Below are 140030 nucleotides of genomic sequence, written 5' to 3' on the forward strand. Positions count from 1 at the left end.
ATCCAGTCACATGATTGGGAGTAATATGAGTGTCTGTAAATCCTCCCATCATAAATGAGTCATTAGTAAATACTGGGATAGATTCTCTGGTCCACACAGCTGGGTATACTAAAGGTGGATCTGAAAAATATGTCCAGTAAGTGTCTGCTTGACTCCCTTTTACTTGACAGCCCATTAGGGCTATTACTGCTGCAAGCATCATCATTGGGGTCTTATCTCTCCCAAGGAGTGGAATCATTCACATAGCTTGTGCTGTTAGTTTTCTTAGGTCCTTCCATGAGATCTGCTTTTCCACTGGATCTTCTTGGGTCATCTTCTTTTGAGATCTCTTCCTTTTGAGGGAAGGCTTCTCTGGGTTGATCTTCAGTTGTTTGAATCTTGGTTCTGTTTCCTCCATGTCTGATTGCATGTTCAGGCACCTAAATAGGATGAAAAGCACCTTCTGGAAAAATACAAGCATGACCTCTGCCCCACATAATCACTGGATCTGGTTCTTCCATTGACCAGTCTGTAAGTCTTTCCACCAAACTTGGCCTAAGGGGGCCTGTTGTTGTGGAAAACATATGTCGCTCAGTTGCAGTGTGACCTTCTGAGTCACAATTTAAAAAATTTAAAACAGAGCATGATTGAGGTTATTTTGGGGAGTCATAGTCTTATCTTCCCCTTTTAGTTTTTGTAATTGCAGCTTAATAGATAAATGAGCTCATTCCATAATGGCTTGATCTTGGGGGTTATAAGGAATACCTATTTTATGGTCAATCCGAAACTCTTGGCAAAATTGTTGAAAAGAAGAGCTTACATAAGCCAGTGCATTATCCGTTTTAATCTTCAAAGGATATCCTAATACTGCAAAAGCAGCTAAACAGTGAGAAATAACATGCTGAGCATTTTATTTTGTATGAGCTTTAGCAAAGATAAATCTAGAATAAGTATCTACTATTACATGGACATAACACTGTTTACCAAATTGAGGAATGTGAGTTATGTCCATTTGCCATAATTAATTTGGTTTTAATTCACGGCAAAGATGGAGTGTGTATAACACACTTGGGGCAGTGACTTACAGTTTGACGAGCTTGTTCTCTGGTAATATTATTTTTTTTAATGTAAACTAGAAGCATTTTGATGATGTAAAGAATATGTGGCTTGTGCACAATCATGTGAAGACATTTGCTGACAAACAGATACTAGTTTATCAATTTTTTCATTACCTGATGTCAGAGGCCCTGAAAGATTAGTATAAGCTCATATGTGGCCTATAAAACATGTGTGCTTTCACATTTGCACCACCCTTTGCAGGATACAGAATAAGTTAAATAACTTTTGTGATGATGTATATCCAATAACTGAAGTTTCAATATTTTTGGTAACTCCGACTGCATCTAAGCTATCAGAATAAATATTAATAGGCTCACTTGTGAAATAGTTTAAAGCACAAATGAGAGCTTGTAGTTCTGCTCATTGGGCAGAAGCATACAAGGTTTGTATTACCTCTGTATGAACATGACTATAAAAACCTGCTTTACCTGAACTTGAGCCATCAGTGAACACTGTCAGAGCACCATCTATTGGTTGTGCATGTACAATCCTTGGAAAAATAAGTGGCGTTATTAATGCAAATTGAATAATTTTATCATGAGGATAGTGACTTTCTATCTGACCAGGAAAATCAGCAAAAGCTATTTTCCATAAATTAGAAGCTTGGAAAAGCCAATTACTCTGCTTAGCAGAAAATGGAATGATTATAATATCAGATTCTGATCCGACCAGTTGTAAAACTCTTGTTCTCCCCTTTATTACTAATTGAGCAATAGAATCATGAAAAGGAATTAATGTCTTTTGGGGAGAGTGGGCTAAATGAATCCACTCAACAACTCCCAATGTTTGCCATATCACTCCTGTAGGGGCATGAGCAGTTGGAAATATTAATAAATATACCAGCTCTTGAGAATTAATTCCAGTAAGCTGTGTATTCTTAATAACAATTTCAACCTTTTTTTAAAAAGCTGCTCTAGCCTCTGTTGTCAGCTGATGAGAAGAAGTTGGAGAAGGATCTCCTTGCAATTTCTGGAATAAAAAACTTAAGTCAGAAGTAGTTAGCTTTAAGGATGGCCTTAGCCAATTAATATCTCCTAATAATTTTTGAAAATCATTAAGGATGTGTAACTCCTTAACTCTTATCTGTAAGTTTTGAGGACAAATTGTACCTCCTTCAGTTACATGGCCCAAATATTGAAAAGGGGGCATCTTTTGTGCCTTTTGAGGTGCAATGCACAAACCCATTGCTGTAAATAAAGTCTCTAATTGGGCAAAACTTTTTGAAAGTACATCTGGATCAGCATGAGATAGTAATATATCATCCATGAGATAAATAATATATGCATCATATTTGCCTGAGCCACAAAATTTTGACATAAAGTTGGACTGTTATGCACTCCCTGAGGCAATACTTTCCAGAAATATCTTTTAACTGATTCTTTAAAATTAATTGCTGGGACACTGAAAGCAAATTTCTCACAATCCTCAGGATGTAATTTTATAGAAAAAAGAAATATTTTAGATCTATTATCATTAAGCTATAGTCATAAGGAATAGCTGTGGGGGAAGGAAGTCCAGACTATAATGCTCCTATAGGCTGAATTGCATGATTTATCACCTTTACATCCTGTAATAAACTCCAACTACCTGACTTTTTCTTAATAACAAAAATGGGTGTGTTCCAATGGCTAAGTGGTGGTTTTATATCACCAGCTTGAAACTGTTCCTCAACCAACATATGAACTATTTTAAGCTTCTCCTCGGATAGGAGCCATTGAGAAACCCATATTGTCTCTTCTGGGAACCAAGTAATCTTTTCTGCTGTCTTGGGTCAGAGAGACTCTCAAGGCCCCTGCTAAAAATTTTGGTCAGGAACATTTGCTGATCTCTCTCAAGAAGACTGGTTTATAAGTAGATGTTCATCCTGTAAACTCCTTTCACTATCCTAGGAAGAAACCCTTGATTAAATTCCTCAAGTAACCTGATAGAATTTGGAGTTATTAATAATAATCCTAATTTGCTTAGTACATCCCTTCCCCATAAGTTTACTGGTAAAGAATCTAACACATATGGCTTAAAAACTACACTATTTCCATCTTTGTCCTCCCAGCAAAGATACTGGGCACTCTGGGCAGGCTGTGAAATCTGTCCTGTTCCTTCTAAATTGGCTGACGCTATATGTAAAGTCCAGGTTTGGGGCCAAAATCGGAGAGCCAAGACTGACTGATCAGTTGTGTCTACAACTCCTTCGAATTTTTTATGATTAATTTTAAATTCCAGTAGGGGGTGCTCCTGTCACACTAATTGGGTCCAGTACACTCTGTCCAGTTCCGCCGCACAACCAGTATGCTGGATTCATACAAGAGGTTCGTAGCATAGAAGTTAACTAGTGAGATCAAAATAAACACACAAAACTCAATTTACCATTCTCTTTGACCAGGTCTGAGACGGCCCTCCCTCTGGCTCCTGCCTCGAGCCACCTGTTGGGGCAGCGAGGTTTACACAGGACTAGCAGGAGGGAGAGAGAGAGAGAGAGAGAGAGAGAGAGAGAGAGAGAGAGAGAGCGCATGCCAGGGAGTGGCCTTTTATTGGGGAACAAGAAATTCAGGGGAAAATTCCATCCAATGAAGATCGAGGGGGACAGCATTCCAAGGTCAGGGTCAGTGATTGGTCTCAGGGTCAATGGTCAGTCACACCCCCACACGGAAGGGCTCTCACACCTAGAGAGGGTGGGGATTAGTTTGACACGGTTTAGCCAGAATGCCGCACACCCAATCAGGGAGATGCCCAATCTCGTGCGAGAATGGCTTCCCACATATCCTCCCTTTTTTCTCTTAAAAATCAAGTGGTGATTCACTCTTTCGAGTTTCTGCATTCTTGTTCCGAAGACTCGCCATCCTATAATTACAACACAAAAAAATAATTAACAGCAAAGAGAACAATCCAATAATGTTCCAGGCCGAGTGTTTAAGAATATTTCCAATGATCCCATTGATGATATAGAACTATAGATATCAAATAGAAAAATAAAAACAGATGTAGACCAAAAAAAAAAAAAAAGAATATTTCCAGGGTTAAATCCATTTAACTCCTTCAATATTTGGTTAGCCAAAGAAGAAGGATCTGAAAAATCAGCTCTATTATTTTGAATGTCTTGGATATGGTGATGAAGTTCCAAAAGATCCAAGCTATTATTATAATTTTGACAAATACCTAACAAATGGTTTTCAACCTTCTCCCAATCCCAGAGAGAAACATTGTACTTGGCAGCTGTAACACATACATATTTATAATTTGCGTGTCATTTAAGCCTTTTTTTAAATTTTAAAGCTGAAAGTTCATTACCTATGTCTATAACAGTCACCTCTAAGGCATTTAATTTAGTCTCAATCCTTTCATCAATATTTACTTGATTATGCAGATCCTTGGAAGTATTTTGAGCTAAATCATTAAGAAATTTTGCATGTTGAATATTTTGAGACAATGTCAGAGATGCAGAAACAGTGGATGCAATGAAGGAAACTAATGCCAAAACACCAACAATTATAATTCCAATAGCACGATTAGGTCTTGCTAGCTGGGCATGAATTTGCTGCAAGACTTGTAAACCGGCATCAGCATACCATAGGCTCTGAAATATTAGCAGGTAATAAAACAAAAGAGGGCTGATGAAGTATCAGCACTCCTTTTCTCTCCATTATACTTAGTAATACAATTGGCTAGGTTACATTTGCTACATGTGACAAATATCTGTCATCTATCCATTTAATTTTTACATTTCCAATAATTAAAACATAAGGAGATTGGACACAGGCTCCTAAGCCATAGCAAGATCCCTCCATACAGTTCTTGGCAACAAATTTTGGTAAAGACTTGCCTATAAAATGTAAGAATTCTGAGGCAGCAATTAAGCGCCAAACAACTTTTTGAATACCACCCTCACTGTCAGTCAAAATATTACTAACAAATCCTGCAGGTGTCATAGCAGAATCTTTTCGTAATTGTCTCTTATCAATTTTTGGAGACCAGTCTAAAATACCCATTATCTTAAGACTATCTTTTGTTGTACAGGAAAAGTATTTACACAATTCATCCATCTAGGAAAGGTGCCAATATCATTTGTAGAACTATTTGAACAGTGGGGTATCCATGGAAGTTTTGAAGAAATGACTGGTTTGTTATGGGAAAATCCCATCTTAATTACTGATCTAGTATAAGGATTTAAGTCTCCATAATTAGAATAATTAGTCAGTCTAGGCCTACCAATCACTGTCTTTTCCTCAAATGATACTTTCAAGACAGCCAACATGTTTATTGTGGGACCAACACAAAGGTAATTGGGCACTGTAGCCAGAATAATTAAATCTAGTTACAGGATTGGATTTGTAAATCCTCCCATCATGAATGAGTCATTAATAGACACTGGAATAGATTCTCCAGTCCACACAGCTGGGTATACCAGGGCTGGATCTGGGAAATATGTCCAGTAAATGTCTGTCTGGTTCCCCTTTACCTGACAGCCCAGCAGAGCAATTATTGTTGCTACCATCCAGACTGGGGTCCTGTTCTTTCCTAGGAGTCGAATTATTCAGGAACCCTGTGTTGTTAGCTTCTTCAAGTCTTCCCATGAAATCAGCATTTTGGCTGGGTCAATCTGGTTTCTCTTCGTCTTTTTCCCATATCTCTTCCTTTTGAATCTGGGCTTCTCCGGGTTGATCTTCAGTCACTTGAATCTCGGTTCTATCTCTTCCATGTCTGATTGCACATTCAGGCACCCAGATAGAACGAAAAGCACCTTCTGGAAAGGTACAAGCATGACCTCTGCCCCACATAATCACTGGGTCTGGGCCTTTCTATTGACAAGTCTGTAAATCTTTCCACAAAACTTTGCCTAAAGGACATGTTACTGTGGGAGACATTTGTCTCTCAGCAGCAGTGTGACCTTCTATGTCACAGTTTGAAAAATTTAAAATGAACAAAGCATGATTGAGGCTATTTTGGGGAGTCATAAACCTATTCTCCCCTTTTAATTTTTGTAATTGCAGCTTAATAGATAAATGAGCTCATTCCACAATGGCTTGACCTTGGGGGTTATAAGGAATTCCTGTTTTATGATTAATTTGAAACTCTTGGCAAAATTGTTGAAAAGAAGAGCTTACATAAGCTGGTGCATTATCTGTTTTAATCTCTATAGGGCACCCTAACACAGCAAAGGCTGCTAGGCAATGAGAAATTATATGTTGAGTATTTTCCTTTGTATGTGCTGTGGCAAAAGTAAATCTGGAATATGTATCAACTATGACATGTACATAATATTGCTTACCAAATTGAGGAATATGAGTTACATCCATTTGCCATATTTGATTTGGTTTTAACCCACAGGGATTTACCCCTGATGGTGGAGATGGAGTGTGAATAACACACTTAGGGCATTGACTTACAAATTGACGAGCTTGTTCTCTGGTAATATTAAATTTTTTACTTAAGCTAGAAGCATTTTGATGATGCAAAGAATGGGAAGCTTGCGCACAGTCATATGAAGACATCTGTTGACAAATAGTTACTAATTTATGAATCTTGTCATTACCTGAAACTAAAGGTCCTGGAAGATTAGTGTGAGCTTGTATGTGTCCTATGAAACATGGATATTTTCGCATTTGTACTGCCTTTTTAAAATTATGAAATAATTCAAATAACTCTTGTGATGAAGTATACCCAATAACTGAAGTTTCAATATTTTTTTGTAACTCCAACTGCATATAAGCTGTCAGAATAAATAATAATAGGCTCATTTGCAAAGTAATTTAAGGCACAAATCAGAACTTGAAGCTCTGCTCTTTGGGCAGAAGTATATGAAGTTTGCATTACCTCTGTGTGAACACGATTATAAAAACCTGCTTTACCTGAGCTTGAACCATCAGTGAACACCGATAGAGCTTCATCAGAAGGTTGGCACGCACAATTTTTGGAAAAATAAGTGATGTTAATGATGTAAATTGAATAATCTTATCACGAGGGTAATGACTATCTACCTGGCCAGGAATATCAGCAAAAGCTATCTGCCATAAGCTAGAAGTTTGAAAAAGCCAATTATTTTGTTGAACAGAAAATGGAATAATTATGATATCAGACTCAGATCCAATTAATTGTAAAATCCTTGTTCTACCTTAAATGACTAATTGAGCAATAGAGTCATGAAAAGGAATCAATGTTTTTTGAGGTGAGTGGGATAAATAAATGCACTCAATAACTCCCAATCTTTGCCATATGGCTCCTTTTGGGGTATGCTCAGTTGGAAATATTAATAAATACACTATTTCTTTAGGATCAACTCTAGTAAGTTGTGCATTTTTAATTGCATTTTCAACCCTTTTTAAGGCTGTTCTAGCCTCTAAGGTCAGCTGACGTGGAGAGGTTGGAGAAGGATTTCCTTGTAATATCTGAAATAAAGGACTTAATTCAGAAGTAGTTAGTTTTAAGGATGGCCTCAGCCAATTAATATCTCCTAATAGTTTTTGAAAATCATTAAGGGTTTGTATGGAAACTGTTTGTTCTGCTCTGGTAAAATAAAAATGGTGTCCCTCATGGTCGGCCCGATGACATCAAATTGCGCAACCATCATCTACTTCCTCATTCTCGGGCGGGGGGGGGGGGGGGGAGGGAAGGGCCGACCAGAAGTTTGTGTTTCTGCCAGGGGGAAATGATGACAAGAAGGCGGGCTCATCCATACCATCTTGATCTGCCACGTGGGGTTGAGTCCTGCAATATCTATTATCAACAGTAGATGAAGCCCTGAAATTAAAATGATGAGTGTGACATTCTCTTGCTAAATGATTGTTTTTGCCACAGAGATGACATTTTCCGTGGGGTTTTCTTACCAATTCCTGCGGTTGTAGGGTTTGTTTCAGGGTCGTGGCTAGCGTTACTGTCTGCAAATGGGTGGACCAATCTCAGAACACAAGTGGATAAACTCAGAAACTGTTCCTTTTTTACAATGGGGTCTGAGAACATCCTGACAATATTTATTCGCATTTTCAAATGCCAATTGCTTAACAATAAACTTGTAAGCTCCTGGGTCTCCAATAGACCTATTTGCTGTCTGATATAAACGTGCTACAAAATCAGAATAAGGCTCACTGGCACCTTGTTTGACTCTGGGAAGAACTAAATTGGACTGGTACTTGGAAATTATTTGTTTCCAGGCACGTTTAGCACAGTCAGTTATCTGATCACACACTGCAAATTCATAATTTAACTGTCTTTCCAAATCAGCAAATTCACGCGTTCCTAAAAACATTTCTACTGGGGTCTGCAAATTTTGTCTTCTATTCTTTTCTGCTTGTTCAGTACAAAAATCAGCCCAAAAAGACGGCCAAACTAAAAAATCTCTGCCACTCAAACAAGATCTCACTAATGAAATCCAATCACTTGGTGGAAGTGGTTGTGAGGATATGGTATCAATCAAATTTTGTACAAAAGTGAATTCGGACCATAAGTCTCACAAGCACTCTTCAATTCCTTAATAGTCTTAAATAAAATTACAGCATGAACTCGAACCCTTTGGTCCTGGTCATTAAACTGCTCAAAAACTGGGAAAAGTTGAAAACCCGCTAATGTCCTCTCTGGCCTCCTGTGCTTTCTTAATACCTCCCTGGAACGGGGTAAGAAAAGTCATTGTTAATTCAGAGTACCTGTTAAATTTTCTCCTTTTAGCAGACAATGGCCGAGTTCTAATAGCCTGGGCAGGCGGTGTTAAATGCAGTCTGTTAAAACTTCTCCGTAATTCCTGAATTTCAATGTCTGATTCCTCTTCCTCAGACTGCAACGAACTATGGCCCATGTATTCAAAATGACAAATTTCTAAGGCTGTCCAAGTTTTTTGAATATTTTCGATGCCTCCAGGTAATTCATTAGAAAGGCATTTTTTTTTTGTAATTTCCTCCCTAATTTCTCCCAAGTATGTAAATTTGGGAATTCTTGGTCACAAAACCAAGGGGAAAAGTCACCTACAACCTTTAAGAATTGTAATAACTGAGTCTTTTTTATCTGTTTTTCTTTGTGATTAATTATAGTGTCTAGAATAGTCAAATACATCTCCTTATCAGTAGAAGTTGAATTTCCCATTTTAATTAATTTAATGTCTCATTCTTTCAGTACCTCCAGGTACTTTTGTGACCCCAAATTGTCACCAATTCCTTTATCTTTATAGCGTGCTCCCACTCAATCTAGTTGAACTAAAATGCCCCACGTTGGGCGCCAATCCTGCCGTGCGACCAGCACACTGGCTTCATACAAGAGGTTCATAGCATAACCAGTGAGATCAAAATAAACATACAAAACTCAATTTACCTTTTCCTTTGACCAGGTCTGAGACGGCCCTCCCTCTGGCTCCTGCCTTGAGCCACCTGGTGGGGCAGCAAGGTTTACACAGGACTAGCAGGAGAGAGAGAGAGAGCATGCCAGGGAGTGGCCTTTTATTGGGGAACAAGAAATTCAGGGGAAAATTCCATTCAATGAAGGTTGAAGGGGATAGCATTCCAAGGACAGGGTCAGTGATTGGTCTCAGGGTCAATGGTCAGTCACACCTCCACACAGAAGGGCTCTCGCACCTAGAGAGGGTGGGGATTAGTTCAACACAGTTTAGCCAGAACGCCTCACACCCAATCAGCTAGGTGCCCAATCACGTGTGAGAATGTCTTCCCACATCCAGTGGCCTAGGAGTTGAGGGTTTTTTGGCAGAATTACTATGAGCTATGGCATCCTTAGTAGAAAACCGGATGGCATAGTCCAATTTTACTGTAACTGTTATTTTTCCTCTAAAATAAAAGTCAATAACTCCCAGTAATATTTGGATCGCCTCTTTTAAATTGTTATGTTTCAAAATTAATCCTATACTTCCTGCAGGCAGTGTCCCATAAACTCTGGTAGGAATCTAACTTGGTCCCATTTCAGGCGTTACATCAATCACCATTGTTGATGGTGAGAGTATGGCCTGGGCCCACCTTGCTGGTAAAAATGGCAGCTTGCCATGGCTGGCTGTGATGATGTCAAGACCTGTGACCTCTCTCCCTTCCCCTCATTTCCAGGCCTGGGGAGAGGCCCCTTGAGAAGTTTTTTGATTCGCTATTAGCAGGAAGTGAAGACCAAGATGGAGGCAGGACAAAGCCATATTGATCTATCTTCTCCCCTGTCACTTGGCCTCTCACCCTGTAATGGCACCGGCGCATACCAGGAAAGGCCCTTGACTTGAAGTGCTGAGACACAGTCTCACACAAAATGACCATTTCTCCCACAATTAAAATATGGCCCTTGGGATTGGCATACCTATGGCTGCAGATGAAATGCTTGCTTTAAAGCGGCGGTGAGTGTAAAACCTTGTAATTGAGTCGGGCCAATATCCGAACAAAGGCGAATAAATTCTGAAACTGTCCTTTTTTTTCCCCATGGGACCTGAGAACAACCTGATAAAGTTTATTTGCATTTTCAAATGCTAGCTGCTTAACAATAAATTCACAAGCAACTGGATATCCTATTGGTCTATTAGCCATCTGATATAGGCGGTCCACAAAATCTGAATATAGCTCCTCGGCACCTTGTTTTATGTTAGTTAAAACTAAACTGGACTGGTCCTAGGAATTAATTGGTTGCCATGTGCATTTGGAGCATGTGGTTATCTGGTCATAAACTGCAAATTGATAATTCTACTGTGTTTCCAAGTTCGGATATTCACCCGTCCCCATAAGCATTTCTAAGGGGGTTTCAATATTTTGCCTTCGGTTTCTTTCTGCTTGCTCCATACAAAAATCTAACCAATATGATTTCCCAAGGAGGAAGTCCACACCTCTCAAACAGGACCATGTGATAGACGCCCAAATGCTGGCTGGGAGGGGTTGATGACATACTGACGCAAGCAAGCCTTGTACAAATGGTGAATTAGGGCCATAAACATCACAAGAATTTTTTAACTCCTTTACAGTTTTGAAGGGAATTACAGCATGTACATGAACACGCTGATCTTGCTTGTTACCTATTCAAAGGGGGAAAAAACTGAAACCTGGTAATATCTTCTTCCACTTCCTGTGCTCTCCTGAACCCACGTTGTAATGGTGTAAGGAAAGTCATTGTGAGTTCAGAGTACCTATTAAAAATTTGTTCTCCCAACTGGAAGTGGCAAAATCTGTATAGCTGGCGCAGGTCCCACTAGATGTAATCTATTAAAATTTCCTGATAATTCCTGGATTTCATGGTCTGATTGGCCTCCCTCTGTCTGGGGTTCCTCATCTGTGTCCTCATCACTATCTTAATTTCACTTCCCAAAGCTTCCAAGGGGACTGTCTCTCTAGGGACCTCCTCTCGGTTTTTCTGGGGAGGACATTTCTCTAAATGACTAATCCGGTCTAGTTCAGTTGAGGCTAAATGCTCAGCCTTTGGTCTTGCCCTGAGGTTATCCGCCTCATGGGTGATTTGAATGGAATTTGATTCTGTTCTCAGTCTCCTTAAAAGAAGATTCTTTTTGAAGAATTAGCCTCAGCAGTTATTCAAATTCTATAGATTTGATGGCTCTTTGAAACCCTTTCAGCAGGTCCTCTGGGGGGCACAGACTTTGATCTAAGTCATCAAAAAAGGCATATTTCTAATGCATTCCAAACTTTCTGAATATTATCTTTTGTACTTTTAGATAATTTGGCAGAGAGACAGGCTTTATATAATTTTCTTCCTAATCTCTTCCAAGTATATAAATCTGGTAATTGTTGTTCACAAAAACTTGCTAACCGTTTTTAGAAACTGTGATAGTTGATTTTTTTAAAAACTTGTTTTCATTTCTGATTAATGAGAGTCTCCAATATAGTCAAATACATGTCCTTATCTGTTGAAACTGAATTTCCCATTATTAATCTTTAACTTCCTTGGCTGAAAACTGTCTGCTACCTCCGTGACCCTACAAAAATTTTCATGGCCCAATAAATCTTTTTTTTCTCTTTTGTTTTTTTTTATAAGTTGCTCAAAACATTACAGTGATCTTGACATATCATACATTTGATTCAAAGGGGTATGAATTCTTATTTTTCCATATGTACAGATTGCATGATCATATTGGTTATACAGCCATGTTTATACATACAGCCATACTAGTGTCTGTTGTATTCTGCTGCCCTTCCTATCCTCCCCTCCCCTCCCCTCCCATCACCTCTCTCTACCCCATCTATTGTAACACATTTCTCTCTCTCTTTTTTCTTCCCCCTCACACCATCTTCTATGTAATTTTGCATAACAATGAGGGTCTTCTTCCATCTTCTCTGCAATTCCCCTTCTCTCTGTCATTCCCTCCCACCTCTCCCTGTTTAATGGTAATCTTCTCATGCTCTTCTTACTCCCTGCTCTGTTTTGAGTCTCCCCCTTTATATCAAAGAAGACATTCGGCATTTGTTTCTTAGGGATTGACTAGCTTCACTTAGCATAATCTGCTCTAATGACATCCATTTCCCTGCAAATGCCATGATCTTGTTATTTTTTAGTGCTGAGTAAAATTCCATTGTGTATACATGCCACATTTTTTTATCCATTCATCTATTGAAGGGCATCTGGGTTGGTTCCACAGTCCAGCTATTGTGAATTGTGCTGCTATGAACATTGATGTAGCTGTGTCCCTGTAGTATGCTCTTTTAAGGTCTTTTGGGTATAGTCTGAGAAGGGAAATAGCTGGGTCAAATGGTGGTTCCATTCCCAGCTTTCCAAGGAATCTCCATACTGCTTTCCAAATTGGCTGTACCAATTGCAGTTCCACCAGCAATGTGCAAGTGTACCCTTTTCCCCACATCCTTACCAGCACTTGTTATTGTTTGACTTCATAATGGCTGCCTTTCTTACTGGAGTGAGATGGTATCTTAGGTTGGTTTTAATTTGCATTTCTCTAATTGCTAGAAATGTTGAGCATTTTTTCATGTATTTGTTAATTGATTGTATATCCTCTTCTGAGAAGTTCAGATACTTGGCCCATTTGTTGATTGGGTTATTTGTTTTCTTGTTGTTTAATTTTTTGAGTTCTTTGTATGCTCTGGAGATTAGAGCTCTACCTGAAGTGTGAGGGGTAAAAATTTGTTCCCAGGATGTAGGCTCCCTATTTACCTCCCTTATTGTTTCTCTTGCTGAGAAAAAAGTTTTTAGTTTGAATACATCACTCAGGGAAATTCTCAGGGAGTTAGAAATAAGACACAGACACACAATTTTGCTTTAAACCCAAGCTCTGGGATGGTTCCTCTTGTTCTCTGCCTCAACCTTCCCAGTGGGGGAGCTTGGATCTACATGAAAGGCGAGAGAGGGAGAGGGAGAGGGAGAGGGAGAGGGAGGGAGGGAGGGAGGGAGGGAGGGAGGGAGAGAGAGAGAGAGAGAGAGAGAGAGAGAGAGAGAGAGAGAGAGAGAGAGCGCACACACTTTGGAGTGGGCTTTTATTGGGGAACTCTAAATTCTCGGGAAAATCCTGTCCAATGAAGGTCAAGGAGGGCAATGTTTCAAGGTCAGGTGAGGTGATTGGATCCCTGGGTTGTGGAGAGACATGCCTCTACACGAAGACACCATCCCTGGACCCAAGAAGGGCAGGGCAGTCTAGCAGCATGGCTGCTGCCTGACGCCTCAATTGCCCAGCCAGGGAGTGACTCGGTCACATGGGAGGTTGGTCTCCCACATTCCACTCTTCACATTCAATTCCAGGAGGGCAGTTCTTGTTTTCACTTTTAGAATAGAGTCCACCTCGGGGCAGAGGTTCAATCAATGCAGAATTGACATGGAGGCCTGGCTTCCACTGAGCTCTCAGGAAGTGTAAATAACATATTTCCTGCCATCCTTTCCTTATCTGCCACCACTGAGTGTCCCCTGTGTTGCCACATCCTGGCTGTCCCCTAAAGACTCATGTGATCTGCCTGGCAGAGGAGTTCCTGAGGAAGAGCCAGAGCAGCTTCTGCCCCTGAGGGCCAATGTCCTAGGAGAGTGCTGTCCTCTTTCTAGTCTTGCCTAGCTTGAAGAGAGGGTGCCCAGTGGTCCAGTCCAGGCTGGGGCAGCTGAATCCTTGGGACCCAGAGCCAGGGCTGCAGGGAGCTTGACAAGCTGACTCTGTATCATTTGCTACCGAGAGCACCCTTGGAAGCTATGAGAACTCACTGCTTTGGGAGTCAATTGGCTGTGCCAGGTGGGCACTGAGGAAGATGGCTTGGAACTAGAAGAGGTGAGAGGTTATTTTGGCCACACCCTCCTTACCCACATTCATCCCCTAGGCTGCCTTTGACCATGCTCCTATCTCCACAGGAATACTGGACAGACACGCAGGAAACCTCAGCCTCCCCAACCCTGACCCTGTGACTTTTCTCAACATCTTTTATTTTTGGTACTGGGTATTGAACCCAGGGGCACTCAACCACGAAGTCCCATCCCCAGAACATTTTATATTTTATTTAGAGACAGCATCTCGCTAAGTTGCTTAGGGCCTCACTAAGTTGCTGAGGCTGTCTTTGGACTCGAAATCCTCCTGACTCAGCCTCCTGAGCCACCGGATTATAGGTGTGTGCCACCATGCCCAGCCCTACAACTTTTCTTTACCACTTTACCACTCCCCTCCATCACAGATGGGACAGTTTTTATTTGAGTGCAATGAAAAAAATTTTGTGTCAAGGGAAACTTATGGTATCTGCAGGGAGACCACTGTCAAGGGGACAGAAATGGGAGGAGAGACCACTGGCCCAAACATGTGGCCAGCCTCTCCCCTGCCTGGAAGCCCCCTCTGCCTGGCTTTGTCCAGCTTGGCTCTGAGGACACATTATTCTAGGGAGGCTCAAGACACTCCCACCTTTAGTGTCCGGCTAGAATTTGATTGTAATCCAAATAGATAAAGGCAGAGGAGGTGGGGAGCTCTCCCTCCATGTGACCCTGTAATCTTCCTGTCCAGCCTCTTCAGCCCAGGGAAAGAAAAGCACCTGTGGGCTGTGCTCCACCAACCATGAGCCACGCTCCTTGAGGTCCTACAGAAGCCATGAAGCAGGGTCTACTCCAAGGCTAGTAGGTTCTGGCGTCCTTGTCTTTCCCATCCCATGCTGCCTCAAAACACCCTTGCTTGCTCTGCTCCGCCCCCAGTCCCTTGGCCCCGCCCACTCAGCACTCCGGACTTACCCTGGTTTTCAGAATCTGCAGATCCCAGAATACCAGAAGCTGCTCTGGACTGAGCCCTTGGTGTCCGGACACTGGCCTGGAGCCAGCAGAAAGGTGAGCTGACCTGCACCCCATCTTTCCTCTCTGCTCTCGCTCTTTGACATGGTCCATTAGAAAAAGCTGTGTGTTGCCTCTCCTGAAGGCATGCGTGTAGGGAGCACTTCAGGAACCAGATTACAGCTGAGAACACATGTGACCCCTGGGCTCTTTCTCCTCATTTCACTCCTTTGGTTTTCTATGTGAAACCCATGTGTTGAGTTTTGTGAAAGGTGTGTGTCTGGGCCCGAAGCAGGGGCACAGTGACATCCCCACTCCTCAAACCCTACTCTTTTGTGAGGGCACCATTCCCAGTGCTGCCTCCTCATCCCTTCCACTTTGGACCTAAAACCTCTGCTCAGAGAACAGAGCCACACTCCCCACTCCACACCTACATATACCTCCTGCATGCCCACAAGACCAGGACCTTGAGAGGCCAGGGGAATGCCAGAGTTGGGGTGGCTGGGCCAGACCCCCCTTGTGCTGCCCAGCTCCTGATTCCAATGTCTTCCAAGTGCTCCAAATGCTTGAAGAGTTCCCTTGTCTGGGACTACTACCCTTTGTGTTCATTCCCTAAGGACACCCCCATCTCAAAAGGACAAATCCAGCCTGTCTGGGTCCCCCTCTTCTCTTCTGCTGAGTCATCAGAATTTTGCTCATTCACATGCAAATGTGGCTTCTGAGTAAGTTCCCCTGCTCAATTGTCATGTTTGTCTTGGAGCCCAGAGGGAGCTGGACTGGACAAATGGGATTCCTGCTCAGGCTGGCCTAGTGTGTTTCTGGATGTAAAGGGCCCCTGGAGCTCTGGAAGGGAATCAGCTCAGAGAGGAGCCCCTTGAGTGTAGGCTGTGCCATGAGCACAAGGTAGTCAGAGCAGCAAGCTGGCCAAGGAGCAATTAGGCTGGGCAGGCTGGGCAAGGACAGTCAGTGATCTCAGTGGAAGAGCTCTTAGCTAGCAGGTAGGAACTCTGGGTTCCATCCTTAGTACCATAAACCTTCCAAACAAAACAAACAAAATAAAGGAGACAGACAATGGAGGAATTTCTCATATGCTGAAGTACTTGCTAGGATTTTCTGGAACGATTCCACAACTGTTTCTGAACTGTAGCTCCAGAGATGGCTTCTATGGCTCTGGGCTGTGCCAGGGCACTGGGGTCCTGGAAAGCTCTGTAGGTGAGCAGCAGGTGCAGCCTGAGCTGTGAACCACTGCACTGGGGATAGATCTGCCTTCTAATCCAGCTGCCACTTACTAGCTTAGTGAGCTTGGGCAAATACAGGACCTCCTGAAGCCTCAGTATCTCAGAGCAACCATCCAGCAAATGCTGTTTTGTGATGGGACTCAGAGAAGCACATCAGGCGCTGGTCCCTGACTCGGTAGCATGGAGCTGGTCCAGGATATCTACCGCCAGCCGCTGGTCAATGTGAAGGGGGTCCCGCTGCTCAAGTACATTGGAGAGATGGTGGAGCCAATTCAGAGCTTCCAGGCCTGGCCCGATGACCTGCTCATCAGCACCTATCCCAAGTCTGGTAAGTGAGGAGAGCCCATTGGGGCTGCAGGGTCCACCTTGATCAGCAGGGCCTGGCCCTCCACTCTGGTCACTTCTGTTTCTCTCTCTTTCCAGGTAGCACATGGGTGACTGAGATCATGGAAATGATCTACCAGGATGGTAACCTAGAGAAGTGTCACCGGGCCCCAACTTATGAACGGGTGCCTGTCCTTGAGTTGAAATGGCCAGGGCTTTCCACAGGTGAGTGGTAGGATTCTGGGCGAGGTGACCTTAGAGGAATGGGCTCTAGCTCATCACATCTTCTCCTGCCTGCACCTTAGGTATGGACATTTTGAAAGATACACCTGCCCCTCGGCTCCTCAAAACACACTTGCAACTGGCCCTGCTTCCCCAAAGTTTTCTGGATCAGAAGGTGAAGGTGAGTGGCAGGGGACTCACTAGGCCATTCCAGCTTTGTCTCTACTCAAGTGGAAAGACAACCTGTCCTCACTGTGGTGGGCAAAACATGAGGAGAGTGAGTCTCTTCAGTTCAGACCTGAGCACAGGGGAGCTCTGCGGCTCAGAGGCTCACAGAGGAGCTGGAGGGTCCTCTGCCTGCCTTGTTCTCCATCTGGGTGTGTGGGGTAATTCAAGGGGTGAGATTCGTATGAAGTAAGGCTCCAGAGACCAGCCAGGGTTATCACACCAAAGCTGAGTTCAGGGACTGAGGTTGTGGCTGGGTGGTAGAGCACTTGCCTAGCACATGTGAAGCACTGGGTTTGATTCTCAGCACCACTTACATAAATAGATAAATAAATAAATAAATAAAGGTATTGTGTCCATCTACAACTAAAAATATGTTTTAAAAATCTAAGTTCAGATCCCAGCTGCCACAGCCATCCCTGAGGTCTCCAGCAAGTCAGCCTCAAGGCCTCAGTGTGTTCCCAGGTCAAGCTGAGAAGGAACTCCCCCTATGGGTGCTGTGAAGGGGGCCGGGCAGGCAGGAGGGCAGGCAGTCCTGGGGTGTGCACGTGGGGTGGTGTAGCTGGCAGAGGGTGTCGTCTGTCCCTGCAGGTGATCTATGTTGCCCGCAATGCAAAGGACGTGGCTGTCTCCTTTTACAACTTCTACAAAATGGCCAAGGGACACCCTGAACCTGGCACCTGGGACAACTTCCTGGAGAAGTTCATGGATGGACAAGGTGGGCCCCAACCTGGAGGAAGGAGAGGGATGGAGCTGAGGAAGCCCACCTAAAACTCTTACCAATTGGACGGTACTCCTTCCCCAGTGTCCTTTGGGTCGTGGTACCAGCACGTGCTAAAGTGGGGGGAGCTGGGCCGCACCCACCCTGTGCTCTACCTCTTCTATGAAGACCTGAAGGAGGTGAGACCGCATTCTAACACTTCTCTGCATGTCCTATCTGGGGGACAGGAACATCAGGGCACCTGCCCAGGCCCTCAGGACTCTCCCCATTGGCAGGCCCACCCAATCCAGGATTCCCCACACTCTTCCCACTCCTGGCCACAGAGCCAGCTCAGCTCAGGACCAGCTCAGGCCTTATCTCCTAGCACCTGGGTCAGCTACACATGTGGTCACAGATGAGCAGTTTGTTGTTGTCATGTCTTCCTGCCTGGGGCCACAGTTCTAAAGGAAGACTGTCCCTGCCCTCTCTCCTAAGGCACCAAGCAGGGCTCACTCCAGGACCCTAAGGCTGAGAACTAGTCTTTTTGCTCTAGGGAAAGAGGCCCAGAGTGAAGAGTTAGGGCTGGGAGGTTTCCAAGTGGAAGGGCCAGCTCCCCCCTTGTGACACCAGAGAGCGGACTTCCCTTGTGTTTTCACTGTAAGTAATCCAGGCCCCCTCTAATGAGCCTGTCTCTTGTTTCAGAACCCCAAAAGGGAGATTAAAAAGATCCTGGAGTTTCTGGGGCGCTCCCTGTCAGAGGAGATGGTGGATCACATTGTCCAGCACACATCCTTCAAGGAGATGAAGAAGAATCCCATGGCTAACTACAGCACCATACCAACTGAGATAATGGACCACAACATTTCTCCCTTCATGAGAAAAGGTGGGTGCTGGCCAGGGGGCGTGGCTGCAGAAGGGAGGGTGGAAGCAGCTGCCAGAGCCTGCCCTGAGCCATTGGGGGCCCCCGGTGTGGGGGGACTCAGACGCATTTTTCCCTCCCCAGGCATCGTGGGGGACTGGAAATCCGTCTTCACTGTGGCCCAGAATGAGCACTTTGACGCCCACTATGCTGAGAAGATGGCAGGCTGCAAGCTCAAGTTCCGCTGGCAGCTCTGAGTGGTGTCGTGGGGAGCCACTGCAAGGGGTGCATGGGCACAAGCCTGACCTATGACCTCAGGAATAAAATATGATGTGTCCAACAAGAGGCTCTCTTGGAATCCAGGAGGAAATTTGAGACAAAGTCAATCCCACTGGGACCAAGTAGGGACCTTGGCCCCGCAGCCTGTGGTTCCGCCAGCCCTGCCTGGGTGGGAAAGAGGGTGTGCAAGAGGGATGGCCCAGGGACATGAGAGAAGGGGAAGAACATTGGATCCTGTAAGATGCTCTGTTGCCTCCTCCCTCTAGTCTCCCAGCCAACTTCCCTTATTTTTGGAATTCCTATAAGCCACCACATACCTCTGGGTTACCCTGAGTGGATGGGAGCAGCCATCTGCATAGGACGTGTCTTCAAACAGGATGGAGTTTTCACCCGGGGCTTGTAGGATGCAGATAGGACCAGGTCCCCTTCCTACTCCCTGCTGTCCAGAGCTGGTCCTCAGTGAAGGTGGCCTAGGGCAGAAGACAAAGAGCAGTGGCAAGGAAGGAAGAGATGAGACTCCATCCCAAAGGGTCATGCTAGAACGGCAAGGTGTCTGGTGCCAATCAGGACCTCCATGTTAAGAAGATGAAACACAACCCAGAGGGTCACAGGCTGGTGCAGGGGGAATTGTGTTCAGCCTGAATTAGGTTACATGGGACCCAGGTCACATGGGGTCAGTACCAGCAAGAGGGGTGAAAGCAGGAGTCAGGAGGTCTGGGCACGGGCACCCAGCTTGCGCTGTCTGACTGCCCAGATGAGGAAGGACAGACAGGCAGAGCAGCCTGCTCCCTGGGGGGCAGGCTGAGGCTCAGGCTTGCAGCAGGGATTCACAAGGTCCTTGAAGTTGTAGGCCCTTGAAGCTGTGAGGCCATGAGAGGAGAAAAGGGAAAGAATTGGAAGATGATCCGTGCCCTGTCTGGGGTCCTGGTGTCATGGTGGGCCTCTCAGTGGAGGCTGCCTTACTGTCTGTGGTCAGGGCACTGTATGTATCAGGGCACTGGAGAAGGAGGTGGTCCAGATATGTAAGACAGCAGGAGCTGGCCTCTGGATAAGGCCTCGGGGTCTTTCTCAGGGATGGCTTTCCACTGGGGTCATGTGATGGTGCACCTGTTGCTCAAGGTATGTGTCCTGAGGGGAGACCCAATTAGCCCAGGGCCAGGGGAGTCCACTTGTCAGGAGCCTGGCCCCTCCATTCCCAGCTGGACACTCACTCTTTGCCTTCTTCATCAATGTCGTCTACCTCATACCTGTGGGGGAACGGAAGGGGGACACCAGGTGTAGCCAGGTGCCCACTGCAAGCCAGGGAGCCAGAAAGAGGAGGAGGGGGAGATGGAGAGTGGGAAAGTGGCCCGAGGAGCCCAGTGCCTCCCACACCTCCTGCCCAGGTGCCCTCCCGGGAAGCTCTTCTCCCGCTGTGCACACAGGCTGAACAATGCCAACTGAGAGGGTGTGGTGAGCAAGGTACAGCTGAGGCGGTGTGTGGGGGGGTCCACTCAATTGTTCTTGGTGGGGCTGTAACTGACCACCTCTGCCAGGATCCACTGCTCATCCCCTCCCTCGGCCTTGACCCACGTAGCGACCTTGTCTCCAGATTTGGCCACATAGTCCCCTGAGGCTGGAGTATCCCCACATGGAGTAGGAGCCAGTGAGTGGAAGGAGCCTCATTCTGGGCCTGGACATCAGGTCCTCTCCCTGCTGCTGCCCTCACTTGTCACCAGACTTCCTGATCTACAGAGACCAGTTCATGGCCAACGGCTGCAGTGAGGTCATCAGCCCCCTCTGCACATGGTCTTCCAAGGAGACTCCACGTCATGTACAGACCCAGGGATCTTGACTGCTATGGGACGGAGGCACACCCTTGAGGCCCCAGGGAGGGGCACCTGCCCTGAGACCCCCAGCACCCTGCCCTGTGCTGTCAGAGGAGCTCAGCAGGGAGTCCCCACCTCCCCAGTTACCACCAAGGGTGCAGCCCCTTCCCTGCCCATCCATGAGATGTCCAAGTTGGGGCCCTGACAAGCTAAACTGCCAGGGTGATGAGGTGTGGGGACAGTGGTCACCCTTGAGGGGAGGAGCTAGAAAGTTGTCAAAGGGTGGTTTGGAGGTGCAGTCACCTCTTTCTCCTGACCTGGGCACCATTGACCTGAGTGTGCTGGCTGAGCAAAGTCTGCAGGGAGCCTTACCCTTCCGGGCACTTCTCTAATCATCTATGTGCTAATTCAACCAAAAGTTGAGACTCAATGATTCAATGTGAACCTTTGGCCTCTCAGGCATGGTTCCACGCACTCCTCAACTTCAAACAATACCAAACTGGCAAAAAAGACAAAATATAGTCATGGGTCACCAGATCTTCCTAAATTCTTCCTAGATGTGCATCATTAGACAATCAAGTAGTTGTGAGAATTATTTTGGTACTGAGGATTTCACCCAGGGGTGCTTGAGAATTGTCCTGGCCACTTTCTTATATTTTAATTTGAAACAGGCTCTCACTAAGTTGCTTAGGGCCTCGCTAAGTTGCTGAGTTTGGCTTTGAACATGTGATCCTACTGCCTCAGCCTGCCAAGTCGCTGGGATTGTAAACTTGGGCCACTGCACCCACCTCCATGTTGCCTCTTGAGGGAAACAAAAGATGAAGTAAACATGAGTTGCATGGTGCAGACTGCTGCTGGTGTCACAGGGTGTATTGCTTTCCTGTATATTTTTTCATAAAGAGACTACACTCTAATGATCAGAGGTGAAGTATAGTGAGTAGCTAAATAGTAGCATAGTCCCTTACTATCATCAAGTATGCTGTACTGTACATAATTGCACGTGCTCTACTTTTATACCACCGGCCACACAGTAGGGTTATTTACACTATCACCACCATACACAGGTAGTGTGTTGCACTAGGTTGTTAACATGGCTGTGGTGTCACTGGGTGAGAGGAGGTTTCAAGCTCCTTCATGGGCATTCTATGTGGCCGTCCTTGGGTGAACTGTTCTTTTGCAGCCCAGGACTGTCCTCAGGGTTTCTTGCTCTAGTTCTCCCCGAGACAGAGGTGATAATGGACCACACCTCCTGGTTCTCTCTTCTTCTGTGACCCAGGGCCTGTGCCTCCCTCCTTCCTCCCACCACCCACTCTGCTTCTTGCTGTGGGGGGAACCTGGGGGCTTGAAGCAAGGCCCACTTGTGGCTGCCACCCAGGTGCTGCCTTCCACGCCCACAGACACCATTGCCCTGGCTTCCCTGCCTGTCTTGCTATGGTGGGCAGACCCCTCGGCCCTTGGTCTTGTCTCCTTGCCAGTTTGGTTTTGTTTGAAGTTGAGGGGTGCGTGGAGCCATGCCTGAGAGGCCAAAGGTCCACACTGAATGACTGATTATCAACTTTTGGGTGAATTACCACATAGATGATTAGAGAAGTGCCCAGAAGGGTTAGGCTCCCTGCAGACTTTGCTCACCCAGCACACTCAGGTCAACGGTGCCCAGGTCAGGAGACAGAGGTGACTGCACCTCCAAACCACCCTTTAGAAACTTTCTAGCTCCTCCCCTCAAGGGTGACAACTGTCCCCACACCTCATCACCCTGGAAGTTTAGTTTGTCAAGGTCCCAAAACAGGCCTAATGCATGCTAGGAATGCTGAACCAAAGTTAAACACAAGAATGTGAACTTTTGTTAACAAAAATCTTAGAACCAAAGCAACAGCCTGGCCTGGTTTAAGGATGAGCAAAGTGAGGCACAAGCGGGAGACAGGCTCCCAGAAGGGCAGATCCTGGGTCATGGCCTAATTGTCCACTGCATTGTGCTGCTGCCTCTGGGGGTCCTGCCTGGGCCTGGCCTCTGGGAGAGAAGGACCTGGCAGGAATAGGTCCTGTGAAGAGGGGTCTTGGGAGTCGGTTTTGCTGCCCAACTTAGGAGTGACCCCCTGAGCTGGGACAACACAGGGCTCTTTGGGATGGGTATCTGCGCCACAGCAGGGCTTGGTTCATACCATTCAGAGATGACCCAAAAGCCCATTCCTTGCCCTTTTCTCATTATCTACCCTGATAGGTAATGCTGGGGGCAGGTGTGCAAATGTCCCTGAATAGCCACTTGGTTTCACCCTTTCTGCAAGTTACGTGACTGTAGGCAAGTTACTTCTCCTCTGTACAAAAGGGAGGGCTCCCCTCAGCTTTTGGTGAATGTAATGGTGGCTGCCAGTGGCTGTAGTGGGCCCCTTAAATGAGTGATGCTCCTTCTCTGCAAGGAAAAGCAAGGCATGGAGGTGAACACCTATATTCTGTACTACTCAGGAGGCTGAGGGGGAAGGATCAGTTGAGCTCATGGGTTGAGTCCAGTATAAATAGCTAAATACTTATATAGATGTCCCATCTGGGTAAGGTCGGGCACCGATGACCAAAAGGAGGCAGATTAAAAGGCTGCTGAACAAGGCTTTATTGAGACTAACTCCTGGACAAGACCCTCCAGTCCAACAGAGCCCGTCCAGGGGAGTCAAGCACAGGCTCAGATAGACTGGAATTTTTTTGGGCTTAGGGAAGGAAGGGAGGGTTTGGGACAGGAAAGGGAGGTTTTTAGAGTCCCTTGTCCTCCTGGGGTTGGTCAGGGGATCTTACTGAGATCCGTGTCCTTCCAAGATTGATCAGGAGACCCCACTGATTGACAGGTGGTTCACTGCTTATCTGTCAGTGCCTGATCGGTTGTTCTTTTGCACGTGCAGGTTGCCTGGTGCTTTGTTCCCTTAGCTACCTCAAACTGACCTAATATCCTGGTTTTTTTTTTTATGATATAGGGCTCTGAATTACATCTGGCTACTTTCTGCTGGTTAGGGGTGAAGCATCTCATTCCTGTAAAGGGATCAGGGAGGGTTTTAGGTGGGGGCAGAGTCTCTGGAGCCAGAGCAGTTGGTTATGAGTCGTAGGTCTCCGTCTTGAGCATCAGGGTCTGGTAGTCTTGAAGAAGTAGTTGATTGACTGGCTGGTTAGTGAATTTGTGTATCTGATCTTGCAGGAACTTCTCTAGGCAATAATAGGCATGGTCCTATTAGGAGAAACATAAAGAGGACTAATAGGGGTCCTGCAAGTGGGAGGACCTTCAGCCAAGGCCACACTTGGCTGAACATTCTCCAAGGAGACTGTTGGCCTAGTTACTGTGTGTTCTTTTCTAGCTGTTTTTGTAGTTGTTTGATCTCGCCCTTCATTACCCCCATTACTGTGTTTTGGTTTAACTGTTTTTGTAGGTGTTTAAGATCAACCTGGTCAAAAATAACTTTGTTTCTCTCTATTGTTAAGAGTCAGCTGAGTTCCCACAGGAGTCACTTGTTGGGGAATTTGAATGAAGCTTTTTAGTTCTGGTAGTGCCATTTGTGCTGGGATGGGTCCAGGTCTTGCTTGAACCATGTGGCTTCCCTTGGAAGCATCAGGGATGTCTCCTTTCTCCAGTGACCCTCCTATTCATAGCAAGTGCACAGGCTGCTCTAGCCTGAGCCCTTGGTGTCCAGACACTGACCTATAGCCAGCAGGAAGGCGAGCTGACCTGCACCCCATCTTTCCCCTCTGCTCTCCCCCTTTGACATGGTCCATTAGAAAAATTTGTCTGTTGCCAATAACACGTGGCTAAATCAGTCAGGGTCACTCCAGGTGAATTGGGCTGGCTGCTTAATAATCACACAGTCACAGAAAGGGCCTTTTTGGAGGGGTTCAGTGACGGCTCCTCAGCCTCAGCTCGCACAAGGGAAACAAGAGGGGCAGATGAAAGAGAGCATGCCTGAAACCACCCTTTTTATTGAGGGGAGATGTTGGATAGAACATTCCATTCAAAAATGGTAAGGAGTAGTATTACAAAGGAACAAGAAGGCAGCCCACTCCATTGGGTCATGCCCACTGCCCTCACTCCCCTGCTGAGCGGAGGTGGGGATCCACCTGCTTCCCCTCTGCAGGGAAGCCGGTCTCCGCATTTTCATCGCCAAACGCTAGGGGGCGCTCAGCTCCTCTATGACAGCTCCCCGCAGCCCGTTGCCTTCTCCTGAAGACATGCCTAGGGGGAGCACTTCAGGAGCTAGAATACAGCTGAAAACACATGCGATCCCTGGACTCTTTCCACCATTTCATTGCTTTTGTAGTTTCTTTGTTAAACCCAAATGTTGGGTTTTAAGACAGGTGTGTCATTGGGTCTGAAGCAGGGGAACAGTGACATCCCCAGTCCTCAAACCCCACCCTTCCTCCTGTGAGGGCCCCGTGTCCATTGCTGACTTCTTATCCCTCCCACTTGGACCTAGAATTTCAGCTCAGAGAACAGCGTTGCACTCCGCACTCCACACCTACACACACTTGTTGCACGCCCGAAGGACACAAGACCAGGATCCTGAGAGTTTAGGTGAGTGACAGAGTTGGGGTGGCTAGGCCAGACCACCCTTGTCCTGCCCAGAACCTGATTCCAATGTCTTCCAAGTGCTCCTAATGCTTGATCAGGCACCTTTGACCCCTTGTCTAGGACCTCTGCCTTTCCTGTTCTTTTCCCAAGGACACCATCTCTCAAAGGGGACAAATCATTTCTGACCTGGGTCCCCTCCCCTCTTCTGCTGAGTCATCAGAATTTTGCTCATTCACATGCAAATCTGGCTTCCAAGCAAGTTCCCTTGCTCTATTGGTCATGTTCATCCTGGAGCCCAGCTGGTTCTCAGCTGGAGAAATGGAATCCCTGGCCAGGCTGGCCTAGTATGTTTCTGGATGTAAAGGGCCCAAAGAGCCCTGGAACCGAAACAGCACGAAGAAGTTCATTGAATGTAGGCTGTGAGGGGGGGAGAAAGTAGTCAGAGCACCAAGCTGGCCAACAAGCAATTAGGCGGGACAGGCTGGGCTAGGACAGAGCTCAGTGGTAGAGCTCTTAGCTCCACCAGGTTTCCAAGCAGGAAACCATAGGGTTCCATCCTCAGCACCACAAACCTTGCAAAACAAAAGAAAGCAAAAGGAGGAATTTCTCAAGCACTGCTTGCTGAGGTTTCTGGAAGCTTCCAACACTGTTTCTGAACGGTAGCTCCAGAGATGGCTTCTATGGCTCTGGGCTGCGCCAGGGCACTGGGGTCCTGGAAAGCTCTGCAGGAGAGCAGAAGGTGCAGCCTGAGCTGTGAACCACTGCATGGGGGTTGGACCTGACTTCCAATCGAGTCTCCACTTACTAGCTTGGTGAGCTTGGGTGATCACAAAGCCTCCTGAAGATTCAGTATTTCAAAGCAGCAACCTAGCAAATGCTGTTTTGTGATGGTATTTAGAGGAGCAAAGCAGGTGCTGGCCCCTGGCTCAGCAGCATGGGAGCTGGTGCAGGATACCTCCCATCCTCCGCTGGCCTATGTGAAGGGGTCCCGCTCATCAAGTACTGTGCAGAGGTGATAGCCCACTCAGAGCTTCCAGGCCTGGCCCGATGACCTGCTCATCAGCACCTACCCCAAGTCTGGTGAGGAGGATCACTCTGCTCCGCCACTGGGCCTACTGTCCACTTGCTCATCGGGTCCAGGCCCTTCACCCTGCTTAGCTCTCTTTCCTTCCCTTACAGTTACCATAGTGGACATGATCTACGAGGGTGCTGACCTAGAGAAGGTCCCAGGCCCCTATTTATAATTGTGTGCCTGTCCTTGAGTTCAGATAGCAGAGTTTTCCTCAGGTGAGTGGCAGGTTGCTGGGGCCCGTGTCATTAGGAGGACTGGGCTGCAGCTTTCTTTGCCTGCACCTTAGGTCTGAAAAATTTGAACTATATGCCTGCCCCTCTGCTCCTCAAGACACACTTGGCCCTGGCCCTGCTTCCCCAGAGCCTGCTGGATCAGAAGGTCAAGGAGAGTGGCAGTGGAGGCCTTTAGGCCATTACAGCTTTATGTCTACTCAAGTGGAAAGACAATCCGTCCTCACTGTGGTGGGGTAAAACATGAGGAGGAGAGCGAGACTCTCAATGCAGACCTGAGGGCAGGGGAGCCTGGTGCTCAGAGGCTCACAGCCCTGCTCCAGCCCTCTGCCTACCTTGTTCTCCATGTGGGAGTGTGGTGGAATCCCAGGGGTCACATTAGGATGAAGTATGGCTCCAGGGACCAGCCAGGAGTCTCCCATCAAAGCTGAGTTCAGATCCCAGCTGCCGTAGCTATCCCTGAAGTCTCCAGCAAGTCAGCCTCAAGGCCTCAGTGTGTTCCCTTGTCAAGCTGAGAGGGGACCCCCCACAGGGGTGCTGTGAAGGGGGTCAGGCAGGCAGGAGGGAGGCAGTCCTGGGGTGTGTGTGCTTGGGGGGCTGTAACTAGCAGTGGGTGTTAACTAGAAAGTTGCCAAAGGGTGGTTTGGAGGTGGAGTCATCTCTGTGTCCTGACCTGGGCACAGGTGGCCTAAGTGTCCTGGATCAGCAAACCTGCAGGGGGCCTTACCCTTCCAGGCACTTCTCTAATCATCTATGTGGTAATTCACCCAAATGTTGAAAAACAATTATTCAGCATGGATCTTTGGCCTCTCAGGCATGGCTCCACACACCCCTCAACTTCAAACAAAACCAAACTAGCAAGGAGCAATAACAAAGGCCAAAGACTGCCCACTTTGGCAAGACAGGCAGAGAAGCCAGGGCAATGGTGGCTGGGGGCTTGGAAAGCAGCATCTGGTGACAGCCACATGTGTGGCTTGCTTCAAGTCACCTGCTGGGGCTCTGCCAAGCCCTCTAGGTTCTCACTACAGCAAGAAGGAAGGTGGGCAGTGGGAAGAAGGAGGGAGGCACAGGTCCTGGGTCACAGAAGAAGGGAGAACCAGGAGGTGTGGCCAGAATCACCTCTGTCTTGAGGAGAAGTAGGGAAACCCCGAGGACAGTCCTGGGCTGCATAAGGACAGTTCACCCAAGGACGGCCACACAGAATGCACACAAGGGAGGTAGAAACCTCCCTCCACCCAGTGACGCCACAGCCATTTCAACATCATAGTGCAACACAGAAGCTACTGCATGGCCCGTGGTGTAAAATGAGGGGACAGGAACAAACAGGAGCAGTTGATTAAACAGGTTTCCTACTGCAGGACCAAAGTATAAAAAAAACAATGAGACATATTTAAGGTAAATTATTTTTTCTTCTTTTTAAATACACATGTCATTAGAGAGTGCTTGGCTATATTACACACACATGGAGTATAACTGATTCTAATTTGGATCCCATCTTGTGGTTGTCATGATGTGGCAGGTCACCGGTCCAGTGTTGATATATGGACATAAGAAAGCTATGTCCCATTCATTCTACTGCCTTTAGGAAAATCTGTAGAATCAAAGCAAGACCTTGACCCTCATTTTCACAAAAGCAAACCAAAGATCGGCTTCCCCAGGGCAGATCCTGAGTCATGGGCTAAGCCTGCATGTGCTCCTGTCTCTTAGAGCCCTTCCCATGCACCTGGCCTGGGCTGTGTGACTGGGGGACCGGGCAGGCAGAGGTTGTCCAACCATGTCAAGCAGGTCTTGGGAACAGCTTTTGCTGCCTAACTTAGGAGTGACCGCCTGAACTGGCACAACACAGAGCTCTTTGGGATGGGTGTCTGGGACACAGTGCAGCTTGGGCCATACCATGCAGGGACAACCAAAAACGCCATTCCTTGCCCTTTCTTCCTTATCTACTAGATAGGTAATGCTGGGGGCAGGTGTACAAATGTCCCTGTCTACCCAATTGGTCTCACCCTCTATGCAAGCCATGTGACTGTAGACAAGTCACTTCTCCTCTATAAAATATAGGAGGGCTCCTTCACCATGAGGTGAATGCAGTGGTGGCTGCCGGGGGCTGTAGGCTGGGGCTCTTAAAGGACTGACGCTCCCTCCCTGCATCTCTCCTGCACTCTGGGGATGTGACAGCAGTTACATCATATCCACTGGGCCTTCTCCCAGGGACCAGAATACATCATCCTTCAGGTGACAAGGGGCCCTAGCTTGGTCCCACTTGCCCTGAGGCTTGTGAAGGCCTGGGGGGACCTGCAGGGGAATTCTCTATCCTGCCTCCAATACTGGGGTGATGTTGGGGCGTGGAACAGCTTTTTCAGCTGGTAAGGGCTCTGGAACCCTGAGCACTTTCTCATCTCTCCAAAGCAGACAGTGAACAGGAACCCCCCAGCTCTCTGGGGATAGGGTGGTTAGTGGCAGTATAGAGGCTCCAACAGAGGCTCTTGTGACAGTTGGGGACCTCCCAGGAAAAATAATACCCCATGGGACTAGGGGCTGAACACATTTCAAGGAAAATAACATTCAGGCCAGCTCTCAGTCCTGAGGGGCAACAGCCATTCTAGAAAACCAGGAGTTGAAAGGTGCCCCGGTTGTCCAGGCTAAGGAAGATGACGTGGCAGGAGATGGGGGGCTAGGAAAGTCAGCTCAGCCTTCTGAGACGATGTGGTCAGCAGCAATGAGAGGTAAGGGCCTGTGATTCAGGGACTGCCCTATTCTGAAAACAGTATTAGAGACTTTCCAGATGACGAGGACCACTCCAGGTGGTTAGGGGCAAACCTATGCATAGAACAGCCACCCAACAGCCCCCAGAACCTTCACCCCATTAGCCTGGCATAGCCACACATCTAGGTGGAGACTGAAGATGGTATTGGGCATATGAGGCGTGAAGAAGCATGAGGAAGAGGGCAGGCTCAGCTAAAACCCACCCCTACATGGAGTGACATCAAGAGATTGAATTCTTGTCTACACTGCAGGTGCCACAAGAACTTTTCCCTTTGATCTTTGCTCACGTCACCTGGGGATTTCTGCCCCCATGTGCTGCCTCCCTTCGGGCTTCAGAGTCCCCAAGAAAGCCTCACCTGTACTTAAATTGTTTCTGGGACCAGTGTTTGTTATACACTTGGATGAAGTATCAGAGTTTGGTAACACTGGAAGGGACTTAAGGACAGAACGTTCATTGTACAAGAGGGGACACAGAGGCCTATATGGGAAGAGGAACTTGTTCCAGGTAAAACAGTCCAGCCAAGGCAGGGAGAAGCCACATTGTCAGCTCAGCCTGTCCATTTGCACCCCAATGCCTGCCAATGTCTCGGCTTGGCACAGAATCACGAGCCACCACACACCTTGTAGATTCAAACAGCAATCCTTTATTCCCAATCTCACACCGGCCGTCTACAAACACGTTCTGGGCAAATCCAAAATCTGCCCGCCCAATTCACCTACTCCACGAGGCTTTTTTCAAATCCCATTTTAATCTCACGAGAACTCAACGGGAACAAGCAGCAGGAACACCCTAATCCCAGCAGCAATAATCTTCAACCTCCAACTTCCCTAAAACCCCTATTGTCTTAAACCCGGAATGCCCTAAACCCAAGGAGCGGGATGATACTTCCTCAAACCTGCAGGATACACCTTAAACCTAGATCCACCCTCGTCCTTGAGCAGGGTCGCCTTTCTCAAACACACATGCAAGGTCACAGCGGATTTCCAAGGCAAGTCCATTTAACATGGGGTACGCTGGCAAGGATTTCGATGCCTCATTCCTACTTGGCAATGGCTCTCAGCAAATGCCCATGCCAGGCCGGTTCTTGGCAGCAGCAGGATGGGTTGTTCTCATCATGTTGACTCTTCTCCAGGGGCTTTGTGGCAGCTGGCTGTGTGACTGCTGGGCAGGAAGGACTGGTCAGGCTGTGACAAAAAGTTCTGGAGAGGCCACTTCCAACAAAGTGTGGGAAAGCACACCCACTCAATTTCTGCCCACCTGCTTCTCCCTCTGCTCGGGATCCTCTTCATGTCCCCACTATCAAATTCTGCTCAGTTGGACCGCTCTCTCCTGTGCCCGTGTGTATACACAAGGGTTTGTTAGTCGTGGTGCAAAATGTTCACACTGTCTGGAAGCATGTTGAACAAACCCAGGCATCTCTATAGGAACTCCAGGATTGTCACCAAGTGAAGGGGACTCAGTCATTAAACCACAGCCATCTGTCCAGAGATTGATGGGAGGTTAAGTTTTAGGACTTATGCTTGTTCTTTCTGTTCAATAGATTTTGTTAGAAATCAGACATTTATAAAACATGGCAGTGGGCCTGCTCCAGAAAGGCAGTGCTGAATTGTGGGCCCTCCAATGGCTGGAGCAACAGGCAGGAGGGTTCAAGTGCTTCCAGAATAGAATCTTCAAAATGATTTTAATGGCAAGCAGATAATTTTAGTCTTTTCCATGGGTTGAACCCAGGGGCATTTGACCACTGAGACCCATCCTCAGCCCTTTTTATTTTTTATTTAGAGGCTGGGTCTCACTGAGTTGATTAGGGCCTTGATAAGTTGCTGAGGCTGGCATTGAACTCATGATCCTCCTGCCTCAACCCCCTGAGTAGCTGGGATCATATGTGTTCGCCACTGTGCCCAGAAATCTCTTTCTTGATGACTGAGATTCACTCTTTCCATGTCTGCTCAACTACTCTGAGACAACAAAAAACAGAGAGGGCATGAATTTCCTGCAAATCGTAGCCTAGAAAAATTTCTACAGCTCAATCAGAAGAGGAATTCAACTCTAAAGAATCAACCATTGCTCTCTCTGGTTGTCTACCATGGGTATTTATGCACAATACTTTATTTTATGTTTTGGTACTAGGTATTGAACCCTGGGACACTTTACCACTGTGCCACATCTCCAACCCTTTTTATTATTTTAAAAATATTTATTTTTTAGTTGTAGTTGGACACAATACCTTTTATTTTTATTTATTTATTTTTATGTGGTGCTGGGGATCCAACCCAGGGATCATGTGCGAGGCGAGCACTCTACCACTGAGCCACTACCCCAGTCCCAAGCCCTTTTTATTTTTTGAGACAAGGCCTCACTAAGTTGCCAAGGCTGACTTTGAAGTTGTGATTCTCATCTCAAGCCTTCCAAGCTGCTAGGATCACAGGTGTGCACTCCCATGTCCAGCGACATGATTTTATTTTAAATTCACATTTGTTATTTAAAGGTGACTGAATAATAACTCTAAAAAGTCAAATTATATTTCATTTGAGAATGAAAAACTTTCAAGGCTTCTACACTGTCCTCTCCTGTGCCTGTGCATAAATTTTTGCAGTAGCTTCCTTAGTAAATAATAGATGCTGAAATGTGCATCACCAGAGTGACCCTGATTGGTGCTTCCCCAAACCCCAAAAGGTGTTGCAAAACCCCAACCCTGTGGTTAACTGTCTGGTGGGTGCTCGTGTGATCCCTGCTGCAGCAAACCACAGAGCGGCACTGCAAAATAGAGGAGGGCAGCCAGAGTCAAGCTGTCCGCTCACTCTGGGGTCTAAACAGTCAGTCTGTGATCTGGGCAACCCTCTGTGCAGCTACACAGCCATGTTCATGCTGCAGAGCCAAAGCCAGCAGGAGGTATGTACAGCAGGTGTACATGCCATATTTCTGTATTCCTGTGCTCATAACAGGGAAGAATTTTCACAAAGCATCCTAATTTTGCTTGAGGTTTTATACCTGATGGACACAGCAGGGGAAGGATTGAGGGTGGTTCCACATTTTATTCACATCAACACCCTCTTTCTCACCTGGGCATGTTTCCATCATGGATGCGTACCCACCTGGCATGCTGGGAGGTGAGCCTACCTGGGCGGACAGAAATGCTGTTATGTTTCACAACATAGAACTGACTATGGAAGATGCCTCCTGACTGTCCCTTTTCATAGGAGCATTCCCACCAGAAACTCAGGACAGATGTGGGACAGGTGGTCAAGATGTGGTCTCCTCCAGCTGGGTGTTAGTCCTTCTTTTTGGAACTGTTTGACATTGACGTAGTCAATGGGTGTTGGAAATCAGTAGTCCCTTGGGGCTGGTTCTCTCAAAGGAATTTATGAGCTTCAATTTGAACCTGTTGGAGAGACTTAGCAACAGATTGGAGTAGGAGTAGGTTATCTTGGTAAGAGTGGAGGAAGGGCTCTGCAGGCATTAATATTTCAGTTCCTCTCACTTTCTGGACCCAAACTGGTCTCCATTTTTGTGCTCTGACCTGATTACCTCTCTATACTAACTGTAATTCTTGCTTCATTTCCCCCTCTCATTTTAGGGACTCCTTACTGCTGTAAGGAAAAGGATGATGACCGCTCTTGTTGCTTCAAGCTGAGAGCAGGTGACATGGGGTGGGGTAAGCAGTTTGAAATCCTCTTTAAAGTCATCTGGGGGTGGGTACTTCTAGGAGAGAGAATCAAAATATATGTTGCAACACCTAGAACATGTCAATGAATCAATAATCTCTCACCAGGAAGTGTAAGAGCTGAGAAGTCGTCCCCATAACAAGTCCTAACAAGGTCAGAGAGGACAAGGCCTTTATTTGGGAAGGTAAATCTTTAACATTGCCAGAGTTATCAGGAATGTAAACACAACATTTAGTTAAGCTACTTAATGTATCTTTGTTATTTAGAGCTAGATAATCATACTAGCAACATTGATTTAGCCTTCCTGTGTAGGAGGTTAGGAAGATCTGTAGGCCTTAATCTGACTAAAAACTTTTTGTCCCCCTCCAGTCTTACTTGTGTTAATTATTCTTGGGGAGTTAACACGAGAGTACATCTTAAGGTACATTAAAATAACTATTGTTTTTCAAATGCGCAGGAATGGTTGTCCTTTGATAATAACTTGTCTTGCTAGGTGTTTACAAAGAAGCTGATCAAATGGACCTTGTTTCTATCTATTATTAAGAGTCAGCTGAGTTCCCTTGGAGGTCACTCTTGGGGAACTTATGAGCAGCCTTTTAGCTCTGCTAGTGCCATCTGCCAGGATAAGTCAAGGTCTCACTGACCCTGTGGCTTACCTTGGAAGCAACAGAGATGTTTTCCAATGACCCTCCTCTTTTGCATTATTTGTACACTGATTTGCTTTCTTATTTTTAGGGCCCCAGCAACCCCCTGACAGCGAAGTCATGTAAACTAGGGATGCAAAGCTCTTAGAGAAGTTCCCTGGGTTCTAAGCCAACTCAGAGGGCAAGAGCCAAATATTGGTTTTCTTGGCCCCTTTATTTTAACCTCCATCTTTAAGCTTTGCTCTTAAACACTGAGCTAGGCAGTCTTATGAGTCTTAAAGTAAGAGTACTGGGCTTTAACTTTAACGTTTTTAACTTTACAGTCATTTTTATCCCTTTTGTTTAATTGGGGTCTTCATTAGTACTAGAAGTTAACATGATATAGTCTCTGTCTGTAGATGATGGCCTAATATCTCAAATTCACTGAGATTGTCACTTTTGTTGGCATTAACAGAGAGCAGTTAAAATTTATGAGAAAAATTCAAAATGAAATTAACAAAAGTAAAATTATATCTAGTTTGTACATAATCCTGAACCTTGGCTGAGTTATATACATTATATCCTCTGTTTGAGATCACAGTGATCTTTACAGTAAAAATCAATCTTTTGAATACAACTTTAAAGGAGCTCAAGTCTAGACTACTTTGGAGCCATTCTAACAAGTAAGTAAGGTGGGAGGCAGAGCTTTATCTCAGGTAAGGTGAGGCTTTTTACAAGTCTTAGGTCAAGTGTTTTAAATTTTGAAGCTGATCTTTATCTCTTCCTTAAATATCATTTTATATAGTTTATATATATATTGTTTGCTGAGTCTATATGAATGTTAAGTTAATCCAATATGACATTACATCTAAAACATGAATCAAATAAAGGCTAAGAGAGATTTTTAACTTTCTATTTGTGGAAAAAGTGGCAAAATGCTGTTATGTTTCACAATATTAACCTTTAAATAGATCAGGCTCTCATTATCTTTAAGAAATACATTTACATTTTTATCACAGTGTAAAAGGTGACATGAGATTTAGGTTTGGTTACAGAACATTAAGTGATATAAATAAATCTCCAATAAAATTTGTTGTCCTTGTAAATCTAAAATTATCATTACAGACCACTTTAGTTTGGAGAACAGCAGCTTGATAAAATGTTCTTTTAAACCTTTTACTTTAAAGACTTGCAAATCTGGAAGATATAAACACATTTAATATGTAAATAAGAGTAATAGCATTATAATTACATTGATTTTTTATATTAATCAAAGGCAATTTAGATTCTGTTATATAGTACAATACTATAAAATAACAGTTGCTGTTTAACAGAGTTGTAAAAACCCTGATTTCTTTAAGACTGGTTGCTCTAGAGAATAAAACTTATCAGACACAATGTAAGACACAGTGTTAAGAGTAAATTAATGTTTTAGAAACCCTTGTCACTTTAACATATAAATTGAACTTTTGTTTATATCAGTACATTAATATTGTATTTTAGGGGAAAAACTTGAATGGTTTTAATTGATTGTGTTACTTATATAGAATCAACTTAGTTAATTAAAACCTTTTAAAATTTACCTTTCATTAACTGACATTTTTATTACTCAATTAGACCCTCTTCTTGTTGATTTAGATGTATTACAACTTCACTTTATTACATAAAGACTTTCTTACCTAGAAACGTTTTCCATTTTTTAAAATAAATATACTTTACACCTAGGTCTTTTAATTTATTTGATCTAGTTATCAATTTATGAAAACATAAACAGTGTTCAAATATATCACCCCATAGAATTTAAGAAATTAAGAATACTTGATGTTATATTTAACAGCATTTTATTTTTGTAAATTAATCAGATGTCTCTAACAAACACATTTATGATTAATTTCAGATACGTCAAATCTAATTTACCTATTTTTTAAAAACCAAGATACTAGAAAAGTGTTATTGAGAAGTATTAGCCATCTCTTCTTTGTTGAAGAAAAACAGGAAAACAATGGATGTTAGATATTTTATACACATCAACATTTTATTATTTGTTTGACCACCTAGAAAAAAACCTGAGTTAGTAACTTTAAATACATCTTTACTTTTATTTGTTTATACTTGTTGGGACTTTTAACTCTTAATAACCTTGTTTTTAGTGATGACACAAAGCAATTTAAAGCCTTTTTAAAAAAATTTACCACACACACATAGACATGACAATAAACCAGTATACATACATAAACAAAACAAGTGAACAAACAAAGGTCTTGTAGGTTTTAAAAACCTATTATATTGGGCTGAGGATGTGGCTCAAGTGGTAGTGCGCTCGCCTGGCATGCGTGGGGTGCTGGGTTCAATCCTCAGCACCACATAAAAATAAAATAAAGATGTTGTGTCCACCGAAAACTGAAAGGTAAATATTAAAAAAAATTCTCTCTCTCTCTTTAAAAAAAAAACTATTATATTGAGAGCTAACCCTTTGTAACTGACCTCTGAATGAAGCAGAGTATTAAAATACATCTAGAGTTATGTAAAATCGGTTTAATCAGAAAAACACATTAACCTGGGCACACAGGATCGAATTTATGAGTTTAAAAATATATAATTTTAAAAGCCTTTCTGATCTCCATCTTGGTGAGGTGCGGCTCATCAGAGGTGAAAATAGTTTAAGAGAAATGAGAACTTGTGGCATTCAGAGAAAGGAGGATTTTTTATTTTTTTAATTGTAAGGGAATGTAGACAAAGGGGCTATGGTCCCATCCCTCCCTGAAGGAATTTCCCAGAGAGGCAGCAAGGGAGCCTGATTCCATCGACCTAACCGTTTAACTTCTTTAGGAGAGCAGTCTCTTTAGGTTGGGGTCCCCTTGGTACCTGGTATGGTGACCTGTTCCCCAGAGTCTGTGGGACTCAAATGGGAGGTGAGGATGGAGTAATCTGCTCCAGTATTCACTACAAGATTGACACTTTGGCCCCCTATCTTGGTAATAACCATGGTTATAACCATGGGCTCGTGGGGGCAGAGAGGTATCTCTGTCTTTTTGATCTGATTCTAAACAGATTTTTATGGTGTCTTTGATAGTGGCCACCAAAATTTTGGCCTGGTGTTTTGCAGCTTTATCATCTGGGCTGTCTTGGTTGTTAAAAACACTTTGGGGGGCTGGAGATGTGGCTCAAGCAGTAATGCGCTTTCCTGGCATGTGCTGGGCATTGGGTTCGATCCTCAGCACCACATAAAAATAAAATAAAGATGTTGTGTCCACAAAAACTGAAAAAAAAAAAAACCCTTTGGGCCACCTCCAATAGTTGCAAATCCTGCCTGCAAATCCTTTAAGCTTTTTGAATTTTCTGTGAAAATCTGGAGCTGACTGAGAGACAAAAGCCAGATTTATGGCCGAGCATTTTTCTTAGACAAATTGATATGGCCGTTAATTATTTTAGTAAAGCAGCATGAGAGAGAGAGAGAGAGAGAGAGAGAGAGAGAGAGAGAGAGAAAGAAAGAGAGAGAAAGCCCCCTGAAATCATTTTTTCCCTGTGCCACAGCCAGGAAGAAGTTAAACTGACATTTTTCCTTTTTTTCCCCCTTCAGTCTCAGATTGGTCCCCTGCTGAGCCTGTGGGCAGCCCTGTACATTCCAAGGTAAGCTTTAGGGAGCTAGGGCCTTTAACCATTTTTTTTTTCTGGTTGGTAATTAGGCTAGGTTCAAATTAGGTTTCCTATGACACGGCTAACAATTGGCAGAAATACATAAACAAACCAGACATAGACAAACAAATGGATGTGGATAAAAAGACTAACATCTTCTCTTCCAATACCCAGATACCAGACCATGACCATAGTCTATTTACTGGCTGGCTGAGTTTAAGCAAGAGACAGAAGAGGACAAGACAGTCTCTCCTTGAATACACAGACACCAGACCATCATCACCTTTACCAGCCCTTTGGGTTACAGCCTGGGGCCTCATCAGACACCCTGCCAAATATCAAATGGAGAGAACAGATGAGATACCTCCAAACACATGCAGTTCCATGTCCTCCTCCATGGGCAGACTCGAATCAGTCATTGCAGGGGGCCCAGACCCTCACAAGGCAGAGTGCACCCATAACTAGAAGGGGAGGGTGCCACTCTCTGCATCGGAGGATCCAGATCCCTGTGCAACCTGAGAGCCACAGCCCAGACTCTAGAAATCTCACTGGGGACTCCAAATGTTGTGGTGCATTTGAAATAAATCACTGAATCAGACTTGAAGCAAGACATGGAACTTAATTCACCATGGGAGGTTGGAGGGACAGAAAGCAAGTGACCTCTGCAACCTTCAACCCCTTGCAGAAGGTAAGGTCCATTTTTATAGTGAAAAAACCAGAAGATGCCAGCAAATCAAAACCATAGCAACGTAGAAAGTGGGAAATGTAAGGGTCCGGCGAAACGTTGGAGGAAGAGACCACAAAAGACTGTCATATGCAACAGCAGAAGGGAGGGTTTATTTGGAGACCAGCATGCTAGGGCCCAGAGCTCTCTATAGCAAAGAGAGATGGAGCCCTGAGAACAACTTGAGCAGAGCTTATATACTTTCCCTGGAGAGGGCAGGGAGAGAAGTTACATTTTGTAGTTTGGCAGTTGGGGACAGCACATTCTGGGAACAAGATTAGCAAACAGTTCTTAAGATTTCAACAGTGTTTTGTTAAGCATATAGAGAAACGGAGTGACAAGTACCTATTTTATTAACCTTTCATTCCCCACTTCTTCTTCTGGCTACTTTTAATCAAAAAGTGATCATTGGGGGGTGTCACATTTTATGTCTGTTAGTGGGGTATATTGTTGTCTGATTACCATAATTTGATTTGTCCAATTTGGGCTTGGAGAAAGGAAACTACACGGTTGAGCAAAAAGGGTCCTAGAGTTAGCAACAATATAAGAATTATTAGAGGACCGGCCAGGGCTGATAAAAGCGTAGTTAACCAGGGGGACTGTGTGAACCAAGATTTATACCACCCTTTCTGGGTCTCTCTCTCTCTGTGACGCTCTTCAAGGCGTCTTTTTAGTTTACTCATAGATTCTTTTATAACTCTAGTATGGTCGGCATAAAAACAACATTTTTCCCTTAATGTAGCATAAAGGCCCTCTTCTCTCATGAAGAGGAGGTCCAACCTTCGCCTGTTCTGTAAAACAACTTTAGAGAGAGAGGTTAAAGATTCCTGCAAAGCTGTGATGGAGGTTTCTAATATTTTTTAAGTTTTGGTCCACTGCTGTTTCTAATTGGGTCATTTGTTGTGTCCCACCCCTGCAGCAATTCCCATTCCTAATAAGATGGCTAAAGTGAGGGATACAGGTTCCCAGCAAAACCGGGTTGTATGCCCCCCTATTTGATCTTTAAATGAACCTGTGTCATAATAGAGCACTCTGGGAAACATCTGCATCATTACATAATTAATTACATTTGTTGACCATTTTATGAAAATATAAATAATGTTTAAGTATATAGAATTATACTGTTGTAGGGACGGACAAGGCAAGGCACCCAAGATAGCACTGAAGACAGGGAAACAGTCCTATTTGGTTGCAACCAGATTTAGAGGGCATTGCTTTTGTTGTAGTTAATTAATCCCCTGAACCCCAAGTTTAGGTAGTTTTAGAATTTTGTACTCAACATGTAAGGGAAGGGGCTCAGAAGTTCCCAGTCTGCAGAAGTTTACAAAAAGCAGTTTTTGTTTCTGTTTTTTTTCCTCTGTTCTGGGCAAGTTAACTTTTCAAGGACACCTGGGAGGGGGAGAATTTCTTTTTTTTTTTCCTTTCCAGCTGTTACCATGGAGCCCAGTTGATAACTTCTCTTATCTTAGAAATGTAGCCATCTCTGTGAAGCCCCAGCTCAAGGCCAGAGGCCTTGTTCACATATTTTGTGAAAAACTAGTAAGGGGGTGTCTAGCTTAGGAGTACTGATTTTTCCAGCCAGTGGCCAAGTAGAACAAGGCAACATGAAAAGAGGAAGTTTATCTATACTGAACTCTTTTATAGGGACTCTTTTGCTGAAAGTCCTAAAGTCAGCCATGGTGAAGACTTCTGGAGAAGGTCAGTTAAGACTTTTCTGTGGGCCTGGTACAGAGGGGGAGGACGGGGAAGACGGTGCTGAGAGCAGCTCCGTGGATCTGAGAATGAGGAAGGAGAGATGTAAAAGAATAATGGGAAAGGGGCTTGGGATTTTCCTAGCAACAAAAACTTGAGCAGTAGAACAGGTAGAGCAGAGGGGAAGACTGGAGTTGAGTATCCCAAAAAGCCTGTGAGGGACTTTAAATTCTTAGTAACCTGTTTTCAGTGATGACAAAGCAACTTTAAAGGCCATTTTCATTACATCTTGGATAGGGGTCTGAGGACTCTCCTCAGCTGGTTTGAGCTTTGGGTTAGCAGGTAAGAGGACCTGGTGGGACCCGGTGTGGGCACTGACAGGAGAAGAGAGGAGTGAATGGGTGGAGAGATACCTCAGTACCTCTTACTTCAGCAAGGGGGCAATGGTCTGAGAACCGGCGGAGGTTTGGGTTCCATCTGGTAGCCCCTGTATGTTTACATCCTTATGACTTACAGAAGAAGTCGGTTTTCCCCCCACACAGCCGTGACTGTTTGTGGCTTTGATAGTCCGCCAGGCAAACATAATAATCCAGGCTAGCCAACCTACATCTGGCTAGAGTGTCCCTACATCCATAATGTTTGTTTTTATTATCTATGGTACAGAAGGGATTTAATGGAATTTTAGTGAGATTTTTTTTTTATATCAGGGATACCCAATAGAAAATACCTATAGCCAGCTGACATGATTTGTGATTAGCCATCACTGTTGTACGGGCTGATGAGGGTTAGGACTACTGGTGGTCAAGGGGAGAGTCCATAGCCTTATCCACATGGCGAATACGCAATTTGAGAGGGTTACCAGTCTTTTCCAATTTCCAGCCAGAGTCTGGACAGGGCGCAGGCTTGAGATGAGAGGCATGGATCCAGGAAGTGATTCCGTTTACCTTTACCGTTGTAGGTGTTATAAGTAGCACCTGGTATGGTCCTTTCCAGCGGGGTTCTAGGAATGGCACCTGATGTCGTCTTACGTAGACGAAGTCTCCCACTTGATATCGGTGTGGAGTCCCTTCGACCCCAGGTTGGTAGGCAGTGGGAAGGGCAGGGTAGTACACCTCCCCAGGTAGGTGTACTACCCTGCCCAAGAAAAATGGGAATTAAAAAGAGAATATTGTGTAATAATAACAGAAACATTTTTAGCTGTTATGTGTTGCAAACAGTGTGTGCTTAGCAGTGGGTTACATAGGTGGGGTTTTCACAAGAGAGTAAAATTTCTTATATAAAATGTAGTCTCAGGGTAAAATGGAGCTTGACTGGTCAAGGCGCATACAGTTTGGCCCATAACAATGAAAACATGAATTTTCTTTGGCTGGTGCAGAACAGACACCTTGGTGTGCTAAGTAACAGATAGGAAGTACTCTTCTCTGCATTTGGCAAATACTTTCAAGGAGTTGAGAGATTAGAAAGAAGCTGTGCACAGTGGTACATACCCATAATCCAGGCAATTAGGGAGGCTAAGGCAGGAGAAGTCTGAGGCAACCTGGGAAACTGAGTAAGACCTCTTCTTGAAAACAAATCTGTTTCTAACCAACACTGAGGTGCTGCAGGTCAGGGGGCCTGACAAATCTTAGAGAAACCAGAAGATGGAAACCTGTGAAATGAGACACTCAGACATCAGCCAACCGCTGCTGTGAGAAAAGGAACATTGCTGCCATTGTGGAAAGCGATTCAGGAGGACCATTGGCCAGGAGGCTGAGTGCTCAGGGAAGGTTGAGATGACTTTGGAAAGGAAAGGAGGTTTTGCATAGACGTCTTCATAAGACACCCCTGTGATCTCCAGCTTCTTCACATTTTTACAAACACTGCTAGTGTTCCTCCTAGCAGTGCCGTCTCTGCATGGACTGGGTGTACAGGACAAGGTGGAACTAGGTGCACAGCTGGGCCAGTCTGGGCAGGTCAATTTGGGGCAGCAAGGTGAAAATCTCCACCAGCAACTCCAGTGGCATCTCCAACAGCAAGCTGGGAGGCAAGGGGCCTTCTGGATGCACTCTTCCTGGGGTCTACGTAGGGCTGGATTTCTGCTGCTGCTCTCTTGGCCAGGCCCAGCATTCACTCTCTGGGCCCATGCCCACTTCCTTTACTTCCAAAGAATGGCATAATCTCCATCTGCCTCACTTGCATGACTCCCCAGTTGGAGTGCCTGGACAGACCCTGAGCTGTGTCAGGAAGGTGACTTTTGAGGCCATCCTGGGGATCTGGTAAGTCTTTGAACTCTAAATCCTTTAAGGAGCTCAATGGTCTTTAACACCCTCCCCTTTCCCTCATTCCTCTTCAATTAGAGTTCCCACAGGCTTCTCAGCTGTCTACCCTGGCTAAGGCTGCTATCTCAATGGGGCTAGAGTATAAACTATACACGAATCACCCCTAAACCAATTTAAGACCAAAGGGTGGGTGGGAGTGTCACTTTTAAACTCAAACTGCTATAGGACTTGAATGGGTGATATTTCTTTTATTCCTCTGTCTCTCCCTCTTTTCCTTATCTCAAAGCCCTCTTTCCCCTTAGAAGATTTATAAGAGCACAGAACTCAGGAGGCACCCTTAGGCCAACAAACCTGGTTCATGGGTTAGAAGGAACATAATATACTCTTCTGGAAGATGACTATAAGGGGTTGATCGCCAACATCTTAGGCACCCTCTTGTTTCATCAAACATGGGGTTCACCTGAGCCACCAAGGTGGGGGACCCAGCCTTGATGTGATAATCAAGGGCACCACCTTCATGAATCACCACTTTCAGGTGTGATACTTAGTGGCCAACTTCTTAACACTTTAAGCCTCTGCTATGAATCCAAGTTCTAAAGACGAGCTCTTGTCCATCTTCCCTCAGTGCCCACTCTAAACTATTTCTGTACAATCTCATGTTTGAATGTCTGAGGACGGTATGGGCTGACAAGCATGCTGAGTATTGCTTAATGGTGTGTGTGTGTGGAGGGCGCTGTCCTACCACTGGTAATATGTGGACAATATGGACAGAGTGAAAAGTCTGATCCTATTGGGGACTTGTAGATTACTCCATAGATACAATTTGGAACATACTTGAAAATCCAATCTCAGTGGGGACTCAAAAGAGTAGCTGGGATCTATGGGGTTTTTGTTGTGGGTAGTGGTTGGTCTTTCTTTCCTTTTATTTAAAAAAAAACAAGATTATGGGCAATTCACTGTCAATCCCTGAGAACTTATCACTTGGTGTATCGTAAACAATTGCAGTTATTTTAAGATAGAGAACTTGAAGAAATTGGTTTCTTTCCACAACACAACTTCACCTTAAGATAAATTAAAGAGTGGAGAAATATGGACTAAAAATGGGACTCCAAACATTAACACAATATATGAACTTGATTTATTCTACAAGAGGGAAGGAAAGTGAATAGAGATACCATATGTTCAAGATTTTGTGGCCTTATATCAAAACCCAAAGTTACTAAGATTTAGTAAGATCTGTTACACTCATGTTCTCCTTGAAACCAGTAAAGACGAGCCAGACCCAATGGAGGGTTTTCTTTTAAGTGTTCCTAACAGGCCTCTTCAACCTTCAATGGCTCAAACTGCAAAAGCAGTATCATCCCTGGAGCCTTTTAATGAAACTTCTGGCCAAAGTTCTATGGATTCTTCACTCCCTCTTCCCCAGTGACTTCCATCTGCTCGTCAGTCTCTCTATCTTCCATAACTGGAGAAATCCAACCATGCTGGTGTTAACAAGTGGCATTTCTTATCATCCAATCACTTCTAAACCTTCTAATATTTGTGGACTTCAAGAGGTAGCAGAAAAGGAATGGAATATTTTGAGGACACATGTTCCTTTCTCTGTGACTGACTGCGGTGACCTACATGGCTATTTAAAAACAGGTGAGGGGCCACAGGGAATTATAAAGCACACACACAAATCTGAGACCAGGTGGGACATTACATATGGATGGTGATGCAATGACCCAGAGCTAGCTTGGCACATTTATTATACAGGTTTTATCATCAAATGTTTATTTGTAGAAAAGTGTCTGTAAAGCAGGCAGGCTTGAATTTCACAGCACTGATGAGACATTATGGTTATCTCACTATGCTCAGAATCCTCTATCCCTGGGAGCCAGTGTCTGAGTTGCAAGCTTAAAACTGGCAACACTGAGCTTTGGTAGAGAGTGACCATGGGACAGTGTCACCATAGCAACTGGGCAATGTTAGCACATACTTTTGCATAGGAATACCTCAGTGCAGCCACACTTCAACCACGAGGCAATCAGACACCTTGATCCACATTCCTGATCCCCACATCTCTCCCTTTTTTATTTTTAAAACACAAATGATATGCTATTATATGGAGCTGTTGGATTTCTCCTCATAAAACTTGGCATCCTATTGTTATAACACAAAAGAGAAGTAGTAACAAGCACATATTTCCAAAAATGTACCATATTGTATGTTTTAACATATTCCAAGGATTAAAACCAGGTAAATCATCAAGTATTTGTTTAAGCAGCCACAGCAACAATAGCTCAGAGCCCAGTGACATTGTCATCCTGCTAAACACCCACATGCTGTCGCTCAGCATGCTGGCCACGCCCAAGTGCAGCAGCAACAACAACGGCTTGGAGCCCAGTGACATTATCGTCCTGCTAAGGACTGTGGACAGCGTCTTCCGCCCACACTACAAGAAGGCGAGCGGGGTTTATGTGCACCCTGTACATAGTCCAGGTGCTCCTTATCAAATCTGTGAGACCACTCCAGAATAAATCCACTGCTGACAGAGACATTATGATGCATTGGCACACTCCACCCACTTAGGAAAGGCATCCCGTTCCCGTTGTAGCATGATTAGGGCAGTAAGGTGTTGGTGGATGCTTTGTGGGAAACATAGTTTTGTCATTGGGAGTCCCATTTTTGTAACTTTCTAGACATACATTTTCAAATCCCAGGGGTCAGGGATAATGGCTACCCTGGCTTCCCCATATGCTGATCTTTCCTTTGGAGCTATTCTTAAACAGCCAGCATATTTATTGTGGGATCAACATATAGGTAAATGCCCACTATATCCAGTATAACTAAAGCCAACTGAATAAACAGGTGTCATATGCTTATCTGAAAAGCCTCCCATCATTAGAGTATCAGTAGTAAATCCTGAATGGATTCTTCAGAACACACAGCTGGGTGCACTAAAGGTGGATCTGGGAAATAAGTCCACTAGGATTCCTGATGAACCCTACTTACCTCACAGGTCAATAAAGCCAGCAGAGTCACAAACATGGTGGCTGGAGATCTAGTATCTCCCTGATGGTTGACCATCTGCTCAGCCTGATATTCAGGTTCTTCAGTTGTTTGAACTGTGGTTCAAGATCCTCATGATGATGGTGAACAGCACACTCAGGTACCCAGATAGGATGAGCTGCACCTTCTGGAAAGACACAGGCATGGCCTCCACCCCACAGTATTACCAGATTAGGCCCATTCCATTGTCCTCCTTGTAAGTCTCTCCACCAGACTAAGCCAGATGGGCCTGTGCAGTGGGAGTCACATGGCACTTAGCAGGAATGACACATCTAGCATCACAGTTTTAAAATTTTAAAACAAAAGGAGCACAATTCAAACAATTTTGGGGGGTTCTATCTCACTCATTTTGTAACTTTAACTTAAGGGATAAGTGAGCCTGTCTTACAATAGCCTGGCCTTGAGGATTTTAAGGGATGTCAGTTTGGTGGACAATATGATATTGATCACAAAACCATCCAAAATAAGAACTGGTATAGGCTGGAGCATGATCAGTTTTAAATTATAGAGGATGGCCCAGCAGTCAAAAGCAGCCAAGTACTAGAAAATGATTTAATGTGTATCTTCTACTTGACCAGGAAAATTAGCAAACGTCACCTATCAAGCATGTGAGGATTCTAAAATCAATCTTGTTGTTGAACTGAAAATGGTACCACAAAGAGAGAAGGGCCAGTCCCCACCAATAGTATCACTCAACTCCTGCCTTTAATAATAAGGTGAGCAGCAAAATCATGAAATGGGTTTTGTCTAAGTACTGGAAGTCAGGCTTACCTCTTGTCTTGTCTGTCTTATAGGTGATGGCCTATTAACTCAAATTAACTCAGGTTGTGATATTAGAAATTGTACTTATATAAGGCACTAATAGACAAAAATTATACAGTTTATAAGGAAAATACAAAATGATATTAATATGAGTAAATACATTTAGTTTGTACAATGGCTGTGAATCGAGGAACATAATTTTTTGTAATTCCAAAACTTAATGTAGGTATATATTATATTTCCTGATTATTTCAAGATTACAGTAATCCTTATAACAAAAATTTATCTTTTGAACTTATCTTATAATGAACTTGAGTGGCTATCTTACCACTCAATAAGGTGAGAGGCAGAGTTTTAACTCAGGTGAGGTGGCCTCTTGACAGATCTTAGGGTGTTTCAGTTTTGAAACTAATCTTAGACTTTTTCTCAAACAGTATTTTATAGTTTTAAGTATCATTTTTGACTCTATGTGAATCAGTTAACATAATTTAACATTACATCTGAAACATGAATCCAACAAGAGATTTTAAACCCCCTTTTGTGGGAAAGTGGCAAAGTGTCTTTATAACCCATATTGTCAACCTTTAAATAAACCAGGATCTCCTTGGTGGCTTTTTAAAATGTAATGTAAGTTCCCATCCAGGTATAAAGAGCAACACAGAATTTTACAACTTATGACAGATTATTTTTATCTAATTACAAAATATTACATGACATAAATTTCCAACTAAATTTGTTATTTTTATATAAGTCTGTAAGTGACCACTGTTATAGAGAACTTTACTTTGGAAAACACCAGTTTGGTAAGATATTCTCCTAAAGCTTATATTTTTAAAAACTTGTATAGGAATACTTTTAGAACACAAAGAAGCCAGTAAGAGCACCACATTACATGGATGTTCTTATATTAACCAAGTTTAGCTTTAAAAGAAAAATTTTGACTTAGTAGTGCAGTATAATAATCTAAAATAGCAGTTGTTGTTTAATTAGAATTGTACAAACTTTAATTCCTTTAAGATTAGTTTCTCTAAATAATACAACTTAACAGACACAAGAAATTATCTTGTTGGATAAGAGCAGATTAATGTTTGGAGAAATCCTTATTACATTAACACAGAGAGGTTTTGGTTTATATCTACATTAATATTTGACTGGTCTGGGAAAAGGGTCAGTTTTCCTTTCCTCTCTCAGCCTTTCTTTCTTTAAATTTTTTTTTGTAGTTGTAGATGGACAGATGCCTTTATTTTATTTGTTTATTTTTATGTGGTGCTGGGGATCGAACCCAGTGCTTCACGTGTGCTAGGCAAGTGCTCTGCCACTAAGCCACAACCCCCCCCCCTCAGCCTTTCTTTTTTAGGAAGATGAATTAACCATGGATCCCCTCCTTTTGAATGTAAACAACTGTCTATTTTCTTTTGAAGTGTAATAGATGCCATTTCTTCTTATCTGTTTCTGTAAGCATGCTCTATGCCAGAAACACTCTTCAAGGCCTTCAGCCATAGATTGGGAATTTTCTTTTTAAAATAGGGAAAAAAACTTAAATAACTTTAACTGATTGTGTTAATTACATATAGCCAATTGCACACAGACTTTTTGAAATTTACCCTCCACAAATCTCATGTAAATTACTTAGGCATTTTACAATTTTTTTATTATCAAATAAATGACATTTTTATCTAAAGATTTTTCTTTTTCTTTCTATATTAAAATATAGTTTCATACCTAGAATTTTTTTATCTCTTTTTTAGCTGTTGATTCCTTTTTAAATTTACATTTTAAGATAATCTTTATCAAATTTTTTATTTATTCTAATTTGTAATATATGACAGCAGAATGCATTTCAATTCATATTACACAAGTAGAGCACAAGTTTTCATGTCTCTGGATGTACACAAAGTAGAGTCACACCATTCATGTTTTCATACGTGTACTTAGGGTGATGGTGTCCATCTCATTCCACTGTCTTTCCTACCACCATGCCACTCCCTTCCATTCCCACCCCTTTGCCCTATCTAAAGTTCATCTATTACTCCCAAGCTCCCCCACACCCTCGAATGAATCAACATCCTTATATCAGAGAAGACATTTGGCATTTGGTTTTCTGGGATTGGCTTACTTCACTTAGCATTAGATTCTCCAACTCCATCCATTTACCTGCAAATGTCTGATTTTATTCTCTTTTAATGCCGAGTAATATTCCATTGTGTATATATACCACGTTTTCTTTATCCATTCATCTACTGAAGGGTATCTAGGTTGGTTCCCCAATTTAGCTATTGTGAACTGTGCTGCTATGAACATTGATGTGGCTGTGTCACTGTAGTATGCTGTTTTTAAGTCCTTTGGGTATAAGCTGAGGAGTGTGATAGCTGGGTCAAATGGTGGTTCCATTCCCAGTTTTCCAAGGAATCTCCATCCTTCTTGCCAGGTGCCTGTGCTGATGAGATGAGCTGGGTTCAGAAGAGCTGGCTGCAACATTGAACCAAGAAAACAGTGAAGAAATCACACAACACACGGACATGAACTTCTCAGGTTGAGGATGGGATTGTTCTGTGAACTTAAGGGTCAGCTTCCATGCAGGACAGCGCTGGAAAGAGAGAGTGTGCACCTGGAATCTCTGTATTTTATAGGGGGGACACACAAAGGTGCTTCAATGGAATGTTATTTACCGAATAAGGCAGGGGATAGGGTTTCGAAAGGTGGGGTGTTTTCTTGTGATGTCCTGTGGTCAGCAGATTGATTGACATCTTAGCAAATCACACCCATCAGTGGGATCACAGGCAGAGCAAAAAGAAAGGCACACTTGCATCGCACAGCCCAATCACTGTGCAATACCAGACCTGTTCCCTCATATCTCTCCAATGCATATAGCTCACACACATGGATGGCTCATGACAATACTGCTTTCCAGATTGGTTGCACCAATTTGCAATCTCACCAGCAACGTGTGAGTGTGCCTTTTCCCCCAAATCCTTGCCAACATTTATTGTTGTTTGTCTTCTTGATAGCTGCTTCTGACAGGAGTGAGATGAAATCTTAATTTTGATTTGCATTTCTCTTATTGCTAGAGATGTTGAACATTTTTTCATGTATTTGTTGATTGATTGTATATCCTCTTCTGAGAAGTGTCTGTTCAGTTCCTTGGCCCATTTGTTGACTGTGTATTTTGTTTTTTTTCTGTTAAGGTTTTTGAGTGCTTTATATATGCTAGAGATTAGTGCTCTATCTGATGTGCTTGTGTTAAAATTTTGCTCCCATTTATATATTTTTTAGTCTCCAGGTGTTGGAGTAGCTTTTATTTTTTATTTTATCATTGATTTCTAATTTCATTCCATTGTGATCTGATAGAATGCAGGGTGGTATCTCTACCCTTTGTATTTGCTAAGATTTGCTTTGTGGCATAACATATGGACTATTTTAGAGAAGGATTCATGTGCTGCTGAGAAGAAAGTATATTTGCTCATTGATGGATGAAATATTTTATATATGTCAATTAAGCCTAAGTTATTGATTGTATTATTGAGTTCTATGGTTTCTTTGTTCAGCTTTTCTTTGGAAGATCTGTCCAGTGGTGACAGAGGTGTGTTAAAGTTACCCAGAATTATTGTGTTGTGATCTATTTGACTCTTTTTTATTAAATTATTTATTTATTCTGATTTGTTATACATGATGGTAGAATGCAATTCATTTCATATTACACCTATAGCGCACAATTTTTCAATTCATTAATTGTACACAAAGTATTTTCAATCCATTCATGTCTTCACACATGTACTTAGGGTAATGATGTCCATCTCATTTCACCATCATTCCTACCCTCTTTCCCCCTCCTTTCCCCTCCCTCCCCTTTGCCCTATCTAAAGTTCCTCCATTCCTCCCATGCTCCCACCCCATTGCCATTATGAGTCAACATCCTCATATCAAAGAAAACATTCAGCCTTTGGTTTTTTGTGATTGGCTTGCTTTGGTTAACATTATATTCTCCAACTTCATCCATTTACTTGCAAATGCCATGATTTATTTTATTCTCTTTTAATGCTGAGTAATGTTACATTGTATATATATATATTCCCTATCCATTCATCTAGAGGGTATCTAGGTTCGTTCCATAATTTAGTTATTATGAATTATGCTGCTATAAACATCAATATGGCTGTGTCCCTATAGTATGCTGTTTTTAAGTCCTTAAGTGGGATAGCTGGGTCAAATGGTGGTTCTATTTCCAGTTTTCCAAGGATTCTCCATACTGCTTTCCAGATTGGCTGCACCAATTTGCAATTCCACCAGCAGGGTATGAGTGTGCCTTTTTCCCCATATACTTGCCAACACATATTATTGTTTATATTCTTGATAGCTGCCATTCTGACTGGAGTGAGATAAAATTTTAGAGTAGTTTTGATTTGCATTTCTCTAATTGCTAGAAATGTTGAACATTTTTTTACATGTTTATTGGTTGATTGTATGTCCTCTTCTGAGAAGTGTCTGTTCAGTTCCTTGGCCCACTGATTGATTGGGTTTTTTGTTTTTTTGCTGTGAAGGTTTTTGAGTGCTTTATATATCCTAGAGATTATGCTCTATCTGATGTGCTTCTGGTAAAGATTTGCTCCCATTCTGTAGGCTCTCTATTCACCTCACTGATAGTTTCTTTTGCTGAGAAGAAGCTTTTAGTTTGAATCCATCCCATTTATTGATTCTTGGTTTTAATTCTTGCACTATAGGAGTCTTATTAAGAAAGTTGGGGGACGCTGGAGTTGTGGCTCAGTGGTAAGAGCACTTGCCTGGCATGTGTGAAGACCCAGGTTCAATTCTCAGTACCACATATAAATAAATGAATAAAATAAAGATTCATCAACAACTAAAAAAATATTTTTTTAAAAAAGAAAGTTGGGGTCTAATCAGACGTGATGGAGATTTGGACCTACTTTTTCTTCTATTAGGCATAAGGTCTCTGGTTTAATTCCTAAGTCCTTGATCCACTTTGAGTTTTGTGCATGGTGAGAGATAGAGGTTTATTTTCATTTTGTTACATGTGGATTTCCAGTTTTCCCAGCACCACTTGTTGAAGAGGCTATCTTTTCTCCAATGTACATTTTTAGCAACTTTGTCTAATATAAGATAACTGTAGTTATATGTGTTCTCTATTCTGCACCATTGGTCCACAGATCTATTTTGGTGCCAATATCATGCTGTTTTATCATGCTCTGTAGTAGTTTAAGGTCTGGAATAGTAATGCCACCAGGTTCACTCTTCTTGCTAAGGATTGCTTTAGCTATTCTGGGTCTCCTATTTTTCCAGATGAATTTCATTATTGATTTTTCTATTTCTATAAGGAATGTCATTGGGATTTTTATTGGGATTGCATGGAATCTGTATGGTGCTTTTGGTAGTATGGCCATTTTGACAATATTAATTCTGCCTATCCAAGAACAAGGTAGATCTTTCCATCTTCTAAGGTCTTCTTTAATTTCTTTCTTTAGAATGTTGTTGTTTTCATCATAGAGTTCTTTCACCTCTTTGTTAAGTTTATTCCCAAGTATATTATTTTTTTTGAGGCTATTGTAAATGGGATGGTTTTCCTCATTTCTCTTTCAGTGTATTTGTCACTGATGTACAGAAATGCCTTTGATTTATCAGTGTTGAGTTTATATCCAGCTACTTTACTGAATTCATTTATTAGTTCTAGGAGATTTCTGTTGGGATGTTTTGGGTCTTCTAGGTATAGAATCATATCATCTGTAAATAGTGATAATTTGAGTTGTTCTTTTCCTATCTGTATCCCTTTAAATTTCTTTCATTTGTCTGATTGCTCTGGCCAGAGTTTCAAGAACTATGTTAAATAGAAGTGGTGACAGAGGGCATCCCTGTCTTCTTCCAGTTTTTAGAGGGAATGCTTTCAATTTTTTCCATTTAAAATGATGTTGACCTGGGGCTTAGCATAGATAGCCTTTACAATGTTGAGGTATGTTCCTGTTATCCCTTGTTTTTCTAACGTTTAGAACAGGAAGGAATGCTGTATTTTATCAAGTGCTTTCTCAGCATCTATTGAAATGATCATATGATGTGATGAATTTCATTTATTGATTTCTGTATGTTGAACCAACCTTTCATTCCTAGGAAGAACCCTACTTGTTCATGATGCATTATCTCTTTGATATGTTTTTTTGTATTTGATATCCCAGAATATTGAGAATTTTAGCATTTATATTCATTAGAGATATTGGTCTGAAGTTTTCTTTCTTTGATGTGTGTATGCCTGGTTTTGGAATCAGGGTGATATTGGCCTCATTAAGTGTGTTTTGAAGTGGTCCCTATTTTTCTAGTTCACGTAATAGTTTGAGAAGTATTGGTATTAGTTCTTTAAAGGTCTTGTAGAACTCAATTATGTATCCATCCAGTCCTGGGCTTTTCCTAGTTGGTAGGCTTCTGATGGTGTCCTCTATTTCCTTGCTTGAAATTGATCAGTTTAAATTATGTATATTATCCTGATTTAGTTTGAGCATATTATATGCCTCTGGAAAAGTGTCAATGCCTTTGATATTTTCTATTTTTATTAGAGTATAAATTCTCAAGATAATTAGAAATTATCTTGAAATAATATTTCTTTTTTCATCACAGATATTAGTAATTTGAGTTTTCTCTCTTCTCTTGGTGAGCATGGCTAAAGTTTTATTAATTTTATTTATTTTTTCAAAGGACCAACTTTTTATCTTGTCAATTTTTTCAATCATTTCTTTTTTTATTAGTTGTTCAAAACATTACAAAGCTCATGATATATCATCTTTCATACATTTGACTCAATTGGGTTATGAACTCCCATTTTTACCCCAAATACAAATTGCAGAATCACATCGGTTACACACTCACATTTTTACATAATGGCATATTAGTGACTGTTGTATTCTGCTACCTTTCCTATCCCCTACTATCCCCCCTCCCCTCCCCTCCCCTCCCATCTTCCCTCTCTACCTTATCTGCTGTTGTTCAATTCTCTCCCTTGTTTTCCCCCCCTTTCCCCTCACAACCTCTTCTATGTAATTTTGTGTAACATTGAGGGTCTCCTACCATTTCCATATGCTTTCCCTTCTCTCTCCCTTTCTCTCCCCCAACTCGTCTTTGTTTAATGTTAATCTTTTCCTCATGCTCTTCCTTCCTGTTCTGTTCTTAGTTGCTCTCTTTATGTCAAAGAAGACATTTGGCATTTGTTTTTTAAGGATTGGCTAGCTTTGCTTAGCATAATCTGCTCTAATGCCATCCATTACCCTGCAAATTCTACGATTTTGTCATTTTTTAGTGCTGCATAGTACTCCATTGTGTATAGATGCCACATTTTTTTTTATCCATTCATCTATTGAAGGGCATCTAGGTTGGTTCCACAGTCTAGTTATTGTGAATTGTGCCACTATGAACATTGATGTGGCAGTATCCCTATAGTATGCTCTTTTAAGATCCTCAGGGAATAGTCTGAAGAGGGCGATAGCTGGGTCAAATGGTGGATCCATTCCCAGCTTTCCCAGGTATCTCCATTCTGCTTTCCAAATTGGCCTTACCAATTTGCAGTCCCACCAGCAGTGTACAAGTGTACCCTTTTCCCCACATCCTCGCCAACACTTGTTGTTGTTTGACTTCATAATGGCTGCCAATCTTATTGGAGTGAGATGGTTTCTTAGGGTGGTTTTGATTTGCATTTCTCTGACTGCTAGAGATGGTGAGCATTTTTTCAAGTACTTGTTGATTGATTGTATGTCCTCCTCTTTGAAGTGTCTGTTCAAGTCTTTGGCCCATTTGTTGATTGGGTTATTTGTTATCTTATTGTTTAATTTTTTTAGTTCTTTCTATATTCTGGATATTAGGGCTCTATCTGAAGTGTGAGGGGTAAAAATTTGTTCCCAGGATGTAGGCTCTCTATTTATTGTTTCTCTTGCTGAGAAAAAATTTTTAGTTTAAGTAAGTCCCATTTATTTATTCTTGTTATTAACTCTTGGGCTATGGGTGTCCTATTAAGGAATTTGGAGCCCAACCCCACAGTATGTAGATCATAGCCAACTTTTTCTTCTATCAGATGCAGTGTCTCTGATTTGATATCTAGCTCCTTGATCCATTTTGAGTTAACTTTTGTGCATGGCGAGAGGAGGGGATTCAGTTTCATTTTGTTGCATATGGATTTCCAATTTTCCCAGCACCATTTGTTGAAGATGCTATCCTTCCTTCATTGCATGCTTTTAGCCCCTTTATCAAATATAAGAAAGTTTTACTTTTGTGGATTGGTTTCTTTGTCCTCTATTCTGTACCATTGGTCCACCTGCCTGTTTTGGTACCAGTACCATGCTGTTTTTGTTACTATTGCTTTGTAGTACAGTTTGAACTCTGGTATCGCTATACCTCCAGATTCACACTTCCTGCTTAGAATTGCTTTTGCTATTCTGGGTCTTTTGTTTTTCCATATGAATTTCATGATTGCTTTATCTATTTCTACAAGAAATGTCGTTGGGATTTTAATTGGCATCACATTAAACCTGTAGAGAACTTTGGGTAATATCGCCATTTTGATGATGTTAGTTCTGCCTATCCATGAACAGGGTACATTTTTCCATCTTCTAAGATCTTCTTCTATCTCTCTCTTTAGGGTTCTGTAGTTTTCATTGTATAAATCTTTCACCTCTTTTGTTAGGTTGATTCCCAAGTATTTTATTTTCTTTGAGGATATTGTGAATGGAGTGATTTTCCTCATTTCCATTTCAGAAGTTTTGTTGCTGATATACAGGAATGCCTTTGATTTATACGTGTTGATTTTATATCCTGCCACTTTGTTGAATTCATTTATTAACTCTAGTAGTTTCTTTGTAGACCCTTTTGGGTCTGTTAAATATATTATCATGTCATCTGCAAATAGCGATAATTTAAGTTCTTCTTTTCCTATTTTTATGCCTTTAATTTCTTTTGTCTGTCTAATTGCTCTGGCTAGTATTTCAAGAACTAAATTGAATAGAAGTGGTGATAGAGGGCATCCCTGTCTTGTTCCGGATTTTAGAGGGAATGCCTTCAGTTTTTCTCCATTTAGGATGATGCTAGCCTGAGGTTTAGCATATATAGCTTTCACAATGTTGAGGTAAGTTCCTGTTATCCCTAGTTTTTCTAGTGTTTTGAACATAAAGGGATGCTGTACTTTGACAAATGCTTTCTCTGCATCTATTGAGATGATCATATGGTTCTTGTCTTTAAGTCTATTGATATGGTGAATAGTATTTATTGATTTCCATATATTGAACCAGCCTTGCATCCCAGGGATGAATCCTACTTGATCATGGTGCACATTTTTTTTGATATGCTTTTGTATTCGATTCACCAGGATTTTATTGAGAATTTTTGCATCCAAGTTCATTAGAGATATTGGTCTGTAGTTTTCTTTCTTTGAAGTGTCTTTGTCTGGTTTTGGGATCAGGGTGATGTTGGCCTCAGAGAATGAATTTGGAAGAGCTCCTCCTTTTTCTATTTCTTGAAATAGCTTGAAAAGTATTGGTATTAATTCTTCTTTGAAGGTTTTGTAAAACTCCACTGTATACCCATCCGGTCCAGGGCTTTTTTTGGTTGGTAGTCTTTTGATGGCTTCTTCAATTTCTTCCTTTGTTATTGGTCTGTTTAAATTGTGTGTTGTCTTCCAGACTCATCTGGGCAGATCGTATGACTTAAGAAATTTATCGATATCTTCACTATCTTTTATTTTATTGGAATATAGGGTTTCAAAACACTTTCTAATTATCTTCTGTATTTCTGTAGTGAGTGTTGTGATATTGCCTTTTTCATCCCGTATGTTAGTAATTTGAGTTTTCTCTCTTCTTCTCTTCGTTAGCATGGCTAAGGGCCTGTCAATCTTATTTATTTTTTCAAAGAACCAACTTTTAGTTTTTTCAATTTTTTCAATGGTTTATTTTGTTTCAATTTCGTTGATTTCTGCTCTAATTTTAATTATTTCTTGTCTTCTATTACATTTTCTGTTGGTTTGCTCTTCCTTTTCTAGGTTTTTGAGGTGTAGTGTGAGTTCATTTATTTGTTGGTTTTTTCTTTTTTTGAGGAAAGAACTCCAAGAAATGAATTTCCCTCTTAAAACTGCTTTCATTGTGTCCCATAGATTCGGGTATGTTGTGTCTGTATTGTCATTTGTCTCCAAGAATTTTTTTTATCTCCTACTTTATGTCTTCTGTAACCCATTGATCATTCAGTAACATATTGTTCATTTTCCATGTGATGTAGGATTTTTCCTTCCTTCTTTTATCATTGATTTCCAGTTTCATTCCATTATGATCAGATATGGTGCATGGTATTATCTCCACGCCTTTATATTTACTAAGAGTTGCCCTATGGCATAATATATGGTCTATCTTTGAGTAGGATCCATGTGCTGCTGAGAAGAACGTGTATCCACTTGATGATGGTTGATATATTCTATATATGTCGGTTAAGTCTAGGTTATTGATTGTGCTATTGAGTTCTATAGTTTCTTTATTCAGCTTTTGTCTAGAGGATCTGTCTAATGGTGAGAGTGGTGTGTTGAAGTCACCCATAATTATTGTGTTGTGGTCTATTTGACTCTTGAACTTGAGGAGAGTTTGTTTTATGAACGTTGACTCTTGAATTTGAGGAGAGTTTGTTTTATGAATGTTGCAGCTCCATTGTTTGGTGCATACAAATTGATAATTGTTATGTCTTGTTGGTGGATGGTTCCTTTTAACAGTATATAGTGTCCTTCTTTATCCCTTTTGATTAACTTAGGTTTGAAGTTGATTTTATTCGATATGAGTACGGCCACTCCTGCTTGCTTCCAAGGGCCATGTGAGTGGTATGATTTTTCCCAACCTTTTACCTTCAGCCTGTGTATGTCTTCTCTTATCATATGAGTCTCCTGAAGGCAGCATATTGTTGGATTTGTTTTTTGATCCAGGTTACTAGCCTATGTCTCTTGATTGGTGAGTTTAGGCCATTAACATTTAAGGTTACAATTGAAATATGATTTGTACTTCCAGTCATGTTTATTTATTTATTTATTTTAGTTTGGCTAGTTTTTACTTTTTGGTTATTTTCCTCCTCCTTTACTGAGATACCTCCTGCTGTTAGTTTTGGGCACTATTTTTCAATTCCTCTTCTTGTAGTATTTTGCTCAAAATGCTTTGCAGTGCTGTTTTTTTGGCTATGAATTCTTTTAGCTTTTGTTTATCGTGAAAGATTTTAATTTTATTGTCAAATCTGAAGCTTAATTTTGCTGGATACAGTATTCTTGGTTGGAATCCATTATTTTTCAGCGTTTGAAATACTTTGTTCCAGGATCTTCTTGCTTTCAAAGTCTGTGATAAAAAATCAGTTGTTAACCTAATTGGTTTGCCCCTGAATGTAATCTGCCTCCTTTCTCTCGTAGCTTTTAATATTCTCTCCTTGTTCTGTATGTTGACTATCTTCAAAATTATATGTCTTGGAGTTGCTCTATTACAGTTTTGAATGTTTGGGGTCCTGTAGGCTTCCAGGATTTGGCAATCCATTCCATCTTTCATCTCCGGGAAGTTTTCTAGAATTATTTCATTTAATAGGTTGTCCATTCCTTTGGTTTGATTCTCTATGCCTTCTTTCATCCTGATGACTCTCAAATTTGTTTTTTTTTATGACATCCCATATCTCTTGAATAGATTGCTCATGGGATTTAAGCATCTTTTCTGTGTTGACTATATTCTTTTCAAGTTGATAAACTTTGTCTTCATTATCTGATGTTCTGACTTCTACTTGATCTAGTCTATTTGTAATATTCTCGTTTGAGTTTTTAATTTGGTTTATAGTTTTCTGCATTTCTAGGATTACTGTTTGATTTTTTAAAGATCTCTATCTCCTGGTAAAGCTCGTTCTTTGCCATTTGAATTTGTTTGTTTAATTCATTTCAAAGTATATTTTTATTGCTTGGACTTGCTGTCTCATGTCTTCTCTAATATTCCTTTTTATCTGAGTTAGGTATGCCTTGAGTTCTTTCCCTATCCATGTTTCTGATGCTTCTAGGTCCTCCTGTAGATTTAAGTTGTCCTGCATTGTTTGTACTCCTTTTTCCCTTGTTTTTTCATGATGTTCACACTACTTTCCAGCTCTATTTGATTGCTGTGTTTCTGCTCTCTTCTATAAATTTGTTTTGGTCTTTTATATCTCTGTTGTCTCTCCTTTGTGTTGGTAGACTATGCCTGCTAAAGTGGATTCCACTGGGAAGGAATTCTGACGGCCGAGCTCCAGTGACGTCACCTCTCTGCTATGGCGGGCCCCAGGCTCCTTGCCGGGGTGTCCGAATGGGGGGTTGGGACTGGACTGTCTCTGGTTGGATTTAGCTCCCGGACGCCGGCAGCCGGGCGGTCTCCAGTGGCCCAGTCGATCTGGCAGCCAGTAGGGAACCGGTCGCCGGCAGGTTGGCGATCTCCAGCCACCCAGTTGCGCGGACAGGGGGTGGGCTGTCGCCAGCGGGCGGGTGATCTCTAGCCGCCTAGTCGCGGGGTCGGTCGCCAGCGGGTGGATGATTGATTGCTGGTGGGTGTGCGGTCTTCAGCTGCCTAGTCCCACAGGCAGCGGGCTGGCTGTCGCCGGCGGGCGGGGGATCTCTAGCCGCCCAGTCGTGCAGGCCTGGCCTCTAGTCCCCTGGTTTCTCCTGCTAGTCCTGGTTTCTCCTGCTAGACCAGATTTCCCCTGAGTGATGCCTCTTGGCAGTTCAAACTGTACTTTGGGCCTGCCGTTTGTTGGACGTGGAGAGTGGCTATTGAGAACCCCGGCACTCTATTGTTTTGATTTTTTCTGCTTGCCCCTCCCCCGGCACTGGCAATACAGGTTTTGTTTTCCCCACTGATGGGAGGGGGAGTTGAAGGTCGGGTGTCTGTAGTTTTCCCCAAGTCTTTATGCAGGCTTGCTCTGATAATCCCTACCCTGGAGAGCCTAGGAGAGATTTTATGCAAATTCCCCGATGTATGGGAGATGAGCTGAGTAACACGCACCTGTTTTATTGTTGCAATCTGTCGGAGAGTGTCGGTGGTTACTTCAGCTCTCCAAAATGGTGGCCGCTGATTTCCTTGGTGGAGTTTCCGTTGTGGGGGATAGAACTGTACCACTTCCTTCCCCATCTGAAATACCTAACTCAGCCCGGGGCTCTGTGAGTGCTCAGGCAGCAGGATTCCACAGAATCTGCAGCAACGTTTCTCCCTGCTTGCTGGTCACTTCTTGGGGGCTCCCTGCCATCTGTAGCCGCAGGGCGGGCCGCACGAATCAGTCAGCCCAGATCTCTGGTCGCACAGTCGGCTCATGTATGAGACTCAATTACCAGACCTCGGTGCTGGAAATCCTTCCTCTAGGTTTTGGTGCACCCCCATTTTGCTGTAAGTTCCTAACAAGATAGTTTTTTGACGTTCTAACTCGTTATTCACCCGCGCAGTGGCGAGGTACACGGGGTGTGATGCACTCTATTCTCGGCCATCTTGGGAATCCTCAATCATTTCTTTTGTTTCAATTTCATTGATTTCACCTCTGATTTTAATTATTTCCTGTCTCCTACTGCGTTGGGGGTTGATTTGTTCTTCTCTTTCTAGGACTTTGAGATGTAATATTAGGTCATTGAATTGTTGACTTTTTCTTCTTTTAAGGAATGAACTTCATGCAATGAACTTTTCCCTTAGTAATGTCTTCATAGTGTCTCAGAGATTTTAATATGCTGTTCTGCTGTTCTCATTTACCTCTAAGAATTTTTAATCTCCTCCTTGATGTCTTTTCAACCCATTGTTCAATCAATAGCATATTATTTAGTCTCCAGGTGTTGGAGTAGCTTTTATTTTTTATTTTATCATTGATTTCTAATTTCATTCCATTGTAGTTTAATAGAATGTAGGATAGTATCTCTACTTTTTTTGTAGTAGCTATGATTTTCTTTGTGGCATAACATATAGTCTATTTTAGAGAAGGATCCATGTACTGCTGAGAAAAAACATCTTCACTCATTGATGGATAATATACTCTATATATGTCAGTCAAGTCTAAGTTATTGATTGTATTATTGAGTTCTATAGTTTCTTTGTTTAGCTTTTGTTTGGAAGATCTATCTAGTGGTGAAAGAGTTGTGTTAAAGGCACTCAGAATTATTGTGTTGTGATCTATTTGACTCTTGAACTGGAGAAGAGTTTGATTGATGAGTGTAAATGCTTCATTGTTGGGGGCATAAATATTCGAGTTTAAGCCACTAACATTTAGGGTTTTATTGAGATATGATTTGTATCACTGGTCATTTTTGTTTATTTTTGGTATTTAGTTTGACTTGGTTTCTTCTTTGGTTGGCTTTTCTTTTATTGTAGTTCTTTCCTTTGCATATTTTCCTTGTTTTATATTTTCTCCTCATGGAATATTTTGCTAAGAATGTTCTGTATTGCAGGCTTTCTTGCTGTAAATTCTATTAGCTTTTGTTTATCATGGAAGATTTTTATTTCTTTATCACATTTGAAGCTTAATTTTGCTGGTTATAAGATTCTTGGTTGGCATCAATTATCTTTTAGAGCTTGCTACATGTTGTTCCAGGATCTCCTGGCTTTGAGAGTCTGGGATCCAAATTGGACTTCCTTTACAGGTAATCTTATTTTTTCTCTCTTACGGCCTTTAAAATTCTATCCTTATTCTGTATGCTAGGCATTTTCATTATAATGTGTCTTGGTGTAGATCTGTTATAATTTTGTATATTTGGTGTCCTATAGGCCTCTTATATTTGATTTTCCAATTCATTCTTCATACTTGGGAAATTTTCTGATATTATTTCATTGAAGAGATTGTGCATTCCTTTGGTTTGAATCTCTGAGCCTTCCTGTATCCCAACAAATCTTAAATTTGGTCTTTAGATGATATCCCATAATTCTTAGATGTTCTATTCATGGTTTCTTACAATCTTCACTGTGAGGTCAACCTTATTTTCAAGATTATATATCTTGTCTTCATTGTCTGAGGTTCTGTCTTCCAAGTGGTCTAATCTGTTGGTGATGCTATCTATTGAGTTTTTAATTGGCTTATTGTTTCTTTAATTTCAAGGATTTATTTTTGGTTGGTTTTTTCTTCAGTATCTCTGTCTCCTTCTTGAAATAATCTCTTGCAACCTGTATTTGCTCTCTTATCCCTTTGTTGGTGTGATTGATGGTTGCCTGAATTTGTTTTCTAATCTCTTTGTAGGAGTGATTGATTTTTGCCTGTATCTACTCACTTAGGATGTTCTTTAATTCACAAATCATTTAGTTATGTATATTCTGAACTCCTTCTCGGACATTTCACCTACTGCACTATCTATAGATTCTATTGTTGTGGTATCTTGGTTTGTCTGGGGCACTTTCCTCCCTTGTCTTTTCATGACGTCTATGTGTCTTCCTCTCTTGCAGTGTAGATCTGAGGTATTATAGCTTCTGCCCTGTTGTCTTATAGTGTGCCCACAGGTTACCAATACCTCATGTTTAAGGGAGAGATCAATATTACAGCATTCAATGTACCCAACATGCAACCATGTATCAGTTAGCTTCTATTTTTACATTTAGTTTTGTCACTATAATCAGAAATAATGAGTTTAGTTATCATCTACCATATAGTCAATAGGTTTGCATAATGATTTATAGTTTCTGATGGTGGAAGGGAGGACAGGGGGTTTGGCTGAGATGTTTATGAGAATATGAAGGTATTAGATTATATAACTCCTGAGAGGGTAATCATAAGAAGGTGGCTATTAGTGGGAGAAACAAGTGATAGACAGTAATGTCCAAAACAAGAGATTTGAGTAAGGTCCTTACCAGGTCCTTATTGTTGTCACTTGATAGGAGTGGTGATATCCCAGTTTCATGGTGGTGGCAGCCTCAAGCCTATATGTATCATGATGTTGGGCTGTGGAGCCACACTTTGGTGAATAAGGAACTCCAGCGCATGGCTCTCTGTGTGGGCACGGGTGGCTCTCTGCGGGGTCACAGTGGCACTCCTCCAGGACTCTGGGCTGCAGGCACAGAGCCAGCAGGCTCTGCCCCAGGACTCCAGGCTGTGGTGGCACAGGGTGGGTGGGCTCTGCCTCTGGAATTCTGGGCCCTGTGTCATGGTGTAGGCAGGCTCTCCTATCTGACTCTTGAACTTGACAAGAGTTTGACTGATGAATGTAGATGTTCCATTGTTTGGGGCATATATATTTATGCAAGTGAATTACTGCAACAATTGGCGTAGTGGGCAGGATCCAGCACCGAAAGGGTAAGCACCCCGGGTTAAGAAAACGAAAGGAGGACTTTCGGGATTCACAAAATATCGAAAGGTATCGCCCCAAGTTGAAAGAAACTTTAGGGGGAACTTTCAGAACTAACAAATATCAAAAGGTATCGCCCCAGGTTGAAAGAAACTTTAGGGGGAACTTTCAGAACTAACAAATATCAAAAGGTATCTCCCCAGGTTGAAAGAAACTTTTGGGGGAACTTTCAGAACTAACAAATATCGAAAGGTATCTCCCCAGGTTGAAAGAAACTTTAGGGGGACTTTCAGAACTAACATGGGAAACTCCCAGTCTTTAAAGGAACAATATGTGGAGTTACTACAAGGATTATTATATTCCATAGGGGTGAAAACATCTCATAAGAGACTCAAGGAGTTATTTAAATTATAGAATGTCATTGTCACTGGTTCCAATATCAAACTAAGATCCAGTTAAATTTAGGGGAATAGAAATTGGTTCAAAAAGCTCTGTAAGCAGCATCAGGCTGGGAATGTTATTTCTTTGAAGATTTGAACATTGTGTAGTGCTATTACTCAAACATTACAATTATTAGACAGCAATAATAAAAAGGGCTCTCTTTGTGAAAGACAAGTTAATACATCAGAATCTGATAATAAGGTTAACGAAACGGGGCCCAAAGAAAATATTTGTGATACTATAGATGACTCTCCTAAATCAGATCTGAGTGATGAAGAAGATTCAGAAAGTTCAGATAGTGACTCCAGTATGAAAGAAATTATGGAGGGCCTTAGTGGATAATATGAAATTTAAAAAGCAAAGGTCCTCTCTTAAACCTACTACTCCTTCTAATATTTCTCTCTTTCCAATGACAGAGTATAGAGTTAATGTGGGTAGAAAACAACAATGTTTTTCATTTCCTCTTACTATGATACATGATGATGATGATGATCTTGCAGCCCCTCCTGGTTGTTTTGTTGATCCACCACATTTGTTTCCTATAACTAAACAACAAAACCTTCAAAATCCCCCAATGATTGATGTTCACTATACTGCTATGGAATACAGGTTTATAAAGGATTTATAAGCTACAGCCTTTCAATATGGCCCTCAGTCTCCCTTTGTGCTAGGGATGTTAGAAAATTTGGGAACTTCTAAATTACTTATTCCTTTGGATTGGGAGGCATTAGCCAAAAAAGTTTTGGAGGGATCTCAATTGGTTACAATTGAGAAGTTGATGGGAAGATGAGGCACAAAAACAAGCTGGAGAGAGTGAAGCTCAAAATCCCCCGGGACCCAAGGAGGATAAGTTAATGGGGGAAGGTAATTACCCTGCCTTTAGAGACAGGCTCTATATAAAGATCCAGATCTTCAACAAGTTTAGAGACAGGCTCTATATACAGATCCAGATCTTCAACAAGTTTGACAGGTTTTCTTAAGAGCTTAGAGATGTGTGATACCCACTGGTCAGGCACAACCTTCCTTTACTAAATATATACAAGGGGCTACTGAAACTTACACTGATTTTCTTGCAAGACCGCGTACTTTTGTTATGAAGGCAATGGGTCAAGATCAAATAGCAAAGGTATTATTAGAAACATTAACATTTGAAAATGCAAATCCTAAATGTAAGCATATTTTGGGGCCATTAAAAGGGCAAAACGCCTCATTGAGTAAATATGTGAGAGCTTGTGCTGGAGTGGGAGAAATTGAACATCAAAGTTTCTGTTTTTGCTGCAGCCATGGCTGGAGCCCTTAAACCCAATAAATCAGGAACTTGTTTCAATTGTGGATAAGCAGGTCATTTTAAAAGGGATTGTAAAAAATAAAATAAAATATATAAATAAAATTTTATGATACTTTCTAATTACTGGCTGGTCATTTTTCTAGGACTCTTACTTTTTCCTAGATTCTGTATTTTTTGAGCTCATAATTTTGACCCTACAGACCTAAGTTAATGTTTTTCTGATCAGTTCTATTTTTGATCAACTGTGGAATATTTAAACATTACAATGGAAATTTCACCTAAAATAGCTACAAGGCCTTTATTGTGTTATGTGTGCACATTTGTATTATATGTTGTATGTCTGTTTGTGTGTGTATGTCCATATGTCATGTACATGATATAAAGATTGATATATATGTAAAGAGTGCTCATAAAAATTAAAAAAAAATGGATCCAAATATTTTTAATTCACTGATTTAAATGGTTCAATTTAAATTGGGTAAACAGATAAAAATAAGACGTCTTTAACATGTTAATGACTGATATGCTTTGGTTCTAGGATTTTTTTTTTCAACAACAACAACAAAAAATGGCTAACACGGTTCATTATACTTGTCTAATGTTTTGATAAAATAAGTAAATTAATTAGACATAAGATTATTTGTTTATGAATATTTGTTAAATATCTGATTGATTTACAAGGTTAATATGCTAAATGTTAAATATACCATTAAATGCTTTTAACTCCTTAAATTACATTAGATAACATTATTAATAATTTTTTAAGTTGGTAAATAATATAAATAAATAAATAAATAAATAAATGGTTCTTTATCATCCCTAATATTTAGACACTATATTTTCATAATATGGTAAACAAATGTGATTAATTGTATACTACAAATAACAAAATATCTCTTATTAAAATAGAGTAATTTGCCTAAATTCAAAAATTTACAAAGATTATTTCAAAGTATAAATAAAAAAGGGGTTAACAAAAAATAAATAAGTAAAAGTTTCTAGATATGGATTTAATTAAAAAAATGTGTTTCCGGAAGTGAGTAAATAAAAGGATTTAAACAAGTGATAAAAAAGGTCTATGTATGTTGGCTATATAGTTTTAAGTAAGTGATAAAGAAGGTCTGTGTACGTTGGCTATATATGTAAATTTTTGAACAAATAATCTTGAAAAAATTAAGGATTATACAGATATGGTTAAACAACAACTGTTATTTTGCAATATTCTAATATGTTATTTCTTTAAGAGCTAAACTTAATTAATATAAAAACATCAATAGTAATTATGGTACTATTACTCTTCTTTGTATATTAAATGTGTTCATATTTTCCAGGTATACAAGTCATTAAGATAAAAGCTTTAAAAAAAAATTACATCAAGCTGGTGTTCTCCAAAAGGTTGCATGGTAATTTTAGGCTTATAAAAATAACATACTGGAGAATATTTATATCATTTAGTGTTCTATAACTGGGCCTATTATCAATAAGATATATAAAGTTTTATGTTACTTTTTACAACACTGAGGTACAATTTAAATGTATTTTTTAAATTAATGAGAGCCTTATCTACATAAAGGTTAATATTATAAACACAAGAACATTTTTCTATTTTTCTAAATAAGGCTAAAAGCTTTCAGCCTTTCTTTATTTCATGTTTTAGATGTGTTATCATATTGTGTTAGTTTTTACTCAAATAAACTTAAACAATTATTTACATATAAAATTTATAATATTTAAAAAATAAATAAATAAAAAATAAAATAAACTTTAAAACTACAACACTTTACTTAATTTATAAAGATAGCCCTACTTACCTAAGATAAGACTGTATGTCCTATCTGACTACATGTAAAAATAACAACAAAATTAGTAGGCCAAATTTCAGTATATTTTACTCATATTAGAGCACATTCTACACTGCCAGGACCATTAACTAGAAAAAAATCAAAATATTGATTAACTATTATTCCCCTTACAAAAGGCTCATCTAGAACATACTTTACTTCATACAAACACTAAAGGACTTTATAATAAATACAAAATAACTGTTCATCATGTGCTTCTTTTAATATTCCTTACTGTCCTCCTGGTGTTAATCCAAGGGGACTCCATCCTTATGCCCTTTAACAAATAGATGTTGTTATAATTCAGTCATTTGGACAACTAAGATATGTACATCATACTATTGACACTAATACTCATTTTCTTGGGCCACAGTTTATCTTAAAAAAAAAGCTGATGCAATCATTTCTCATTTATTATCTTGTTTTGCTATCATGGGAATTCCTTAAGAACTTAAACTGACAATGCACCTGCATATACCTCACAAAAATTACATTCATGACATTACACATACATTTGGCATACCTTGTAATAGTCAGAGTCAAGCTATTATAGAAAGGACAAATCATACGTTAAGAAAATATATACTAAAAATAAAAAGGGGGGATATGGCTATGGCTTATATACCTCAAAATATACTTCATAAAACTTTACTAACTTTAAATTTTTTAAATGTCTGGTCAACTTCCAAGGTTCCTGCAGCCCAGCAACATTTCTCTACATTTATATCTCAGCCATTATATCTACAAATTGGAAATACCTATGTGGAACAGGGATGAAAATAAAGAATGGATTTCTAGGTTGTTGCACCACATGGGAAGGGGGTTTGCTCTTATTTCTATGGGTAAAACACCTTTCTAGGTACCTTCAAGACTTATCAAATTGCAGAATAAGTGACCCATTTGTCAGACAATTTCAGGAGCTGGCAATGCAGAGAACTTCTACAATGGCAACGAGAACAGCGGACCCCCCAACATGGGGACAGATAAAAAAGTTGATTCAAGAAGCTGAAAAAAAACCCCTTCAAAAGGCAAATCAGCCTTTAAATCCTGTTAATCTTTTATTAGCTATGCTTGCCATTATTAATTGCCAGGTAAGTATAGTTTCTGCTCATTCTTTTGCTTATTGGGCCTATGTTCCTAACCCTCTTTTGGTGCACAGTGTTTCCTGGGGAAAACCTGAAGTTTGTGTGTGCATTAATAATACTAATTTCCCCCCCTAATGTATGTGGGGGAATTAAAAATACTCCATTCTATAAAAATCTGTATAATATTTCTAATATAACTGTAGCTGTTGATGGAGTCCCATTGTGTATAGGGGCTCGTTCTTTCTGTTTGCCTCTTATAACACATAACAACTCTTTCTTATATTAGTTGGGGAGTTAATTATCATAGTTACCCTACTGCTGTTTTTACTGTCATATCTTCCCGAGGATTTAATACCTCTAGTATGTAAGTTAATCAATCATGACTATTATCTGAAGAATGTTTTGTCAGAACTCATCTTCCTTTATGTTCAGCCAAATATTTTGAAACATTTTTAACTCATTTAAAGTGAAAAAAAAAATGTCATGATCATCACCCTAAAACAGTAGTCAAATATCAAAATATCACTATAGTTGGGTAGAGTCCTAATCATTCTAAATTTATAAAAAGTTGGTCAAATCGTACTTTAAGATGGCATCGACATAATGGAACAATAAATGCTTGGGGTAATGAGACAAAATGCAACATTATGCTTTGGTCTCTCCAATGTTACAGGATGTAAGGTTTTCCAATACTCAAGGGGATATATGGAAATTATGGGCAGTATCTGGGAAACTCACTGTATGGACTGGAAATTTCAAGTTAGATGTATCCCATTCCTCTCCTTTTGAAGTACATCTACATAATAATCTGACTTATTTTTCTACATATGTTAAATTCCCTTATTCTCTTATGATTGAAAACTGGGAATGGAATGTAACTTGGGGAACAATATCATGTATAGACTGTTATCTTACTCAATGTGGAAATAGAACTAATTGGGAATTAATAGAAATTAATAATTATTCTTTAATTATTGTTAAAGCTCGCACAGAATTGTGGGTGCCTGTTAAGTTGACTCATCCTTGCTCTGATTCATTGTCTGTTACTCATTTGTACAATGCTGTTCAAGTTTTGTTATATTGCTCACTACAATTAATAGGAATAGTTATAGCTTCATTCCTTGCAGTTGCTTCTGTAACTGCCACTGCTTCGATAGCTAGTGTTGCTTTGCATCAAGACATTCAAACTGCGAATTTCATGAGAACATGGCATCAAGATGCTCATTTAATATGGCAACAACAAAAGGACTTAACTCTCAATTAACTACAGATGTGATCAATTTACAACATACTGTTTCCTGGCTTGGGGATCAAGTGACTATCTTGGCTACCAGAAGTGTACTGAAGTGTGACTGGAATTCTTCTCATATTTGTGTGACTCCTGTGCCATATAATACCAGTGATTCCTGGGAAATTGTTAAAGGATGGTTAAATGGACATCAAAATTTAACTTTAGAAATTATGAATTTGTAAAAGACTATTATGGTCACCTTTAGTAACACATTACCTGAACTAACAGGATCTGACATTTTACAAAAATTGTCTTCAAGTATTGCTAATTTAAATCCTTTAAGTCATTTCTCTACCTTGTTGTCAACTTCTTTAGGTAACACTGTAATAATTTTTGTTTTATGTTTTGTTTTGTATATAGTCATCCAATGCTGGAAAAAGCAAAAGCAACTGAAACATGAAACCTCTCTTGTCGCTTCTGCTAAGGCTCATTTACAAAAACAAAAGGAGGGAGATGTAGAGAATCAAATATAACTGCGTTACTATTACTGTTCTTGATGGAGTCTGCCTGCAAATGGGATATTCTGTCAAGGTATAGATAAGTAACAGTGGACATGCTTGCAAACGAGGTGTCTGCTGTCCTTGGGAGGGCCTGCTCGCAAACGAGAGGCTTCTTCAAGGTTTAGATAGGTAACAACAAACATGCTTGAAAACGAGGTGTCTGCTGACCTTGGGAGAACTTGCCTGCAAACGGGATGTTCTGCCAAGTGGGCTAGGAGGGCGCTGAGAAAAATTTTTTATCTGTTCTAAACAAAGAGCAGAGCTCAGCATACTCCAGGCCGAGAGTAGATTAGCCATGAGAAGCGGGTCACTTCTGATTAGAAAGTAAAACTTCTGTGTGCTATGTTTAATTAGCTGAAAGACCTGATTTATTGAAGTTGGAAGGCTGCCTTTTTTGTTCACAATACTATAAAAAGATTGCTTGTACACAATAAAGGACTTTTTTTTCTGCTGCTGCTTTGCTTGCTCTGCTTCTTCTTCTTTGTTTTCCCATGCTGACCTGCAAGTGAATTACTGCAACATATTTATAATTGTTATGTCTTGTTGATGTATGGCTCACTTGAACAGTATGAAATGTCCTTCTTTATCCCTTTTGATTAACTTTGGTTTGAAGTCTACTTCATTTGCTATGAGGATGGAAACCCCTGCTTGTTTCCTCAGTCCATGTGAGTGGTATGTTATTTCTCCATCTTTCACCTTCAGTCTGTGGATATCTTTTCCTATGAGATGAGTCTCTTGGAGGTAGCATACTGTTGGGTCTTTTTTAAAAATCCAATCTGCTGGTCTATGTTTTTTAATTGGTGAGTTTAGGCCATTAATATTCAGGGTTATTATTAAGACATGATTTGTATTTCCAGCTATTCTTGTTTATTTTTGGTATTTAACTGTCTTGGATTCTCCTTTGATTATTTTTTCCTTTAGTGTAATACCTCCCTCTGCTGATTTTCATTGTTGTTTTCCATTTCCTCATCATGGAATATTTTGCCGAGGCTGTTCTGTAGTGTAGACTCTCTAACTGTAAATTCTTTCATCATAGAAGGTTTTTATTTTGTCATCAAATCTAAAGCTTAATTTTCCTGGATATAAGATTCTTGGTTGACATCCAGTAGAGAAGATAGCCAGCCAACCCAGAAGTGGCTTGGATTTAAAAGGGACACTTTTTTTTTGTCTTAACTGGTTTTCCATATACCTTGAAATCTCATAGACTCTGTGATTTAAATCCTAAATGTAAGCCTGGGAGAGAGAGAGATCTAAAAGAAATGATGAAGAAAGGGATGCTGTATTTGATAGGGCTAGCTCAGCCCTGGGGAAAAAATCCAAACCACTGTGACAAAACTAGGCTAAGAATCTTCTGAGTCCTGGACATCTTTACTACCTATTGCTCTGTTGAGAATCAGAATTATTCCTAAAACTTCTATCTAACTAAATATTAATTAAATGCTTTATGGAATACTTTTTCATATATGTCACTGACATAGAATGCAAAAAAATTATTAAATCTTTAATTAATTTGGATCAAGTGCAAAAACTTTTATTAGAATATGGAAACAGGGTTCTTCTGACTCTTGATGATTCAATCTGTATGTCAAAAGGACAACCCAGTGACTACATCTTACTCATGATTTGGAGAAAGGACTCACCTTGAGAACAGCTTACAACAAGATCTAATGTTTTCCAGTGGCCTATAAATGAGACCTTACATCAAAAAGGCCCTAGAAAAGATTTCTCTTAGTGAGACTAATACTCACATGTGGTGTTACACTGAACCTTGTCTACCTCAAGCCCCAAATACATCTACAGTAAAAGATGATAATTATAGATATCTGATGGGATAAACATATTTGGCTAACACCCACTATGAGACAGCTCAGCCAACAGGCAGCTCACTATTGGGAACAAAGAAAGCAGTCTATCCCTGGAGTAGTTCCCTATGTAAAACAGGATGGACTCCTATAGAAAACTGTAATTTTAGGACTACACTAAAAGAGACTTATAGGCTTGCCACCCATTGGAAGTGGAGAACAGAATGAGATGGCCAGTGACAAATGGCACCTAATGACTACATGATACCCATCTTTGGCCATGGTTTTCTCCAGGCTGGATAATAAGCATGAGGATATCCTTGGGTACAGGCATGTGAATTAACACTATAGATTCTCCAGCCAACTCCCAAAACCTACAGCATTGGTGAGAACAAGCAGTCTTTCACTGGAGTGATCATCTGGCTTATCTCAGTCCCCAAACAGGGCTTGCAGATGTAACATGGCATATCAAGCTCTCTAGCAAATATACGCAAAAAACCCCCTCTCAGAACATTTCACTATTGAGCAATGAGATGAAAGTGATGAGAAAGCTCATCTTACAAGATCAAATGGCCCTGGATGTATCACCTGCAGCACCACAAGGAACAGGTGTCATCATTACAGTGGAATGTTGTGTTACCCCTGGTAAGTCTAGACCTTGAATTTCAAAGTGATAAGTTGTCTGATTCTGCCCAAAGTTTCAATGACTTCCTAACCTCTGGGTTTTCTGGAACATCTTGTTCTAGAACAGCTTTTTCTTCTTATTAGCCTTTATACTGTACTTAGCAATACTTCTTTGTAATTTGATCTGTTGCTGTGGTGGGCTAGTATCTCACATGCCCAGGTTATCAAAGAATGATGATTCCACAACCAACAAATTCTGGCCTTTCTATGTCACCTTAAGATCATTCAGGACAGGACTTTCCATCCCTGCCTAAGCAGGCTCATGGTTCCTTGTCAGCCAGAAGCAGTCAGAGAAGACACACCTTGTTCCTAGTTGCCTTTTAAGATAAAGGGATAAATGTCTGCATGTGGGTGAGAAGAGGTAGTACAGGAGAAATAATAAAAAGATAGAACGCAGACATAAATGAAGGACCAAAAAATAGGATTTTAATTCAGAAATCCTGCATACTTTTCCAGGCCTATCACTCTCTATGACTGTCTCTCTTCCAGGCCTGTTACTCCCCAATTCATGGGAAACCTGTGAATCTACCTGTGCACTGTTAATTAAATACTCAATACACTGATGAAGGGAGACATCATATTTCGAGAAACCTATAATTTAGGGGACTTCTTATCACTATCTATTGATCAGATGATGAAGACCAAGTCTGCCAGAGGATCCCGGGATTAACCAGTCTACCAGAAACCAACGTGAGATTACTGGACTGGTGTCATTCCTACATGACATACCTCCCCATAACCACTTCTCACCACGTTACCTTAAAAAGAAGAGTCTGGAATCTGGGATGGCCTGCATTCAATCTTTCCTGGAGTTACTTCCACTAGGACATCTTCTTACACCCACAGCAAGGCATCAGCAACTTTGCCTTTCAAGTCCTCAGTTGGCGGCGGGGTAGGGCAGGGGTGGGGTGGGGGATCCAACAGACAAGGGTTACGCACTGACCATGCGTTAGCCAATCAGAGCCTGTGTGACAAGGAACCCTGCCTAAACGCGCGCCCATTGGTTGGTGCTGGTAGCCTACCTGAGTCCCAGGGCAGCGTCTTGGCACCTAGCTGCTTTAGCTGGGAGAAGATGAAAGAGCTGGCCCTGCTGGGGCCTCCGAGGTGCCTCCCAATGGCTCCCAGGAGATTTTGGAAGCAAGCATCTTTCAGTTCCAGGTGCCCTCCCACTCCCTGCTCCAGGGGCCCTAGGACACAGAAACTCACCCCCAGCTTCAGCCCCTGTGAGAAATAGAAAGTCTTGTGGTCCATTTTCAAAATATAATATCAGTCTTAAGGCGTTCAGTTGTGACCATTTTAATTATGCCTTTTCCCTTTTGCCCGCCCCGATTTTAATATTAGCCAATCCCTTGGGTTGTACCATTGAGTCTTCCAATCAGGGTGAAGGCCTGCAGGCCATAGGGTATATGAGCCGGCCTACTGCCCGTCTGTTGTGCCTCCTAGCCAGACTCGGTGGCATTCCCTTTTGTCAGAAGTGAATGCCTGGGCCCCCCACTTTCCAGCATAGTTTGATTTCTTGTGGCACGTCCGTCTTTATTTCTAACACCCCTGGCACACTAAGTCCCTATGGGCCTCTGGGAGGTGAAGCAAAGCCAGGCTGTGTCTTAGGCATCTACCTTCTAAACTACCTGAATCCTGGGCATAGGGTCTGCAATTACGAGGGGTTCACTGTCAACCCCCCTAATGGCAAGAAAGGGGTGGGGATCCGGTAGACCAAAGGGAGAAGGCCTTGGGAGGATGGTGAGGGTCTTCCTCCAGACAGGCAGGCTTTGGGAGGCCTCAGGCTCTTTGGGGGCAAAGGGCAGATTATATTGGAAGGGGGGGCTGTAATAGATATATGGGAGGGTCTATCCTAAAGGGCTGGGTAGGGAGGTCAACCCTGTGCAACTCTAAGCAGGTAGGGAAGGGTCCCACCACTGGGAAATTGCACTCAGGGCCTAAGGATGGCAAGTGTGATAAGACAAGCCTGCAATGTGGTGAAGCCTGGAGGCTGGGCTTGAAGGCCTTGTGAGGAGGCTCTAGATGGGCCTGGAGGCCAGTGATGGTTAGGGATTCTCTCCTAGTTGGGCGCTGGTGGGGTGGAGACTCATGCAGGCCTTAGGGTCTGCAGTGGCCGCCCTTAGGATCAACTGCCTAACCGTGGGCCCAGGAATTGTCCCCTGCTTCAGCTATCCCAATGTTATTGTTCTTCCTGGTCAGTTTGCGTGGGCCTGACTGCACTCACACTCCTCTGTCTCTCTTGGAGTCATGCATGGGCATAGAACTATGGCCCGGTGGGTGGGGGGAAATCTCTGCACATTGCTTCTGACACAGCCCAGCATCTGGAATTGTTAAGTGGAACCCCATGGAGACAGCAAGGAAGCTGGGCAAAGAGTTCTGCTATGCCTGTGATACCTGATGCAGGTGAGATCCACCCCAATTAGGTTGGGGGGCTAGGGTTCCCATAATCTGGGTTCAAGGTATTTGTTGAGAGACCAGGCAGTTCACACCTTTGAGCTGCTCTGTCCCCACTTCTAACCTGGGAAGGGTAGTACTTGCGGGTCCTTGGACCCACCACTATTAACAGTTCCTTTGCCCTTTCTCTTGTGTGAAAGGCTCTTTCCTAGACCTTCAGAGTTGACCGTGTGCCACCCTCTTGTGGAGGTCTTCCCTGGCTCCATCCAAAACTATAGCTCTTCCTTGTGGTTGGCCTGCTTCCCCAATTCATGTGCTTATTTTGATACTGAGGATAGAAAGTGGGGCACTGTATCACTGAGCTACTGTTAAAGGGAGACCGCTCAGAAAATGCTCAAAGACTGAATTTGAAACAAATTAGAGAGCTTTATTACCTGGCCAGGGATGCTTCTGCCATGACCAAACATCCTTTTGACAGAAGTGCACCAGGCTGTCCATGTTTCCAATATTTAAGGAAGAAAAACCTCATCCTATGGAATCTGTGAATTGCAAGCAAGAAGGGTACAAGGCTGAAAAAAGCAGTTAGCAGAGCCATCAGACAACCACATCCTGGGTTCAGGCACAGTGTGGTTGTACATCCTGGGTTCAAGTACATTTTGTGGGGTACAAAGTACAGAGGATAATATATATTTTTTAATTTAGCAGAAAACAGCTCTCATTTTGTTTTCTCAGAAGTGGGTCCTGCAGCTGTCTCTTCATGGGGGCAATAACAGAAAAACTAAGGTGGAGTCTGGAACAGCTGAGATGGAGTAACTTCAGCCACATCTGTTTGCTCATAGAGCCATAGTGACTCCATGCTTGTCGCTCCAACAGAAGGGGACTGTTACAAGTGATCAGGTAGTTTAACCACAGCAATTGCTTTACACAACCAGTATTAGTAACTTATTGAGTTGATCAGTTCACACCACAACACTACATGCCAACACTTGTTTCTGTTGTTATTTTGACAGAGTCTTGCCCAATTAGCCAGGCTGACCAAGAACATGTGGTCATCCTGAGTCCACTTCTCATCTCTGGGAATGCAGGTACACACTTCAGCGATTGGCTCAATGTTGCCCTTATGTATTTTTGTTTTGTATTATATATTTATATTTATATATATATAAAGAATATAAACTATATATACTACTATATATAATATGTATCATAATATATATTTATATGCTATATATGGTATTTATATGCTGTATATGGTATTTATATTTATAATGTAATATAATATTATAAAATATAATTGTTTATATATTAATAAAATGTATTATATTGTAATGGTTAATTTGAATTGTCAACTTCATTGGATTAAAATATGCTGATGATTAAGAAGCTTCTGGGGGTGCTGGGGTTATAGTTCATTTGGTAGAGTGTTTGCCTAGCATGGGACTAGGTTTGATCCTCAGCACCACATAAAAACTAATAAATAAAATAAAGGTATTATGTCTGTCCACAACTAAAAAAAAAAATTTTAAAGAGAAGTTTCTGAGTGTGTCAATGATGGTGTATCTAGGGTGATTGGCATGTGGGATAGCCAACTGAAGTGGAGATCCTCCCTAATTGTAGGTAGCACACCCAATAGGTTGGGGGCTTGGATGGAATGAAAGTTGGAAGAACAAGGAAGCAGCAGCAGAGGCAAGCTCGATTATTCTCGAATGGGTTCTTATTTGCTGCTTTGATCATCTGAGGATATTGGACTCTCACTTCTTCACTCTTCCAAAGCCACACTCTGCCAGTGTTTCTCCAGGGAATTTCCAGAAGCAGCCGGTCTTGGTCTAGGGTAGCACCAGTATCCATCTTGTTCTGGGACTTCTGCCTCTTGAAGTGCACAGCTACTGGTTCTTCCAGCTCTCCAGCCTACGGATGGCCATTGTGGACTATCCAGCTTCTGATCGCATAAGCCAACCTGATAAATCTCTTGTTTATAATCACATTTCCTATTGATTCTGTTCCTTTAGAGAACCTTAATACATGTGTGTTATATTATATTGTTGTATATTATATATACTATATATAAATATTAATACATGTTATATGTTATAAAATGTAATATATAGTGATATGTAATGTTATATATGATATATATTATATATAAATGTATATATTTTAAAATATAAATATTTATTATAAATATAAATTTAGATTTTTTAATAATATATATAGATATTTTTTTCTTGTGATCAGCTCCCCCGCTCTTCACAGTAGACTCCAGGAAGGCAGTTTATGTTCACTGTTTCAGAAGAGAGTACAGCCAGGTGTGGTGGCACTCACCTGTAATCCCAGCAATTTGGGAGGCTAATGAAGGAGGATGGAAAGTTGGAGTACAGCTTCAGCAACTTTGTGAAACCTTGTATCAAAATAAAAAATGGCTCAGGAGGCTGAGGTAGAAGGATCATAAGTTCAAACCAGCCTCAGCAATTTACCAAGGCCCTCATCAACTCAGTGAGAACTTGTCTCTAAATAAAATATTTAAAAGGTCTGGGGATTTAGTTCAGTGGTTAAGTGCCCTTGAGTTCAATACCTGGTATCATAAATAAATAAATAAATGATTAAAAAAATAAAAATACTAAAGCCTGAATATGTAGCACAATAGTGAAATGACACTGGGTTCAATACCCAATACCACCCCCCCCCAAAAAAAAAACTCTTAACAGGATAGCAGAGAGAATATGGTCGAATAATACTTAACAAATTAACAGATGGAGGTCTGGCTCTACTTCTCAGTACACATGAGTTGCTCCTGTCTTCCTTTCCCTCCTGCCACCTCTGATGGGATGAAGTCTGACCCTCACTGAGGATTTCCTCTAGGGCCCATGTGATCTGCCTGGCAGAGGAGTTCCTTCAGGAAGAGCCAGAGCAGCTTCTGCCCCTGAGGGCCAATGTCCTAGGTGAGTGCTGTCCTCTTTCCCAGCCTGGCCTAGCTCTGGGGATGCGGGCCCAGTGTCTAGTCCAGGCTGGGCAGCTGAGCCCCAATCCCCCAGGGCCAGGGCTGCAGGGGACTTGAGAAGCCTGACTCTGTATCATCTCCTACCAACGGCACCCTTGGCAGCTGTGAGAACTCACTGCTTTGGGGAGACCTGATCTGGCTGTGCCAGGTGGGCACTGAGGAGGAAGAGGATGGCTGGGAATGAGAAGAGGTAAGGGCAATTCTGGCACATCGTCCCTAGCTGCCTCTATCCTCTAGGCTGCATGTGACCACATCTTGTCTCCATGGGAACACTGCATACCTGACCCTCCACCTCCCTAACCCTGCCCCTGCTTTTCTGTCCCCTCTCCTCTCTACCAGAAACTGGACAGCTTTCATTGAGTACAATTAGGAGTAGTGAGACAGACCTGGTGGTACACGCTATAAACCCAGTGGCTCAGGAGGCTGAGGCAGGAGGATCAAAAGTTCAAAGCCAGCCTCAGGACTTACCAAGACCATAAGCTACTTGGTGTGACCCTGTCCCATGAGAAAAAAGTTTGTAACAGGACGAGGTATGTGGCTCAATGGTTAGAGCCACTAGGTTCAATCCCAGTTACTGGAAGAAAAATGAGTTTTGAGCAATGGTACCTTCTGTTGATGCTGGGACATGGGATGGGGAGAACGAGGTGTGAGGAGGGGCCACTGGCCCAACCATGTGTCCAGCATCCCCCTACCTATCCCTTCTGAAACCCGTTCCCCAGCTTACCTCTGAGGACACACTATTCTGGGAAGGCACAGGAGACTCATACACATGACTCAGAGTCCCTTGACCTCCAGTGCCCAGGGAGACTGGATTTTAATGCAAACTATAAGAGAAAAGGCTGAGGAGGAGCTGGGGAGCTCCCTTACATGGAGCCCTGTGGCTCTTGTGCCTCAGCCTCTTTGTGTCTGTCTCTGGAGGCCCCACAAGCCCAGGGAAAGAAGCACCTGTGGGGCCATTCAGCATCTTTGAGCAATGTCTCTGAAGTCACTCAGGAGCCATGAAGCAGGGACTCACTTCTTCCTAGAACTATTAGGCTCCAACATAATTTTTCTTTCCTATCCCATGCTGCCTCAAAACAGCCTTCCTTGCTCTGCTCCGCCCCCATTCCTTCGCCCTGCCCACTCAGCACTCTGGACTTGCCCTGCTCTCAGAGCCTGCAGTTCCCGAAATGCCTGAGGCTGCTCTGCCCTGAGCCCTGAGACCAAACTGGAGCCCCCAGGAAGGTGAGTGGCCCTGCACCCCATTTTCCTCTCCCCTCCCTTGACGTGATCTGTTAGAAAAAGCCATCTGTTAACCTTCCCTGCAGGGACAAAGTTTGGGGAGCCCTGCAGGAGCCAGATCAGAGCTGAGGGACCATCTGACCCTTGGGCTCTTTCTCTTCATTTCAGTTCTGTTGTTTCCTGTAGGTTAAACCCACAGGTTGGATTTTAACACAGGTGTGTGCCTGGATCCAGCTGAATGATAAGGATGGTAACCCTGAGGTACCTATGCCTAAACCCCACCTTCCTTCCAGAGGATAGGCATTCCCAGGACTGGCTCCTCACCTGTCCCACTGTGGACCCACAGAAAACAGCTCTGCAGTACCCACTCCACACCTCCACCAATCCCCTGTGTGCCCAGGAGGACAAAAGCCTGGGTTCCTTCCCAGCTCCTGCTCCAACATCTTCCAGGTGCTCCTTTCACTTGATCGGGCACCTATTTAATCCCTTCACGGGGATTCTACCTCCCAGTTCTTTTCCCATGGACCACCCATCTCAATAGACAACTCCAGCCTGGCCCGAGTCCACTTTTCTGAGTGATCAGTTTTGCTCATTCACATGCAAGGCTGGCCCACCAGCCAAGTTCAGCTGCTCAATTGTCCTATTTATCCTGGAGCCAAGATGGACCTTGGTGAGCAAGTGGGATCCCAGGCCTGGCTGGCCTGAGGTGTTTCGAGATGTGAAGGGACCAGGGACTCAAGAGGGGAACATCAGAGATGAGCCCACTGGGGCTGTGTCTCCGCAGGGGAGGAAGAGCAATGAGCTGCATGTTAAGAGTTAGGATGGGCAGGGCAGCTAGTGCACGGCCGGTGGGAGAGGACTTGACTAGCATGCAAGAGACCCTCAGCACCACAGACAATACAAACAAAAAACGAACAAAAAGGAACAGGCAGAGCCTGCAGGAATTTCTCAACTGCTGAAGAAATCACTAGAATCACTGGGAGAGCTTCCAAATCTGGGTATCTGGACTCTAACCCCTGATATTGCTAACAATGTTCTGGGCTGTGGGAAGGCACTGGGATCATGTTCTGCAAGTAATAAGAAGGTGCAGCCTGAGCTGTGAACCACGGCACTGGAGTTAGACCTTCCTTCCAATCCCAGATCCCCACTTAGTAGTTTAGAGAAGCTGGGCAAATCACAGGACACCCTACAGCCTCAGTGTCCTTATCTCAAAGCAACAATCCAGCAAATGCTGTTTTGTGAAAGGATTCAGAGAAGCAGAGCAGGCGCTGGCCCCTGACTCAGCGGCATGGAGCTTGTCCAGGACACCTCCCGTCCCCCACTGGTCAAGGTGAAGGGGGTCCCACTCATCAAGTACTTTGCAGAGATGGTGGGGCCAATTCAGAGCTTCCAGGCTTGGCCCGATGATGTGCTTATCAGCACCTACCCCAAGTCTGGTAAGTGAGGAGGGTCAACCTGCTCCCCCACTGGGGCTGCAGTCCCCACCTTGGTCACCAGGGCCCAGCCCTCCATCCTGCTCATATCTGCTTCTCTCTCTTTCCAGGCACAACTTGGTTGAGCGAGATACTGGAGATGATCTATCAGGGTGGTGACCTAGGGAAGTGTCACCGGGCACCCATTTACATGCGTGTACCCTTCCTTGAGTTCAAAGTTCCAGGGGTCCCAACAGGTGTGTGGCAGGATCCAGGGGCAAAAGATCTTAAAGAAGGTCACTCTGGGCTCCATCTCACCAATCTGCTGTCTGCACCTTAGGTCTGGAAACTTTGAAAGATACACCTGCCCCTCGGCTCCTCAAGACACACTTGCCCCTGGACCTGATTCCCCAGAGTCTGCTGGATCAGAAGGTCAAGGTGAGTGGCAGTGGAGGCCACTAGGCTATTCCAGCTTTGGTCCTGTTCTACAGGAAAAGTCTCTTCAAGCTTTGTCTCTGCACAAGTGGGAAGGCCACCTGCCCTCACTGTGGCAGGGCCAAGACGAGGAGGAGAGCGAGACCCTTCAGTGCAGACCTGAGGGCAAGGAGCCTGGTGCTCAGAGGCTCACAGAGGGGCTGGAGGGTCCCCTGCCTGCCTTGTTCTCCATCTGGGTGTGTGGTGGAAGCTGAGAGGGAACCCCCTCACAGGAGTGCTGTGAGCGGGCCAGGCAGCCAGGAGGGAGGCAGTCCTGGGGTGTGTGCATAGGGTGGTGTAGCTGGCAGGGGGTGTCATGTGTCCCTGCAGGTGATCTATGTTGCCCGCAATGCAAAGGACGTGGCTGTCTCCTATTACAACTTCTACAAAATGGCCAAGGTGCACCCTGACCCTGGCACCTGGGACAGCTTCCTGGAGAAGTTCATGGATGGACAAGGTGGGCCCCAACCTGGAGGAAGGAGAGGGCTGGAGTTTAGGAAGCCCACCTGAAACTCGTACCATACCCTGCTGGTCCCTTCCCCAGTGTCCTATGGATCGTGGTACCAGCACGTGCAGGAGTGGTGGGAGCTAAGCCGCACCCACCCTGTGCTCTACCTCTTCTATGAAGACCTGAAGGAGGTGAGACTCCCTGCCACTGCTTCCTTCCATGTCCCACCCAGGGGACTGGAACCTCAGGGTTCCTGACAAGGCCCAGGACCCTCCCCTTTGGAAGGCCCACCCAGCCCAGGGTTGCCCACACTGCCTTCCTGGCATGGAACCACAGAGCCAGCCCAGCTCAGACCCAGCACATCCCTCATCTCCTAGCACCTGTCTCAGTTGCACTTGCCCGGGGCTCTGCCAACCCAGGGGCCTATTTCCTGAAAAAAGACTTTCCCTGCCCTGTCTCATAAGACACCAAGCAGGGCTCAGTCCTGGACCCTAAAAGGAGTGGGTCCAGGGAAACAGACCCAGAGTGAAGCAGCTGGGGCTGAGAGGTTTCCAAGTGGAAGGGCCAGCTCCCTCGGGAAACCAGAGAGGGGATTTCTGTTGTGTATCCTCCTTAAGAAATCCAAGCCCCAGGGCTGGGAATGTGGCTCAGGCGGTAGTGCGCTTCTCTGGCATGCGTGCGGCCCGGGTTCTCTGCCCAGCACCACATACCAACAAAGATGTTGTGTCTGCCGAGAACTAAGAAATAAATATTAAAAAAAAAAAAAGAAATCCAAGCCCCTCTGAAGAGCCTATGTCTTGCTTCAGAACCCCAAAAGTGAGATTAGAAAGATCCTGGAGTTTCTGGGGCATTCTGTGTCAGAGGAGACCGTGGATCACATCATCCAGCACACATCCTTCAAGGAGATGAAGAAGAATCCCATGGCTAACTACAGTACCCTTCCGACTGAGCTCATGGACCATGACATTTCTCCCTTCATGAGAAAAGGTGGGTGCTGGCCAGGGGGCGTGGCTGCAGAAGGGAGGGTGGAAGCAGCTGCCAGAGCCTGCCCTGAGCCACTGGGGGCCACCTGTGTGGGAGGAGTCAGACCCATTTTTCCCTCCCAGGCATCGTGGGGGACTGGAAATCTGTCTTCACTGTGGCCCAGAATGAGCGCTTTGATGCCCACTATGCTAAGAAGATGGCAGGCTGCAAGCTCAACTTCCGCTGGCAGCTCTGAGTGGTGTCGTGGGGAGCCACTGCAGGGGGAGCATGGGCACAAGCCTGACCTATGACCTCAGGAATAAAATATGACGTGTCCAACAAGAGGCCACCTGACACTAACTAAATCCCACTGGGACTAAGTAGGGCCCTCTGCCTGGCAGCCTGCCAGGGCCATGTGCCCTTCCTGGGTGGGAAAGAGGGTGTGCAGAGGGAAGGCCCAGGAGACATTAGAGAAGAGGAAGGACATTGTGTCCTGTAAGATCCTCTGTTGCCTCCTCCCTCTAGTCTCCTAGCCTGCTTCACTTTTGGGGGACTCTTTACAAGCCACCAGTTACCTCTGGGCCACATTGAGGGAGGGGGAGCAGCCATCTGCGTAGTCGATGTCTTCAAACAGAATGGAGTTTTCATCCGAGACCTGTAGGATGCAGACAGGAGGCACTGGTCAGAGGCTTCCAGGACAGGCCAGCCTCCTCTTGGCCTGGAGCCCTGGACCAGCAGGAACCTGAGAGTTCCAGGCACCTCCAGGCCTCACCTTCCCTCTGAAGTCAAGGGGTCCAGGTCCCCTTCCCACTCCCTGCTGCTCCAGAGCTGGTCCTCAGTGAAGGTGGCCTAGGGCAGAAGACCAAGCACAGGGAGAGGAGGGTGAGACTCCGTCCCCAAAGGGTCATACTAGAATGACAAGGGGTCTGTTGCCACTCAGGACCCCTGAGTTAAGAAGATAAAGCAACCCAGAGGGCAGCAGGCAGGTGTCCTGAAGGCCCGGGGGAAGAGCATTCAGCCTGCATCAGGTTACATGTGACCCGTGTCACATGGGTCAGCGTCAGCAAGAGGGGTGAAAGCAAGAGTCAGGAGGTCTGGGCACGGGCACCCAGCTTGCTCTAGTCTGACTGCCCAGATGAGGAAGGACAGGAGGGCAGAGTGGCCTGCTCCTTGGGGGCAGGCTCAGGCTCAGGCTGGGCAGGAGGGATTCACAAAGTAGAGGCAGGTCCTTGAAGCTGTGAGGCCATGAGAGCAGAAAAGAGAAGGAATTGGAAGATGACCCCATGCCCTGTCTGGGGTCCGGAGGTGATGAAAGTCCTCTCCGTGGAAGCTGCCTTACCTGCTGTGGGATGTGTGGATCAGGACTGGGTGGAACAGGGGGTCTGGAGATACTGAGTCCACACCAGCTGCCCCTCTGGATAAGGCCTCGGGGTCCATCTCTGGGTTGGCTGTCCACTGGGTGTCTTGGATGATGCACCGGTGGCTTAAGACAGCCCAGTGGATCACTTGCCAGGAGCCTGGCCACCCATTCCCAGCTGGACACTCACTTTTTGCCTTCTTCATCTATGTCATGTACCTCATACCAGTGGGAGAACGGAAGGAGGACACCGGGTGTAGCCAGGTGCCCACTGAGAGCCAGGGAGCCAGAAAGAGGAGGAGGGGGAGATGGAGAGTGGGAAAGTGGCCCGAGGAGCCCAGTGCCTCCCACACCTCCTGCCCAGGTGCCCTCTGGAGAAGCTCTTCTCCCGCTGTGCACACAGGCTGAACAATGCCAGCGGAAGAGGGTGTGGTGAGCAAGGTTCAGCGGGTGGGTGTCCACTCACTTGTTGGTGGCATGGCTGTAACTGACCACCTCTGCCAGGATCCACTGCTCATCCCCACCCACAGCCTTGACCCGCGCAGCCACCTTGTCTCCAGGCTTGGCCACATAGTCCCCTGAGGCTGGAATGGCTCCACAGAGGGGTGGGGGCCTGTGAGTGAAAGGAGCATTATTCTGGGCCTGGACTCCAGACCCCCCTGCTGGCTGCCACCCTCACTTGTCACCAGGCTTCCTGATCCACAGGGGAAGGATCATGGCCGACTGCTGCAGCAAGGTCACCAGCACCCCTCTGCGCATGGTCTTCTGAGGCAGCTCCGAATCATTGTATAAACCCATGATCTTGGCCACAGAGGGAAGGAGGCATGCCCTTGAAGCCTCAGGGATGGGCACCTGCCCTGAGACCCCCAGAACCCTGCCTGGTGCTGTCAGAGGAATTTAGCAAGGAGCCCCTCACCTCTCCAGTTTCCACCAAGGGTCCAGTCCCTTCCCTGCCCATCCACGAGATGTCCAAGTTGGGACCCTGACAAGCCAAGCTGCCAGGGTGATGAGGTGTGGAGACAGTGGTCACCCTTGAGGGGAGGAGCTAGAAAGTTGCCAAAGGGTGGTTTGGAGGTGCAGTCACCTCTGTCTCCTGACCTGGGCACTGTTGGCCTGAGTGTGCTGGGTCAGCAAAACCCGCAGCAGCCTTACCCTTCTGGGCACTTCTCTAATCATCTATGTTGTAATTCATCCAAAAGTTGAGAAACAATTATTCAATGTGGACCTCTGGCCTCTCAGGCATGGCTCCATGCACCCCTCAACTTCAAACAGAACCAAACTGGAAGGAGACAAGACCAAGGGCGGAGGAGTCTGCACACATTGGCAGGGGAGCCAGGGCAATGGTGTCTGTGGGTCTGGAAGGAAGAACCTGGGTGGTAGCCACTCGTGGCCTTACTTCAGGACACAGGGTGGGGCCCTGCCAAGCCCCCAGGTTCCCCCCACAGCAAGAAGCAGAGTGGGCAGTGGGAGGAAGGAGGGAGGCACAGGCCTTGGGTCACAGAAGAAGAGAGAACCAAGAGGTGTAGCCAGAATCTCCTCTGTCTTGGGGAGGACTAAGGAAACCTTGAGGATAGTCCTGGGCTGCAAAAGGTCATTCCCCTCATTCATGGCCACATATCATGCACATAAGGAGCCGGAAACCTCCCTTCGCCCAGTGATGCATTAGCCATTTCAACACCCTAGTGCAACACACTACATGTAAATAAACCTACTGTGTGGCCAGTGGTAAAAAGCAGAGCATGTTCAATTATAGCACACTTGATGACATTAGGCAAGGGTGAATATTTAGGTTTTTACGATACTTCACTTCTGATCCTTAGAGTCTTTGGACCTTATAAAAAAATAAACTGGAAAGCAATGCCCCCTGTGACACCAGCTCATGTTTACTGGGTCTCTTGTTTCCATCGAGAGGTAAAATGGAGGAGGGTGCAGTGGTGAGGGCCTACAATCCCAGTGACTCAGGAGGCTGAGGCAGGAGGATTGCAAGTTCAAAGCCAGAATCAGATCCTGAGTAACTTACTGAGAACCTCCTTCACAATAAAATATAAGAAAAGGGTGGGTACAGTCGTCAAGCATCCCTGGGTTAAATTGCCAGTTTGAAAATAATAATAGTATTAATAAAAATAACAATAATAAAAGAGGCAACAGGAGAGTGACCTGTAGCATCTAGGTTTGTGTAAGTTCTCTGTCATGTTCTCACAACTACAAGACTGTCTAGTGATGCACACGTCAGAAGATTTAATGACCCATGACTCTCCATTTTGGCTTTTTTTTGGAAGTGCAAAGGACCAAAGCCAGGCATTAGTGCATGTTAGGACTGCAGATCCAAAGAATAAAAATAAAAATGGGAAATTTTTTAAAAACAAACAATCTTAGAACCTAAGGAACAGCCTGGCCTGGTTTAAGGATGAGCAAAGTGAGGCACAAGCAGTAGACAGGCTCCCAGGAGGGCAGATCCTAGGGTCATGGCCTAATTGTCCACTGTATTGTGCTGCTGCCTCTGGGGGTCCTGCCTGGGCCTGGCCTCTGGGAGAGAAGGACCTGGCGGGAATAGGCCCTGTGAAGAGGGGTCTTGGGAATAGGTTTTGCCCCCAACTTAGGAGTGACCCCCTGAGCTGGGACAACACAGGGCTCTTTGAGATGGGTGTTTGGGCCACAGTAGGGGTTGCTGCATACTGTGCAGGGATGACCAAAGCCCCATTCCTTGCCCTTTCCTCATTACCTACCTGGATAGGTAATGCTGGGGAAGATGTACGAATCTCCCTGAATACCCATCTGGTCTCACTCTCTATGCCAGCCACATGAATGTAGGCAAGTCACATCTCCTCTATAAAACAGGGAAGGGTCCCCTCACCATTTGGTAAATACAGTGGTGGGTGCTGGGAGGCTGCAGGCTGGGCCTCTTAAAGGAGGGATGCTCCTTTTCTGCATTTCTCCTGCACTGTGGGGACCATGGGCTCTTCCAGAGTCCTCATAAGTAGACTTACCCACTAGTTCTCCTGCTGGTTCAGGGGAACAAAAGAGGTCAGAAAATGATCCCCAGTACCAGAAGGGTAAAGCTGTAACCATTAAGACTCCCAGCTTCACCAGCCCATTCTATAGGATGGAAACAAGAGAGGGTAGTAGTGGTGGAGGTAATTCAGGGACTGAGAAGTTGGCCTTTGAAATACAGGGAGAGCTGGGTGTGGTGGCTTAGGCCTGCCATCTTAGCAGCTCTGGGAGAATGATGCAGGATGATCACAATTTCAAACGACCCACAGCAATTTTGTGCCGCAGTCTGGCTGGGCACACATCACGAGCCACTGAACAGGAACAACCTTTATTTCTGAACTCCACCAGCACACTCCACACACGCTCCCTGGAACTCCTCCTGAACGCCACGTGGCTCCTACAGGAACCGGCAGCCGATAATATCCTCCGGAAATCCCTCCTCCTGCACTTCCCCAACCAATGGGAACTCTCTGGGAATCCCCCGGAATCCCAAGGAGAACCCCAAAGTAGCATGAGAACTGCAAAGTAGCGACTGAGGTGGATAGTAATGCCTCCCCTGACAATCAATACTATTGGCAAAATGTGAGGGGCCATTCCGACTCAGCTGTGGCTCTCAGCAATTTTGCAAGACTTCTTAAAATAAAAAATAAAACAGTCTGGGGATGTGGATCAGTGGTTAAGTGCCCTGGGTTCAATCCCTCGTACTAAAAAGTAAAAAAATGAAATATAGAGGAGCCAGGTTTGGAGGTGAACTCCTCTATTCCCAGCTACTCAGGAGGATGGGAGGGGGAGGATCACGTGAGCTCCTGATGTGAGTCCAGCCTAGGGAGTTAAATACTGATATATATGTACCATCTGCTCCACTTTTCTGCCTCCAATCAGTCTTATTTTCCTGCTCTAACCCTAATCCCTACCCCATGTTCTCACATCCCACTGGTACAGAGCTGGGGCCTTCTAAGAAACTGAGGAACTGTGAAGACCCTCTCCTCAAACCTGATTCTTGCCATCAAGTCAGAAGGTTTCAGACATGTCACTCAGAGTAACAGGAATGAGTTTATTGAAAGGATAGGAAAAGGGAAAGGGGATACTCTCAATGGAGAGAGTGGGTCTGCCCAGCAACCAGCACTGGCTTCATTAAAGAAGGTTCAAATTATGAGCAAAATGCTAGGGAGTTTTCAATTAAAGAGATAAGACTCTAATTACTTATAAAACCAGCTCCAGGATGGCTCCTCCTAGCTCCAGCCTCCATCCACCTAAGGCAGTAGTGAGGTTTACTGAAGAGGCTAGCGAGAGAGAACATGCCAGGGAGTGAACTTTTATTGGGGAACAAGAAATTCCAGGGAAAATCCCATCCAGTGAAGGTTAAGGGGGGCAGCATCCCAAGGTCCGGGGCGACGATTGGGTCTTCGGGACAGTGGACAGACACGCCTCTGCACATACAAGCCCTTGGACCTGGAGAAGAGTGGGGAAAGCTCTGACACAGATGTGTCTAAGCACTTCTAACTGAGCCAGGGAGGTAACTCAAATCACATGCGAGGATGGCCTCCCACAAGTGGTCCTCTCAGAGAGAAGGACAGCATGCCTCTCCTGCATTCCAGTTTCCTGGGGACCAAAGAGAAATTTCCAGAGTCCTGCCCATGTCCACCTCTTGACTTTTCCTGGAGAGCAGGGTGACTTCAGACTTTTAAGTCCCCATTATCATGACAACACTAGGTCCACCTTGGCCCATGCTGATCGGTTTTGTTTGGATTTTAAAATTGTTTGTTCTAATTAGTTATACGACAGTGGAGTGCATTGTGACATACCATACATAAATGGAGTACAAGTCCTCACTCTTCAAGTTGCACACAATGTAGAATCACACTGGTCATGTATCATATATGCATATAGAATATCATGTCTGCTTCATTCTACTACCATTTCTACTACCATATCCCCTCCCTCCCTTCACTCCCTTCTGTCTAATCCAATGTGCTTCTATTTTTCCCCTGGCCCTGCCCCCTTATTTTTGAATTAGCATCCACATATCAGAGAAAACATTCAGCCTTTAGTTTTTTGGGTTTGGATTATTTAGCTTATCATGATATTTTCTAGCTCCATCCATTTACCTGAAAATGCCATCATTTCACTCTTCTTTAAGGCTAATATTCCATCGGGGATTATATATATATCTCACATTTTCTTTATCCATTCATCTGTTGAAAGGCATCTAGGTGGGTAGGTGGGTTCCATAGTTTGGCTATTGTGAATTGAACTGCTGTAAACATTGATGTGGCGGTGTCCCTGTAGTAAGCTGATTTCAAGTCCTTTGGGTATAAATCAAGGAGTGGAAAAGCTGGCCAAATGGTGGTTCCATTCCAAGTTCTCTGAGGAATCTCCATACTGCTTTCCATAGTGGTTGCATCAATTTGCAGTTCCACCAGCAATTATAAGTGTACCTTTTCCCCCCACATCCTTGCCAATATTTATAATTGCTTGTATTTTTGATCATTGCCATTGTGATTGAACTAAGATGAAGTTTCAGAGTAGTTTTGATTTGCATTTTGCTAATTTCTAGAGATGTTGAACACTTTTTTCATGTTTTTTAATTGATTATATTTCTTCTGTGAAGTGTCTGTTCGATTCCTCAGCTCATTTATTGATTGGGTTATTTGTTATCTTGGTGTTGAGTTTTTTCAGTTCTTAAAGCTCTATCTGTGATGCATGTGGTAAAGATTTTTACCCATTCTGTAGGCTTTCATTTTCTTTGCTGAGAAGAAGCTTTTTAGTTTGAATCTATCCCATTTATTGATTTTGATTTTACTTCTTGTGCTTCAGGAGTCTTGTTAAGCAATTCAGTTCCTAACCCTACATAGTGAAGATTGGGCCTACTTTTTCATCTATTAGCCACAAGGTCTCTCTTCTAGTTCCTAAGTCTTTGATCCACTTTGAGTTGAGTTTTGTGCAGTGTGAGAGTTAGGGATTTATTTTCATTCTGCTGCCTATGGATTACCAGTTTTCCCAGCACCATTTTTTGAAGAAGCTATCTTTGCTACAATGAATGCTTTTGGTGCCTCTGTCTAAGATGAGATAATCGTATTTATGTGGGTTTGCCTCTGTGTCTTCTATTCTGTTTTGGTGCCCATACCATGCTGTTTTTGTTATTATGGCTCTGTAGTATAGTTTGAGGTGCAGTGTTGTGATGCCTACTGCTTCATTCTTCTTGCTAAACATTGTTTTCACTACTCTGGGTCTCTTAATTCTCCAAATGAATTTCATGTTTGCTTTTTTTACTTCTATTAAGAATATCATTTGGGGCGAGGGTTGTGGCTCAGTGGTGGAGCGTTTGCCTAGCATGCATGAGGCACTAGGTTTGATCCCCAGTACTACATTAAAAATACTAAATAAAGGTATTGTGTGAATCTACAACCAAAAACAATGTTTTTTTAAAAGTATCATTTGGATTTTAATATGAATTCATTAACTCTGTATAACACTTTTGGTAGTATGGCCATTTTGACAATATTAATTTTGCCTATTCAAGAGCATCGGAGATCTTTCCATCTTCTAAGGTCTTCCTCAATTTCTTTCTTTAGTGTTCTGTAGTTTTCCTTGTAGACATCCTTCACCTCTTTTGTTAGATTGATTGCCAAGTATTTTAGTTTTAAGGCTATTGTAAATGGAAGAGTTTTCCTAATTTCTCTTTCAGTGGATGTATTAGAATGTGTTTGATTTATTGGTGTTGATTTAAATCCTGGTACTTGGCTGAGTTCATTTAATAGTTCTAGAAGTTTTCTGGTGAATTTTTTTTTTATCTTCTAAATTTAGAATCATGTCCCAGCAAATAGAGATAATTTGATTTCTTCTTTTCCCTTTAACCTATTTTATCTGTTTTTATCTAATTGCTCTAGCTAGAGTTTACAGGACTATGTTGAATAGAAGTGATGAAAGAGAGCATCCCTGTTCTGTTCCAGTTTTTAGAGGGAATGCTTTCAATTTTCTCCCTGTAGAATGATGTTGGCCTTGGGTTTAGCATAGATAGCTTTTACAATGTTCAGCTATGTTCCTACTATCCCTAGTTTTTCTAGTGTTTTGAACATGAAGGGATGTTGTTTTTTGTCAAATGCTTTTTCTGCATCTATTGAGGGGATCAATGATTCGTGTCTTTAAGTCTATTGATGTGATGAATTAGGTTTATTGTTTTCCATATGTTGAATCAACCTTGTATCCCTAGGATGAACTCTACTTGATGTTGGTGCACTATCTTTCTAATATGTTTTTGTATGCCATTTGCCAGAATTTTATTGATAGTTTTTGCATCCATCTTTATGATGAAATTTGGTTTGAAGTTTTCTTTCCTTGATGTGTCTTTGCCTGGATTTGGTGATGTTCATTGGGCTGTTTCCCTGCCCTTCAAACTGCCAGCTGATGATTGCTTCACAGCAGCCCCAGAAACATCTAGCTGATTGGCTCCTCCACAGTGATGTTCATTGGGCTGTTTCCCTGCCCTTCAGACTGCCAGCTGATGATTGGCTCACAGCGGCCCCAGCAACATCTAGCTGATTGGTTCTTCCACGGAGCTGCTCATTGGGGGACTTCTTTGGCTCCGCCCATGCAACCCAGCCAATTGGCCTCAAGAACAGGAGGATTGTGGGAGGTGAAGAGGCTTGTTTGGGTGAGAGGCTTGTGGAAGCCGGTGGTGGCAGTTGGGCTCTGAGGGTTTTTTCCTGAGGAGCTGTTTTTAAAAATAAAGATAGTTTCTTTTGACAAGTGGCTCCTGAATTGTGCCCAGCCAGACTGCGGCATCTGGTCACAAGTCTTCTCCTTCAGGATAATTCGAGTTCCTCTTATGAACTTATTTCGGGCCCACATTTCTCCTGAACAGGTAATTTACTGAGGGATGTGACAGATCTTGTCCAGTGAGACCAGGCAGGGCTGCAGGTAGGTTGCTTCTTAGAAAAGAAAGTATGTGGGGGTCAGCACAGTGGGCCCATTTTATAAAATTATTCTCTTAACTCATGTTCCCACATCCTCATCTGTCTGTTTCCTAACACTATGATTAAGAAAAACATGGTCCTCACAGGGGCACCAGTTGCCACATCAAGTCCAAGGTTATGGAGCCACTGGGTTTTCTCCTGGGGACCACAAACATATGAATTCCAGCTCGCAAAAGCCCTTGCTTGGGCCTCAGTGAGACTTCTGAATAGCGGGGGACCTGCAGGGGAATTCTCTATCATGCCTCTAATATGGGGTAATGTTGGAGAGAGGGATAGATTTTTCATCTGGTAAGGGCTCTGAAACCCTAAGTAATTTCTCATCTCTCCATCTTCAAAGCCACCAGCAAACAGGAAGCCCCAGCTCTCTGGGGATATGCTGATTAGTGGTACTATAATCCCTGAGGGGTCTATTACCATGGTTGGCACTTCCCCAGAACCTGGCTTCCACTGTTACAAATACCAAGGTGCCACAAGAAATTTAATATGTCTTCAGAAGTAGACCAGTCAATGGTGTGCTACCAAACGTGGTTAGCAAGCGCACCTGAGTGGGAAGTTGGCCTCTGTTTATCTCTACCCGAGCGCTGCCTGGGCCTGGACAAAGGAGCTCAGTGTTACATTCTAAGCTATTACCTCATTTTAAAACTGGTGCAGGGTAAGGGAAGGCTATACTTAAAATGGCTACAACTGGATCTTGCCTCCCAAAGAAGGCTAAATACTATACTCCCCACCTCCTTGGGGGCAGAAGGATGGGAAGCAGGTCCTACCCGGCCCCAGGAGCCCTCTTCCCTCCTAGGGAGGACCCAGGCCACTCCACTCACTGCTTACTCGTCCTCCAAGTCCCGCTGCAGCTCCTCCCAGAGGTAATTTGCGCTGTCTCATCGCAGCAGCCCAGGGGGGGAGGCGACCCAGAAGAGACAGAAGGCCCCCTGGGACTTGGCCAGGGTCCTTAGTGAAGCCACTTCCTCTGGGACATCTTCTCCCGACCTCACTGGGGCGTCCTCAGCTCAGCACCTCCTCCCTCAGGCAAGAAGGCGACTCCAACAGTCAAGAGTTTGGCGCTGGCCATCAGCTAGCCAATCAGAGCCCGCGTGAGGACTGACTCTGCCCCAGAGCTCGCTAATTGGTTGGTCCTGGCCACGTGTTCCGCCTCCGGTGTTCCGGGGCGGGGCTTGGGCCTCTGGCTCTGGCCTGGAGAGGATGCGCTGAGCTGCACCTGCTGCGGGATGCAGGGTCCCTCGCCTACACCTCTGGTCCTTTTCTAAACAAGCATCTTGTAGTCCTAGCTACCCAGGCCCTCCCCTGGGTTCTTGGTCACAGAAATCACATCCCCAGCATTCGGCCCTGATCCAAATGTCCTAAGGGCTCCCGGGCGAGTAAAGAGAGGCAGTGACATTTCTTGAGCTTCTGTCTACCCGCTCTACTGCCTGAACCCTCTGCACCAGGCCTGCGTTTCAGTGGGGTAACCTTCAGCCCCCCTTGATGTCCCGCAGCACACTGGCTATCCCAGGAAGGCGGGACCTGGTGGAAGCCGGATTATAGGGAAGAGCCAGCATTTGTGGAAGTGGATGAGGCTTGAGGCGGGCCCGAGGTTGGCAAGGGCCAGGGGCACTATCTGAACCAAGCAGGTGAAACCTCGTGGATGAGCTTGAAGCATGTAGGATGATGGTGGTTGGTGGGACAGAGGCAAAGGATGGTTGGGGTTTTGTCCTCATTCGGGGCAGTTGTGGTTTGGGTTCTCACAGAGCCCATCCTGGTCTCCTCGTTCATGGCTTGTCCTTCAGGTAAGAAACACGATGGGATTGAAGAGGCCAGGAATTTTCCCCTGCGTTGGCCTCCCCAATGCTCTCTCCTCCCACCTGCAATCCGAGTGCACACATGTGAGTTCCCAAAGGATGGATGAGACTGCCTTTGCCTTCAACCTGGGTGTGCTGCGCAGTGCCTTCTGATCAGTGTGCCTGGGTAGAGCTTCAGCACGGATCTGCCCACCACCACCACGGCCCGGTGCCGCTGGCTTTCATATCACAGCAACTCTGGGTAGGGCCTCAAACTGCAAGTAGGAAACCGACCCAGTTACTGGTTCTCTTTGTTGAGCCCATGTGCCAGACAGCTCCAGGTGAGATCCCTCTCAAGTAGTAGCTTGTGTTCAGAGGATTTGGGGGTCAAACTGTTTGTTGAGGGGCAAGACAAACTGACACCCTTCAGCCTGTGACACCCTTCAGGCAAGCACTGTGCCACTGAGGTACTGTCTTGCCCTTTGCTACTAATTTTGATTGACAGTCCCTTATGATAGCTAGAATGGCTGGGAACATACTACTATCTTATCTTGGCCTCCAGGATTACTGGCATTACACGCATGTGTGGTGCCGGGTCTACTTTAGCCCTTCATTCTCTATGTTGTCTCACTGACTCTATATTTCTTATCTTGTCATCAATCTCTCCACTCTTCACACTCAACTCCAGTTCTTGTTCACTCTTTTAGAACAGAGTCCAATTCAGGGCAGAGGTTAAATCAATGCAGAATAAATTACCAGGGAGGCCTGGCTTTCACTGAACTCTCACTAAATGTAAAGGACTTTTTTCCTGACATCCATTGCCTATGGCCACCAGTAACAGGATGAAGAAAGTCCCCTGTGCTGCCATATCCTGACTGTCCCTAACGACCCCTGTGATCTGTCTGACAGAGGAATTTCTTCAGGAAGAGCCAGAGCAGCTTCTGCCCCTACAGGGCCAATGTCCTAGGTGAGTGCTGTCCTCTTTCCAGCCCAGCCTAGCTCTGGAGAGAGGGTACCCAGTGGTCTAGTCCATTCTGGGGTAGCTAAGTCCTTGGCACCCAGGGCCTGGGCTCCAGGGGGCTTGAGAATCCTGACTCTGTATCATCTCCTACCAAGAGCACCCTTGGCAGGTGGAACTCTCTACTTTGGGGAGTGAGTTGGCTGTGCCAGCTGGGCACTGAGGAGGAAATGGCTTGCAAGGAGAAGAAGTGAGAGGTGATTCTGGCCCCTACTCATCCACCTCCATCTCCTGGGCTGCCTTTGACCAAGTTCTTACCTCCACAGGAACACTGGACAGACATGCAGGACACCTGATCCTCAGCCTCCTCAACCCTTTTCTGCAACTTTTCTTCACCCACTCCCCTCCACCACGCTTTGGACAGTTTTTATTTGAGCGCAATCAAAAGTGTGTGTTAAGGGTAAATTCTCGTATTGACAAGTGGTATTCATTCTCAGTGAATAAAACAGAAATGGGGGATGGGCCAGTGGACCTACCATGTGGGCAGCCTCTGCCCTGCACAAAGGCCTCTTTGCCTGTTTTTGTCCAGCTGACACTGAGGACTCACTACTCTTAGGAGACTCAGAAGACTCCCTGCTCCGGTGCCCAGCTACAAATTGATTTTGATCCCAATAGAAAAGGCAAAGCAGTGGGGAGCTCTCCCTCCATGAGGCCCTTTGACTCTTCCTGTCCAGCCTCCTCAGCCCAGGAAACAAAAGCACCTGTGGGCTGTGCTCCACCAGCCGTGAGGCATGCTCCTTGAGGTCCCATAGGAGCCATGAATCAGGGGCTCCCTCCAGGGCTAGTAGGCTCTGGCAACCTTGTCTTTCCTATCTCATGCTGCCTCAAAAACAGCCCTCCTTGCTCTGTTCCACCCCAGTCCCTTGACTCTGCCCACTCAGCACTCTGGACTTGCCCTGGTTTTCAGAATCTGCAGACCCTGGAATGCCTGAGGCTGCTCTGGACTGATCCCTTGGTCTCCAGAGACTTCAGCCAGAGGGAAGGTGAGCTGACTCACACCCCATCTTTCCCCTCTGCTCCCTCTTTTACATGGTCCATTAGAAAAAGCTGTATACTGCCTTCTCCTGAAGGCAAGCATATACGGAGTATTTTGGGAGCCAGATTACCTCTAAGAACACATTGAACCTCTGGACTCTTCTCCTCATTTCAATTGGTCATATTTGTCCAGGAGCCTAGATGGAGCTTGGCTGGATAAATCGAATCCATGCTAAACCTGGCCTACTGTGTTTCTGGATGGAAAGGACCAAGGAGCTCAAGGAGGAGCCCATTGAGTGTATGCTGTGATGTGAGCAGAACGTAGTAAGAGCCGCAAGCTGGCCTATGAGCAATTAGTCTGAGCAGGCTGGGCAAGGACAGAGCTCAATGGTAGACCTGTTAGCTAACAGGCAGGATATGCTGGGCTCCATTCTCAGAACCACAAACTTTCCAAAGCAAAGGAAAACAAAGAGCAGACCATAGAGGAATTTCTCATAAGCTGAAATGCTTCCTAGGATTTCCTGGAAAACTTCTGAAACGGTTTCTGGACTGCAGCTCCAGAAATTGCTTATATTGCTTGGCCTGCAGCAAGGCACTGGGGTCCTGAAAAGTTCTGCAAGTAATCAGAAGATGCAGCATGACCTGTGAACCAGTGCACTGGAGTTAGACCACTTTCCAGGCCAGCTGCCACTTACTAGCTTAGTGAGCTTAGAAAGTCACTGGACCTTCTGAAGCTTCAATGTCCCTATTTCATAGCAAGTATCCAGCAAATGCTGTTTTGTGAAGGGATTCAGAGAAGCAGAGCAGGTGCTGGCCCCTGGCTCAGGAGCATGGAACTGGTTCAGGACAACTCCCCCTCCACTGGCCAATGGATCAGAAGGTCAAGGTGCACCCTGACTCTCATCCCACACATCAAGTACTTTTCAGAGGTGATGGGTCCACTTCAGAACTTCCAGGCTTGGCCCGATGACCTGCTCATCAGCACCTACCCCAAGTCTGGTAAGTAAGGAGGGTCACCCTGCTCCCCTGCTGGGGCTGCAACCCTGACCTCGGTCAACAGGACCAGGCCCTCCACCCTGCTCACCTCTGTTTCCTTCCCTTACAGGTACCACATGAATAAGTGAAATAGAAGACATGATATACCAGGTTGGTGACCCAGAGAAGTGTCACAGGGCCCCAGTCTATCTACAAGTGCCCTTCCTTGAGTTCAAATGCCCAGGGGTTCCAACAGGTGAGTGGTAGGTTGCTGTATCATGTGGTGTTAGAAGGATTGGGCTCCAGCACACCATAACTTTTCCTGCCTGCACTTTAGGTCTGGAAACTTTGAAAGATACACCCGCCCCTCAGATTCTCAAGATACACCTGGTCTGGCCCTGCTTTCCCAGAGTCTATTGGATCAGACGGTCAAGGTGAGTGGCAGCAGAGGCCACTAGGCCATTCCAGTGTTGGTCCTGTTCTGCAGGGAAAGTCTCTTCAAGCTTTGTCTCTGCACAAATGGGACGGCCACTTGCCCTCACTGTGGCAGGGCCAAGACAAGGAGGAGAGCAAGACCCTTCAGTGCAGACCTGAGGGCAGGGGAGCCTGGTGCTCAGAGGCTCACAGAGGGGCTGGAGGGTCCCCTGCCTGACTCGTTCTCCATCTGGGTGTGTGGTGGAATCCCAGGGGTGAGATAGGATGAAGTATGGCTCCAGGGACACGCCAGGAGTCTCCCATCAAAGCTGAGTTCAGATCCCAGCTGCCATAGCCATCCCTGAGGTCTCCAGCAAGTCAGCCTCAAGGCCTCAGCATGTTCCCTTGTCAAGCTGAGAGGGAACCACCCACAGGGGTGCTATGAAGGGGGCCAGGCAGGCAGGAGGGAGGCAGTCCTGGAGTGTGTGTGTGGGGTGGTGTAGCTGGCAGTGGGTATCGTTGTTTCCTGCAGGTGATCTATGTTGCCCGTAATGCAAAGGACGTGGCTGTCTCCTATTACAAACAAAATGGCCAAGGTGCACCCTGACCCTGGCACCTGGGACAGCTTCCTGGAGAAGTTCATGGATGGACAAGGTGGGTCCCAGTCTGGAGGAAGCAGAGGGCTGGAGCTGAGTATGGCCACCTAAAACTCATACCAAACCCTGCTGGTCCCCTTCCCCAGTGTCCTATGGGTTGTGGTATCAGCCCGTGCAGGAGTGGGGGGAGCTGAGCTGCACCCACCCTGTGCTCTACCTCTTCTATGAAGACCTGAAGGAGATGAGAACAATTGGTATTTCTATCCATGTCCCACCCAGGGGAAAGGAATCTCAGGGGACCTGACAAGGCCCTCAGGACCCTCCCCTTTGGCAGGCCCACCCAGCCCAGGACACCCCACACTGCCTTCCTGCCATGGAACCTCAGAGCCAGCCCAGCTTAAGACCCAGCTCAGCCCTTATCTCTTAGCATTTGGGTGAGTTACACATGCCCAAGGCTGTGCCAAGCCTGGGCCCACAGTTCTGAAGGAAGACACTCCCTTCCTCTCTCCTAAGGCACCAAGTGGGTTCACTCCATGATCCAAAACAGAATGGGTCTAGAGAAAGTCCCAGAGTGAAAATCTCAGACTATTTCCAAGCGGAAGTGGCCAGTTCCCTTGTGACACCAGAGAGGGGACTTCACTTGTGTTTGCTCAGGGAGCAAACAAGCTTTAGAAGCCACCAGGTACTTCTGGGCCAAATGAGAGGAGGGAAGCAGCCATCTGCATAGGAGGTGTCTTCACATATGGTGGAACTTTCATCATGGGCTGCAGGATGCAGGCAGGAGGCGCTGCTCGGAGGTTTCCAGGACAGGCCAGCCTCCTCTTGGCCTGGAGCCCTGGACCAGCAGGAACCTGAGAGCTTCCTGCACCTCTGCTCCTCACCTTCCCTCTGAAGTCAAGGGGTCCAGGTCCCCTTCCCACTCCCTGCTGCTCCAGAGCTGGTCCTCAGTGAAGGTGGCCTAGGGCAGAAGACCAAGCGCAGGGAGAGGAGGGTGAGACTCCATCCCCAAAGGGTCATGCTAGAATGACAAGGGGTCAGATGCCATTCAGTTGCCCTGTGTTAAGAAGATCAAAGACAGCCCAGAGGGCAGCAGGCAGGTGTCCTGGAGGTACAGGTACAGAGTGCTCAGCCTGCATCCGGTTACATGTGACCAGGTTCACCTGGGTCAGAGTCAGCAAGAAGGATGAAGACGGAGTCAGGAGGTCTGGGCACAGAGTCCCCTGAGGCTGGAGTGCCTCCACGGAGGGGTGGGGGCCTGAGAGTGGAAGGAGCATTAATCTGGGCCTGAACACCAGGCCCACCCTGCCAGCTGCCACGCACATTTGTCACCAGGCTTCTAGATTCAAAGGGCAGGATCATGGCTGAATGCTGCAGCAAGGTCACCAGCAGCCCTCTGCGCATGGTCTTCTGAGGCAGCACCAAATCATTGTGTAAACCCATGATCTTGGCCACAGAAGGAAGGAGGCATGCCCTTGAAGCCCCAGGGATGGGGACCTGCCCTGAGACCCCCAGCACCCTGCCCTGTGCTGTCAGAGGAGCTCAGCAGGGAGCCCCCACCTCCCCAGTTACCACCAAGGGTGCAGCCCCTTCCCTGCCCATCCACGAGATGTCCAAGTTGGGACCCTGAGAAGCTAAACTGCCAGGATGATGAGGTGTGGGGACAGTGGTCACCCTTGAGGGGAGGAGCTAGAAAGTTTCCAAAGGGTGGTTTGGAGGTGCAGTCGCCTCTGTCTCCTCCCCTGGCCTGAGTGTGCTGGGTCAGCAAAACCCAGCAGGAGCCTTAACCTTACCCTTCTGCGCACTTTTCTACTCATTTATGTGGTAATTCACCCAAAATTGAGAACAAATCATTCAGTGTGGACCTTTGGCCTCTCAGGCATGGCTCCACGCACCCCTCAACTTCAAACAGAACCAAAGTGGCAAGGAGACAAGACCAAGGGCCGAGGGGTCTGCCCACCATGACAACACGTCTGTGGGCCTGGAAGGCAGCACCTGGGTGGCAGCCACATGTGGGCCTTGCTTCAGAACACAAGGTGGGGCTCTGCTAAGCCCCCAGGTTCCTCCCACAACAAAAAGCAGAGTGGGCGGTTGGAGGAAGGAGGGAGACACAGGCCTTGGGTCACAGAAGAAGAGAGAACCAGGAGGTGTGGCCAGAATCACCTCTGTCTTGGGATGAAGTAGGGAAATCCTGAGGACAGTCGTGTGCTGTGTAATGACAGTTCACCCAAGGACGGACACACAGAAAGCACAAGAAGAAGCTTGAAACCTTCTCTCACCCAGTGACACCATAGCCATGTGCAACACACTACACATGTGTGGGGGTGTTATTGTAAACACATCCACTGTTTGGCCAGTGGTATAAAATGAGGAGACATGAACCAACAGGCCTACGTGATACATGTTTCCTACTGCAGGACCAAAGTATAAAAATAACAATGAGGCATATTTAAGGTAAATTTTGTTTCTTCTTTTTATTTGTTTTTAAATACACATGTCATTAGAGAGTGCTTGGATATATTACACACACATGGAGTATAACTGATTCTAATTTGGATCCCATCTTGTGGTTGTCATGATGTGGCAGGTCACTGGTCCTGCTATGTCCCATTCATTCTACTGCCTTTAGGAAAATATGTAGAATCAAAGCAAGACCTTGACCCTCATTTTCACACAAGCAAACCAAAGATCGGCTTCCCCAGGGCAGATCCTGAGTCATGGGCTAAGCCTGCATGTGCTCCTGTCTCTTAGAGCCCTTCCCATGCACCTGGCCTGGGCTGTGTGACTGGGGACCCGGCAGGCAGAGGTTGTCCAACCATGTCAAGCAGGTCTTGGGAGCAGCTTTTGCTGCCCAACTTAGGAGTGACCGCCTGAACTGGCACAACACAGAGCTCTTTGGGATGGGTGTCTGGGACACAGTGCAGCTTGGGCCATACCATGCAGGGACAACCAAAAACCCCATTCCTTGCCCTTTCTTCCTTATCTACCTGGATAGGTAATGCTGGGGGCAGGTTACAAATGTCCCTGTCTATCCACTTGGTCTCACCCTCTATGCAAGCCATGTGACTGTAGACAAGTCACTTCTCCTCTATAAAATATAGGAGGGCTCCTTCACCATGAGGTGAATGCAGTGGTCGGTGTGTAGGCTGTAGGCTGGGGCTCCTAAAGGATTGGGGCTCCCTCTCGGCATCTCTCCTGCACTGTGGGGACAATGGGCCCTTCTGGGGGCCTCCTGAAGAGATATACTCACTGGTTCTTCCAGTCGTGGTTCAGGGGAACTAGAAATCTTCAGGAAATGACTGCTGGGACCAGAAGGGTTAACCTGTCACCACCTCGACCCTCAGCTTCACATGCACATCCCTTCTCGGAAGGAAGTAAGGGTAGGGGGTGGGTGGAAGGAACTCAGGGGTTGAGAAACCAGCCTTGAAAACACAGTGACAAATGGCACCTAATGACTACATGATACCCATCTTTGGCCATGGTTATCTCCAGGCTGGATAATAAGCATGAGGCTATCCTTGGGTACAGGCATGTGAATTAACACTATAGATTCTCCAGCCAACTCCCCAAACCTACAGCACTGGTGAGAACAAGCAGTCTTTCACTGGAGTGATCATCTGGCTTATCTCAGTCCCGAAACTGGGCTTGCAGATGTAACATGGCATATCAAGCTCTCTAGCAAATATACGCAAAAAACCCCTCTCAGAACATTTCACTATTGAGCAATGAGATGAAAGTGATGAGAAAGCTCATCTTAACAGATCAAATGGCCCTGGATGTATCACCTGCAGCACCAGAAGGAACAGGTGCCATCATTACAGTGGAATGTTGTGTTAACCCTGATAACTCTGGAACTGTGTCTGCTACAAGAACTTGACTCTCAAAATAACAGGTTGTCTGATTCTGCCCAAAGTTTCAATGACTTCCTAACCTCCAGGTTTTCTGGAACATCTTGTTGCAGAACAGCTTTTTCTTCTTATTAGCCTTTATACTCTACTTAGCAATACTTTTTTGTAATTTGCTCTGTTGCTGTGGAGGGATAGTATCTCACATGCCCAGGCTATCAATGATGGTTCCACAACCAACACATTCTGGCCTTTCTATGTCACCTTAAGATCACTCAGGACAGGACTTTCCATCCCTGGATAAGCTGGCTTATGGTTCCTTGTTAGCCAGAAGCAGCCAATGAAGACACACCTTGTTCCTAGTTGCCTTTTAAGATAAAGGGATAAATGTCTGCATGTGGGTGAGAAGAGGTACTATAGGAGAAATAATAAAAAGAGAATGCAGATATAAATAAAGGACCAAAAAATAGGATTTTAATTCAGAAATCCTGCATACTTTTCCAGGCCTGTGACTCTCTATGACTGTCTTTCTTCCAGGCCTGTTACTCCCCAGTTCCTGGGAAACCTGTGAATCTACCTGTGCACTGTTAATTAGATACTCAATACACTGATGAAGGGAGACATCATATTTTGAGAAACCTATAATTTAAGGGACTTCTTATCACTATCTCTTGATCAGATGATGAAGACCAAGTCTGCCTGAGGATCCCGGGATTAACCAGTCCTCCAGAAACTGTCGAGAGATTACTGAACTGGCGTCATTCCTACATGACATACCTCCCCATAACCACTTCTCACCAAGTTACCTTAAAAAGAAGAGTCTGGAATCCGGGATGGCCCACATTCAATCCTTCCTGGAGTCACTTCCCCTGGAACATGTACTTACACCCGCAGCAAGGCATCAGCCTCTTTGCAGTTCAAGTCTTCAGTTGGTGGTGGATGGAGGGGGTAGGGGGCGGTTCCAACAGTCAAGGGTTACGCATTTACCATGCATTAGCCAATCAGAGTCTGTGTGACAAGGAACCCTGCCCATGCATGCGCCTATTGGTTGGTGCAGAGACCCACTTCCCAGCCATAGTTCCATGCCCATGCATGACTCCAAGAGGCACAGGAGGTTTGAGGGGTGTGGGGGTACAGTCAAGCCCTCGCAAACTGTGACGAGGAAGAACAGCATTGGGACGGCTGAAGCAGGGAATAATCCCTGGGCCCCCCAGTTGGGCAGTTGATCCTAAGGGCGGCCACTGCAGACCCTACGGCTTGCATGAGGAAGACCATATCCCTGGGAGGAGAACAGGTAGAAACATGGGAGTCTCCTCCCCACCAGCGCCCAACTAGGAGAGAATCCCTAACCATCACTGGCCTCCAGGCCCATCTAGAGCCTCCTCACAAGGCCTTCAAGCCCAGCCTCCAGGCTTCACCACTTTGTAGGCTTGTCTTATCACACTTGCCATCCTTAGACCCTGAGTGCAGTTGGAGGTATTTAACTGTCCCCTGTTCCTCCTCCAGAACGCTCTCCTTTATTCTAGGAATTGCTCATCAATTTCCCAGTGGTGGGACCCTTCCCTACCTGCTTAGAGTTGCACAGGGTCGACCTCCCTACCCAGCCCTTTAGGATAGACCCTCCCATATATCTATTACAGCCCCCCCTCCCAATATAATCTGCCCTTTGCCCCAAAAGAGCCTGAGGCCTCCCAAAGCCTGCCTGTCTGGAGGAAGACCCTCACCGTCCTCCCAAGGCCTTCTCCCTTTGGTCTACTGGATCCCCCACCCCTTTCTTGCCACTGGGGAGTTGAGAGTGAACCCCACGTAATTGCAGACCCTATGCCCAGGATTCAGGTAGTTTAGAAGGTAGATGCCTAAGATACAGCCCAGCTTTGCTTCGCCTCCCAGAGACCCATAGGGACTTAATGTGCCAGGGATGTTAGAAATAAAGACGGACGTGCCACAAGAAATCAAACTATGCTGGAAAGTGGGGGGCCTAGGCATTCACGTCTGACAAAAGGGAATGCCACCAAATCTGGCTAGGAGGCACAACAGACGGGCAGTAGGCCGGCTTATATACCCTATGGCCTGCAGACCTTCACCCCGATTGGAAGACTAAATGGTACAACCCAAGGGATTGGCTAATATTAAAATGGGGGGGGGGCAAAAGGGAAAGAGCATAATTAAGATGGCTACAACTGAACCCACTTAAGACTGATACTGTATTTTGAAAATGGACCACCAGACTTTCTATTTCTCACATGGGCTGAAGCTGTGTCCTAGGGCCCCTGGAGAGGGGGGTGAGGAAACCTGGAACTGAAAGATGCTTGTTTCAAAAATCTCCTGGGAGCCATTGCGAGGCACCTTGGAGACCCCAGCAGGGCCAGCTCTTTCATCTTCTGGCCAAAGGAGCTAGGTACCAAAATGCTGCCCTGGGGATAGAATGTGGGGCACTTTATCACTGAACTACTGTTATAGGGAGACCGTTCAGAAAATACTCAAAGACCGAATTTGCAACAAATTAGAGAGGTTTATTTCCTGGCCAGGGATGCTTCTGCCATGCCCAAACGTCCTTCTGACAGAAGTGCACCAGGCTGTCTGTGGTTCCAATATTTAAGGAAGAAAGCCACATCCTATGGAATCTGTGAATTGCAAGCAAGAAGGGTACAAAGGCTGAAAAAAGCAGTTAGCAGAGCCATCAGACAACCACATCCTGGGTTCAGGCACACTTGTGGTTTGTACATCTTGGTTCAAGTACATTTTGTGGGATACAGAGTACAGAAGACAATAATTTTCTTTTTGTGTTTAGCAGAAAACAGCTCTCATTTTGTTTTCTCAGAAGTGGGTCCTGCAGCTGTCTCTTCATGGGGGCAATAACAGAAAAACTAAGGTGGAGTCTGGAACAGCTGAGATGGAGTAACTTCAGCCACATCTGTTTGCTCATAGAGCCATAGTGACTCCGTGCTTGTCGCTCCAGCAAGGAGGGGACTGTTACAAGTGATCAGGTAGTTTAACCACAGCAATTGCTTTACACAACCAGTATTAGTAACTTATTGTGTTGATCAGTTCACACCACAACACTGCATCTCAACACTTGTTTTTGTTGTTATTTTGACAGAGTCTTGCCCAATTAGCCAGGCTGACCAAGAACATATGGTCATTCTGAGTCCACTTCTCATCTCTGGGAGTACAGGTACACACCTCAGCGATTGGCCCACTGTTGCCCTTAATGTATTTTTGTTTCATATTATGTATATTTATATATGTGCATATACAGAGAATAAGAATATAAACTATACTATTATATATTATAAATATATATTAATAAATATAATTATTAAATATATTTTATTAAATATATAATTACATATTATATATATTTATATGCTACATGGTATTTATATTTATAATGTAATATAATATGTATTATATTATGATATAAAATATAAATGTTCATTCATGAAATGTATTATATTGTAATGGTTGTTGGCAAAGTATAAAGGCAGCCACACCCCAGAGAAAAACCCCAACATGGCGCCTAATGACCTTCTCTTCCTACTTTCCCCTTTTTTTTCACTAGCGAGAAAAGTTCCTGTGGATTGAACTTGCCCGCCAGCGCCAATTTCAAATCTCGCTGGCAGGAACCTTAGCCCCAATAAGAAATAATTCCTGGGCTCCAGAACTGATATCTGGAAGAACTTGACAATAAATGGGTGGCATGCCATTTATCTAAGCCCTGCCATCTCTCCTTAGATCTATATAAGCCCGAAGCCTTTTGCAATAAAATTGGAATTCTCCCCGGGGAAGTGTCTTGCGCGGAGGATTCTTTCATTCTGGTGCCGAAATCCAGGATTTAGGTGAGCTCATTCTAACAAGAGCTCTGTCCAGGCTCTGCAGAGACTCTCCACCCTAGTCCGCTCTTTCAGACACTGGCTCCCTGCACTCACACTGATCTAGTTTAGGTAAGTTCCCCCTGCCTGGCTCGCCAACTCCCTTTGGGCTGACAGTAGGATCTGTGACCGTGACCTTCCGGCACACTCCTGACGACCAGTAGGGAGGAGGGAACCCACCCCACTAAGACCTTCACTGGCTGCAGTGGACCCTCTGGCGATTTGCTTCCCTTTGGGGTGTGAGGCTTCTGGGTTTACACGAGAGGCTCCCTGGTTTCTTCCTCATCCATGGGAGCTGCGTCCTGCTGGAGCTGCGTCCTGCTGGAGCTGCATTCTGCTCGGATATGCCTTTTTCATCCCATATGTTAGTAATTTGAGTTCTCTCTCTTCTTCTCTTCGTTAGCATGGCTAAGGGTCTGACAATCTTATTTTTTCGAAGAACCAACTTTTAGTTTTGTTAATTTTTTCAAGTTTCTTTTGTTTCAATTTCATTGATTTCCACTCTGATTTTAATTATTTCTTGCCTTCTGCTACATTTGCTATTGTTTTGCTCTTCCTTTTCTAGGGCTTTGAGATGAAGTGTGAGCTCATTTATTTGTTGGTTTTTCCTTTTTTTGAGGAATGACCTCCAGGCAATGAATTTCCCTCTTAAACTGCTTTAATTGTGTCCCATAGATTCCTATATGTTGTATCTGTATTTTCATTTATCTCTAAGAATTTTTTGATTTCCTCCTTTATGTCTTCTGTAACCCATTGATCATTCAGTAACATATTGTTCATTTTCCATGTGATGTAGGATTTTTCCTTCCTTCTTTTTCATTGATTTCCAGTTTCATTCCATTATGATCAGATAAAATGCATGGTATTATCTCCACCTCTTTATATTTACTGAGGGTTGCCCTATGGCATAATATATGGTCTATTTTTGAGAAGGATCCATGTGCTGCTGAGAAAAAAGTATATCCACTTGATGATGGTTGATATATTCTATATATGTCAGTTAAGTCTAGGTTATTGATTGTAATATTGTGTTCTATAGTTTCTTTATTCAACTTTTGTTTGGAGGATCTGCCCAATGGTGAGAGAGGTGTGTTTGAAGTCACCCATAATTATTGTGCTGTGGTCTATTTGATTCTTGAACCTGAGGAGAATTTGTTTTATGAACGTCGCAGCACTATTATTTGGTGCATAAATATTGATAATTGTTATGTCTTGTTGGTGAACGGTTCCTTTTAACAGTACATAATGTCCTTCCTTATCCTTTTTGATTAACTTAGTCTTTTTTTATTCTTTAATTCTTTACTTCGTTATTTATTTTTTTATTGGTTGTTCAAAACATTACAAAGCTCTTGACGTATCATATTTCAAACATTAGTTCCAAGTGAGTTATGAACTCCCATTTTTACCCCAAATACAGATTGCAGAATCACATCGGTTACACATACACATTTTTACATAATGCCATACTAGTAACTGTTGTATTCTGCTACCTTTCCTATCCTCTACTATCCCCCCTCCCCCCATCTTCTCTTTCTATCCCATCTACTATAATTCATTTCTCTCCTTGTTTTTTTTTCCAATTCCCCTCACAACCTCTTATATGTAGGTTTTTATAACAATGAGGGTCTCTTTCCATTTCCATGCAATTCCCCTTTTCTCTCCCTTTTCCTCCCATCTCGTGTCTCTGTTTAATGTTAATCTTTTCTTCCTGCTCTTCCTCCCTGCTCTATTCTTAGTTGCTCTCATTACATCAAAGAAGACATTTGGTATTTGTTTTTTAGGGATTGGCTAGCTTCACTAAGCATAATCTGCTCTAGTGCCATCCATTTCCCTGCGAATTCAACCCAGATGCCCTTCAATGGATGAATGGATTAAAAAATGTGGCATTTATACACCATGGAGTATTACACAGCACTAAAAAATGACAAAATCATGGAATTCGCAGGGAAATGGATGGCACTAGAACATATTATGCTTAGTGAAGCTAGCCAATCCCTAAAAACAAATACCAAATGATTAACTTAGTCTTGAAATCGATTTTATTCGATATGAGGATGGCCACCACTGCATGTTTACGAGGACCCTGTGCGTGATATATTTTTTCCCAACTTTTCACCTCAGCCTGTGTATGTCTTTTCCAGTCAGATGTGTCTCCTGGAGGCAACATATTGTTGGATTTGTTTTTTTAATCCATGTTACCAGCCTATGTCGCTTTATTGGAGAGTTTAAGCCATTAACGTTTAGAGTTGCTATTGATATGTGGTTTGTACTGCCAGCCATGTTTGATTATTTATCTTTTTTTTAATTTAGTTTGTTTCTCCATGATTAGCTTTCCACCCCACCCCTCTATCATTACCGAGGCACTTTGCACTGATGGTTTTGGTTGTTGTTTTTCATTTCTTCCTCGTATAGTGTTTTGCTCAAGACACTTTGCAATGCTGGTTTTCTGGCTGCAAATTCTTTTAGCTTTTGTATATCATGAAAGATTTTTATTTCGTTATCGTACCTGAAGCTTAATTTTGCTCCATACAGAATTCTTGGTTGGCATCCATTGTCTTTCAGTGTTTGAAATACGTTGTTCCAGGATCTTCTCGCTTTCAGCGTCTATGATGAAAAATCTGTTGTTAACCTTATTGGTTTACCCCTGAATGTAATCTGCCTCCTGTCTCATGTAGCTTTTAATATTTTCTCTTTGTTCTGTATATTGGATATCTTCATAACAATGTGTCTTGGCATTGGTCTACTGTGATTTTGTGTGCTCGGTGTCCTATATGCATCTACAATTTGTATATCTGTTTCCTTTTTTATTTCTGGAAAGTTTTCTGTAATTATTTCATTCAGCAGGTTACTCATTCCCTTGGTTTGAATCTCTATACCTTCCTCTATCCCGATGACTCATAAGTTTGGTTTTTTTATATTATCCCATATCTCTTGGATGTTTTTCTCGTGATTTTTTATCAGCCTTTCTGAGTTGGCTAGACTCTTTTCAAGATGATATATTTTGTCTTCATTATCTGACGTTCTGGCTTCTACTTGCTCCACTCTGTTAGTGATACTCTCAATTGAGTTTTTAATTAGGTTTATCATTTCCTTCATTTCTAGAATTATTGTTTGATTTTTTTATAATCTCTATCTCCTGAAAAAGATGCTAAACTTCTTCTTTTATCTGTTTATGTAATTCATTTTCAACGTGTTCTTTCACTGTTTGTATTTTCTGTCTCGTATCCTCTTAAAGGTTCCATTCCATCTGTCTAAGGTATTTCTTGAGTTCTTTATATGACCATTTTTCTGATGACTCTAGGTCCTCCTGAATATTTAGGCTGTCCTTCATTGTTTGTACTCCTTTTCTTCCTTGCTTTCTTATGCTGCTCATGTTACTTCTTGTTCTGTTTGACTGCTGAGTTACTGTTTACTCCTATAAATGTATTTTATGCTTGGTAGGAAAGATATTAGAAGGGAAGGGAAGAAGTCACTAAAGAGAATGAGAGTAGGCAGGTAGAATTCAAGGAAGGGGGAATAAGAAAATTGAAAAGAAATGAAAAGACAAAAGAGAAAAAAATAGAAAATAAAGAAAGAAAAATAATTTTTAAAAAATAATGATAATTAAAAAATGAAAATTTAAATTTAAAAAACTAAAAATAAAATAAAATAATTTTAAAAAATTAAAAACATAAAAAAAGTTAAAAGAACAACAAAAAAAAAATGAAAATGAAAGAAAAAACCCAAATTAAAATAATAATAATATGTGCAGTCATAGAGTTCGATTAACTTCTCTTCCCGTAGGAGGAGCTGTGCCCACTGGGCCAAGCTTCTCCTCTCAATAGGTGGGAACCAATCACTGTGCAGCAGCTCTTCCTCCCAGACTGGGCGGGTCTCCAATCCTGAGTGTCTAGGGCCTTCTCTTGTGTTTCCTCATGCCAGGCCCTGCTCACCTATGACGCTCACCACAATACTGGCTACATGCCAGGTCTGCTGCTCCTGGGAGCCCTGTTTTCATGAACGCCTGGGCACACTCTCCCTGTTTGCCTCCCTCAGACCCTGAGGCTGTAGAGCTTGGGGCTGAGAACCCCCAGCGAATTTGCTTGCCCTCTGGTAGCCACACCGCAGGTAGCTGGTGCAAGAGACCTCAGTTGTCAGCACTGGTGGGAACGGTAGCCAGGAATTCCGCGCCGAAAGTCCTGTGCCACTCCTGATTCCCTCGGTCTGGCTATCATGCTCACAGGAGAGCTGGGAGGGGCCCTTAAGGTTTCCCCGCTGTGTGGAGAGGGATGGCTAGGGGATTACACACCTGTCGCCACTGGTTTCAATGAAGTTATCTCCTCCACCCGTGACGTCAGTTCTTTGCCATGGTGGTATCCCATGCAAATGGTTACCGTTCGTTTCCTTTGCCGGGTGACCAATGCAACCCCGGATGGGTCTTGACTGTCTCTCCCAAGCCCCATTTCAATCCTGTGGCCACTGCCTATGAAGGTTCCGTTGGCTTTTACCTCTGTAAGTTCAGAAGGGCCGACAAGTTATTTCAGCAGGATCATTAGTGCTGAGTCACGAGAAGCAGGCGAACCGGAGCATGAATGCAGCCCATCCAGGCTCAGTGTGTGTTCTGAGAGGCCCAAACTGTTTGCCCCAGATCCACATCAGCTCAGCATTGCTTAGTGATCCTGAGCAAACAGCATTTGGACAGTTTACAACTCCCTATGCCCGCACAGATGAAGAGGTCAGAGACTTGATCTCTCCACACCAGCCGCCATGTTGGATCGCACCTTTCTTAATCAACTAAAACTTTCCTGTCACTCCTCCTCCCCTGTGTCCTACCTGCCCTATCTCATGCTTCTATACAAACTCCTAAGGGAACACGCAGACCCATGTGTTCCTGTTCCTTCTGTTGCAGCACAACCAGGAATTGAATGGGACCCTCAACCGGGTGATGCAGTCTTACTTCGAGAGCTACATTCTCAGTCATTGAAACCTCACTGGACGGGACCCCGTACAGTCATATTTCCACCATGCTGGGGCCCACCAAACTCAAAGTTTCTCGCCAACCTCTCCTGTTACTAATCATTAATCTCTCTCAAGCTTCTATCCCAACCCACAGATGGAGCTTCTACATCCAAGCGACATGGCAACAGGATGGCACCACCCACTCTCAGTTTATGGGTCAAGATAATTGCCCATTCACTGGCTGTAATTGGGCCCTTAATGTTACTGGATTCAAGTGGGCCACCTCATCCAACTTATGTTCAGCAATGCTATGCTTCATAGCAGACCAAACTGAGGAATCCTGTAAGCACTGACCTGACACTTATGGCAGATGCCCTTATAATTCATGCAAAAAAACGCTTTCTAGATAAGTCTTGCTATGAGAATCGAGCATAACCCAAATTGACCTTCTAACAGTGGAAAAGGGAGGTACTTGCTTATTTCTCAGGGAAGAATGTTGTTATATTAATGAATCTGGTCTAATAGAAAATATGTTATTAAATTACAAGAATTATTGACTCAATTGCTCAAACCCACCTCCTCTAATCCCATACCGGGGTTCTTCCAATCCTCTCTCACCATGTACTTGCTACCTCTCTTGGGGCCCCTTATTGGGATGCTCCTTTTTTGTGCTCTCTTGCCCTGAATAATGAAGTTCCTTCAAACACAATTACAGAAAATTTCTAATCAAACCTTCAATCAGATTCTGCTTAGGCACCACCAGCCTCTGATGACCAATGAGCCCCCAACATCTTCAAGAGAACAGCTCACTCATTGCTGAAGCTCACTACCAGGCACAATGGAATGCAACAGATATCGGACAGCAGGAGACAATGAGCCCGGAGAACCTCTTAATCTGCCACCTTGGATTCTTGAGCCTTTATGTCCTGTTAAGCCTCCTCATGGCCCTTGGCCTCTTCTCTATCAGTCCCCTAACATGGACCTTCTGCCAAAAACTGACCTTTGCTTTAATTTTTATCTTCATCCTGTTTTTGTTTGCTCTGATCTTCTTCAGGTGCTGGTGACGCCATGTCAAGGCAATGCTTTCAGTATTTCCTAGAGTCTCTGTTACAAGACCAGTGGCTGATACCAACAATCTCCTCCATCCAGGACTGGTTCGATGCCATCAATGACTTGTGGCTTCAGGGAACCTTCATAGACTTTACCCCTATGGAAGTAGCTGTCTATAGTCACTGGGTTTTATTTCTGGCTGCCATTTTATCCCCAGACCTGCCCCCCGAACATTCCTCCACTTCCCCTTCTAGGCCCCACGCCGACATCATACAGCAGGAAGAAGCCAAATCTGACCAACAACAACCCAGTTCCTAAGAAAGAAAAAGGGAGGAATATTGGGAAAAATATAACAGCAGCCACACCCCAGAGAAAAACCCCAACATGGCGCCTAACGACCTTCTCTTCCTACTTTCCCCTTTTTTTCCCTAGCCTGAAAAGTTCCCACAGATTGAACACTCCCACTGGCGCCAAATCTTGCTGGCGGGGAACCTTAGCCTTAATAAGAACTAATTCCTGAGCTCCAGAACTGATATCTAGAAGAACTTGCCAATAAATGGGTGCCAGCCATCTATCTAAGCCCTGCCATCTCTCCTTAGATCTATACAAACACACAGCCTTTCGCAATAAAATTGGAATTCTCCCCAGCGAAGTATCTTGTGTGGAGGATTCTTTCAATGGTTAATTTTAATTGTCAACTTAATTGGGTTAAAAGATGCTGATGATTAAGAGGCTTCTGGGTGGGCTGGGGATGTAGCTCAGTTGGTAGAGTGTTTGCCTAGATGTCTGAGGCACTAGGTTCGATCCTCAGCACCACATAAACACTAATAAATAAAATCAAGGTATTATGTCTGTCCACAACTAAAAAAAAATTTTAAAGGGAAACTTCTGGGTGTGTCAATGAGAGTGTGTCTAGGGTGATTGGCATGTGGGATAGCCAACTAAAGTGGAGACCCTCCCTAAGTGTGGGCAGCATATCCAATAGAATGGGGGCTTGCATGCAATGAAAGTTGGGAGAACAAGGAAGCAGCAGCAGAGGCAAGATCCATTCTTCTTGAAAGGGCTCTTAATTGCTGCTTTGATCATCTGAGGATATTGGACTCTGGCTTCTTCACTCTTGCAAAGCAAACTCTGCCAGTGTTTCTCCAGGGAGTTTCCAGAAGCAGTCTGTCTTGGTCTAGGGTAGCACCTGTATCCATTATGTTCTGGGGCCTCTGCCTCTATGAATGTGCAGCTACTGGTTCTTCCAGCTCTCCAGCCTGCAGAAGGCCATTGTGGACTATCCACCTTCTGGTCACATAAGCCAACCTGATAAATCCCTTGTTGGCAATCATACTTCCTGTTGATTCTGTTCCCCTAGAGAACCCTAATACATATGTGTTATAATGTAGTATATAGACTATATATAAAATATTAATACATGATATATGTTATATAAAATGTAATATTTAATAAGTGATATGTATTGTTATATATGATATTCATATTTATTATATATAAATGTATATGTTTTAAAATATAAATATTATTTATTATAAATATAAATTTAGATTTTTTTACACTATATATAGATATTTTTTCTTTTGATCAGCTCCCCCACTCTTCACAGTAGACTCCAGGAAGGAAGTTTATATACACTGTTTCAGAAGAGAGTAGCCAGGTATGGTGGCAATCACCTGGACACTGCATACCTCACCCTCCACGTCCCTAACCCTGACCCTGCTTTTCTGTCCCCTCTCCTCTCTACCAGAAACTGGACAGCTTTTATTGAGTACAATTAGGAATAGTGAGACAGACCTGGTGGTACACGCTATAAACCCAGTGGCTCAGGAGGCTAAGACAGGAGGATCAAAAGTTCAAAGCCAGCCTCAGGACTTATCAAGACCATAAGCTACTTGGTGGGACCCTGTCCCATGAGAAAAACGTTTGTAACAGGATGAGGTATGTGGCTCAATGGTTAGAGCCACTAAGTTCAATCCCAGTTACTGGAAGAAAAATGAGTTTTGAGCAATGGTACCTTCTGTTGTTTGCTGGGACATGGGATGGGGAGAACGAGGTGTGAGGAGGGCCACTGGCCCAACCATGTGTCCAGCATCCCCCTACCTATCCCTTCTGAAACCCATTACCCAGCTTACCTCTGAGGACACACTATTCTGGGAAGGCACAGGAGACTCACACCCATGACTCAGAGCCCATTGACCTCCAGTGCCCAGGGAGACTGGATTTTAATACAAACAATAAGAGAAAAGGCTGAGGAGGAGCTGGGGAGCTCCCTTACATGGAGCCCTGAGGCTCTTGTGCCCCAGCCCCTTCGTGTCTGTCTCTGGAGGCCCCTCAAGCCCAGGGAAAGAAGCACCTGTGGGGCCATTCAGCATCTGTGAGCAATGTCTCTGAAGTCACTCAGGAGCCATGAAGCAGGGACTCACTTCTTCCTAGAACTATTAGGCTCCAACATAATTTTTCTTTCCTATCCCATGCTGCCTCAAAGCAGCCTTCCTTGCTCTGCTCCGCCCCCATCCCTTCGCCCTGCCCACTCAGCACTCAGGACTTGCCCTGCTCTCAGAGCCTGCAGTTCCCGAAATGCCTGAGGCTGCTCTGCCCTGAGCCCTGGAACTTTATGAAACGACCACCCAAGAGCCAGCAGGAAGGTGAGTGGCCCTGCACCCCATTTTCCCCTCCCCTCCCTTGTCGTAATCTGTTAGAAAAAGCCATCTGTTAACCTTCCCTGCAGGGACAAAGTTTGGGGAGCCCTGCAGGAGCCAGATCACAGCTGAGGGACCATCTGACCCTTGGGCTCTTTCTCTTCATTTCAGTTCTGTTGTTTCCTGTAGGTTAAACCCACAGGTTGGATTTTAACACAGATGTGTGCCTGGATCCAGTTGAATGATAAGGATGGTAACCCTGATGTACCCATGCCTAAACCCCACCTTCCTTCCAGAGGATAGCCATTCCCAGGACTGGCTCCTCACCTGTCCCACTGTGGACCCACAGAAAACAGCTCTACAGTACCCACTCCACACCTCCACCAATCCCCTGCATGCCCAGGAGGACACGAGCCTGGGTCCCTGCCCAGCTCCTGCTCCAACATCTTCCAGGTGCTCCTTTCACTTGATCAGACACCTATTTGATCCCTTCACGGGGATTCTACCTCCCAGTTCTTTTCCCATGGACCACCCATCTCAATAGACAACTCCAGCCTGGCCTGAGTCCCCTTCCCCTGTTTTTCTGAGTGATCAGTTTTGCTCATTCACATGCAAGGCTGGTCCACCAGCCAAGTTCAGCTGCTCAATTGTCCTGTTTATCCTGGAGCCAAGATGGAGCTTGGAGGGCAAGTGGATCCCAGGCCTGGCTGGCCTGAGGTGTTTCCAGATGTGAAGGGCCCAGGGACTCAAGAGGGGAACATCAGAGATGAGCCCACAGGGGCTGTGTCTCAGCAGGGGAGGAAGAGCAATGAGCTGCATGTTAAGTGTTAGGATGGGCAGGGCAGCTAGTGCGCAGCCGGGGGTAGAGGACTTGACTGACATGCAAGAAACCCCAGGTTCCACCCTCAGCACCACACACAATACAAAACAAAAGAAAAACAAACAAAAAGGAACAGGCAGAGCCTGCAGGAATTTCTCAACTGCTGAAGAAATCACTAGAATCACTGGGAGAGCTTCCAAATCTGGGTATCTGGACTCCAACCCCTGATATTGCTAACATTACTCTGGGCTGTGGGAAGGCCCTGGGGTCATGTTCTGCAAGTAATAAGAAGGTGCAGCCTGAGCTGTGAACCATGGCACTGGAGTTAAACCTTCCTTCCAATCCCAGCTCCCCACTTAGTAGTTTATAGAGAAGCTGGGCAAGTCACAGGACGCCCTGCAGCCTCAGTGTCCTTATCTCAAAGCAACAACCCAGCAAAAGCTGTTTTGTGAAGAGATTCAGAGAAGCAGAGCAGGCACTGGCCCCTGACTCAGCAGCATGAAGCTGGTCCAGGACACCTGCCGTCTACCACTGGTCAGTGTGAAGGGAGTCCCGCTCATCAAGTACATTGCAGAGATGGTGGGACCAATTCAGAGCTTCCAGGCTTGGCCCGATGATGTTCTCCTCAGAACCTACCCCAAGTCTGGTAAGTGAGGAGGGTCACCCTGCTCCCCCACTGGGGCTGCAGTCCCCACCTTGGTCTCCAGGGCCCAGCCCTCCATCCTGCTCACATCTGCTTCTCTCCCTTTCCAGGCACCACTTGGTTGAGCGAGATACTGGAGATGATCTATCAGGGTGGTGACCTAGAGAAGTGTCACCGGGCACCCAATTACATACGCGTGCCCTACCTTGAGTTCAAAGGCCCAGGGGTTCCCTCAGGTGAATAGCAGGGTGCTGCGGCAGGTGGTATTAGGAAGGCGGGGCTCCAGCTCACCACATGTTCCCCTGCCCACACCTTAGGTCTGGAAATTTTGAAAGATACACCTGCCCCTCGGCTCCTCAAGACACACTTGCCCCTGAGCCTGATTCCCCAGAGTCTGCTGGATCATAAGGTCAAGGTGAGTGGCAGTGGAGGCCACTAGGCCATTCCAGCTTTGATTCTGTTCTGCATGGAAAGTCTCTTCAAGCTTTGTCTCTGCACAATTGGGAAGGCCACCGGCCCTCACTGTGGCAGGGCCAAGACGAGGAGGAGAGCGAGACCCTTCAGTGCAGACCTAAGGGCAGGGAGCCTGGTGCTCAGAGGCTCACAGAGGGGCTAGAGGGTCCGCTGCCTGCCTTGTTCTCCATCTGGGTGTGTAGTGGAATCCCAGGGGTGAGATAGGATGAAGTATGGCCTCAGGGACCAGCCAGGAGTCGCCCATCAAATCTGAGTTCAGATCCCAGCTGCTGTAGCCATCCCTGAGGTCTCCAGCAAGTCAGCCTCAAGGCCTCAGCATCTTCCCTTGTCAACTGAGAGGGGACCCCCTACAGGGGTACTGTGAGGGGGACATGAACCAGGGGGCATGGGATGTGTGTGTGGGTGGTGTAGCTGGCAGTGGGTGTCATCTGTCCCTGCAGGTGATCTATGTTGCCCGCAATGCAAAGGATGTGGCTGTCTCCTATTACCACTTCTACAAAATGGCCAAGGTGCACCCTGACCCTGGCACCTGGGATAGCTTCCTGGAGAAGTTCATGGATGGACAAGGTGGGCCCCCAACCTGGAGGAAGGACAGGGCTGGAGTTTAGGAAGCCCACCTGAAACTCATACCAAACTCTGCTGGTCCCTTCCCCAGTGTCCTATGGGTCGTGGTACCAGCACGTGCAGGAGTCCTGGGAGCTGAGCCGCACCCACCCTGTGCTCTACCTCTTCTATGAAGACCTGAAGGAGGTGAGACAGCCTGCCACTGCTTCCTTCCATGTCCCACCCAGGGGACTGGAACCTCAGGGTTCCTGACAAGGTCCAGGACCCTCCCCTTTGGAAGGCCCACCCAGCCCAGGGTTGCCCACACTGCCTTCCTGGCATGGAACCACAGAGCCAGCCCAGCGCAGACCCAGCACAGCCCTCATCTCCTAGCACCTGTCTCAGTTGCACTTGCCCGGGGCTCTGCCAACCCTGGGGCCTATTTCCTGAAAAAAGACTTTCCCTGCCCTGTCTCATAAGACACCAAGCAGGGCTCAGTCCTGGACCCTAAAAGGAGTGGGTGCAGGGAAACAGGCCCAGAGTGAAGCAGCTCGGGCTGAGAGGTTTCCAAGTGGAAGGGCCAGCTCCCTTGGTAAACCAGAGAGGGGATTTCTGTTGTGTATCCTCCTTAAGAAATCCAAGGCCCCTCTGAAGAGCCTGTGCCTTGCTTCAGAACCCCAAAAGTGAGATTAGAAAGATCCTGGAGTTTCTGGGGCGCTCCCTGACAGAGGAGATGGTGGATCACATCATCCAGCACACATCCTTCAAGGAGATGAAGAAGAATCCCATGGCTAACTATACCACCATACCAACTGAGTTCATGGACCACAGCATTTCTCCCTTCATGAGGAAAGGTGGGTGCTGGCCAGGGTGGGTGGATGCAGAAGGGAGGGGGGAATCAGCTGCCAGAGCCTGCTCTGAGCCACCGGGGCCACCTGTGGGGGGGGGGGGACTCAGCCCCTTTTTTCCCTCCCAGGCATCGTGGGGGACTGGAAATCTGCCTTCACTGTGGCCCAGAATGAGCGCTTTGATGCCCACTATGCTGAGAAGATGGCAGGCTGCAAGCTCAACTTCTGCTGGCAGCTCTGAGTGGTGTCGTGGGGAGCCCCTGCAGGGGGAGCATGGGCACAAGCCTGACCTATGACCTCAGGAATAAAATATGATGTGTCCAACAAGAGGCCACCTGACACTAACTAAATCCCACTGGGACCAAGTAGGGCCTGCTTCCTGGCAGCCTGACAGGGCCAATTGCCCTTCCTGGGTGGGAAAGAGTTGTGCAGAGGGAAGGCCCAGGAGACATTAGAGAAGAGGAAGAACATTGTGTCCTGTAAGATCCTCTGTTGCCTCCTCCCTCTAGTCTCCTAGCATGCTTCACTTTTGGGAGACTCTTTACAAGCCACCAGTTACCTCTGGGCCACATTGAGGGAGGGGGACAGCCATCTGCGTAGCGATGTCTTCAAACAGAATGGAGTTTTCATCCGAGACCTGTAGGATGCAGACAGGAGGCACTGGTCAGAGGCTTCCAGGAGAGGCCAGCCTCCTCTTGGCCTGGAGCCCTGGACCAGCAGGAACCTGAGAGTTCCAGGCACCTCCAGGCCTCACCTTCCCTCTGAAGTCAAGGGGTCCAGGTCCCCTTCCCACTCCCTGCTGCTCCAGAGCTGGTCCTCAGTGAAGGTGGCCTAGGGCAGAAGACCAAGCACAGGGAGAGGAGGGTGAGACTCCGTCCCCAAAGGGTCATGCTAGAATGACAAGGGGTCTGTTGCCACTCAGGACCCCTGAGTTAAGAAGATAAAGCAACCCAGAGGGCAGCAGGCAGGTGTCCTGAAGGCCCGGGGGAAGAGCATTCAGCCTGCATCAGGTTACATGTGACCCGTTTCACATGGGTCAGCGTCAGCAAGAGGGGTGAAAGCGAGAGTCAGGAGGTCTGGGCACATGCACCCAGCTCGAGCTACTCTGACTGCCCAGATGAGGAAGGACAGGAGGGCAGAGTGGCCTGCTCCTGGGGGCAGGCTCAGGCTCAGGCTGGGCAGGAGGGATGCAAAAGGTAGAGGCAGGTCCTTGAAGCTTGAGGCCATGAGAGCAGAAAAGAGAAGGAATTGGAAGATGACCCCATACCCTGTCTGGGGTCCGGAGGTGATGAAAGTCCTCTCCGTGGAAGCTGCCTTACCTGCTGTGGGATGTGTGGATCAGGACTGGGTGGAACAGGGGGTCTGGAGATACTGAGTCCACACCAGCTGCCCCTCTGGATAAGGCCTCGGGGTCCATCTCTGGGTTGGCTGTCCACTGGGTGGCTTGGATGATGCACCGGTGGCTTAAGGCAGCCCAGTGGATCACTTGCCAGGAGCCTGGCCACCCATTCCCAGCTGGACAATCACTCTTTGCCTTCTTCATCTATGTCATGTACCTCATACCAGTGGGAGAACGGAAGGAGGACACCGGGTGTAACCAGGTGCCCACTGAGAGCCAGGGAGCCAGAAAGAGGAGGAGGGGGAGATGGAGAGTGGGAAAGTGGCCCGAGGAGCCCAGTGCCTCCCACACCTCCTGCCCAGGTGCCCTCGGGGAAGCTCTTCTCCCGCTGTGCACACAGGCTGAACAATGCCAGCGGAAGAGGGTGTGGTGAGCAAGGTTCAGCGGGTGGGTGTCCACTCACTTGTTGGTGGCATGGCTGTAACTGACCACCTCTGCCAGGATCCACTGCTCATCCCCACCCACAGCCTTGACCCGCGCAGCCACCTTGTCTCCAGGCTTGGCCACATAGTCCCCTGAGGCTGGAATGGCTTTACAGAGGGGTGGGGGCCTGTGAGTGGAAGGAGCGTTAGTCTGGGCCTGGACTCCAGGCCCTCCTGCTGGCTGCCACCCTCACTTGTCACCAGGCTTCCCGATCCACAGGGGCAGGATCATGGCTGACTGTTGCAGCAAGGTCACCAGCACCCCTCTGCGCATGGTCTTCTGAGGCAGCTCCGAATCATTGTGTAAACCCATGATCTTGGCCACAGAGGGAAGGAGGCATGCCCTTGAAGCCTCAGGGACGGGCACCTGCCCGAGACCCCCCAGAACCCTGCCTGGTGCTGTCAGAGGAATTTAGCAGGGAGCCCCCCACCTCTCCAGTTTCCACCAAGGGTCCCGTCCCTTCCCTGCCCATCCACAAGATGTTCAAGTTGGGACCCTGACAAGCCAAGCTGCCAGGGTGATGAGGTGTGGAGACCATGGGAAGGAGCTAGAAAGTTGCCAAAGGGTGGTTTGGAGGTGCAGTCACCTCTGTCTCCTGACCTGGGCACCACTGGCCTGAGTGTGCTGGGTCAGCAAAACCCGCAGCAGCCTTACCCTTCCGGGGACTTCTCTAATCATCTATGTGGTAATTCATCCAAAAGTTGAGAAACAATTATTCAATGTGGATCTCTGGCCTCTCAGGCATGGCTCCATGCACCCCTCAACTTCAAACAGAACCAAACTGGAAGGAGACAAGACCAAGGGTGGAGGAGTCTGCACACATTGGCAGGGGAGCCAGGGCAATGGCATTTGTGGGCTTGGAAGGCAGCACCTGGGTGGCAGCCTCACATGGGCCTTACTTCAGGACACAGGGTGGGGCTCTGCCAAGTCCCCAGGTTCCCTCCACAGCAAGAAGCAGAGTGGGCAGTGGGAGGAAGGAGAGAGGCACAGGCCTTGGGTCACAGAAGAAGAGAGAACCAGAAAGTGTGGGCCATTATCACCTCTGTCTTGGGGAGGACTAAGGAAACCTTGAGGATAGTCATGGGCTGCAAAAGGTCATTTCTCCCACTCACGGCCACATATCATGCACATGAGGGAGCTGGAAACCTCCCTTCGCCCAGTGATGCCACAGCCATTTCAACACCCTAGTGCAACACACACTACAACACACTACATATAAATAAACCTACTGTGTGGCCAGTGGTAAAAAGTAGAGCATGTTCAATTATAGCACACTCAAAGACAGTAAGCAAGGGTGAATATTTAGGTTTTTACGATACTTCACTTCTGATAATTAGAGTCTTTGGACCTCATAAAAAAATAAACTGGAAAGCAATGCGCCCTGTGACACCAGCAGCAGACCCTCCCCCGTAGCTCATGTTTACTGCGTCTCTTGTTTCCATCAAGAGACAACATGGAGGTGGGTGCAGTGGTGAAGGCCTACAATCCCAGTGACTCGGGAGGCTGACACAGGAGGATTGCAAGTTCAAAGCCAGATTCAGATCCTGAGTAACTTACTGAGAACCTGCTTCATGACAAAATATAAGAAAAGGGTGGGTACAGTCGTCAAGCATCCCTGGGTTAAATTGCCAGTTTGAAAATAATAATAGTATTAATAAAAATAACAATAATAAAAGAGGCAACAGGGGAGTGACCTGAAGCATCTAGGTTTGTGTAAATTCTCTGTCTGTTCTCACAACGACAAGACTGTCTAGTGATGCACACGTCACAAGATTTAGTGACCCATGACTCTCCATTTTGGCCTTTTTATGGAAGTGCAAAGGACCAAAGCCAGGCATTAGTACATGTTAGGACTGCAGATCCAAAGGACAAAAATAAAAATGGGAAATTTTTAAAACAAACAAAAAAACTTAGAACCAAAGTAACAGCCTGGCCTGGTTTAAGGATGAGCAAAGTGAGGCACAAGCAGGAGACAGGCTCCCAGAAGGGCAGATCCTGGGTCATGGCCTAATTGTCCACTGCATTGTGCAGCTGCCTCTGGGGGTCCTGCCTGGGCCTGGCCTCTGGGAGAGAAGGACCTGGCGGGAATAGGTCCTGTGAAGACGGGTCTTGGGAGTCAGTTTTGCCCCCAAATTAGGAGTGACTCCCTGAGCCGGGACAACACAGGGCTCTTTGGATGGGTGTCTGGGCCACAGTAGGGGTTGCTGCATACTGTGCAGGGATGACCAAAGCCCCATTCCTTGCCCTTTCCTCATCACCTACCTGGATAGGTAATGCTGGGGAAGATGTACGAATCTCCCTGAATACCCATCTGGTCTCACTCTCTATGCCAGCCACATGAATGTAGGCAAGTCACATCTCCTCTATAAAACAGGGAAGGGTCCCCTCACCATTTGGTGAATACAGTGGTGGGTGCTGGGAGGCTGCAGGCTGGGCCTCTTAAAGGAGGGATGCTCCTTTTCTGCATTTCTCCTGCACTGTGGGGACCATGGGCTCTTCCAGAATCCTCAGGAGTAGACTCACCCACTAGTTCTCCTGCTGGTTCAGGGGAACTAAAGAGGTCAGAAAATGATCCCCGGGACCAGAAGGGTAAAGCTGTAACCATCAAGACTCCCAGCTTCACCAGCCCATTCTTTAGGATGGAAACAAGAGAGGCTAGTAGTGGTGGAGGTAATTCAGAGATTGAGAAGCTGGCATTTAAAATACAAGGAGAGCTGGGTCATCTTAGCAGATCTTGGAGAATGATGTAGGATGATCACAATTTCAAACCAGCCACAGCAACTTTATAAGACTTTTCTCAAAATAAAAAATAAAACAGTCTGGGGTATGGATCAGGGGTTAAGTGCCCTGGGTTCAATCCCTCATAATAAAAAGTAAATAAATGAAAAACAGGGGAATGCCAGGTATGGAGGTGAACACCTCTATTCCCAGCTACTCAGGAGGATGGGAGGGGGAGGATCACGTGAGCTCCTGATGTGAGTCCAGTCTAGGGAGTTAAATACTGATATATGCTCCAGTTTTCTGCCTCAAATCATCTTATTTTCCTGCTGTAACCCTAATCCCTACCCCATGTTCTCACATCCCACTGGTACAGAGCTGGGGCCTTCTAAGAAACTGAGGAACTGTGAAGACCCTCTCCTCAAACCTGATTCTTGCCATCAAGTCAGAAGGTTTCAGACATGTCACTCAGAGTAACAGGAATGAGTTTATTGAAAGGATAGGAAAAGGGAAAGGGGATACTCTCAAGAGAGAGAGTGGGTCTGCCCAGCAACCGGCACTGGCTTCATTAAAGAAGGTTTGAATCATGAGCAAAATGCTAGGGAGTTTTCAATTAAAGAGATAAGACTCTAATTACCTTTAAAACCAGCTCCTGGATGGCTCCTCCTAGCTCCAGCCTCCATCCACCTAAGGCAGTAGTGAGGTTTACTGAAGAGGCTAGTGAGAGAGAGAACACGCCAGGGAGTGAACTTTTATTGGGGAACAAAAAATTCTGGGGAAAATCCTATCCAATGAAGGTTAAGGGGGGCAGCATCCCAAGGTCAGGGGCAACGATTGGGTCTTCGGGACAGTGGACAGACACGCCACTGCACATACAAGCCCTTGGACCTGGAGAAGGGTGGGGAAAGCTCTGACACAGATGTGCCTAAGCGCCTCTCACCCAGCCAGGGAGGTAACTCAAATCACGTGTGAGGATGGCCTCCCACAAGTGGTCCTCTCAGAGAGGAAGACAGCATGCCTCTCCTGCATTCCAGTTTCCTGGGGACCAAAGAGAAACTTCCAGAGTCCTGCCCATATCCACCTCTTGACTTTTCCTGGAGAGCAGGGTGACTTCAGACTTTTAAGTCCCCATTATCATGGCAACACTAGGTCACCTTGGCCCATGCTGATCGGTTTTGTTTGGATTTTAAATTTTTTTGTTCTAATTAGTTGTATACGACAGTGGAGTACATTGTGACATACCATACATAAATGGAGTACAACTCCTCAATCTTCAAGTTGCACACAATGTAGAATCACACTGGTCATGTATCATATATGCATATAGAATATCATGTCTGCTTCATTCTACTATCATTTCTACTACCATATCCCCTCCCTCCCTTCACTCCCTTCTGTCTAATCCAATGTGCTTCTATTTTTTCCCTGGCCCTGCCCCCTTATTTTGAATTAGCATCCACATATCAGAGAAAATATTCAGCCTTTAGTTTTTTGGTATTTTGGGGGTTTGGCTTATTTGGCTTATCATGATATTTTCTAGTTCCATCTATTTACCTGAAAATGCCATCATTTCACTCTTCTTTAAGGCTAATATTCCTCCAGAGATTATATATATCTCACATTTTCTTTATCCATTCATCTGTTGAAAGACATCTAGGTGGGTAGGTGGGTTCCATAGTTCGGCTATTGTGAATTGAACTGCTGTAAACATTGATGTGGCGGTGTCCCTGTAGTAAGCTGATTTCAAGTCCTTTGGGTATAAACCAAGGAGTAGAAAAGCTGGTCAAATGGTGGTTCCATTCCAAGTTTTCTGAGGAATCTCCATATTGCTTTCCATAGTGGTTGCACCAATTTGCAGTTCCACCAGCAATTATAAGTGTACCTTTTTTCCCCACATCCTTGCCAATATTTATAATTGCTTGTATTTTTGATAACTGCCATTGTGATTGAAGTGAGATGAAGTTTCAGAGTAGTTTTGATTTGCATTTTGCTAATTTCTAGAGATGTTGAACATTTTTTTCATGTTAATTGATTGTATTTCTTCTGTGAAGTGTCTGTTCGATTCCTCAGCTCATTTATTGATTGGGTTATTTGTTTTCTTGGTGTTGAGTTTTTTCAGTTCTTAAAGCTCTATCTGTGATGCATGTGGTAAAGATTTTTACCCGTTCTGTAGGCTCTCATTTTCTTTGCTGAGAAGAAGCTTTTTAATTTGAATCTATCCCACTTATTGGTTCTGATTTTACTTCTTGTGCTTCAGGAGTCTTGTTAAGCAATTCAGTTCCTAATCCTACATAATGAAGATTTGGGCCTACTTTTTCATCTATTAGCTGCAAGGTCTCTCTTCTGTTCCTAAGTCTTTGATCCACTTTGAGTTGAGTTTTGTGCAGTGTGCGAGTTGGAAATTTATTTTCATTCTGCTACCTATGGATTACCAGATTTCCCAGCACCATTTTTTGAAGAAGCTATCTTTGGTACAATGAATGTTTTAGGTGCCTCTGTCTAAAATGAGATAATTGTATTTATGTGGGTTTGCCTCTGTGTCTTCTATTCTGTTTTGGTGCCCATACCATGCTGTTTTTGTTACTATGGCTCTGTAGTATAGTTTGAGGTGCAGTATTGTGATACCTACTGCTTCATTCTTTTGCTAAAGATTGTTTTGACTATTCTGGGTCTCTTACTTCTACAAATGAATTTCATGTTTGCTTGTTTTTTTACTTCTATTAAGAATATCATTTGGGGCTGGGGTTGTGGCTCAGTGGTGGAGCGCTTGCCTAGCATGCATGAGGCACTGGGTTTGATTCCCAGAACTAAATTAAAAATACTAAATAAAGGTATTGTGGGTGCATCTACAACCAAAAACAATGTTTTTTAAAAAGTATCATTTGTGGGGGAGGGAAGATGGCAGCGAAGGGAGTGCATCACCCCCGTGTACCGCATCACTGTGTGGGAGAATGACAAGCTAAAACAGCTAAAAGCTATCTTGTTAGGAATTTCCAGCAAAATTGGGGTGCTCCAAAACCTAGTGGAAGGATTTTAATCGCACAAGGATCAGCTACGGGGGCTCAAACGCGAGCGATTTGTCCGCACGGAGGGTCATGATGCTTATTCAGCAAATCGCCCTGCGGCTACAATCTGCAGCATGCGCTGAGATAGCAACGCAAAGATACAGCGTTGCGGATTCTGTGGGCTCCTGCCAGCTTTGTAATCACTGTACTCAGTGCTGAATTCTGGGTTTGAGACGGGGGAAGGAAGCAGTCCAATTCAGTTCTCCACACCGGTCAGACCACAGAGGAAGCCAACGGCCACCATCTTGAAGAGCTGATGTCACCATTCCTGTTTTCGACTGATCGCAGCTCATTCAGCTATAGAACAGGTAATTTCAGGCTGCCATTCGCCTGCGTCTCGCAGACAAATTACTCAGGCTCAGTGCTAAAGAACCCGCAGAAACTGCTTCTTGGAGCCTGCTCCTATCAGAACATACACCAAGCCCAGAGCAGCCGAATTCTGGCTCCCAGAACTGCTCTGGCCCAGGGCTAAAGAATCCAAGGAAACTGCTTCTTGGTCCGGGTCCTGCTGAATACTGTGGAGGCCAGAGGGGCAGAGCAGAGCCGCCGCCCGCGCCCAGAACAGGCCCAGCGACCCGCCGGCGTGGTATCACTTCACCCCAACTGCAGTAGTGGCCGAGCAGAGCAGCCGCCCGTGCCCGGAAGAGGCCCAGCGACCCGCTGGCGTGGCAGTCACGTCACCCCATTTGGAGTAGGGGCCGAGCAGAGCCGCCACCCGCATCCGGAACAGGCCCAACAACCCACGGGAATAGTAGTCACGCCACCCCAATTGGAGGAGGGGCAGAGCAAAGCTGCCACCCGCGCCCACAAAGTAGGCAGACCTGTGACCGACCGGCAGATCAGGCCCAGCGGCCTGCTGGCGCGGCAGACATGTCACCCCAATTGGAGTAGGGGCAGAGCAGAGCCGCCGCCCGCACCCTGAACAGGCCCAGTGGCTCTCCAGCCTGGTAGTCACATCACCCCAATTGTAGTAGGGGTAGAGCAGAGCCGCCGCCCACGCCTGGAACAGGCCCAGCAACCCGCCAGCGTGGAAGTCACGTCACCCCAACTGGAGTAGGGGCAGAGCAGAGCCGCCTCCTGTGCCCAGAACAGGCCCAGAGACCCGCCGGCATGGTAGACATGTCACCCCAATTGGAGTAAGGGCAGAGCAGAGACGCCGCACGCGCCTGCAAGGTATGCAGACCTGCCACCGACTGGTAGAACAGGCCCAGGGGTCCGCGGGCGTGGTAGACACGTCACACCAATTGGAAGAGGGGCAGAGCAGAGCCGCTGCCTGTGCCTGCAAGGTAGGCAGACCGGCAACCCACCGGCCCGCCAGCATGGTAGACAGATCACCCCAATTGGAGGAGGAGCACAGCCGCTGCCCGCCCTGCAAGGGAGATTTTTCAACTATACAAGAGCAATATAAATATATAGGGGGAAAATTTCAAAAACACAACAGTTTCACAAAGCAGAAAGAAATGCGAGCAGTAGGAAATGACAAGGAAAGAAAGGACCACAAGCAATGCAGTTCAACTCAAATTTAGAAGAGGTAATAGCTGCAGCAGATGGAATGTCAGATAAAGAATTCAGGATATACATGCTTCAGATGATCTGGAGTCTCAAGGAAGACATTAGACAGCAAAATCAGACAATGAAAGATCACTTTGACAATGAATTACATAAACAAATCCAAGAAGCAAAAGATCAACTACACAGGGAGATAGAGGTAATAAAAAACAAACAAACAGAAATCCTAGAAATGCAGGAAGCAATAAACCAACGTAAAAACTCAATTGAGAATATTACCAGCAGAGTAGAACACTTAGAAGATAGAACATCAGACAATGAAGACAAATTATTTCAACTTGAAAAGAACATAGACAGCTCAGCAAGACTGTTAAGAAACCATGAGCAGAACATCCAAGAAATATGGGATAATATAAGGAGACCAGACTTAAGAGTCATTGGGATACAGGAAGGCATAGAGGTCCAAACCAAAGGAATGAACAATCTATTCAATGAAATAATACAAGAAAACTTCCCAGACTTGAAGAATGAGACAGAATCCCAAATCCTAGAAGCCTACAGGACGCCGAATGTGCAAAATCATAAGAGATCCACACCTAGACACATTATAATGAAGATGCCCAACATACAGAATAAGGAGAGAATCTTAAAAGCTACAAGAGAAAGGAAGCAGAATACATTTAGGGGTAAACCAATCAGGATAACAGCTGATCTTTCAACACAGACTCTGAAAGCTAGAAGATCCTGGAATAACATATTTCAAACACTGAAAGAAAATGGGTTCCAACCAAGAATCGTGTATCCAGTGAAATTAAGCTTCAGGATGGAAGATGAAATTAAAACCTTCAACGATAAACAAAAGTTAAAAGAATTTGCAGCTAGAAAACCATCTCTTCAAAAAATCCTTGGCAAAACATTACAGGAAGAGGAAATGGAAAATAACAATGAAAACCAACAGTGGGAGGTAGGACAGTAAAGGGGGGAAAATAATCAAAGAGGAAAAAAAAACATGTTTAGTAACATAAATAAACAAATATGGCTGGAAGAACAAATCATATCTCAATAATAACCCTAAATGTTAATGGCTTAAACTCACCAATTAAGAGACACAGGCTAGTAGAATGGATCACAAAACAAGACCCAACAATATGCTGCCTACAGGAGACGCATTTGATAGGAAAAGATATACATAGACTGAAGGTGAAAGGTTGGGAAAAATCATATCACTCACATGGACTTAGGAAACAAGCAGGAGTGTTCATACTCATATCAAATAAAATAGATTTCAAGCCAAAGTTAATCAAAAGGGATAAAGAGGGACACTACATACTGCTCAAGGGAACCATACACCAACAAGACATAACAATCATAAATATATATGCCCCAAACAATGGTGCAGCTATGTTCATCAAGCAAACTCTTCTCAAGTTCAAGAGTCTAATAGACCACCATACAATAATCATGAGAGACTTTAACACACCTCTCTCACCATTGGACAAATCTTCCAAACAAAAGTTGAATAAGGAATCTATAGAACTCAATAACACAATTAAAAACCTAGACTTAATGGACATATATAGAATATACCACCCAACATCAAGTAGTTACATTTTTTTCTCAGCAGCACATGGATCCTTCTAAAAAATAGATCATATATTATGTCACAGGGCAACTCTTAGACAATATAAAGGAGTAGAGATAATACCATGCATCTTATCTGATCATAATGGAATAAAACTGAAAATCAACGATAAAAGAAGGAAGGAAAAATCATGCATCACTTGGAGAATGAACAATAGGTTACTGAATGATCAATGGGTTATAGAAGACATCGAGGAGGAAATTAAAAAATTCTTAGAGATAAATGAAAACACAGACATAACATATCGGAATCTATGAGACACATTGAAAGCAGTTCTAAGAGGAAAATTCATTGCATGGAGTTCATTCCTTAAAAAAAGAAAATACCAACAAATAAATTCTCTCATACTTCATCTCAAAATCCTAGAAAGAGAAGAGCAAAACAACAGCAAAAGAAGTAGAAGGCAAGAAATAATTAAAATCAGAGCTGAAATTAATGAAATCGAAACAAAAGAAACAATTGAAAAAATTGACAAAACTAAAAGTTGGTTCTTCGAAAAAATAAATTAAATCGATAGACCTTAGCCATGCTAACAAAGAGAAGAGAGAGAACTCAAATTACTAGCATACAGGATGAAAAAGGCAACATCACAACAGACACTTCAGAAATACAGAAGATAATCCGAAATTATTTTGAATCCTTATACTCCAATAAAATAGAAGATAGTGAAGGCATCGATAAATTTCTTAAGTCATATGATCTGCCCAGATTGAGTCAGGAGGAAATAGACAACCTAAACAGACCAATAACAATAGAGGAAATAGAAGAAACCATCAAAAGATTACCAACTAAGAAAAGCCCAGGACCGGATGGGTATACAGCAGAGTTTTACGAAACCTTTAAAGAGGAACTAACACCAATACTTTTCAAGCTATTTCAGGAAATAGAAAAAGAGGGAGAACTTCCAAATTCATTCTCTGAGGCCAAAATCACCCTGATTCCTAAACCAGACAAAGACACTTCAAAGAAAGAAAACTACAGACCAATATCTTTAATGAACCTAGATGCAAAAATCCTCAATAAAATTCTGGCGAATCGGATTCAAAAACATATCAAAAAATTGTGCACCATAATCAAGTAGGATTCATCCATGGGATGCAAGGCTGGTTCAAGATACGGAAATCAATAAATGTTATTCACCACATCAATAGACTTAAAAATAAGAACCATATGATCATCTCAATAGATGCAGAAAAAGCATTCGACAAAATACAGCATCCCTTTATGTTCAAAACACTAGAAAAACTAGGGATAACAGGAACATACCTCAACATTGTAAAAGCAATCTATGCTAAGCCTCAGGCTAGCATCATTCTAAATGGAGAAAAATTGAAGGCATTCCCTCTAAAATCTGGAACAAGACAGGGATGCCCTCTCTCACCACTTCTGTTCAACATAGTTCTCGAAACACTGGCCAGAGCAATTAGACAGATGAAAGAAATTAAAGGCATAAAAATAGGAAAAGAAGAACTTAAATTATCACTATTTGTGGATGACATGATTCTGTACCTAGCAGACCCAAAAGGGTCTACAAAGAAACTATTAGAGCTAATAAATGAATTCAGCAAAGTGGCAGGATATAAAATCAACACGCATAAATCAAAGGCATTCCTGTATATCAGCAACAAATCCTCTGAAATGGGATATCCTCAAAAATTAAATACTTGGGAATTAACCTAACAAAAGAGGTGAAATACTTAACAATGAAAACTACAGAACCCTAAAAAGAGAAGTAGAAGAAGATCTTAGAAGATGGAAAAATACACCCTTTTCATGGATAGGCAGAACTAACATCATCAAAATAGTGACATTACCAAAAGTTCTCTATAGGTTTAATGCAATGCCAATCAAAATCCCAACGGCATTTTTTGTAGAAATAGAGAAAGCAATCATGAAATTCATATGGAAAAATAAAAGACCCAGAATAGCAAAAACAATGCTAAGCAGGAAGTGTGAATCAGGTGGTATAGCGATACCAGACTTCAAACTATACTACAGAGCAATAGTAACAAAAACAGCATGGTACTGGTACCAAAACAGGTGGATGACCAATGGTACAGAATAGAATAGAGGACACAGAAACCAATCCACAAAACTACAACTATCTAAGCATGCAATAGAGGAAGGATAGCATCTTCAACAAATGGTGCTGGGAAAACTGGAAATCCATATGCATCAAAATGAAACTCAATCCCTTTCTCTTGCCATGCACAAAAGTTAACTCAAAATGGATCAAGGAGCTTGATATCAAATCAGAGACACGGCGTCTGATAGAAGAAAACGTTGGCTATGATCTACATACTGTGGGGTTGGGCTGCAAATTCCTCAATAGGACACCCATAGCACAAGAGTTAATAACTAGAATCAACAAATGTGACTTACTCAAACTAAAAAGTTTTTTCTCAGCAAAAGAAACAATAAGAGAGGTAAATAGGGAGCCTACATCCTGGGAACAAATCTTTACTCCTCACACTTCAGATAGAGCCCTAATATCCAGAGTATACAAAGAACTCAAAAAATTAGACAATAAGATAACAAATAACCCAGTCAACAAATGGGCCAAGGACCTGAACAGACACTTCTCAGAGGAGGACATACAATCAATCAACAAGTACATGAAAAAATGCTCACCATCTCTAGCAGTCAGAGAAATGCAAATCAAAACCACCCTAAGATACCATCTCACTCCAGTAAGATTGGCAGCCATTATGAAGTCAAACAACAAGTGCTGGCGAGGATGTGGGGAAAAGGGTACACTTGTTCATTGTTGGTGGGACTGCAAATTGGTGCAGCCAATTTGGAAAGCAGTATGGAGATTTCTTGGAAAGCTGGGAATGGAACCACCATTTGACCCAGCTATTCCCCTTCTTGGTCTATTCCCTAAAGACCTAAAAAGAGCATGCTACAGAGACACTGCTACATCGATGTTCATAGCAGCACAATTCACAATAGCAAGACTGTGGAACCAACCTAGATGCCCTTCAATAGACAAAAGGATTAAAAAAAAATGTGGCATTTATACACAATGGAGTATTACTCTGCATTAAAAAATGACAAAATCATAGAATTTGGAGGGAAATGGATGGCATTAGAGCAGATTATGCTAAGTGAAGTCAGCCAATCCCTAAAAAACAAATGCCAAATGTCTTCTTTGATATAAGGAGAGTAAGAACAGAGTAAGGCTGAAGAGCATGAGAAGATTAACATTAAACAGGGATGAGAGGTGGGAGGGAAAGGGAGAGAGAAGGGAAATTGCATGGAAATGGAAGGAGACCATCAGGGTTATACAAAATTACATACAAGAGGAAGTGAGGGGAAAGGGAAAAATAATACGAGGGGGAGAAATGAATTACAGTAGAGGGGGTAGAGAGAGAAGAGGGGAGGGGAGGGGAGGGGAGAGGGGATAGTAGAAGATAGGAAAGGCAGCAGAATACAACAGACACTAGTATGGCAATATGTAAGTCAATGGAAGTATAACTGATGTGATTCTGCAATCTGTATACGGGGTAAAAATGGGAGTTCATAACCCACTTGAATCAAAGTGTGAAATATGATATATCAAGAACTATGTAATGTTTTGAACAACCAACAATAAAAAAAATAAAATAAAAGTATCATTTGGATTTTAATATGAATTCATTAACTCTGTATAACACTTTTGGTAGTTGGCCATTTTGACAATATTAATTTTGCCTATTCAAGAGCATCGGAGATCTTTCCATCTTCTAAGGTCTTCCTCAATTTCTTTCTTTAGCGTTCTGTAGTTTTCCTTGTAGACATCCTTCACCTCTTTTATTAGATTGATTGCCAAGTATTTTAGTTTTAAGGCTATTGTAAATGGAATAGTTTTCCTAATTTCTTTCAGTGGATATATTAGAACGTGTTTGATTTATTGGTGTTGATTTTATATCCTGGTACCTTGCTGAAGTCATTTATTAGTTCTAGAAGTTTTCTGGTGAATTTTTTTTATCTTCTAAATTTAGAATCATGTCCCAACAAATAGACATAATTTAAGTTCTTATTTTCCCTTTATCCTATTTTATCTGTTTTTATCTAATTGCCCTAGCTAGAGTTTACAGGACTATGTTGAATAGAAGTGATGAAAGAGAGCATCCCTGTTCTGTTCCAGTTTTTAGAGGGAATGCTTTCAATTTTCTATCTTTAGAATGATGTTGGCCTTGGATTTAGCATACATAGCTTTTACAATGTTGAGGTATGTTCCTACTATCCCTAGTTTTTCTAGTGTTTTGAACATGAAGGGGTGTTGTTTTTTGTCAAATGCTTTTTCTGCATCTATTGAGGGGATCAATGATTCTTGTCTTTAAGTCTATTGATGTGATGAATTAGGTTTATTGTTTTCCATATGTTGAATCACCCTTGCATCCCTGGGATGAACTCTACTTGATGGTGGTGTACTATCTTTCTAATATGTTTTTATATGCCATTTGCCAGAATTTTATTAATAATTTTTACATTCATCTTCATCATGGAATTTGGTCTGAAGTTTTCTTTCTTTGATGTGTCTTTATCTGCTTTTGGTATCAGGGCGATAGTAGCCTTATAGAATGAGTTTAGAAGATTTCTCTCCTTTTCTATCTCATGGAATAATTTGAGGAGAATTAGTGTTCATTCTTCTTTGAAGATCTGATAGAACTTGGCTAAGAACCCATCTGGCCTTGGTCTTTTCTTGGTTGGTAGGCTTTCGATGGCATCTTCTATTTCATTGCTTGAAACTGATGTATTTAATTTGTGTATGTCCTCCTGATTCAGTTTGGGTAGATCACATATCTCCGGAAATTTGCCAATGACTTCAAGATGTACTATTTTATTGGAATACAAATTTTCAAAATAGTTTCTAATTCTCCTCTGTATTTCAGCAGTGTCCTTTGTGATATTTCCTTTTTCATCACAAATTTTGTCAATTTGAGTTTTACCTCTGTCACTTCATTAGTACACTAAGTGTTTATCAACTTTATTATTTCAAAGCATTTTTGTTTTGTCAAATTTTGGAATTGTTTCTTTTGTTTCAATTTCGTTGATTTTAGCTCTGATTTTAATTATTTCCTATCTTCTACTACTTTGTGTGTATAAAATTTTTTCTTTTTCTAGGGCTTTCAGGTGTAAAGTTAGGTCATTTACTCATTGATTTTCTATTCCCTTAATGAACGAGCTCAACATTCCTCCTAGCACGGCCTTCATAGTGTCTCAGAGATTTTGATATATTGTATAAAGTTTTCTCATTTATCTCTAAGGTTTTTTTTATTTCATCCCTGATATCTTCTGCTATCCATTTATCATTCAATAGCATATTCTTTAGTCTCCAGGTATTAAAGTAACTTTTTTATTTTTTTTCATTAATTTCTAATTTCATTCCATTGTCACCTAACAGAATGCATGGTACTATAATTTTTTTGTGTTTGCTAAGACTTGCTTTGTGGCCTAAAATATGATCTATTTTAGATAAGGCTCTCTGTGCTGCTGAGAAGAAAGTGTATTCACTCCTTGATGGATGAAATATTCTATATGTGTCCATTAAGTCTAAATTGTTGTCTTATTCTGTTCTATAGTTTCTTTTTTTTCACTTTTGTTTGCAAGATCTATCCAGTGGTGAGAGAGGTGTGTTAAAGAGACTCTGTATTATTGGATTGTGGTCTGTTTGATTCTTGAAATTGAGAAGGGATTGTTTTATGTACCTTGATGTTCTATTGTTTGGGGCATAAATGTTTATGATTGTTATGTCTTACTGATGTATAATTTTCTTATGCAGTATGAAATGTACTTCTTTTTCCTTTCTGACTAACTTTGCCTTAAAGTCCACTTTATATGATATGGGGATGGAAAACCCTGCTTGTTTACCCAATTCATATGAGTGAATGTTTTTTCTAATCCTTTCACCTTCAGTCTGTGGATGGTTTTGCCAATGAGGTGAGTCTCTTGGAGACAGCATATTGTTGTTTTTTAAACCAATCTGCCAGTCTGTCTTTTGGTTGATGAGTTTAGGTCATTATAATTCAAGGTTATTATTGAGATATGATTTGAATTCCTGGTCATTTGGTCTATTTCTGGTTTTTAATTTGACTTAGTCACTGCTCTCCTTGACAATTCCTTTAGTGTAGTTTGCTGGTTTTCACATTGTTTTTTCATTTCCTCCTCAGGGAATATTTTATTGAGAATCTCTGAAGTATAGGCTTTCTAGTTATGAATTCTTTCAACTTTCTTTCATCATGAAAGGACTTTTTTCATTTTCATTTCTAAAGCTTAATTTTACTGGATATAAAATTCTTGTTTGGCATCCATTTTCTTTCAGAGCTTGATATATATTGTTCCAGGACCTTATAGTGTAGAAGGTCTGGGTTGAGAAATCAGCTGAGATCCAAATTGGTTTCCCCCATACATAATCTGATATTTTTCTCTCACAGCCATTAAAATTCTCTCCTTATTCTATATGTTAGTTATTCACATTATAAGGTGACTTGGTGTGAATTTATTGTAATTTTGTTCACTTGGGGTCCTGTAAGCCTCTTGTATTTCCATTTCAGTCTTTAGGTTTGTGAAATTTTGTGATATTATTTCATCAAACAGATTGTGTATTCCTTTGGTTTGTATCTCCGTTCCTTTGTCTATCCTGCTAAATCTTAAATTTCATCTTTTCATGTTATCCCACAATTCTTGGAAGTTCTGTTCATGGTTTCTTACCATCTTCTCTGTGTGGTCAACTTTATTTTCAAGATAATGTATTCTGAAGGCATGGTGGCACACACTTGTAATTCCAGTGGCTCAGGGGGGCTGAAGCAGGAGGACCACAAGTTCAAAGCCAGTCTTAGCAAAAGTGAGGCACTAAGGGTCTCACTATTGTTTCTAATTAAAATGCAAAATAGGGCTGGAGATGTGGCTCAGTGGCTGAGTGCCCCTGAGTTCAATCCCTGGTATCCAAAAGAAAGGGATTATATATTTTGTCTTCATTGCCTGAGGTTCTGTCTTCCAGGTGGTCTAGTCTGTTGGTTGTATTTTCCATTGAATTTTACTTTGGTTTATTTAGTTCTTCCTTTCACATTTTTTTTATTTTTTAGTTGTACACAATACCTTTGTTTTATTTATTTATTTTTATGTGGTGCTGATTATCGAACCCAGGGCCTCACATGCGCTAGGCGAGTGCTCTACCGCTGAGCCACAACCCCAGCCCCATTTCACGTATTTTAGCTTATATCTTTTCAGGATCTCTATCTCTTTATTGAAGCCATATTTCCCCAGAAATTTATCTCTAATTTTACTCCTTACATCCTCCTTTACATCATGGATCAGTTTAACCTTGTACATTCTGAACTCCTTCTCTGATATTTCTTCTAAGGTGATGTCAATGGATTCTATTATTGGAGCATCCTGGTTTGTTTGGAGCACTTTATTACCTTATTTTTTCATGTTGTTTGTGTACCTTCCCATCTAGCCAGGTGGATCTGAGGCAGTACAGTTCCTACCCTATACACTTACAGTGTACCTGAAAGTTTCCAGTACCTCCCATAAAAGAAGAATATTAAAATTAAATTTAACAGCACCCAATACAGACAATACACAGAACTGAGGTGTTCAATTATTATCTACAATATAAACAGTAAGTTTGCAAAAGGGGCTTATGACTTCAAATGGTGGACAAAGAGAGAACAGAAGCAGCATCAGATGTGATGTTTATGAGGAAGGAAAAGAGAAGATAGAAGTAAAATATTATAGGAAGAGAGAGGAGTTAATAGGAGTTGGGTGTTATCAGGAGAAAAGAGAAAGAGAATCAAATGAAACACAACTGAGAGGAAAATATATATATAAAGTAAAAAAAATAATAAAAATGGAAAAATAAAAAAGTAAAAATAAAAGAATACACAATAAACCAGTAATATACTATGCAGACATCCCAGTCCTCAATAAACTGATGCATGAAAAATACTTGGTTTCAAAAATGGTAGAAACATGAGAGGGAAAAAAAAAAGGATCTTGATGGAAAATTGAACAGTTGCTGCTTCCCTTCTCAGCTGATACATGTGGTCGTCTGGAGTTTGCTGGTAGGTCTACCCTCAGGGTGTTGAGGGTTTCTAGGTTGGGAGGGTTAGACTTGGAGGCAGAACATCTGGAAGCAGGATATACAGTTGCCAGTCCATGTTGGAAGACTACACTCCAAGAATCTCTTTTGTGTTCCACACATTTTAATATAGGAGCCTGGTCTTAGCCCCTTATGTCACTTGTGGACCCCACAATTCCTTCTTTATCTTTTTTTTAACTTAATTTTTTTCACTTGCACTTTTTAATTTTTTTTTCATTTTTTAATTTGTTTTAATTATTTATACATGAGAGCTGGATGCATTTATGCACTTTGATGCATTTATGCATAAATGGGGTATAATTTCTCATTTTTCTGATTATATATGTTGCAGAATCACATCAATTATGCAGTCATATATGTACATAAGGTAATAACATGTCTCATTCTTCTGACCTTCCTATTCCCATGTTCCTTCCCCTCCCTTCACTCCCCTCTCCCTAATCTAAAGAAACTCTATTCTTCCCTAGTGCTGCCTCCCAAATAGAATTAGCATCCACATATCAGAGAAAATATTCAGGCTTTGGTGTTTTGGAATATGATATTCTCCAACTCCATCCATTTACCAGCAAATACTATAATTTCATTCTTCTTTAAAGCTCAGTAATATTCCATCAAATATATATATCACATTTTCTTTCTCCATTCATCTATTAAAGGGCACCAAGATTGGTTCCATAGTTTGGCTGTTGTGAATTGGGCTGCCATAAACATTGATGTGGCCATGTCACTGTAGTATGCTGATTTTAAGTCCTTGGGTTACAAACTGAGGAGTGGGATAGCTGGGTCAAATGGTGGTTCCATTCTGAGTTTTCTGAGGAATCTCCATACTAGTTTCCATAGTGGTTGCACCAATCTGCAGTCCCATCAGCAGTGTATGAGTGTACCTTTTTCCCCATATCCTCACCAACATTTATTGTTGGACCCCACAATTCTGTTTTTTAATTTTTTATTTTATTTTATTTTTTAATGTGGTATCGAGGATCAAACCCAGTGCCTGAAACATGCTAGGCAAGCACTCTACCACTAAGCCACAACCCCAGCTCCTGGACCCCACAATTCTTGATCTCCAAACTCGATCTCTTCTGCCTCCACCCTTTCAAATTCCTAGTCAGGCACATCTCCAGGGGGTTCTGAGGCCTGGACTGGGGACCTGTGTACTATCAAGGAGACTTTTTCTTTATTGGCCCACTTGGCCACATAGCAGCGAACAATGAGCCAGGTTAGGGGCTAGGAAGGAGTTTGAAAACAGGTGATTGGGGAGCTAGAGATCCCTGTTGGGTACCAGGCCAATGCTGAACATGGTGGGACTTGGGGATAGGTGGATGTGGGACTTGGGAGGGGGTCGGGACCCAGTCTGTCCTTGTGTGTTTCAGGAAATGTGGAGCTGGAGAGAATCCAGCTTTCTCCAGCCTCTCCAACCTATGTTCCCCGGGGTGAAATGCTCCCAGATTCTGACTTTCTTCTGGATTGCTAGAATCAGAATGGCCCATGCAGACCTAGCTGCAAACTCACAGATTTGGGTTTCAGTTTCCATAGGCTCCGACAGGCTGTAGTGTCAACATGGCTCCTGAATCAGGACAATCCATAAACTCTCTAATTGGATACTTAACCATACATTCTAACAGATTTTATAGATAGGAAAAACTATCCTTATCTCCCAGATTTTCGGGATCTGGTCACAAGTCTTCTCCTTCAGGATAATTTGAGTTCCTCTTATCAACATTATTTTGGGCCCACATTTCCCCTGAAAAGGTAATTTCCTGAGGGATGTGATATATCCTGTTCAGTGAGGCCAGGCAGGGCTGCAGGTAGGTTGCTTTTTGGAAAAGAAAGTATGTAGGGGTCAGCACAGAGGGCTCATTTTATAAAATTATTCTCTTAACACATGTTCCCACCATCCTCATCTGTCTCTTTCCTAACACCATGATTCAGAAAAATATGGTCCTTATAGGGGCACCAGTAGCCACATCAAGTCCAACGTTATGGAGCCACTGGGTTTTCTCCTGGGGACCACGAAACATCAGAATTCCATCTGGAAAAGGCCCTTGCTTGGGCCTCAGTGAGACTTCTGAATAGCGGGGGACCTGCAGGGGAATTCTCTATCATGCCTCTAATATGGGGTAATGTTGGAGAGAGGGATAGATTTTTCATCTGGTAAGGGCTCTGAAACCCTAAGTAATTTCTCAACTCTCCATCTTCAAAGCCACCAGCAAACAGGAAGCCCCAGCTCTCTAGGGATATGGTGATTAGTGGTACTATAATCCCTGAGGGGTCTATTACCATGGTTGGCACTTCCCCAGAACCTGGCTTCCACTGTTACAAATACCAAGGTGCCACAAGAAATTTAACATGTCTTCAGAAGTGGGCCAGTCAATGGTGTGCTACCAAACGTGGTTAGCAAACGCACCTGAGTGGGAAGTTGGCCTCTGTTTATCTCTACCCGAGCGCTGCCTGGGCCTGGACAAAGGAGCTCAGGGTTACATTCTAAGCTATTACCTCATTTTAAAACTGGTGCAGGGTAAGGGAAGGCTATACTAAAAACAGCTACAATGGCCCTTACTTCCCAATGAAGGCTAAATACTATACTCCCCACCTCCTTGGGGGCAGAAGGATGGGAAGCAGGTCCTCCTCGCCCCCAGGAGTCCTCTTCCCTCCTAGGGAGGACCCAGGCCGCTCCACTCACTGCTTACTCGTCCTCCAAGTCCCGCTGCAGCTCCTCCCTGAGGTAGTCTTCGCTGTCTCATGGCAGCAGCCCAGGGACAAAGGCGACCCAGAAGACACAGAAGCCGCCTGGGACTCGACCAGGGTCCTTAGTGAAGCCACTTCCGCTGGGACATCTACTCGGGACCTCACTGGGGCGTCCTCAGCACAGCACCTCCTCCCTCAGGCGAGAAGGCGACTCCAACAGTCAAGAGTTTGGCGCTGGCCATCAGCTAGCCAATCAGAGCCCGCGTGAGGACGGACTCTGACCCAGAGCTCGCTAATTGGTTGGCGCTGGCCACGTGTTCCGCCTCCGGTGTTCCGGGGCGGGACTTGGACCTCTGGCTCTGGCCTGGAGAGGATGCGCTGAGCTGCCCCTGCCTAGGGCTGCAGGGTGTCTTACCGGCGCCCTGGGAGCTTTCTTGAAACAAGCAGCTAGCGGCTCCCCAGACCCTCCCTGGGTCCTTGGTCACAGCATTTGGCCCTGACCCAAATGTCCCATGGGCCCCGGGACGAATAAAGAGAGCAGTGACGTTTCTTGAGCTTCTGTCTACCCGCTCTACTGCCTGAACCCTCTGCACCAGGCCTGCGTTTCAGTGGGGTTAACCGTCAGCCCCCCTTGACGTCCCGCAGCACACTGGCTATCCCAGGAAGGCGGGACCTGGCGGAAGCTGGATTATCGGGAAGAGCCAGGGTTTGCGGAAGTGGATGAGGCTTGAGGTGGGCCCGAGGTCGGCAAGGCCCAGGGGCACTGTCTGAACCAAGCAGGTGAAACCTCGTGGCTGGGCTTGAAGCATGTAGGATGATGGTGGTTCGGGGTTTTTTCCTCATGCTTGGCAGTTGTACTTTGGGTTCTCACAGGGCCCATCCTGGTCTCCTCGTTCATGGTTTGTCCTTCAGGTAAGAAACACGATGGAATTGAAAAGGCCAGGAACTGTCCCCTGCGTTGGCCTCCCCAATGTTCTGTCCTCCCACCTGCAATTCGAGTGCACACATGTGGGGTCACACAGGATGGATGAGGATGCCTTAGCCTTTAATCTGGGTATGCTGTGCAGTGCCTTCTGCTCACTGTGGCTGGGTAGAGCTTCAGCACGGATCTTCCCACCACCACCACTGCCCCATGCTGCTGGCTTTCATATCACAGCCACTCTGGATAAGGCCTCAAACTGCCAGGCAGGACCAGTTGCACACTGCAAGTAGGAAACCAACCCAGTTACTGGTTCTGTTGAGCCCATGTGACAGACAGCTCCAGGTGAGATCCATCTCAGGTAGTAGCATGTGTTCAGAGAATTTGGGGGTCAAGCTGTTTGTTGAGGGGCAAGGCAAACTGACACCCTTCAGCTTGCTTACTCCATCTCTAAGTCAGGAATGATTAGTACTCTCTGCCATCATTTGACTCAGCACAACTTATGAGAAGCCACTCCTGAGCTATTTAGCGTCTTCACTTGGCCTTGAGCCTAGGAGATTTGGGTAATTTTGGTCATTGCAAGTCATTTTTTGGCTCCTCTCACTTAAGGAATTAAGCAATGCACATGACCTCAGTCTTCTCTGGGCTAGGAAGGCTGCTCTTGTAGCTCCGGAATTGGGGATGACCCACTGGGTCTGGACAGCCCACATCCTACCTTATTTGGCAGAAGACCATTCTATGGAAAATCTTTGAATTTTCCCACATCTATAATAAAGCAAACAGGGGCTCTCGCCCTCTCTCTTTCCAGTGTGGAAGCTTTGCCCCCTAAGGTCTAAGAGCCGTCCTGCCTTCGCTTTTCAAAATTACTTTCTGTGTAGTGTGATTTTCACCTCCTTCTTTTCTTAGATTTATTACAGCCAGCTAGCTTCATGCAGAGAAACCCAAATTCCACCGCCCACATTGGACCTGGGTGAGAACAACTTACTCTGTGGCTATTTCCCTTTCCCATTTTGCAGAAGTCTCTTACATAGACCTTCAGACTTGACCATATGTGATGTGCTCCAAGAGGTCTTTACTGCCTCTCTATAGTTCTTCCTTGTGAACTCTCCCCTATCTGCCTATTTTTGAGGTACAGGGACTGAACCCAAGGGCCCCCTACCACTCCCATACAACCCCAGCATGTTTGGGTTTTAATTTTTAAAAAAATTTATAGTTGTAGGTGGACAGCATGGCTTTATTTTGTTTATTTTTATGTGGGACTAAGGATAGAAAACAATGCCCAACAGGTGCTAGGCAAGCACTGTGCCACTGAGCTACAGTCCCTGCCCTTTGTTATTAATTTTGATTGAGAGTCCCCTATGTTAGCCAGAATGGCTGAGAACATACAATTATCTTACCTTGGCCTCCTGGATTACTGGGATTATATGCATGTGCTACGGTGCCCGGCCTACTTTAGCCCTTTATTCTCTATGTTGTCTCACGACTATAAATTTCTTGTCTTGTCATCAGTCTCTCCACTCTTCACACTCAACTCCAGGTCTTGGTCACTCTTTTAGAATATATCCACCTCAGGGAAGAAGTTCAATCAGTGCAAAATAAATTAACAGGAAGGCCTGAGCTCTCACTAAATGTCCTATTGTAGGACCAAAGTATAAAAATAACAATGAGACATATTTAAGGTAAATTATTTTTTCTTCTTTTATTTGTTTTTAAATATACATGTCATTAGAGAGTGCTTGGCTATTTTACACACAGGGAGTGTAACTTATTCTAATTTGGATCCCATCTTGTGGTTGTCATGATGTGGCGGTTCACTGGTCCTGTGTTGATATGTGAACATAGGA

The 140030-nt window shown here is 44.2% G+C and overlaps 4 protein-coding genes, 3 long non-coding RNA genes and 1 pseudogene across 17 annotated transcripts; 6 read left to right on the forward strand and 2 right to left on the reverse strand.

Moving 5' to 3' along the window:
- Window positions 1–3606: 3606 nt before the first annotated feature.
- On the reverse strand, window positions 3607–6053 carry LOC144367503 (uncharacterized). Its single transcript, XR_013426952.1, has 2 exons — window positions 5552–6053; window positions 3607–3936 (listed from the first exon to the last, which is right to left on the reverse strand). It is a non-coding gene; the product is annotated as an uncharacterized LOC144367503 (long non-coding RNA).
- A 7932-nt stretch (window positions 6054–13985) lies between these two features.
- Window positions 13986–19142, forward strand: LOC101968819 (sulfotransferase 1A1). Of its 5 annotated transcripts, none has more exons than XM_078024102.1 (11): window positions 13986–14257; window positions 14975–15084; window positions 15208–15288; window positions 15849–15953; window positions 16524–16797; window positions 16893–17018; window positions 17099–17196; window positions 17832–17958; window positions 18046–18140; window positions 18643–18823; window positions 18944–19142. In XM_078024102.1, exons 5-11 carry the CDS (start codon window positions 16650–16652, stop codon window positions 19054–19056), a joined length of 888 nt encoding a protein of 295 aa, XP_077880228.1. In that variant the 5' UTR covers window positions 13986–14257; window positions 14975–15084; window positions 15208–15288; window positions 15849–15953; window positions 16524–16649; the 3' UTR covers window positions 19057–19142. The 5 variants fall into 5 exon arrangements, with proteins under 5 accessions (XP_077880228.1, XP_077880226.1, XP_077880229.1 ...); XM_078024100.1 differs by having other exon boundaries at window positions 16614–16797; XM_078024103.1 differs by lacking the exon at window positions 15849–15953.
- A 1135-nt stretch (window positions 19143–20277) lies between these two features.
- On the reverse strand, window positions 20278–83143 carry LOC120887327 (SAGA-associated factor 29-like). Its single transcript, XM_040277424.2, has 3 exons — window positions 83025–83143; window positions 82812–82958; window positions 20278–20325 (listed from the first exon to the last, which is right to left on the reverse strand). Exons 1-3 carry the CDS (start codon window positions 83141–83143, stop codon window positions 20286–20288), a joined length of 306 nt encoding a protein of 101 aa, XP_040133358.2. The 3' UTR covers window positions 20278–20285.
- On the forward strand, window positions 39557–49565 carry LOC144367504 (uncharacterized). Of its 3 annotated transcripts, none has more exons than XR_013426955.1 (4): window positions 39557–39832; window positions 40785–42081; window positions 45717–45854; window positions 48329–49565. It is a non-coding gene; the product is annotated as an uncharacterized LOC144367504 (long non-coding RNA). The 3 variants fall into 3 exon arrangements; XR_013426954.1 differs by lacking the exon at window positions 39557–39832 and adding an exon at window positions 43511–43728 and having other exon boundaries at window positions 39839–42081; XR_013426953.1 differs by lacking the exon at window positions 39557–39832 and having other exon boundaries at window positions 39839–42081.
- LOC144367505 (uncharacterized) lies at window positions 64695–75679 on the forward strand. Its single transcript, XR_013426956.1, has 2 exons — window positions 64695–74369; window positions 74483–75679. It is a non-coding gene; the product is annotated as an uncharacterized LOC144367505 (long non-coding RNA).
- Window positions 77577–81330, forward strand: LOC101966889 (sulfotransferase 1A1). 4 transcript variants are annotated; one of them, XM_078024107.1, is made up of 9 exons: window positions 77611–77694; window positions 77878–77952; window positions 78937–79127; window positions 79235–79360; window positions 79444–79541; window positions 79908–80034; window positions 80122–80216; window positions 80832–81012; window positions 81132–81330. In XM_078024107.1, the coding sequence occupies exons 3-9, from the start codon at window positions 78980–78982 to the stop codon at window positions 81242–81244; spliced, it is 888 nt and encodes a 295-aa protein (XP_077880233.1). In that variant the 5' UTR covers window positions 77611–77694; window positions 77878–77952; window positions 78937–78979; the 3' UTR covers window positions 81245–81330. The 4 variants fall into 4 exon arrangements, with proteins under 4 accessions (XP_077880234.1, XP_077880231.1, XP_077880233.1 ...); XM_078024105.1 differs by lacking the exon at window positions 77878–77952 and having other exon boundaries at window positions 77589–77694; XM_078024108.1 differs by lacking the exons at window positions 77878–77952; window positions 78937–79127 and having other exon boundaries at window positions 77577–77694.
- A 6631-nt stretch (window positions 83144–89774) lies between the features above and the next one.
- Window positions 89775–98518, forward strand: LOC101966606 (sulfotransferase 1A1-like; annotated as a pseudogene). The gene is made up of 6 exons (XR_013426957.1): window positions 89775–93051; window positions 93369–95076; window positions 95183–95308; window positions 95390–95486; window positions 95999–96120; window positions 96209–98518. The product of XR_013426957.1 is annotated as a sulfotransferase 1A1-like (transcript).
- A 15191-nt stretch (window positions 98519–113709) lies between these two features.
- On the forward strand, window positions 113710–116061 carry LOC101969101 (sulfotransferase 1A1). The gene is made up of 7 exons (XM_021725489.3): window positions 113710–113872; window positions 113980–114105; window positions 114187–114284; window positions 114784–114910; window positions 114999–115093; window positions 115560–115740; window positions 115863–116061. The coding sequence occupies exons 1-7, from the start codon at window positions 113725–113727 to the stop codon at window positions 115973–115975; spliced, it is 888 nt and encodes a 295-aa protein (XP_021581164.2). The 5' UTR covers window positions 113710–113724; the 3' UTR covers window positions 115976–116061.
- Window positions 116062–140030: the final 23969 nt, after the last annotated feature.

Source organism: Ictidomys tridecemlineatus, chromosome 10 (assembly GCF_052094955.1).
Source record: "Ictidomys tridecemlineatus isolate mIctTri1 chromosome 10, mIctTri1.hap1, whole genome shotgun sequence".
In the NCBI taxonomy this organism is placed as follows: domain Eukaryota; kingdom Metazoa; phylum Chordata; class Mammalia; order Rodentia; family Sciuridae; genus Ictidomys; species Ictidomys tridecemlineatus.

What these genes read in the sequence shown, in the direction of transcription:
- LOC101968819 (XM_078024102.1), top strand. Translation starts at nt 16,650, where the DNA reads ATGGAGCTGGTCCAGGATATCTACCGCCAGCCGCTGGTCAATGTGAAG. An exon ending in CAGCACCTATCCCAAGTCTG is followed by an intron (nt 16,798 to 16,892) that starts GTAAGTGAGGAG and finishes CTCTCTTTCCAG; the next exon opens with GTAGCACATGGGTGACTGAG. An exon ending in TTCTGGATCAGAAGGTGAAG is followed by an intron (nt 17,197 to 17,831) that starts GTGAGTGGCAGG and finishes CTGTCCCTGCAG; the next exon opens with GTGATCTATGTTGCCCGCAA.
- LOC101966889 (XM_078024105.1), top strand. Translation starts at nt 78,980, where the DNA reads ATGGAGCTTGTCCAGGACACCTCCCGTCCCCCACTGGTCAAGGTGAAG. An exon ending in CAGCACCTACCCCAAGTCTG is followed by an intron (nt 79,128 to 79,234) that starts GTAAGTGAGGAG and finishes CTCTCTTTCCAG; the next exon opens with GCACAACTTGGTTGAGCGAG. An exon ending in TCTATGAAGACCTGAAGGAG is followed by an intron (nt 80,217 to 80,831) that starts GTGAGACTCCCT and finishes GTCTTGCTTCAG; the next exon opens with AACCCCAAAAGTGAGATTAG.
- LOC120887327 (XM_040277424.2), bottom strand. Translation starts at nt 83,143, where the DNA reads ATGGGTTTATACAATGATTCGGAGCTGCCTCAGAAGACCATGCGCAGA. An exon ending in ATCAGGAAGCCTGGTGACAA is followed by an intron (nt 82,959 to 83,024) that starts GTGAGGGTGGCA and finishes TTTCACTCACAG; the next exon opens with GCCCCCACCCCTCTGTGGAG. An exon ending in TACAGCCATGCCACCAACAA is followed by an intron (nt 20,326 to 82,811) that starts GTGAGTGGACAC and finishes GTTCCCCCACAG; the next exon opens with GTATGAGGTAGACGACATTG.
- LOC101969101 (XM_021725489.3), top strand. Translation starts at nt 113,725, where the DNA reads ATGAAGCTGGTCCAGGACACCTGCCGTCTACCACTGGTCAGTGTGAAG. An exon ending in AGGCCCAGGGGTTCCCTCAG is followed by an intron (nt 114,106 to 114,186) that starts GTGAATAGCAGG and finishes CCCACACCTTAG; the next exon opens with GTCTGGAAATTTTGAAAGAT. An exon ending in TCTATGAAGACCTGAAGGAG is followed by an intron (nt 115,094 to 115,559) that starts GTGAGACAGCCT and finishes GCCTTGCTTCAG; the next exon opens with AACCCCAAAAGTGAGATTAG.